At 44.8% G+C, this 144,179-nt stretch overlaps 1 protein-coding gene across 1 annotated transcript; it reads right to left on the reverse strand.

Annotated features, from left to right (window-relative positions):
- Window positions 1–19,397: 19,397 nt before the first annotated feature.
- LOC115468223 (retinal guanylyl cyclase 2-like) lies at window positions 19,398–104,877 on the reverse strand. Its single transcript, XM_030199757.1, is given in 19 exon segments — window positions 19,398–19,482; window positions 21,163–21,248; window positions 30,071–30,165; window positions 33,146–33,244; window positions 37,400–37,574; window positions 43,880–44,072; window positions 48,273–48,411; window positions 48,414–48,435; window positions 55,191–55,339; window positions 58,484–58,633; window positions 66,473–66,629; window positions 69,849–70,025; window positions 72,211–72,291; window positions 74,187–74,309; window positions 76,987–77,083; window positions 79,506–79,590; window positions 81,909–82,263; window positions 89,055–89,356; window positions 104,133–104,877. Coding segments are annotated over 19 exon segments (3,315 nt in total).
- Between the last annotated feature and the right edge of the window lie 39,302 nt (window positions 104,878–144,179).

Below are 144,179 nucleotides of genomic sequence, written 5' to 3' on the forward strand. Positions count from 1 at the left end.
TATGATGCTTATATTATGGCGCTTAGGCAATCGCACCTAAGCGTATTCTAAATACCATGCATAAATCTACACGCAGTATTTAGAATACACTTAGGCATAGTTCATATGCGTAATCTATGCACGTCCATTTATGCCAATGAAAAGCTGGTGTAATTATAACAACACGTAGATTTTGGAATGCCCACAAATGCCCATTTTCTATACCCTAACCACGCCCCTTTTTGCTTGTGCATGTTGAGATTTAGTACAGTACATACACAATACACTAGCAATATATGCCTCCCGGTTAGAAAATAGAAATAATTCTCTACTGCAGGAAACAGCATGCACCCTTCGAAAGTAGTGCAGGGGGCCTGCACCAGTGCCAATTTGGTGCGCGCTACCAGTCACCTTCACTGTGTTGCTTTTCTGTGTCAGATTCCAACAGAACAGAAACTCAACTGTACATTTTCCCTATCCTATATAATAAAAAGCACCTCCAATGTTCTAAGCTGACTCCGTGGCAGTGAAAGGTTGAAGGGTTCGTGCTGCCTCTAACGCTGTATCCATCTCCTGAATTGGCGTCACGTACTTCTGGATTCATCACAAACAGCACTCACCAACCACAATAGCAGCACGAGGCACAACCTCAACGTCTATAGCCTTCCCTTTGAGTTTGTTCCCTTAGAGTCCTGCCCTCGCGGAAGAGGAAATGACGTCAGCAGGCGGGACTCAGAGGGAAAGAAGTCGAAGGAAGGCTACAGACGGGCAGGGCTTTCAAACGCGGCCGCTTCGACGGAGGTAAACAGGTGAGGAGAATCGATGGGTGATTGGGGGGGGCAGGGGAGCGAGGAGAATCTCTGGGTGCTGGAGGGGAGCAGGGGAGATGGACAATTGCTGGGTTGCCTGGAGGGGAAGCAGGGGAGAGAGAGGAGAATCGCAGGGTGGCTAGAGGGGGGGGGAGACAGGGAAATCGCTGGGTGGCTGGAGGGGGGCAGGGGATATAGGAGAAGCACTGGGTGGCTGGGGGGGGGACAGGGGAGACGAGAATCGCTGGGTGGCTACAGGGGGGCAGGGGACAGAGGAGAAGCGATGGATGCTGGGGGGAACAGGGGAGAAGGAGAATCTCTGGTGGCTGGAGGGGGGGGCAGGGGACAGAGGATGCACACTCGCACCCAGCGGTTCTCTCTCTCTCTGTCCAACACACACACTCGCACATTCACTCTCTCTCACACACACACAGTCACTGTCACCACATACACACTCGGAGAAAAACCTTGCTAGCACCCGTTTCATTTGTGTCAGAAACGGGCCTGTTTTAAAAAGAAACATGAAATGTTGATGACGAATGAATTTGATCGAAAGCTTCTTTGGTGTCAGAGATCGACACACGAGCATGAAGTCAGTTTTTTATAGGAAGCTAGGTGCAGAATGTACCACGCAGGCAAATAAATGTAATTTGCAATTTAGCCATTGATATAGGTAAATAGTGATTATTTGCAAAAATTAGCTTTATGAAATCTATGTCCTTCATGTATCTGGTGCATGCATTTTTAAAATCACATTTAGAATGGACATTCCTGGGGGGTCATGTTTAGGTTGGAGGGGGAAAGTAATTGGGCTATAACACCCTGCATGGTACTTGCTATTTTCTCTTTGGAAATTGATGCAAAACTCCACATGTACAGTGACTCTGGTCTTAAAAGTGCCCTGCTAAACAGCAGCACCAGAGCACAAAAGACACATTTAAGCCTAGGGGATTTGATAGGAATATTTGAAAATGAAATAGTTACATGTTTGCAGTTTTCCTATCTTGGCAGTTACTCAGGAATTTAACAAGGACCTGGAAGCTGAAAGATGGATCTGCTGACTTGTGATGGAGAAACAGTATATAGACAATTTTGTCTATATATCTTGTCTGCCCTCTAGTGGAAAGTGGTTGCACACCAGTTAGAATCAGCAATGCTTCCCAAATTGTGGATCACGAACCCACTCCCACACGTGGGGGCATTTTTGAGATGACGTCTAAATCTGATTCTGGATGTTTTGCTGAAAAATGTCCAAAAATCAAGTGGCGAACATAGCAATTTTCGAACCAGAAAACATCTATCTTTTTGTTTCGAAAATGGCCATTTGTTAGATGTTTTGTAGACGTTTTCCCCCGATCCTATATATGGCCTAGATTACGCATGGAGATGTGCGTAACTTAATTGGCATAACAGGTACAGCATTTTTTAATAGCACTTAACAAGCAATAATGAGCATTAATTGGCAATAATTACAATTTATGCATGGAAATCGCTAAGTGTATACTAATGAACTGCGCCTAAATTGCAAGTGTGTAGTTCAAAATTAATGCACACAGCTTAAAAGGAGCGTGTTTATGGGCGTATTTATGGGCATTTAGTGGGCGTTCCAAAATTTCTGCACATAATTACAGAGTATGGGTCAGTGAGCATAAATCTAGGCGCTGGGATTTACGCCAAGTTTTTATTGGCTTAAATGGACGCATGTAGATTTAGGCGCTATGGTATCGACTAAGCATATTCTATACGCTGCACCTAAATCTTATAGAATACTCATTTCCGCGCATTTTTTTTTTAGGTGCCATATATAGAATCTAGCTTTGTGCTCAGTGTGTTTTTAGTTTGTGACCATTTTCAAAAAAAAAATGTCCACGGGAAAAACGCACAAAAACAAGCCATGGGACATATAGGGATCACCATTCTTAGTAGACTGGCCACACAGACATCCTAGTAGAGCAGGGGGCACTGCAGTGGACTTCGCATAAAAGGTCCCAGGTACACCTCTCACTGTTACCCCCTTATATGTATGGAGGACCCACCAAAAAGCTACTATACCCAATTATACACCAGTACAATAGCCCTATGTCTGCAGTGTCACCTATATATGTGGGTACAGTAGGTTTTTGGTGGGTTTTCGGGCTCACACTTTCCACCACAAGTGTAACAGTTGAGTGTGATATGTGTTGGAATAATGTATTGTGTTTTACATGCATTGTCTGTCAGCAATGTTTTTTTTTCTTTCTCTGTGATTACTCTGTGACCTCTGATGTGAATTGCCTAGAGAGGTCACACCCATGCAACTTCCTGGGGTGTGATTAGGCACAGCACAGGAGCCATGATCTCTCCTAACCTGAGATCTATGGTGTGAGCATCCATTACCATCTAAGCACATGGAGAGCTGATAAACCAAATGTATTATATTATGTATATATAAGCCTGCTGAATATATCTAACTACAACTGTGAGTAAACAGATGTTTTGTTACTTCAACTTAAAGTGACTCAGCAGTGAATTATTCGAGTGTATGTGAGAGAGATGAAGAAAAGAAAATACATTTCTAAAGCTGAAGCTGTGTGTATAAAAATCTGCTAATTATTTACTACAAATAATCCAACAAAAGGGTTGGGCCCAGCCCAGGAATTGAAAAGGAAGAAGAGAAATATACTAGGCAGTGAAAAGCCAAATTTTTCTCTTAAGTTTTAAAGAAAGATTCAGTCTGCTCTCTCTCCCCCCCCCCCCCCCCCCCCCCCACACCAAACAGTAAGCAATGGCTGAGGGAGGAAATTCACCATTTTTTCACTCTCTCAGGTGCCTAAATTAACTGAATATAATTATCAGCAATGGGAGCTAAGATTCAGATGTCTCCTTCAAGCAAAGAATTAAGTATATGTTTAGACCAAACAGAACAGCTGAAAATATGGCTGAATGGGACAATGCAAACTATTATGTGAAGTGCATGTTTTTTGAAGCTCTCTCAGAGAAACAAGCCATATTGGGTAGGCAAAAGATACAGCAAAGGAAATTTTAGATAAACTGAGAACTATGTATGCAACTACATATGCAAAACAGCAACCAATTTGGTTGGCAGAGTTGAATGAAACCAAATTAAGGGATAAAAGTAATGTATGATCACATTATGCATCTTATGTCTTCATTTCAAAAGCTAGAACTTTCTGGAATTCCCATGTGATGCATTGAAAAGAGCATTTCTTTTTACCTCACTATCAAAGAAGTTTGATGTTTTTAGGTCTGTAAATGAAGCCATTGAAGGGCAATCGTTGAACAGCAGCATCAAACTGAGGCAGGAATGCATGATTAATGATTCTGAGGAGATGTTTTCTCAAACAGTCAGAGAGAAATGAAACAAATTTCTTGGCAATAGAGGAAGGCGGAGCTATGGGAAAACTCCACCCAAGGGCAAGCTGATTTGCTACTCATGGTGGAAAGGAGGGACAGGTATCTAAATGGTGTAGGAAACACAAAACCACCCCCTCTAGCTCACCTAAGCCAATGGAACAAAAGAATGTTCCAAGCATGAAAATGTATGAAGGACAATGAATAAACATAAGAGCTTTCTATGGGAGAAAAAATCTTTGACTATGGTAAATAATAATTCAAATGAAAGTACTTGGATTTTGGGATATCGGTGGAGCACATGCCATTTAACCAATTGTAAGGATTTCTTTCAGGAAATGTGTCCAGAAGAATGGATTCTTAATACGCAAACGCAGGGACTAGCTAAGGATCCAAGCAAAAGGCATTGGATTCTTAAAATGCACAGTGTCTAAGGAAGTTAAGAAATTTCCTGTAAGTATGTCTTGTATATTCCCCAGCAGGTTTGCAATATCTTAGTGTATCTACATTAGATAAGAAGGGATTGTGATTCATTTTGAAAACAGTAAGTGCACAATCTCTAAAACTGATGAAGTTGTATGCTGAGCTTTATGCATCATGATTTTATAAACTGAGCATTTCAGGTGAAGCCTCACATATGCGCAAGTAAGGAAGACTGATGGTAAATGTAGTCTGGAAATCTGCACCGCCGCCTGGGACATCGTGATTTTAAGGTGATCCAGGATCTTTACGTACAACTTGCTACAGCATTCAAATAAGTGCAGATACTGGTAAAATGGAGAAATGCATAGACTGTGTTACTCAAAAAGGTGTGAGAACCCTCATTTCCTGCATACACAGAAATAGGAGTAATAAAGTGCTGGACTTAATACACAGTGACTTATTGTGGACCGTTTAATATCCCATCATTGGGAAATAACAGATTTGTGCTAATATCTTGTGATTTTCTCTAGATACTGTGCCCTATTTGCTGAAAGAAAAAAGTCAAGTCACAGACATGCTGAAGAAATCGAGCCATGGTGAAATAAATTTGAAAGAAAACCAAAGTTCTCAGACCGACAATGGTGGTGAGTTCACTCACAAAGTCATGCGCACAGTTTCTAGAACAGAAGGCATTCAGCATATCACAACAGTAGCTTATATACCAGAGCAAAATTCCTGTGCAGAGAGAAAATTTAGGTCACTTGTGGAAATGACCAGATGTATGCGTCAGATAGCAATCTCCTAAAGACTATGGGGGGAAGCCATTCTCACAGCAGTGTACCTACAAAACAGAATGCCAACTAAAGGCGCTGACGCACACCACATGAGACATTGCATGGTAGGAAGACAACCTGTCACACATAAGAACATTTGGAAGTACAGCATAGCCCATGTACCAAAGCACAGAAGGCATAAGCTGGATTCCACAACAGAAAGGGGGCATTTTAGTTGGCTATGCTCCAGGACACAAAGGATATAGAATTTTGAATCTGAAAACGGCATTGTTGGCATAGACATGTTACTATTTTGATGAAACACAAAGGGGTTGATAAAGGCTGGATTATCCCAGATGAGGCCTTATCATCCAGAATATGAAACTAGAACCCTAATAGACATGCCAGTGTATATAAATGCCATACCAGGCAGATGTCTGAAAAGCAACTCATCTGTATCTAACGAGAACAGGCAGAGGAAGCAGAACAGAAAGGATCATGCAGAAGACCAGTACAGTTGGAGAAGGGGAATCAATTGGAGAAGGACTCTGCAGATTTAGAGATTGCGAAAGGTCAGACCACACTGTTGTCAGACGCTCATTCCAGGGAAAAACAAAGGTGTTCCACCCCAAGAACTGTCTTACCTAACAAAGTCAGCAGAAGCTCAAGAGCCCTTAACATGGGATGAGATTGAGAAAATGCCAGCAGAAGAAGCTGCTGAATGGCGTAAAGCTGCACATAGAAGAAATTGATGCATTGCATAAAAATAAAACTTGGATTCTACAAAATTACCTCCTGGCAAGAAAGCTATAGGATGCAAATGGGTATTCAAGTTAAAAAGGAATGCACAAGGAAAAGTGGAAAGGTATAAAGCCAGATTAGTCGCAAAGGGATATCTTCAAAAATATGGAGAAGATTTTGATGAAGTGTTTGCACCTGTAGTGAAACACACGACAATTAGAACACTTCTGAGCATTGCAGTCTCAAAAGGCATGCAAGTCAACCACATTGATGTGAAAACAGCATTTCTTCATGGAGATATAACTGAAGACTTGTACATGGAACAGCCAACAGGTTTCATAAATACCAAACAAAGACAGCTAGTTGTGTAAATTAAACAAAGGTCTTTATGGATTAAAGCAAAGTGCAAAATGTTGGAATGACAAATTGCATGAAATATTGACAATTTAGGATTTAAGCAAGGTGAAGCAGATAAATGTTTGTACACTAGGTGCAGAAATGGACAATATGCATACATTTTAGCTTTTGTTGATGATCTGCTCATTGCAAGCAAAAGTGAGCAAGAGTACAAGGACATTGTAAAATATTTAAACCTGAATGTTGAGATAAAAAGAACTTGGTAATGTGTCATACTATCTTGGTATAGAAATTGAGAAACAAAATGATGGTTCTTATCTTCTAAGCCAGAAGCAGAAAATAAATGAGCTTATTGAAAGTTTAGGTATGCAAGATGCCCAAGTTGTAAGCCACTCCCATGATCACTGATTTTCTGAAGGATGAAACAGTAAGTGAGAACCTTTACCAGATAACATCCAATATAGATCAGCCATAGGTAAGCTTTTATATCTGACTACACATACAGGGCTGATATAGCAAATGCAGTAGAATTTTGAGCAGAAGGGTCCAGCTCACCTACCAAATCAGATTGACTGGCAGTTAAAAGGATGGTAAGGTATTTAAAAGGTACCATTGATTGTAAATTAAAGATTTCAGCCAATAGTAATCCAAAACTAATATGTTACTGTGATTCAGATTGGGCAGGGGATCATTCTGATTATAAATCCACAAGTGGATATGTGTTTATGTATGGAAATGTACAAATTTCTTGGGCCAGTCATAAACAAAGTATTGTGAGTCTGTCTTCTACAGAAGCTGAATATGTGGCTGTATCAGAAGCATGCAGAGAACTGATGTGGATTGAAAAACTTTTGCTGGATTTTGGAATAGATGAACAGAGACCAATCCAGATAATGGAAGATAATCAGAGCTGCATCAGGCTGTCACAGAATGACAAGGTTCAGTCACGCACCAAGCACATCGCAACGAAATATCACAACGTGCGAGAGCTGGCGAAAGAAGGGGTTATCAGTCTAGACTATTGTCACACCAGTGAGATGACAGCTGACATCATGACCAAACCGTTACCCAGAGAACGTTTTGAGAATCTGCGAATAAAGCTTGGACTTTGTATGAATTAATAATTGCATGACAGTTATGCATGAGAAGGGGTTTGTTGGAATAATGTATTGTGTTTTACATGCATTGTCTGTCAGCAATGTTTTTTTTTCTTTCTCTGTGATTACTCTGTGACCTCTGATGTGAATTGCCTAGAGAGGTCACACCCATGCAACTTCCTGTGGGTGTGATTAGGCACAGCACATGGAGCTCATGATCTCTCCTAACCTGAGGATCTATGGTGTGAGCATCCATTACCATCTAAGCACATGGAAAGAGCTGATAAACCAAATGTATTATATTATGTATATATAAGCCTGCTGAATATATATCTAACTACAAACTGTGAGTAAACAGATGTTTTGTTACTTCAACTTTAAAGTGACTCAGCAGTGAATTATTCTGGGGTGTATGTGAGAGAGATGAAGAAAAGAAATTAACATTTCTAAAGCTGAAGCTGTGTGTATAAAAATCTGCTAATTATTTACTACAAATAATCCAACAATATGGGCCTGGTCTTCTTCTCTACAGTACACTGCACCAACCAATGGGCTATTCCGGGGACCTGTTTGCTGTAATAGGACTGGCAATAACATCTGGAGCTGTCATAGAGGTTGGTATATACTGTTTCTTTCTCATCTTTGGGGGGGTGGGAGGGGATCAGTGACCACTGGGGGAGTAAGCGATAGTTGTCCCGTGGTCATTTGGTCATTTAGAGGGGAATAATTGAACGTCGCCGGCAAAATAGGTCGCCGGCGATCTATTTTGGCGGCGGCGCAACAGCTGGCCGGAACCGTATTTTCAAAACAGATGGCCGGCCATCTTTTTTTTTCGATAATACGGTGTGGGCCGGCGAAATGCCTTGGATTTCGCCGGGTTTGAGATCGCCAGTTTTGTTTTTCCGCGATAATGGAAAAAACTGCCGGCGATCTCAAACCCAGCGAAATCTAAGTCATTTGGCCGTGGGAGGAGCCAGCATTTGTAGTGCAATGATCCCCCTCACATGCCAGGACACCAACCGGGCACCCTAGGGGGCACTTCAAACATCTTTTATAAACAACCAAATTAGCTCCCAGGTGCATAGCACCCTTCCCTTGTGTGCTGAGTCCCCCAAATCCCCCCCAAAACCCACTGCCCACAAGTGTGCACCATTACCCTAGCCGTAAGGGCTGAAGGGGGGCACCTACATGTGGGTACAGTGGGTTTTGGAGGGTTTGGGAGGGCTCAACATTACCCACCACAAATGGAACAGGTAGGGGGGGGGGATGGGCCTGGCTGTGCCTTTCTGCAGTCCACTGCAACCAACAACAACTGTTCCAGGGACCTGCATACTGCTGTCAGGGTGCTGGGTATGACATTTGAGGCTGGCATACAGGCTGGCAAAAGAGGTTTGTATTTTAATAATTTTAGTGTGGGAGGGGGTTGGCGACCACTGGGGGAGTAAGGGGAGGTCATCCCCCATTCCCTCCAGTGGTCATCTGGTCAGTTGGGGCACCTTTTTGAGGCTTGGTCGTGAAAATAAAAGGACCAAGTAAACCCGGCGAAATACTGCTTATCGCCGGGTTTTATTTTTCCATTATCCGCGAAAGCCGGCCATCTGGTAGCCATGCCCAAGCCTGCCCATGTCTCGCCTTCGCTTCGCCGCCAACACGCCCCTTTGAACTTTTGCCGGCGAGGCGAAGGGAAAGCGGCAAAGCTATCACAAATGTAGCTTTCGATTATACGCTTTTCGCCGCTTTTGCGAAATTGCCGGCCATATCCCGATTTGTGTCGGGAAATAGCCGGCAATTACTTTTGATTATAAGCTGGTTAGTGTACCTTTTTGTGACATATTAATTTTAAAACTGATAGTAGATGACAGCAGAAAAAGACCTGCACGGTCCATCTAGTCTGCCCACGATAAACTCATATGTGTATACCTTACCTTGATTTGTACCTGTCTTTTTCAGGGCACAGACCGTATAAGTCTGTCCAGCAGTATTTCCCGCCTCCCAACCACCAGTCCCGCCTCCCATCACTGGCTCCGGCACAGACCCCGTATAAGTCTGCCCTCCCCCATCCTAGCCTCTCAACCACCAACCCCTCTTCCCCCTGCCACCCAATTTCAGCTAAGCTTCTGTGGATCCATTCCTTCTGCACAGGATTCCTTTATGCCTGTCCCACGCATGTTTGAATTCTGTTACCGTTTTCATCTCCACCACCTCCCGCGGGAGGGCATTCCAAGCGTTCACCACCCTCTCCATGAAGAAATACTTCCTGACATCTTTCCTGAGTCTGCCCCCCTTCAATCTCATTTCATGTCCTCTCGTTCTACCGCCTTCCCATCTCTGGAAAAGATTCGTTTGCGGATTAATACCTTTCAAATATTTGAACGTCTGTATCATATCACCCCTGTTCCTCCTTTCCTCCAGAGTATACATGTTCAGGTCAGCAAGTCTCTCTTCATACGTCCTGGAACGCAACTCCCATACCATCCTCGTAGCTTTTCTTTGCACCGCTTCCATTTTTTTTAACATCCTTTGCAAGGTACGGCCTCCAAAACTGAACACAATACTCCAGGTGGGGCCTCACCAATGTCTTATACAGGGGCATTAAAACCTCCTTTCTTCATGGTGTCTTTTTCATGGTTTAGGCATATCTTTGCACAGCTTAGTACATAGCTTTTTCAGTATATGAAGTATTTTTTAATATCTTTCTTGTATTGGTCACTGCTGGTTTCAGTTTTTGTTTCAAATAAGCTTTAAATTATTAAGCAGGGGATCTTGTTTAAGAATCCATTTTTGCGATTTCATTTCCCAGAGGAATTTTCTGTTGCACACGATGCTGACGAAAGTGTGATTTTTATTTTTATTTTACAGTTCCAGGTAATTTCAGTTCTTTCTTTATTTATGTTTTTCTGTTTACCATATGTAAGAAATGATATTCATTGACTTTGTGCATTGAAAGTTAGTTTTTCATGACCTTTTATGTTTTTAGTTGTGATCTTCTTCTTGAGACGTTTAATGTACTTGTAACATTAACACAAGTATGTGGACTTATAATTTTGAATGTATAAATAAGCATGTTACCTCTTTAGAATGATAAGAATATGCATATGTTAGATTGTAAGCTCCATTGAGCAGGGACTGTCCTTTTTTGTTAATTTGTACTGCGCTGCGTAACCCTAGTAGCGCTCTAGAAATGTTAAGTAGTAGTAGTAGTTATTGTATGCATGAGGCCGTTACCCCTCTAGTATGCTAATGAAATGTTGAAGGAAAGGCTTTTGGTCTAAATCTGTATTATATTTTATACACGTTTTTTTTTTACAGTTTGCTGTTGTATACGGCTCATCTATTGTCAGGATCATTTGTGTTTATACTTTTATTTATATTGATGTTTTTAATATTATTTAAATTGGTCTCTGCTTTTAATTATATGTTTCGAAATGTTTTTCAATGTTTACTTTTGATTTGTATATGTTTTTGTTGTAGGCTCCTGATGCAGGCCTAGTGGCCGAAACACGGCTGGTGGTTGGGAGGCGGGAGGTGGGGCTAGTGCTGGGCAGACTTCTATAGTCTGTGCCCTGAAAATGGTAGATACAAATCAAGGTCAGGTATACACAAAAAGTAGCACATATGAGTTTATCTTGTTGGGCTGACTGGATGGGCCGTGCAAGTCTTTCTCTGCCGTCATCTACTATGTTACTATATGTTACTATGATTGAAACAGGTCTAGACCAAAAGTCTAACTTTTAATGTTTTTGCTTTGCTTTATTACGACAGAAAAACATCCAAGTGTTGGGAACGGCCGGATCCCATCCTGACATGCCCCCGACACACCCCTTTGAGATTTCGACGCACCGCAAACGAACTGCATAGAAAAACATCTTAAAAATGGGTCTCAGAAAATAGTGATCTGGATGTTTTGGACAAAATAAAAAGTCCATCTGCTGCCTTTTAGATGTTTTTATGTTTCACAAATGAGCCCCTTGGGGTTGTAACCTGGGTAGGCAGCATGTAGGCGTGACATTCTGGCACACCTTGGTAGGTTCATATAGATGTTGCCGCAGCTTCAAACATGGGGTTGCAGTTGTAAGAGGTTCTAAAGCATCATCATCCATGTATTGGGTTTAAAAGTGAAAATAAAGGCCAGATTTAGTAAATGGCTGCAGGGCCGCCGAGAGGGGGGGGGGGGGGGGGCAAAATTCCCTGGGCCTGGGCCTCCAAGGGGGGCCCGGTGCTGGGGTCAGGCCGCCGGTGCTGCAGTTCCCGGTCTCACCTGCCTGCCTCCTCGGCTACTGGCCCCCTGCATTCGAAGCGGCAGTTACAGATTGCCTCTCTTGAGTCGCAGATCGCCTCTCTTCTGGCCTTCCCTCCCTGTGTCCCGCCCTCGCAGAAACCGGAAGTTACATTAGATGAGGGCGGGACACAGGGAGGGAAGGCCAGAAGAGAGGCGATCTGCGACTCAAGAGAGGCAATCTGTGACTGCCGCTTTGAATGCAGGGGGCCCGGAGCTGTGGAGGCAGGCAGGTGAGACCGGGAACTGCAGCGGTGGGGGGAGTGGCAGGGGGGCGGCATCGGCAGGGGGAGAGATGAGGGCGGCAGCACTGGGGGGGGGGGGGGAGGTGGGCCCGGCCTAGTCTCTCGGCGGCCCTGAATGGTTGCTGTTAAGATCCACGCTAACAGCCAATTCTATAAAGGTCACTTAGAACTATGCAACTTTTATAGAATAGTCAGGGCTTTTTTTGAGGGGGTACTTGGGGGTACTGAGTACTGGCATCTTTTCCACTGTCTGCTAAAATTGACCCATGGTCCCCAAGTTTTAATGAAAAGCTCTACACACCAATTCTGCCTTGTCATAGATTCTGTGACTGGTTGTAGGGGGCCTGGCTATTGTGGGGTGGGTCCCTCAGTGATCACCCCACCCCTAAAGGGTGGCCTAGCATTTGAGTACCGGCACCTTTTTTGCTAGAAAAAAATGCACTGAGAATAGTGCTTAGTGCAGATTCTCACGTTCAGTTTTGGACGTGAGGACTTACACCTGCTAGATCTGGTGTAAATGCTGGAGGCAGTGGCATAGCCACAGGTGGGCCTGGGTGGGCCAGGGAGGGCCCACCTGCCTAGGGCTCAGGCCCACCCAACAGTAGCACACTTTTAGCGGTAGCTGGTGGGGATCCCATGCTCTGCCAGCTGAAGACTTCCCACTGATGATAATGAAAACGCTACCCTTCATGATACCGGCACCTGTGCATGCTCAGTTTTCAAAGCAGGCCTGCTGCAGACTGCTAAGGTGGGAAGAAATGTTTTCCCATCTACTGACATATTTTTTTTGGGGGGGGAGAACACTTGGTGCCCACCCACTTCTTGCCTAGACCTACCCAAAATCTGTTGTCCAGGGCCGCCGAGAGGGGGGGACAGGGGGGACAAGAGTTGAAGCGGCCTCTCAAGACTTCAACTCTCGGTGGCTATTTTGAATCCCGAGCCGAGACCGAGAAGGATGCAGGGCAAGGCAGCACTCCGGGCAGGAAAGAGGGGGCTCTTTCCTGCCCCGAAGAGGTCACTAGACCACCAGGGCAGTAGATAGTAAGGGGAGGGGAAGGGAATATGTGAGAAGGGGGAGGGGAGGTGATGGGGGGACAGGGGAGGGGAATATTTGACCCGGGGGAGGGTAGGTGATGGGGGAGGGGAGGGGAATATGTGACCCGGGGAGAGGGGAATATGTGATAGGGGGTGGGGCGATGATGCAAAAGGGGCGGGGGCAGGACATGTGTCCTCTTTTTAAGAGGACAAAATATGGTAACCCTATCAATGAATATGCTTGAGATAAATTTGCATGTACTGCCTCTATTGTATTCAAATCTGCCTCATGCATATTCATTTTGGGTATCCTGAAAGCCTGACTGGCTAGGTGTGTCCCAAGGACTGGGTTAAGAAGTCCTGCTTTGGAGTATAGGCTCTTCAGAGTTGCAAATGAGTCCACAGACTTCAGCAGGAAAGGACAGCTCGGTTTTGTCCATGAATGCTTGGTGGACTGGGGTTTGTCTTGTAGGCAAGTACAAAGAAGTTGCTACTCTTAAGCAAGGTCGCATTCTGGAATTGCGGAAGATATGGGGCTCCACTGGGTGGCTATTGTTCCTTGCAAAATGTGTAACTTTTGCATTATAGTTTGTGGTTTGTTCTGCAGGGTGGGTGGGAGCGGGCTCCTTGGGCTTTGTCACAGTGTGTATTTCAAAAATGTCATATTGTTGAGAACTCTTGTATTTCTGCTTTTTGATAATAAAGGTATTAAAAAAAATTTTAAAGTGTAAAAAAATCAGAACTAATATTCTCCGGCAGGTCTTTCTTTTGCATTAATTAACAATCCCTCTACTCTGTTAGAAAAGATTAAGCTGGACCAATAATCCTATGGTTACAAAAGAGAGAAAAAGAGAAGAAACCAGGATGGTCGGTAGTGCAGTGGTTTTATTTTCCATTCTTACAGCAAAATCATTTCTTTTCCTTCCCGTGGCTTTCTCAATTTGCCTTAGTTTAAATTCTTAAGCTACTGTACTTTCCCAAAAGACTGATTTGATTTCTCTCTTCATTCATCCTTGCCCGTTCTGCCTGCAAAAGATAAGAGGGAACAAAGACATGATGTTTGAGATTTCATCCCAATAACCCTACTTTGAACAGTACCAGGAACGATTTACAAACATTGAGGTGGCAGCAAGGGCTCCCACGCTAACCTGGAGGTAACCGGGCAGCGTGAGGCACTCCCCGATTACCACTGGGTAAACACCAGCACTATAAAAATGAAAATATTTTTGAAGTGCTGGAAATGGCATTTGCTGGGGGTGGGAACTAGCCTGGTGGTAGTTACGGATTAGAGAGCGGTAAGCCCGTGTTGGACTTGCCGCTGCCTCATAAAAGACCCCCTGAATTCCTGTGTCCTACTTGGCTCTTTCCTTGTTATCAACAGCAGTTACTGCTCCCATTTAGTAAACTTCCTAGGCCTGTTCATGCTTTCCAAAAATACTAGGACTAGGGGGCATGCGATGAAACTACAGTGTAGTAAATTTAAAACAAATAGGAGAAAAAGTTTCTTCACCCAGCGCGTAATTAAACTCTGGAATTTGTTGCCAGAGAACGTGGTGAAGGTGGTTAGCTTTGCAGAGTTTAAAAGGGGGTTAGACGGTTTCCTAAAGGACAAGTCCATACACCACTACTAAATGGACTTGGGAAAAATCCATAATAACGGGAATAACATGTATAGAATGTTTGTACGTTTGGGAAGCTTGCCAGGTGCCCTTGGCCTGGATTGGCCGCTGTTGTGGACAGGATGCTGGGCTCGATGGACCTTTGGTCTTTTCCCAGTGTGGCATTACTTATGTACTTATCAGTGCAATTTTTCTAGCAAAAAAGGTGCCGGTACTCAAATGCCAGGCCACCCTTCAGGGGTGGGGTGATCACTGAGTGACTCACCCCACAATAGCCAGGCCCCCTGCAACCAGTCCCAGAATCTATGACAAGGCAGAATTGGTGTCTTGAGCCTGAGCTCTTTCATTAAAACTTGTGGTCCATGGGTCAAATTTAGCAGACACTGGAAAAGGTGCCGGTACTCAGTACCCCCGAGTACCCCCTCAAAAAAAGCCCTGGTACTTATGTTCCAAGGACCCAGCATATGAAGCAGAAATTGAACAGGCCTCATGTCTGCACATATCAGAGAGTCACAGACAACACCTGGACAAAAACATTCACATCTAAAAATGTTTTCTTCCCAAGTTCTTATCTTCCCATTTTCTTTCCTTTTTTAAAATTTTCTTTTAATCCATTTTAATAATGTACATCAAGGGATCTTTTATTAAGGTGCACTGAAAATGGCCTGTGCTGGTTTAGACGCATGTATTGGACGCGTGCGGGTCCATTTTTCAGCGCACCTGCAAAAAAAGGCCTCTTTTTTGGGGGGCCGAAATTGGTACATGTCCATTTTGGGCCTGAGACCTTACTGCCACCCACTGACTTAGCAGTAAGGTGTTACACATTAACCAGGCGGTAACCGCCAGCGTGCATACAATGCCGATTACCGCCGGGTTAGCGCCGCATGCTGGAAACTTTTCCGGCGTGCATAGCGGATGTGCGTAAAAAAGAAATTACCACCTAGGCTACGCGGTACCCGGGCGGTAGTTCAAAATTGACATGTGTAGGACGCAAAGACGCGGCTTAGTAAAAGGGGCCCCAAGACAATAATCTCAAATTGGAATTTTTCAAATTCTAGAAAAGGATTGCAAAGAAAATACAGTGATACCTCGGTTTTCATTGATAATCCGTCCAAAAACAATCAACGAAAACCGAAACAGACTGAAACTGAGGCAATTATTTCCATATGAATCAATGTAAATCCAATTAATTCGTTCTAGACACTCCAAAATACATACCAAAAACACATTTTATAGAGAATAAATATAGTCCCATGATGGAGCTAAAGGGAAAGGGTTAACTTATTAACAAGGGAAACACTTAACAGGGAAAATGAGATTTGAGCACATGTGATTTTATCTTGCGTGCATTGCGTTAGACGCGCGGGCTGATGCTCACACAACGAGAAACAACGCCACAATGAGCAGGAGAACGCGTGGGTCGCCTTTGTTTTCGCAAAATTAGCAGCAAGGTCACGTGGGCACACCAACGAAAACCTAGGCAGCCGATGAAATCCGAGACAAATTTTTCACTGAAAAAATCAACGAAAACCGAAACCGACGATAACCGAAGTCAACGAAAACCGAGGTTTCACTGTATACATATATTGCATCAGCCTCATAAAGAAAATGAACATTTCAGTCCGCAATATGAGGAGAATCCAAGAACTGAAAAACATAGGCCCCCTTTTACTAAGGCGCGCTCACATTTTTAGCGCACATTAAAAAAGGGAGGGCGCCTTAGTTAAAGGGGGCCATAGAGATCTATCTTAAAATAACAAATAATCAAAAAGAAAGGCCCACTGGTTATCTAAAGTCTATAAATAAATTATCCAAATTATCCACACATTAATATTGGAAGGAAGCCCCTATACCTGATTTCGAGGTTCGCAATTGTACAGGATCATAAAATACTTCTCCCAACTGTATTTTGCTCCTGGGTCTTTTTACATACATCAGGAACTATTCTAACCTTATAGCCAAGAAATTCAACATTCTGAAAAATGCAAACCCATCATAGAGTCTTTGACTTGAGCAACATACTCAAAGCTTTATACAGGATTTGTAGAAAAAAATTTAATTTTAAGAGACCAAGGGGCTCATTTTCGAAAGAGAAAAACGTCTAAAAAGTGGCATAAAGCAGCATTTGGACATTTTTCTCAGAAAAACGCCCGAATCGGTATTTTCAAAATCTATTTTTAGACTTTTTTCTATGAAGTCCGTCAGAAGTGCATTCAAATCACAAGGAGGTGTGTTGGAGGTGTTTCGAAGGCGGGATTAGGGCGTACCTAACACTTGGTCGTTTTACAGCCATAATGGAACAAAACAAAACCGTCTAGGACTAAAACGCTCTGGAACGTTTGGAACGTTTTGGAACGCTCTGCCAAGATCCATCAAACAGTTGGCGACCATTTACCCTTCAGGAAAATGCTGAAGACTCATCTCTTCAAGACAGCTTACCTGAATGACTCTACTTAACTTTTAAATCCTTCCTCTTAATCCCGATCCTGATGTTTACTACACCTTAGACTATTTCTCCCAATCTCCTTATGCTCTTTTCTTTTTTCCTCTCCATCCTTTGCCCTTTATCTTTTCCCTCTTCGTCCTTCCTCTCCTCACCCCTCCCAATCTCCTCTCCTTTTGCTTATCCTACCTTTGTTTGCCTTTACATACTCAACTTACTCATTCTCAAAACCTCACTTTCACTGCTTATAATATTCTCCTCTAAGACTTTGCTATTGGAATTGTAATGGTATTAACTATGTAAGCCGCATTGAGCCTGCAATGTGTGGGAAAGCGCGGGGTACAAATGTAATAAATAATAATAATAATAAAACCAAGATGTTTTGGTCTAGACCTGTTTTCAGAACGAATAGGGCACAAAGTGGTGCCCTAAATGACCAGATGACCACTGGAGGGAATCAGGCGTGACCCCCCCCCATATCTCCTAGTGGTCAATGACCACCTCCCCCCCCCCCCCCAAAATGTGAATAAAAATATGACTTTTCAGCCTATATGACAACTACAGATGTTAAAGTCAGGTCTATTAGAGCAGCATGCAGGTCCCTGGAGTAGTGTAGTCGTCGGTGCAGTACACAGTGGGGGACCCAGGTCCCTATCTCCCTCTACCTGTCACACTTGTGGTGGAAACTGCAACCCCTCCTATAGTCACCAAAACACTACTGTACCCACATATAGGTGCCCTCTTCACCCATAAGGGCTATTGTAGTGGTGGACAGTGGATTTTGGGTGGGTTTTGGAGGGCTCAGGGGTCAAGATAAGGGAGCAAAGGTGAGATGTGTACCTGGGAGCATTTTTATGAAGTGCACAGAAGTGCCCCCTAGGGTGCCGAATTGCTCTCCTGGGATGTCTGTGGGACCATTCTACTAAAAATGCCGTCTCCTCCTACATCCCAATGGCATGAATCTCTACGTTTTGCACCTATTCATTTATTCTTTTCAAAAATGGACTGAATCAGCATTTTCGGAAAAAAAAAGACAGATGTTTTTCTTTTTTGAAAATGACCTTCTTTCCTATTCGGATTTTGGGTGTTTTGTGCAAAATGTCCAAAATCGGACTTAGACGTCATGTATCGAAAATGCCCCTCCAAGGCACTCATTTTCAAAGTAGATGGACACCTCAGAATGCCCCAAAAATCCCATTCATCTGCCCGAATTGTCCAAATTGTGATTTTGGAACGGCAGAATTTGGATGTCTTACTTTGCAATGCATCCAAATAGCAAGGGGATGTGTGTGTGGGTGTGTTTTAGGCGGACTAGGGAGGGCCCAAAATTAGGACTGGCGATAATTTAATGGGAAGAAACATCCAAGTCTCAAAAGAAGGACATTTTTATTTAGGCCTGTTTCAAGCACGTTCCGGATACAAAAAGGTGTTCTGATTGAGCAGCTGACCACTGGAGGGATTAAGACATGACCCCTCATGAATCCCCCAGAGGTCATTGTCCCCCTCCTTCACCCCTGAAAGTGACACTGGAAACTGACATCGGATATTACAGACATGCTGAACACCATCACATGTAGGTCTGAAGGGTAGCCTAGTGGTTAGTGTGGTAGACTATAAACCAAGGGACTCAGATTCAAATCCCACTTCATCTCTCTCTTTTTTTTTTTTAATCTTCAAATCGTGAGCCCTCCAGAAACATATACTTACTGTACCTACATATTAAAGACACCTGCAAGCCTGAGGGCTGTTGAGGTGATATTCAGTCAGGTACAATAGGTATTTCCCTGTCTTTGGAGGGTTCACCATTTAAAATAAGAGAGTTGTATTGAAATATGAACCTGGGTGCCCTGGATTAAAGTACACTGAACTGACCACTAGGCTGCCCCCCTGCTCTGCAGGGATATCCATGTGGCCATTTTCGTACAAATGCAGCCAGACAGATGTCCTTGTTCCTGGTTTTTTGGCGATCATATTTTGGACTTTTTATTTTGGAAAATGGCTGTTCACTTTGGACCTTCACACATATTTTTGAACCGGAAATCCTGACGTTTTTCCTGTTTGAAAACGGCTGTGAGATGGACGGGTTTTTTTTTTTACAATATGAGTTGGTCACCCCAATTCTGATGTGGGCGTTCTTTTGAAAAGCCCTTCCACTTCCAATTAAAAGGAAGAAAACATGACAATTACAGATTACTAAAGCTCCAAAGAAAATGTACTTTCCATATTTACAAACATATCAGTACCTCATTCTAAGCTTTTTTTCCAAGAAGTCTTTCAGCTTTTTTCCTCTTGAATTCTGCAATTTCATCAGTTGTCAAGCCATGCGCACAACACCTGCAGTACAGGTACGAGGACATTGTTAGTAAAGAAATACTTTTTCCGTACTTTGTAAGATCAATAAAGTGCCAGTTTCACTTGACAAGATATGCAGTCTTCCGAGTTCTTAAATTGAGGGTAATTTTAAAACCATGAAATCAACTGCAATAAAATTTGAGTTCAGAATCAATCTAACCATTTTTTTTTGTTGTTGTTTGTTTGTTCTTCCTGTGGGTCAATCAAATACGAGACTGAGATCTGGTGCTGCAAGGCTTCATTTGCAACTACCTGGGGAACTTTTTTCTCTGTATTTTGCATTCCAGTTCATCTCAGGGACCTGCTCTAAGCCATTGTTATTCACTGTAAGGCCCAGGGACCAATGGCAGCCCCTGGAGACCTCTGAGGTGGCCCTTATCATCATTCTGGGTTTTTTTTCCTGATACTCTTTGCCCAAGTTCACCACAGAAAGGGGGAAATGGATGGGAGGAAGATCCACGTGCTTGAAGGACAAGGCATTTCTCAATAGATGAAGAGAGTGCATTTGGAAATGATCACCTCCTTGAGGATGTGCCCAATAAAAAATTGAATGGGGTGGATATCATTGATGCACACTGGTCCCAGAAAACAAATAGGCAAACGGTCCACAAAAGCCAGACAGGCAAAATGGTGAGCAGACCAAAAACAGACTGAAGTATTCCAAGGCAGTCCAAAGACAACTTAAGGGGCCCTTTTACAAAAGTGCGCTAGGCTTTACACGCATGCCCAAATGAGACTACCGCCAGGCTACCATGCCCCCCCCCCCCCCGATGGAAATTTCAGATTTGGTGCATGCCCATAATGCCTGAATGATTTATTTATTTCCTCCCACGTGCACCGTTTCCGGTGGGTAATGAGCAGTTGGCGCGTACTGACCGGTCACCACGCGTGTAGCATGTGAACCCTTACCTCTAGATCAATGGGTGGTGTTAAGGGCTCAGGCTGGTTTTAGACACGTGCTGGTTTCAGTTTTGCCACATGCCCTTTTCCGTCCCATAAAAAAAAGGCCCTTTATTGCAGACACGGTAAAAAACACGCGCCTACACTGCCACAGGCCACTTTTTGCCGCAGGTTAGTAAAAGGACCCCTTAATGAGCGACAACTCCGGAAGGGAGTAAATTGCAGCTGACCTGGTCAAGTTTTGCCCTGTCCCTGAGGCAGCCTGGTAGGGCAAAATCTGGCCAGATTGGGCACAGTTTTCACCCCTCCGATGTTGTTACTCATTAAAGTTGTCTTCGGACTAACTTGGAATACTTCGTTCTAACTTTGGTCTGCTCACCATTTTGCCAGATTGACCCACACTGGTCAGCAGTGTTGTGGCCTCTCATGGGAAGATATTTGGAGACTCTCCTTCATCTCATTTGTATCCAAAATGGTCCCAACTTAAAAATTGGAGAAGGCCACTGTTCTAGGCTGCCTCCTGCGGTCATGTGCACCGTATCTGGCCACTGGCTGCTTCTGTTGCCTGATAATTGGGATTCTTTTGCGCCAGAGGCTATGAATACTTCCTCTGCACCAGCCCTAATAGGCCACTGAAACTGCGAATCTGACCAGGGGATTGAATCCAAGTCCTCCACATGACAGTGTGCAGCACTGTCACCAAGCCACTGGCCAAGTTGCTATTGAATGCATTTAATAGATTTAATAATAAACTCTACTTACCCAGGCTTCAGATCTGGAGGTTTTGGTAATGGTTTGGTAAAGCCTTCTTTTCCAACTAACCAAAATGTATCTTCTTCTCCTTTACCCTAAAGTGAAAGCAGATATCCTTTTTAAAAAGCTTCCATATGCTACGCAGAACGGGCTACAATTCCAGACTGAAAACGACTTCTCTTTGAGGTAGGGTATTAGATGAATTAGGAGCACAAACCTAACTTCAGCAAAGGTAAAGAACCTCCTGAATTATTTCTTTAACGTTTTTCCAAAAATAAATAATAAAACCTTGTGCATCCACTCCGCAGCTCCTCAGTACCTTTCCGCTCTCATCTCTCCCTACACTCCTCCCCGTGAACTCCGTTCGCTGGGTAAATGTCTCCTGTCGTCCCCCTTCTCTCCCACTGCTAACTCCTGGCTCCGTTCCTTCTATCTCGCTGCTCCCTATGCCTGGAATAGACTCCCTGAGCCAGTACGTCAGGCTCAGTCTCTGGCTGTCTTCAAGTCTAGGCTTAAAGCCCACCTCTTTGCTACTGCTTTCGACTCCTAACCATGACTCTCTTACTCAACACCCTCACTTATCACCCCTACCACTGCAATTTCCCCACCCCTAGCTGTCTGTTCGTCTGTCCAATTTAGATTGTAAGCTCTGTTGAGCAGGGACTGTCTTTTCATGTTCATTTGTACAGCGCTGCGTAAATCTAGTAGCGCTATAGAAATGTTTAATAGTAGTAGTAGTAGTTGTTTGACGGCTCTAGCAAAACAAAATTGTGCAAATCTTCCACCATTCCAGGTACATTCAGGTGAGTTTTAGCCTAGTTTCAGTTCCATGGGGACATTTGGATCGCTCTAGATCTGTTGAGAGAAAGCTGTTGGATTTCCCCCAATGATCTGGTAAAAATCTGGTGCTCATATTTCTTCTCTCTGTCCCTCCAGGTTCTGCTGTTCTCTTCCTCGATACCATCCATCACTCCTTTTCTCTGCCCTGCTTCCCTCACTGTCTGGTGCTCTATCCTCCCATCTCTTCCCATGTTTTCTGCAGCTTCATCGGTTATCAGTGGAACGATGGGCAACGTTTAAGATGTTATTGCTAACATTTAAGCATGGATTGGCTCCTTCATATGTACATGCTTCCACTATAAATACAACCCGTGTCAGGTCCTTCTGTCCAAGTGGTGAATAAAGCATCTTTTAAGCACAATTTCCTGTGTTGGAGCATCTATTGGCCATCCTCTACTCCTGTTTGGTTATATTTGCTTTGTGGAAGTTTTTCCTGTTTGCTGTTCCTGATTCCACTATAAATACGAATTTTAATTATGTCCATATTATTTATAACTAGTAAAAAAGGTTAGTTTCCAACAGAAAGGAAACGGGCGCTAGCAAGGTTCCAGGGCCCCCTCCCCACTCCTCCTCCCCCTCTCCCTCCCCCCTCTCATCTGAGGACCCCCTCCCCCCTCTCTCTCATCTCAGGAACTCCCCCTCTCATCTCAGGAACCCCCCCCTCGTCTCAGGACCCTCCTCTCCAATTTCTGCCACCCAGCGCCTCCCTCCCTCTGTCTCTGTGGCCTGCCCACATTTCCTGTTTGCGGAAGGGCGGGACTACAGGAACAGTGAACCACAGCCTGTCTGAAGCGGCATCTGTACTTGGTGGACTTGAGTGTTGCCGGCCGAGCAGGAGGTAAAACTTTTTAAACAGCAGCTGCCACGTACGAATGGCTGGGGCACTCGCACACGTCCTCCTTGCACTCGGAGGCCACAGAGACAGAGAGTAGTAACATCTCCTGACGTCAGGCAAGCAGACTTCTGCTGCGGGAGAGTGACGTCAGGAGATGGTTACGAATGCAGTGAGAGACATTGGAACGTTGCAGGAGCAAATTATTATATTAGATTATAATTTTCATTATATGTACCTGTTCTGATTTATGTTATTGTTTTTAGGTGTGTTACTTGTCCCTATGATAAGGATCTAACGTGCCCCTGATGCAGGCAGTCTGCTGCCGAAACACATCGGGCTTTTTAACACGTCTGTATGGTAGGACAATATAAACACACTGTTCTATCCACGATTGCTTTTAAATAAACTTTATTAAACTGTTCAGCCACTGGTTGGTCTGTTTGGCTGCTCCTTCTTGGACTTTTAGATCTCTGCATCCCATGACTGTAATGAACCTCACTCTGGAGCCAGGGAACGTGATCTGAAATCTACTACTAATGCCTGCCATAGTCCTTGCATCCTACCAGATTGACTTACTGTCCAAGGATTTGACAGCTATAACGAATGAAGTCTAGGGATTTGGCAGCTATAATGAATGGTGCGGTTTAGTCAATCAATTAATTAATTAATAATCAATTAAGCATGGAAGATGTGGCGATAGCCAATGCTTTTGAAATTCAAAAATACTGTTTGACGATTGGCCACGACTTAATTGTTCAAGTGATTTTAAATATCAATGCCCCTTTTTTAAAAATCTAGTCTCTGACATTTTTGTACGGCATGCAGTCAGCAAGATGATACATGAGTTGAATCTTTTCTGAAATACTTACGACAGCTTGCTAACCACAAAGTACATGATTGATTTGTTATGTATAATAGAAGTTAGTTTCTCTGCTTCCCTTTTAAATTGTATTCAAATGGTATATGGTTTTTAGGTGATCATTGAATGAATGATACCATCCTTTGTTACTTCAGTGTCGAAACACAACCCCTGAAGAAGCCGTTAGAGTGAAATGGGTCTGGCCGCCGTTGGGTGTCAATGCTCGACTTCTCTTGTTTTATATTTGTCTTTATCTTGAAGACAAATATAAAACAAGATTTATCTGGGGCAATGGAGGGTTAAGCGACTTTTACCCACAGTCACAAGGTGCTGCAGCAGGCATTGATCTCAGTTCCCCAGGACCAAAGTCCACTGCACTAACCACTAGGCTACTCCTCCACGCCAACTGTCACCCACTGGTTGGGGACTCCAGCCAGAAAAGGTACCTGGCGGCGGCAGCGGTGACAGGGGAGGGTCAGTGACGGAAGGGGGTGGTCAAGAGTGTTGGTGGGGGTGGGGGGGTCGGCAGCGGGCCAACCTGTGCCCCCCTACCTCGGACTCTGGACCCCTCTCCGGCCAAGGTCTGGCTACGCCCCTGGCACACATGCTAACCATGTAGGCACCTATAAGGATATTGTAGGCACGTACATGGTTAACACGCGCTAAAAATGTTAACGCGCCTATAACGCTGCTTAGTAAACAGGACTCTTAGTTAGTTTTCTCTACTTTTTGTTACCAAACACAATCAGAAATAGATTTCTACATCTTTCTGCCATGTTTGTTGGTCTCCGACTGCATTGCTTACTACTTCACTCGATGCACAGAATAATCACTGGACAGTGAGATCTTTATTTTTAAATGATGTTCTCATATTTTTCCTCCTTTACCACGATGTCTGGTTTTCTTGCATTGAGCTTTTTATGTGTTGGAATGGGAATATCTCCAGACAACGTAGATTCAATCAGATCCAAAAAAAACTGGTAAATCACACAATGCTATCACTGGATAGGAGACCACATCAAAGGAGGGAAAAGACCTCAGAAATCATCAAAGCTAGGCTCTGAAAAGTCTGTGTCAAGCTGGTTCCAATATCATTCACAGGTCATTAAAAAAAACCTCCTTTAAAAGATTCCAATATGTGTCAAAATTAATATTTAACTGCTCATACTAATTTTAATTTATACTTTTTTTGTATTTTTCACTCCAAGCACCAGGGTCAGGGTCCCTGGGCAGTAAAGGTCATTGGGGCCCCATCAGCCACTGTCCGCCACCCCACATTGCGCTGCCGTCCCCCTCCTGCATCATCACCGCAGCCCTCCCTGGTCCTACCTTACAGGTGCCTGGTGGTCTAGTGGCTTCTTAGGGGGCAGGAGAGAATCCCACTCTTTCCTGCCCGCTGCTGCTACTCTGCATGGTGGTAGCGATGGCTGTCAAGACTAGGGTTACCATATTTTGTCCCCCAAAAAGGAGGACATATGCCCCGCCCCCTTTCACACCCTGCCCCATCCCCTTTCACACCCCGCCCTGTCCCCTGTCACATTTTCCCCTCCCCCCTGTCACATACCCTGTCACCCCCCTTCCCATCACTGCCTCCCCTTAACTTCCTACTGCCCTGGTGGTCTAGTGACCTCTTCGGGGCAGGAAAGAGCCCCTTCTTTCCTGCCCGAAGCGCTGTCCTGCATGAATCCTTCCTGTTGCTGATCTCGGCGCCGATTCAAAATGGCCGCCGAGAGTTGAAGTTTCACGAGGTCACTTCAACTCTCGGTGGCCATTTTGAATCAGCGCCGAGGATCAGCAACAGGAAGGATTCATGCAGGGCAACGCTCCGGGCAGGAAAGAGGGGGCTCTTTCCTGCCCCGAAGGAGGAAGAGGTCACTAGACCACCAGGGCACTAGTAAGTAAGGGGAGGGGAGGCTACAATCTGCCCGGGCAGACTGGCGGGCAGGCCGTCCTATAGGACGGCCCGCCCACCGGCCTGCCCGTTTGTCCAGAAATCCGGACAAACGGGCAGATTGGCAAAACCTGCCCGGTTGCCCAAACATGTCCTCAAAAAGAGGACATGTCCGGGTAAATCTGGACTTATGGTAACCCTAGTCAATACTTACCACAGTAGTCTCGTGGGTGTCAGCAGTCTCAACAGCCAATTTTAAAACACGGCAATGTCGGCGCTGCCATGCAGGGTAGTGGTAGAGGGCGGGAAAGAGTGGGATTCTTTCCTGCCCCCGCAGAAGCCACTAGACAAGCAGGCCGTTCAGGGTAGAACCGGGGAGGGCTGCAATGTGCTGTGGCGGGGGCGGGCAACCGGGCAGAACCTCTGGGCTCTCTAGAGCCTCTGGGCCCTCTGGCACTGCTCGGTTGCCCAAATGATCAGTCCGTCCCTGCCAAACACCAAACATTTTTTTGTGAATTTCACTCAAACACAAAATGCTGTCAATTCCAACAATCAGTGGAGCATTTATCTTAGGCAACCTTGACAAAGGCCAGTGCTTCACCAATTTATGGCTTCCTCTGGAGTTAAAGTGCCTCAAATGCTTAACTTCAAAAGACAGCTCTGGGTCATGATTCACAGAGTCTGCTACCAGAAACGCCCCCACGCTGCAACTTCAAAATGCTGCTTATCTGTATGTCACAGATCAGTTTTAGCACTGGAAAGGGAATGTCCCAAGTGATCATAACCCTCATCTTTCCCCATAATTCTCTAAGAGTCACGATCCCATTGTTTTTTTTTCCAGTACAGTGATATTATAATGCAAAATTTCCAGTGGATGATGCGTCAACCTATTGTGCCTTTCTGTATATAAACCTTCTCCCATGAGAAATTCGCAGACAACTATGGGGCCTTTTTACTAAATCTTAGCACGGGCTAATGGAATTAGTGTGCTCTGAGGGGTCCTTTTATTTAGCTGCGGTAAAAGAGGGCCTGTGCTAGCATCAGCGTGTGTTTTTCATGCGCTCTGAGGGTCTCCTTTTACCGCAACGGGTAAAAGGCTGTCTTTTTTTTCTCTTCAAGAAATGGCCCGTACGGTAAGTGAACCACTTACCGCGCAGCCATTTTGGGGGGGGGGGGGGGGGCACTTATCACCACCTGTTGAGGTGGCGGTAAGGGCTCCCACGCTAACCCATGTGCTGCCCGATTATGGCCTGGTAAGCCGGAAATGGCGCATGCTTGAGGTGGGATCTACCGCTGGGCTCCTGTGGTAGTTCCTGAATGACATGCGTCAAGCCCATTGGCGGGCGTCAACCCTTTAGTAAAAGGGCCCCCATGAGATGAGAAACCATTTCCAGCTCTTCCTTACAGATGTCAGTTTTCCCAACTTTTTCTATTTATTTATTTGTTGCATTTGTATCCCACATTTTCCCACCTTTTTGCAGGCTCAATGTGGCTTACATAATGCCGTAATGGCGATCGCCATTTCCGGATTGAGAAATACAAAATGGTTCTTAAGTGACAGAGTAGAATAAGAAATCAAGTGTAGAGAGTTCGTTTCTGGAATGAGAAGTAGAGTGGTATAACGATAAAGTTCATTTGTGCCAAAGTACAGTTAAGCAATCCAGTGTCGAGAGTTCAGTTTTGTCCCATTCTGGTATTTAGGATGGATCATTGTAGTATGCCTTTTCGAACAAGTTGGTTTTTAATAACTTTCGGAAGTTTGTTAGGTCATGTATTGTTTTGATGGCAGTCGGCAGGGCATTCCATAGTTGCGCGCTTATGTAGGAGAAGCTGGATGCATAGGTTGATTTATATTTTAGTCCTTTGCAGCTAGGGTAGTGAAGATTCAGGAACATGCGTGCTGATCTATGCCTGCTACGAACCATCTTGTCCATGATCCACTGTCCTGTGCTGCAACTATCAATCTCTCATTCTTTGGTTTCAGTCCACCTCTTGTATCACCATTCACGTATCTAGGGGGCCCTTTTACTAAGCCACGGTAGGCTCTACGCACACACAGTGTAACATAGTAACATAGTAGATGACGGCAGAAAAAGACCTGCATGGTCCATCCAGTCTGCCCAAAAAAATAAACTCACATGTGCTACTTTTTGTTTATACCTTACCTTGATTTGTACCTGTCCTTTTCAGGGCACAGACCGTATAAGTCTGCCCAGCACTATCCCCGCCTCCCACCACCGGTTCTGGCACAGACCGTATAAGTCTGCCCAGCGCTATCCCCGCCTCCCAACCACCAGTCCCGCCTCCCACCACCGTTTCTGGCACCCAGTGTGCGCCAAAATGAGACTACTGCCATGCCAGTGCACCTTCCTGGTGGTAATTTCAGATTTGGCATGAACCCATAATGCCCGGATGAATTATTTATTCATTTCCTCCTGCGCACACCAGTTCCAGTGCAAATTGGCACTTGGCACGTGCCAACTGGTCATCACGCATGTAGCCCATGAGCCTTTACCGCTAGATCAATGGATGGCGTTAAGGGCTGAGGTCGTTTTGGGTGCGCGCTGGTTTCATTTTTACCGCAGGCCCTTTTTCCGTCCCATTAAAAAAGAACCAAAAACATTTTTTGTAGAGGCGGTAAAAACTGGCCCGGCGTACGCCCAATACATGCGCCTAGACTACCGTAGACCACTTTTTACTGTGGCTTAGTAAAAGGACCCCTAGATTCGATATATGGCTCCTGTGGCAACACTTTGCATTTCATACTGTATTTCTGCATTTCTTAATTGTTTTTCCTTCTTTGTATTAATCCGCAAATGAACCTTTTCCGGAGATGGGAAGGTGGTAGAACGAGAGGACATGAAATGAGATTGAAGGGGGGCAGACTCAAGAAAAATGTCAGGAAGTATTTTTTCACGGAGAGAGTAGTGGATGCTTGGAATGCCCTCCCGCGGGAGGTGGTGGAAATGAAAACGGTAATGGAATTCAAACACGCGTGAGATAAGCATAAAGGAATCCTGTGCCGAAGGAATGGATCCTCAGGAGCTTAGTCAAGATCGGGAAGCGGGGCTGGTGGTTGGGAGGCGGGGATAGTGCTGGGCAGACTTATACGGTCTGTGCCAGAGCCAGTGGTGGGCAGCGGGACTGGTGGTTGGGAGGCAGGGATAGTGCTGGACAGACTTGTACGGTCTGTGCCAGAGCCGGTGGTTGGGAGGTGGGGCTGGTGGTTGGGAGGCGGGGATAGTGCTGTGCAGACTTATACGGTCTGTGCCAGAGCCGGTGGTGGGAGGCGGGGCTGGTGGTTGGGAGGCAGGGATAGTGCTGGGCAGACTTATACGGTCTGTGCCAGAGCCGGTGGTTGGGAGGTGGGGCTGGTGGTTGGGAGGCGGGGATAGTGCTGTGCAGACTTATACGGTCTGTGCCAGAGCTGGTGGTGGGAGGCGGGGCTGGTGGTTGGGAGGCAGGGATAGTGCTGGGCAGACTTATACGGTCTGTGCCAGAGCCGGTGGTTGGGAGGAGGGGCTGGTGGTTAGGAGGCGGGGATAGTGGTTGGGAGGTGAGGATAGTGCGGGGCAGACTTATACGGTCTGTGCCCTGAGGAGCATAGGTACAAATCAAAGTAGGGTATACATACAAAGTAGCACATATGAGTTATCTTGTTGGGCAGACTGGATGGACCGTGCAGGTCTTTTTCTGCCGTCATCTACTATGTTACTGCAGCAGGACATGTTTATCCACTCCTACTCTAGCTGAGATAACATTTAACCATTTCTCTGGCTTCATGTGCAACTTTCTTTAAATCAATCAACTTACTTTCTAACTCTTCCTACTTTCTTACCCTTCTATATGTTACATCTTTGCTTTACCCTTTTCAGAATGCCTCTGCCCCTCCCCTGGCCATGCTCCCTTCTGACTTGCAAACTAAAGGATTTAGGTGCTCAATCTTAGTATGCACAAATCCTAATTATTGCCAATTAATTGCAATAATTGATTGTTAACATCAATTAATTGCTTGTTAATAGCTCGTTAAACAATTTATTAGTGAGCATATCTTCGATTCGCGCCAAAATTTCAGTGTCCAAATTTGACCACAGGGATTATGTATAATGGTCCTGGAGAAACCCAAACTCTTTGCAGGTTCTGTGGCCTTATAATGGGTGAATGAGAAAGTTATACAAAGAACTGTACTCGACCTTTCGAAACTACATTGGCCCTGTCTTTTGGCCGCAGTCTGGGGAAGAGCTCTGTGTACATAATCATCTTTGGATAAGTCTTGTGTTGGTTCCATAAAAGGTCTCACAACCTGCAAAGAATCCGGTTAGAAATATAATAGCACTTTGAGCACAGACATCTGCCTATGGTCACCTCGTTCGTTCCTCAAAATGGATGCATAGAAAGACTAATTTTAATAATAGAAACACTAAAGTAAGAAACGAATAATCCATGAGCAGAAATGGACTATTGAATCTACTGTTTCGCTCAATTTTCTTACCTTCAGCTCCGTTTTTCCTCGAAGTTCTACTTTATAACCTTCATTTAGAGTAAAAAGTATTTTCACTGTACTTTGATTGACGTGAATTCTGTAAGCTGAGCAAGTAAAATGTTATTATTATTGTTTTCATGGCTTGAAATTATCCAGCTGTGATTCCCTATATACCTTTTGGTGTTTTATCTAGAGCACTATGAGGTTTTTCGGTGCTGATGTGTAATACTGCATATACACAAAATCTGTTTAATATTCAAGAAAAATGTCACATCTGTTTCCCTTTCTTCGTGCAGCCAGATCTCTGTGCGGTCAAAACAAAGCAAGGAAACCTATGAGCTGCTGCATCCACGTTGTCTTTATTTATTGTTGGTGGAATTTTTCATTTAATCTCACTTAGATTTACAAATATGCCAGCTTGTGCATACGGATTGTGCACAGAGGAAATATAATAACAGAATAACATTTTATAGGTAAAGTAGTAATTGTTTATACATCGTAATCAGTGTGTCATTTGGAGGGGCTGGTTAAAGGGGTTGGTTGGAGGGGCTGGTTAAAGGGAGAGAGGAGACATGATAGAAACGTTTAAATATCTCAAGGGCATTTATGTACAGGATGAGAGCATTTTTCAAATGAAGGAGAGCTCTGGAATGAAGGGGCATACGACAAAGTTAAGAGGGAATAGGCTTAGGAGTAACCTAAGGAAGTATTATTTCACAGAAAGGATGGTGGAAGCGTGGAATGGCCTCCCGGTGGAGGTGGTGGAGTCAAGGACTGTTCCAGAATTTAAAAAGGCATGGGATAAGCATGTGGGATCGCTTAGGAACAGGTAGAATTGGGGGTTACAGAGGATGGGCAGACTGGATGGGTCATTTGGCCTTTATCTGCCGTCATGTTTCTATGTTTCTATTCGTGCAGAGATTTTTTTCTCCTGGTAAAGGGCCACTAAACAGACATCATGTTATGAGAATCAGGTGCATTTATGGCATTTATATCCCACATTAAACATGACTTAGGTTGAAGCCTGGGAGCATTTAAAATATTTTTTTAATTTTTCCTGTGCCTACATCAAAAGAAAAAAAGATGGCATGTGGGAACTTGCTCCTTTTGCTTTGTGGAATGCAGTGGTATATTATAAAAATGTACTTGCCTTTTTTTTTTTTTAATACTACTGTTTCACAGAAAAGGTTTTGAATAATGAGGGGAGGATTTCCTTTGTGCAGAACTGTCCAGAGTCAGTCTAAAAGTGCCAACATTGTCCAGTTCAGCACACTGTTAGCCACCAAGTTCATACAACGTTAATTATGTTCAGTGGAAAATAAATCTGTTGGCTCAGGCTGCTTGCTATGTAAATATTCAATCACTGTTTCATTATTGCTACCAAGTATTACATATTAAGGGCATTTGTTTTAATTAATTTATCCAGTCTTTATATGCACATGGTTTTGCTTTTTAAACCAAAGGTTTCTTATGATAGCATTCTGCTTATTTGAATTAGTTTTTCTGTACAAGTTTTGCTTGATTTGTCTTTATTCGAAATAAAACATTTTAAAACATCTTGTCAACAAGGGGTGGATCTAGGTGGGGGCAGGGGGCCCGGCCGAACTGGTCTGCAATTGCTTAGACCAGCCCTATTAATGGAAGCCCATTTGATAACTTCCCTCTTAATTAAAGAAAAAAAGAAATGTCACTAGAAATTGAAATCACTGCTATATGTAATAATACTGAGCCAAGTATTGGGCAATCAAGTCATTGTGACATCACTGATGAGGTTGGCTTTTAGGTATTGGTGGAATGAGGCATTATGACATCACAATATCAGCTCTGGTTACTAGAGAGTGAAATTCTTCACACTAAAGGGGGGAAGGGGAAGCTATCAACATGGGCTACTATTAAGATGTGATATTTCACTACAAACTCATGCTGTTTTTAGCACAGGTTCTATCTCATTGCAATGAGAGCTAGTTGCTAGTAACTGGGATTAATAGTAAAATAACATCCACTGTTGGAAACGGGATGCTGGGTTAGATGGACCATTGGTTTGACCCAATATGGCTACTCATGATGGTTCTCTATGCTGTGATGACACAAGGTTTTGCATTTTTGTTATCACGGTTTCCATGTGATGTTTTATGAGTTTGTATCTACTACACAGAATAGTTAAGGCCCGGAAGTCACAGGGAAGTCAGAGCCTGAATAATTCATTAATATAAATAAGGGTCTTATTACCTAAATGTGGTAAGGCATTTGTTGCATGTTAAAGTCAATTTTGAACACTTGTTAAATGCAAGACCTCCATTGTAATGTTTGGAGGAGTAGTTGGCATTTTGGAGAAATCAGCTGTGACATTAAAATGTGGGACAAACCATTAACGTGTTAATTCTGTGCTAGAAAGTACACATTATGGTAACGTGTTAACTGTGGTGAGTGATTCCTATGCTTTCCCTGTCCTCCCCCCCTTTCATTGTCATAAAGGGGCCCTTTTATAAAGCTGAGGTAAGCAAAGCACTAACACATGCTTACTGCAATTAAAAAAATGGCTCATCGCAGGGCATGCTGAGAGTCCCGCTGTAATTTTGGGATGTGTACATGCTACCCACGTGCTAGCAGTGGGAGCAGGTTTGGGGGCAGACAGTGGTCATGTTCTGTGCTAATCAGTTAGCGCATGGGCATTACCATGTGCTAACCAATTAGCGTGAGTTTAGCATGTGAGTCCCTTCCACCTACAAAATAGACGGTGGTAGGGGACTCACACGCTAATGGCCACGAGCTAATGGGAAAATTAATGCATTGCCATTATTACGAAAAATCTGGAAAATTGCCCATTTTATGCCAGTAGTAAAAACGGCCTTAGCACATGGGAATGACCCATGTAAGGGCGCATTGAGGCCACCTTTTACCACTGTCTTGTAAAAGGGCCCCTACATTTTTGGAGTCTAGTCTTACAAACTTCCTGACGTATTCTTACAGTGACATCGATTTGATATTATGCTTTCTGCCAATTTGGAATTCGTATAAGCAAGGAGGAGAAGACACTGGCACGCTTGTACTTCTGCAGGTCTAGTCATCATTCTCACTACTTACGCAGCCCTGTGGATTCCATGCGTGATGCTGTATTTACCGTGTCTCCAAACAGACAATAACGTGGCATGGTGAGACCCACGACCCCTGCCACACATGGCCCTGAAGAAGAACAAGAGCATAAATCCATGACATGGAGGTTATGGAACGCTATCTTGTACATGACAGCAGCAAGTTAACAGTTGTCTCCTATTATTGTTCTCATCAGTACTCGTAAGTACATAAGTATTGCCATACTGGGAAAGACCAGAGGTCCATCGAGCCCAGCATCCTGTTTCCAACAGTGGCCAATCCAGGTCACAAATACCTGGCAAGATCCCAAAAATGTACAAAACATTTTATACTGCTTATCCCAGAAATAGTGGATTTTCCCCAAGTCCATTTAATAACGGTCTTTGGACTTTTCCTTTAGGAAGCCGTCCAAATCTTTTTAAAACTCCGCTAAGCTAACCACCTTTACCACATTCTCTGGCAACGAATTCATTTTAAATTTACTACATTGTAGCTTCATCGCATGCCCCCTAGTCCTAGTATTTTTGGAAAGCGTGAACAGACGCTTCACATCTACCCGTTCCACTCCACTCATTATTTTATAGACCTCATCCAAAGCACTTGTCATTACCTAGCACAACAGTACTCTTCTACATCAGTGTTTCTTCTCTATGTTTTTGCTCTATTCTTCCTTCCTCTGGTCTACTTCTTGGTCCAAGAAGTATTTGTGAGGTTGCAGCAGCCATTTTGAAGTGTCAGCTGTGCTGGGCAGGAACGAGTGATCATTGCTCCTATCATTTCTACCTAGAACACCAGTGATCAGCAAAGGTAGGTCTTGGGAGACCTATGGAGGAGGGATTGGGGACTGGGGCCAGCTTATAGTTTCTTCAGGAGGTGGGTGGGAGGGGGGATCTTAAGGAAAGGAGATTCAGAACTTCTGGGGGGAGGAGGGGGATCAGAAGGGAGGGCTACTGCTGGACCTTATCAGCTGCTACCTGGAGGTTAACTAGGCACTGGCTGATATTTAGACTGATCCCCAGTTAACCTCACTCCATAAAAGGGCCCTTTTACTAAGCTGCGGTAAAAGGGGTCTACTCTAGTGGTGGCGGCCATTTTTGCCAAGCATTGAAGCCCTTTTTTACTGCAGCAGGTAAAAAGGCTGAAAAGAGAAATGGTGATCCACACCAACCTGCTAGTATGTTCAGGAAATTTAAACTCCGTATGTCTTTCAGGTGGAGGAAAAAGAGCCTCAGTAATTTCCAAAAGCAAGACAATGTTCTAAAGGAACTGTACAATTCAAGCGTACTTGGGTCGGCTGTGCTCAATCATCGGCTCACCCAAAAAAAACCTCCAAATCCCATATATGACAATTCTGACTAATAATTTTTTGGTACTCTTTTATAATGTCTTTATATTTTTTGTTTTTGATTTTTAATCTTGTGTAACTTTTCTCTTATGACTATCTATTTAGTAGGCGGAAAAGGCTCACTTGCTAACCATGTGCTAATCGGTTGGTGTACATCAATGTAGCTGCATTAATTGATTAGCACTGGGAACACCTACTCTCCACCCCTCCCCCAAACTTGCCCCTGGATAAATGTAAGATCAGGGCATACTTGGAAGATTAAAGTTCCTAGATGAAATTATGGAGCAGCTGGTTCAGGAACCAACAAAAGGGGGGAGCAATTCTAGACCTAGTCCTTAGTGGAAGGCATAATCAGGTGCAAGAGTGGAGGAGTCGCCTAGTGGTTAGAGTGGTGGACTTTGGTCCTGGGGAACTGGGTTCGATTCCCACTGCAGGCACAGGCAGCTCCTTGTGACTCTGGGCAAGTCACTTAACCCTCCATTGCCCCATGTAAGCCGCATTGAGCCTGCCATGAGTGGGAAAGCGCAGGGTACAAATGTAACAAAAATAAAATAGATACTATTGGAGATTCTACATGGAATGTTGCTACTATTGGAGATTCTACATGGAATGTTGCTACTATTGGAGATTCTACATGGAATGTTGCTACTCTTTGAGATTCTACATGGAATGTTGCTATTCCACTAGCAACATTCCATGTAGAAGGCTGCGCAGGCTTCTGTTTCTGTGAGTCTGACGTGCAGGACGTCAGACTCACAGAAGCAGAAGCCTCCGCGGCCACATTGGTGATCTGCAAGGGCCACATTGGTGATGTGCAAGGGCCGACTTCTACATGGAATGTTGCTAGTGGAATAGCAACATTCCATGTAGAATCTCAAATAGTAGCAACAGTGGAGGAGTGGCCTAGTGGTTAGGGTGGTGGACTTTGGTCCTGGGGAACTGAGGAACTGAGTTTGATTCCCACTTCAGGCACAGGCAGCTCCTTGTGACTCTGGGCAAGTCACTTAACCCTCCATTGCCCCATGTAAGCCGCATTGAGCCTGCCATGAGTGGGAAAGTGCAGGGTACAAATGTAACAAACATAAAATAGATACTATTGGTGATTCTACATGGAATGTTGCTACTATTGGAGATTCTACATGGAATGTTGCTACTCTTTGAGATTCTACATGGAATGTTGCTATTCCACTAGCAACATTCCATGTAGAAGGCTGCGCAGGCTTCTGTTTCTGTGAGTCTGACGTGCAGGATGTCAGACTCACAGAAGCAGAAGCCTCCGCGGCCACATTGGTGATGTGCAAGGGCCGACTTCTACATGGAATGTTGCTAGTGGAATAGCAACATTCCATGTAGAATCTCAAATAGTAGCAACAGTGGAGGACTGGCCTAGTGGTTAGGGTGGTGGACTTTGGTCCTGAGGAACTGAGTTCAATTTCCACTTCAGGCACAGACAGCTCCTTGTGACTCTAGGCAAGTCATTTAACCCTCCATTGCCCCATGTAAGCCGCATTGAGCCTGCCGTGAGTGGGAAAGCGCGGGGTACACAAAAAAAAAAAGAAGAAGTAATGGTGCTGATCATAACATGATCAGATTTGATTTAATAACTGCACAGGAAATCCAGGGGGGGTCTTTTACGAAAGATTACCTTGAGTTATCTGCAGCAGAGCCCATAGTACTGGTGTCCAGATAGGTAACTGGGCAGATAGAGCCATATAAAATGCAGCAGGGCCACCAAGAGACACAGTTGGGCCTGGGGCAGGACCGCCCCCCCCCCCACCTGGACTGCCGCTGTGCTGCACTCCTCCCACTCGGGTCACTCCCCACATTTGCACCACCCCTGCATCTTGTGTCCAAGGAGATACCTCCTTACCTGTGTCTGACTGCTCCTACTGCCTCAATCTGTCATCTCCTGCTCCTGCGTGTTGGGACCCAGATGATTGCATTAACATGATATCGCATTACTGCAATCCTCCTGGTCCTGGCATGCAAGAGCAGGAGAGAGACCAGGGGCGTAGCTACATGGGGCCACGGAGCATGGGCCCCCACAGATTATGCTCTGGCCCCCTCTACATTTTACCCCCCCCCCCCACCGTCGCCCGCCCTGCCGCCGTATCAGGTACCTTGTTTGCTGGCGGGGGTCCCCAAACCCCGCCAGCAGAAGAGTCTGATCACACCTTCGTTGTGTGATCATCTGTTTCTGATGCCTTACGTCCTGCACCGTGCATGTAGCCCTGTGCAGGATGTAAGACATCAGAAACAGAAGATCACACAACAAAGGCGCCGGAGTCGACTGGCGCTAAAGAAGACTCTTCTGGGGGGGGGGGGTCCAAAGTGGTGGGGGGATCGGTGGCTGAACAGTGCCCCCCACCTCGAGCTCTGGCCCCCCCTCCTGCCGAGGTCTAGCTACACCCCTGAGGACAGAGCTGGAAGCAGGCAGGCAGAGAAAGAAGCTTGCCAGTGCTGGGCCCCCCCCCCCTTTGGAGGCCAGGTCCGGGGAATTTTGCCCCCCCCCCCCCCGGTAGCCCTGAAAAGCAGTCCTTTCTTTGTCCAGTTGGTTACCTGGCCATTGGCACTGAATATTGTCCGATGCCCGGATAACTTCTGGGTAGTGGCTTGAAGGGTTATCTGGTCTCCCCTCCCCCCTCCCCCCCCCCCCCCCCAGAGCAATAACTGACCTCCACAATTCAGTTCTTCCCTTCCATTCCCCTTTTCCCCTGATTCAAATCCCTCTCCTCCCCCCACCAAAGATGAAATAGATCCAACAAGAACCCCTCCCCCCAAGCCTTGTAGGCTCCCGGGCCTACTTTCAATAAACCTGGTGGTCTATGGTTCCTAAGGATAGGAACTTGTCTGTCTAAATCATGAGATTCACTTTATTGTCAAACGCACTGGTCACTTACCTGAATGCAAGCCTATTCGTATTCTGACAGGCACATCGGGCATGTGTCTCATCTGAAAGGAGCCCACAGAGCTGAGAATATCTAAAGACAAGTCGGCAATTTCAGCAGCATGCTTGTTTCCATTTTGTTTCGGAAGCCCTGATGCAACCATATAGGCATCGCCGATTGTTTCTACCTGGAACACACACATGATTTTTAGAGGGGAAAAAAACCCCCTGAAGTAAGGTACTGATTATTCGAATGTGCTTTATCCAAAATTCTGAATATCTAGAAAACACTGGAGCTTCTGTTTACATTCTGTTTTCTTATTTTTCATGGGAAAAAAAAACATACTCCCATTATCTGACAATATAGGGGAACTCCTATTTCTGGAAGCATCAATTATCCAGACGGGCTGGATAAAACGACACTTCAGTATAACAAGGTACATCAAAACCACACAGGATGTCTAAATACCTGTGATTTAAAAAAGCATTGAAAATATAAGTTTGAGTACAGTGTACCTTGAAACCAATACATATATTAAGTGGGGAAGTTATCAAGGTGCAGTAGAAGTCAGACTTTTACCATGCCTTAAGTCACTAAGGAGTTACTGATTCGTGTGGTATAGGAATAATGGTACTGTTCCAGAAGTACTACTGCAAAACTGCCACTAGAGGTCGCTATTGCCATTTTGAACACAGCATTGGCCCTTAAGGGCAAGCATGACTAGGAAACACTCCTGTCCAGAGATGTTTGAACATAGGCCAGGGGAGGGGGGTTATGGGATGCTGGTGGGGGCCTTTGCTACTTGGGAGACCTTCTGGAGGGGAGAGGCATGACATGGGTGAAGAATCTTCCAGGTGCAGATTTTTTACTGGGGGAGTCTTCCAGGGGAGAGGGCTTGACTTGAGGGGGTCGCCCTTTTGATTCAATGACACAGAGGAAGTGAAACAAATCTCGGTGATCCTGGAAGCTGTAGTAAGCCAAACTGACAAGTTAAATATCAGCAGATCACTTGGATGTTGGACTAGATGGAAAAAACCCCAGAGTACTGAAAAAACTCAAGTAATCTGTAACCTGTCATTAAAAACGTCCACAGTAACTGAAGGTTGAAAGGTGGCCAATATAACACCAATTTTTAAAAAGGGTTCCAGTAGAAACTATTATAAAGAACAAAATTACCGAACATATAGACAAACATGGTTTGATGGGACAGAGTCAACAAGGATTCAGCCAAAGGAAGCCTTGCATCACCAATTTGCTACAATTTTTGAAGGCGTGAATAACGTGGATAAAAGTGAGCCAGTTGGTGTAGTATATCTAGATTTGTAGAAAACTTTTGACCTAGTCCCTCATGAGAGACTCCTGAGAAAATGAAAAAGCCATGGGATAAGAGGCAATATTCTCTTGTGGGTTGGGAACGGGTTAAAAGATAGAAAACAGAGAGTTGGTTAAATGACCAGCTGTCTACTACTACATAAGTACATAAGTACATAAGTAGTGCCATACTGGGAAAGACCAAAGGTCCATCTAGCCCAGCATCCTGTCACCGATAGTGGCCAATCCAGGTCAAGGGCACCTGGCACGCTCCCCAAACGTAAAAACATTCCAGACAAGTTATACCTAAAAATGCGGAATTTTTCCAAGTCCATTTAATAGCGGTCTATGGACTTGTCCTTTAGGAATCTATCTAACCCCTTTTTAAACTCCGTCAAGCTAACCGCCCGTACCACGTTCTCCGGCAACGAATTCCAGAGTCTAATTACACGTTGGGTGAAGAAAAATTTTCTCCGATTCGTTTTAAATTTACCACACTGTAGCTTCAACTCATGCCCTCTAGTCCTAGTATTTTTGGATAGCGTGAACAGTCGCTTCACATCCACCCGATCCATTCCACTCATTATTTTATACACTTCTATCATATCTCCCCTCAGCCGTCTCTTCTCCAAGCTGAAAAGCCCTAGCCTTCTCAGCCTCTCTTCATAGGAAAGTCGTCCCATCCCCACTATCATTTTCGTCGCCCTTCGCTGTACCTTTTCCAATTCTACTATATCTTTTTTGAGATACGGAGACCAGTACTGAACACAATACTCCAGGTGCGGTCGCACCATGGAGCGATACAACGGCATTATAACATCCGCACACCTGGACTCCATACCCTTCCTAATAACACCCAACATTCTATTCGCTTTCCTAGCCGCAGCAGCACACTGAGCAGAAGGTTTCAGCGTATCATCGACGACGACACCCATAAGTACATACTGTAAGTACATAAGTAATGCCACACTGGGAAAAGACCAAGGGTCCATCGAGCCCAGCATCCTGTCCACGACAGCGGTCAATCCAGGCCAAGGGCACCTGGCAAGCTTCCCAAACGTACAAACATTCTATACGTTATTCCCGGAATTGTGGATTTTTCCCAAGTCCACTTAGTAGTGGTTTATGGACTTGTCCTTTAGGAAACCATCTAACTCCTTTTTAAACTCTGCCAAGCTAACTGCCTTCACCACGTTCTCCGGCAACGAATTCCAGAGTTTAATTACGCGTTGGGTGAAGAAAGAATTTCTCCGATTTGTTTTAAATTTACTACACTGATCCCTTTCTTGTTCCGTAACTCCTAACGCGGAACCTTGCAAGACGTAGCTATAATTCGGGTTCCTCTTACCCACATGCATCACTTTGCACTTGTCAACATTGAACTTCATCTGCCACTTGCACGCCCATTCTCCCAGTCTCGCAAGGTCCTCCTGTAATTGTTCACATTCCTCCTGCGACTTGACGACCCTGAATAATTTTGTGTCATCGGCGAATTTAATTACCTCACTAGTTATTCCCATCTCTAGGTCATTTATAAATACATTAAAAAGCAACGGACCCAGCACAGACCCCTGCGGGACCCCACTAACTACCCTCCTCCACTGAGAATACTGGCCACGCAATCCTACTCTCTGCTTCCTATCTTTCAACCAGTTCTTAATCCATAATAATACCCTACCTCCGATTCCATGACTCTGCAATTTCTTCAGGAGTCTTTCGTGCGGCACTTTGTCAAACGCCTTCTGAAAATCCAGATATACAATATCAACCGGCTCCCCATTGTCCACATGTTTGCTTACCCCCTCAAAAAAATGCATTAGATTGGTGAGGCAAGACTTCCCTTCACTAAATCCGTGCTGACTTTGTCTCATCAGTCCATGTTTTTGTATATGCTCTGCAATTTTATTCTTAATAATAGCCTCCACCATCTTGCCCGGCACCGACGTCAGACTTTACTACTACTTAACATTTCTAAAGCGCTACTAGGGTTACGTAGCGCTGTACAGTTTAACATGGAAGGACAGTCCCTGCTCAAAGAGCTTACAATCTAAAAAGACAAATGTACAGTTAATCATATAGGTCAGACAGATTGGGGCAACCTATATGTTCAAAGGTTAGGTTCCGAATGCAGCATTGAAGAGGTGAGCTTTAAGCAAGGATTTGAAGATGGGTAGGGAGGGGGCTTGGCGTAGGGATTCAGGAAGACTGTTCCAGGCATAGGGTGAAGCAAGGGAAAATGAGCAGAGGCTGGAGTTGGCAATGGTGGAGAAGGGTACTGAGAGGAGGGATTTGTCATGTGAGCGGAGGTTACGGGCAGGAACGTAGGGGGAGATGAGGGTAGAGAGGTAGGGTGGAGCAGCAGAGTGAGTGCATTTGTAAGTAAGGAGGAGAAGCTTGAATTGGATGCGCTATCTGATCGGAAGCCAGTGAAGCGACTTGAGGAGAAAGGTAAATAGTGGAGTACTGTAAGGCCGTAAATAGTGGAGAACTGTAAGGCCAGTGCTTTTTAATATATTTATAAATAATATGGAAATGAGAATGATGAGTGAGGTGATGAAATTTGCAGACGAGACAAAACTATTCAAAGTTATTAAATTCATGGGGTCTCTATGAAATTGAAAAAGGTCTGCGGGAAGCTGGAAGACTGGACATCCAAACAGCAGATGACATTTAATGTGGAGATTTGCAAAGTGATACAAATTGGGAAGAATAATTACAGCTATATTATACTAGTTTCTACATTAGGAGCCAGCACCAAGTAAAAGGATTCAGGTGTTATTGTGGACAACACATTGAACTCTGCTTGGTGTGCCGCAGTGACCAAAAGAGCACACAGAATGTTAGGGACTATTAGGAAAGGAATAAAGAACAAGTCAAAGAAATCATGTCTCTCTATCGCTCCAAAAACCTTGCTCCTTTTGGGGACTTTGCCAGGTACTATGACTTGGATTGGCCGCTATTGGAAACAGGATAGAGATGACCTTTGGTCTGACCCAGTAGGGCAACTCTTATGTCCTTATGAGGGAAGGAGCAGGAACTTTGGATTAGGTGGGTAGTTGGGAAGGAGAAAAGAGACCTGGGTGTTAGATGGGTGTTTGGGGAGAGGGTGAGAGCAGGCATTCTGGTATTTCCTAGGGACTTGGAGATTAGTTAGGAAAACACAAGAATATGGAGTTTAAGATTTGGTAGAAGAGGCGAGACCTGGGACTGGGTAGGATGGAGAACAGATCCTAAGAGATTAAGACCCTTCTTTTAGAAGCTCCATTTCGTGTTTTTGGACGTCTGAAAACCAGCATTTGGACATCCATATTGCATGGACATGGGTGGCCCTGGATGTACAGACTTTCTCTCTTTCTACACCTCCCATATATCCGGGGAACTCTCAGACTCAGACAGTCTCCTCTTTCTCCTCTCTATATCCATCTCACTCACTTGCTCTCTTCTCCTGCTGCACCTCCCCCTCCCCCACACACATATCACTCTTGCACTCTCCTCTCTGCCCTCTTCCTTTGTCACTGCTGGAGTTGGAGAACTGTTGTGTTACTTGTTGCTGCTGATCAGCTCATTCTGATGGTAACAACCAATCAAACTCACAAGGGAAAAACTGAAGACACTGTAGGTACACCCCCTACACTTAACGCACAGCATTTATACTTACTATACATGTGGAGGGGCATAATCGAATGGGGTGCCCAAGTTTTCATGAGGGCGTCCGCACAGGACGGCCCCGTAAAGGGGCTGGGCAACCCGTATTATCTAAACAAGATGGGCGTCCATCTTTCGTTTCGATAATACGGTCGGGGACGCCTAAATCATGAAATTTAGGTCAACCTTAGAGATGGTCGTCCTTAGGTTGTTTTTGAGATGGTCGTCCCCGGGTTTTGGCAATAATGGAAACCGAGGAGGCCCATCTCAAAAACGATGAAATCCAAGCTATTTGGTCGTGGGAGGAGCCAGCATTCGTAGTGCACTGGTCCCCCTCACATGCCAGGACACCAACCGGGCACCCTAGGGGGCACTGCAGTAGACTTCACAAATTGCTTCCAGATGCATAGCTCCCTTACCTTCGGTGCTCAGCCCCCCCTCCAAAACCCACTCCTCACAACTGTACACCACTACCATAGCCCTAAGGGGTGAAGGAGGGCACCTACATGTGGGTACAGTGGGTTTTGGGGGGGGGGTTGGAGGGCTCAACATTTACCACCACAAGTGTAAGAGGTAACGGGGGGATGGGCCTGGGTCCGCCTGTCTGAAGTGCACTGCACCCACTAAAAACTGCTCCAGGGACCTGCATACTGCTGTAATGGAGCTGGGTATGACATTTGAGGCTGGCATAGAGGCTGGAAAGAAATGATTTTTAATTTTTTTATTTTGGTGGGAGGGGATTGGTGACTACTAGGAGAGTAAGGGGAGGTAATCCCCGATTCCCTCCGGTGGTCATCTGGTCAGTTTGGGTACCTTTTCGAGGCTTGGTCGTGAAAAAAACTGGACCAAGTAAAGTCGGCCAAATGCTCGTCAGGGATGCCCTTCTTTTTTCCATTATCAGCCGAGGACGCCCATCTCTAAGTCACGTCCCAGTCCTGCCTTCAGTACTGTGCCAACACGCCCCCGTGAATTTTGGTCGTCCCCATGACAGAAAGCAGTTGAGGATGCTCAAAATTGGCTTTCCATTATGCTGATTTGGGCGACCCTGAGAGAAGGACACCCATCTCCCGATTTGTGTCGGAAGATGGGCGTCCTTCTCTTTCGAAAATTCACCTGATAGTTTTGCAGTTACAGGGCAGAAGTGCAAAACTTTACTGCAGGTTAGTAAACAGATCCCAAAGTGTTATACAACTACATGTACATTTAAAAGCTATTTTCTGCAAAATTTGGAGTTGGGTGTATGCCAAGAAACCTTTGGGTTCCTCTTTATACTGGTCCTCTAAACCTCTTCCAGACCACTGATACAGTTACATTTTCCTACATGACACTCAGAAGCACGGCACCAAAATCTCAGTATAAATAAACATTTCATGTTATTTTTCCATTTAAAAGTGCTTTTCTCTCTATTTGACTGCAACAGTCCAGGTATTTATCCTTCACTGCTATATTTTTTAATCGCACAATATGAAATGCTTGTCGGCAATAGAATGCTGTATCTAATTTCTTTTTATAATTTTACAGTGCGCAAATCTATACCTTGTAAACATCATGATTGCAGAGAACGGCATCAAACAGAGTATAAAGGTCATTTAAGAGATCGACCACCTCGATCGGTTCACTGAATGCTGAGATTGTAGTGAATCCAACAATATCACTGAAATAGATGGTGACTTGATCGAAATATTCTGGTTCAACGGTGCCACCGGTTTTAAGAGCTTCTGCCACAGATCTGAAATCACAGAAGGCAATAAAAATAAAAGAAATATACCAAATGCATGATACAGTATAAAATGGTCCGAAATGTAACCCTATCAAAGAATCCTTCCTGAGTAGGCTAAGGGGCCACTTTCAGTTGCTGCAGAGTCATGGGAAACCTTGAAACAATGGAAGGGAGGATGGACATTTTGGAGGCAGTTCTAGAAAGAGCGCTAAAAATTTGTGTGCTAAGCCAGTATTCTATAATGCTAATGTATGTGCCTGATCAATAATAGAATAGTAGGGTAAGTCGACAATTACAAGCCAACACTTGGGTGTTCCCAGTTACGCCATGTTACTGAGGTAATCCTGAGCTACCCTAGGTTACTTACTGATCATGGGAGACTTTAACCTACACATCGAAACTCCAGACTCTACCGCTGCTGCCTTCCTTGATATGATGGAGAAACAAAAAAAGCAACACTGGGCCTTCAGAATTGAGATGATCAAAGTCTCTTGTTTATTAATTGACGGATAGACCCGACACGGGCCGCGTTTCGGTGCACTGGCGCCTGCCTGAGGGGTCAGCTAATCCTGATCAAAACTTGTAGGTGGTACTGTCACAGTGTAGCACCTTTGATAAGGAATAGAGTCTCAATTGTTCCGAGAGCGTAATCAACATGGACAACTTTACTTGGTCCATTTATTTTTAGGACCAAGACTCAAAAAAGTGCCCCAACTTACCAGATGACCACCGGAGGGAATCAGGGATCACCTCACCATACTCCCCCAGTGGTCACCAACTCCCTCCCACCCCCCCAAAAAAAACATTTTTTTCCCAGCCTCTATGCCAGCCTGAAATGTCATACCCAGCTCCATGACAGCAGTATGCAGGTCCCTGGAGCAGTTTTAGTGGGTGCAGTGCACTTTAGGCAGGTGGGCCCAGGTCCATCCCCCCCTACCTGTTACACTTGTGGTGGTAAGTGTTGAGCCCTCCAACCCCCCCGAAAACCCATTGTACCCACATCTAGGTGCCTCCTTCACCCATAAGGGCTATGGTAATATTGTACAATTGTGGGGAGTGAGTTTTCGGGGGGGGGGGGGGGGCTCAGCATCCAAGGGAAAGGAGCTATGTACCTGGGAGCAATTAATAAAGTCCACTGCATTGCCCCCTAGGGTGCCCGGTTGGTGTCCTGGCATGTGAGGGGGACCAATGCACTACAAATGCTGGCTCCTCCCATGACCAAATGCCTTGGATTTGGCCGGGTTTGAGATGGCCGGCATCGGTTTCCATTATTGGCGAAAACCGAAGCCGCCCATCTCTAAGTCCGGCGATCTCAACATTTAGGTTGACTAAACGTTGAGATTAGGCCGGCCACAACCGTATTATCAAAACGAAAGATGGCCGCCCACCTTGTTCGAGTATAAAGTTGGGGCTGGCCCTTCTCGGGGCCGTCCCTGGAGATGGGCGCCCTTTTAGATGGGCGGCCCCGTTCGATTATGCCCCTCTGTGTTATTGGTTAGGAGTTTATTATTCTCATCATTAATTAATGAAATGGCATTCTTTTTTTTACGAGGTTTCAAATAATTGGCTAGTAGATGGCCTGCTTTATTACCTTCGTAGTAGTATTGGGCCTTTTTGCTAAAGATGTCCTTACTGGCCCTAGAGCCAAGTAATGAGTTATATTTAAGTTGGAGGTGCTTTTTGTTATATAGGATGTGCTCGGTGCTTTTCTGTAGCACATGGAGGGAATTTAATATATGCTGATTAAAGTGGAGGAGTGGCTGGAGGGGGGGGCAGGGGAGATAGGACAATCACTGGGTGGCTGGAGGGGGGGCAGGGGAGAGAGGAGAATCGCTGGGTGGCTGGAGGGGGCAGGGGAGATAGGACAATCACTGGGTGGCTGGAGGGGGGCAGGGGAGAGAGGAGAATCGCTGGGAGGCTGGAGGGGGGGCAGGGAACAGAGGAGACTCACTGGGTGGCTGGAGGGGGGGCAGGGGACAGAGGAGATTCAGTGGGTGGCTGGAGGGGGGCAGGGGAGAGAAGAGCATCGGTGGGTGGCTGGAGGGAGCAAGGGAAAAAGTAGAATCGCTGGGGGCTGGAGGGGGAGCAGGGGAGAGAGGAGAATTGCTGAGTGGCTGGAGGGGGGACAGAGGAGACACACTCGCACCCAGCAGTCTCTCTCTCTGTCACACACACACACTCACACATTCACTCTCTCTCTCACACACACAGTCAATCTTGCACATACTCTCTCAAACGTACACACGCCGAGGAAAACCTTGCTAGCGCCCGTTTCATTTGTGTCAGAAACGGGCCTGTTTTACTAGTTAAAAGATATTATTGCACTGAACATTCTAAGAATTTTAGGGATATTCTGTTGAAATTTGTTCTAGAATAAACACTTGGACATAACAAAGAGAATGAGAGACATCTTAACAATCGAATGACGATGATACTTAGACGTGCATAACTGCTAATCTTGTGCATAAAAAAACGGAAATGCACAAGTATCATGGTACAGGATGAAGAACGCATGGGAAAGAGAGAAAGAGAATGCGCATTAGGAGAGACTCCCACCATTTTGTTTTCTTTGTTACATATCTCACATTCAGAGTAATGTCCCATATCAACAACTACTACAGTAAAATAATAGTAATTACTGACATATGAATATATCATTTATAGTGAATGAGATTACACAACTCAAGTATGAATTTGACAGGAAAACATTATGACAGCATTGATACAGGTAATCAACCTTGCTTTGTATAGAAAAGAGAGTAGACTTGCGTATGCAATTTATATCCATCTTAAACTGCATATTGCATGATTTGGATCTGGATCCCGGAGAGCAGTACTAGGTAATAATGCTGAAAGTTAAACTGTCATGATACGTCTATTTTACGCGGAGATATTTCCTCCAAGTAATTAGCCGAGGCATCCGGCTCCGTGAAATCTTTGGCTTTATTATTAAAAGTGACTCGCGTGCGCGCTGGGTAAAAGATTCCAAATCTGGCGTTTATGCAATGGTGGCAGCGGGGCGAGGAGGGACTTGAGAAGAAATGCTTGGCCACCCAGTCCTCACTCTGGTACCCCCCCCCCCCCATCAACTTCTGGCTGCTCCTCTGGTTTAAGACTATAGAATAAGACACAGTAATTAATCAGCGATTTGTACAATATCCTTCATTGCATCGGCAGCCACTTCAAGCGCTTCAAACAAGGGGAGATATACTGAAAACAGGAAAGTCCCAGCCCAATGGGTGGCGCTAAGGGCTCCCCACCGCATTGGCCACACAGTAAGAGTTCTCTTACCACATGGCCATGTTTGTCTGGGGGCTTTTTACCTGCTGCGGGGAAAATGGCTCCCGATGCTAGCGCAGGGTCCTTTTTCCCGCAGCTTGGTAAAAGGACCCCTCAGTGACTATATCAATAAACTTATGGGCTCCCCCTATAATTCGAGATATCCCTTAAATCAAATCACTGGGCTTAAAAAAATCCCCACCTTTTAACCATATGTTCAAATTCGATATTGCACAGATCAAGAGCTTCTTTACTCAATAAAGGTCATCTTCGGCAGATCAGACAGTCTCAGAACAGTTCTTTCCAAGCTCAAGACTGGATTGGGTTTTCCATTCTAGATTTCATCCATACCATCTCTCAGCCTATGGAGTCTTGTTGTTGTAATTAGAGAAATCCTTGGTTCTAAAGAAACAGCTTCATAAGAGTGATAAATGAGTTGGAAAGAAAAAGATGGGAAAGGGAGAAGATAGGAGAAAGAAGAAATGGGAGAAAGAAAAGAAAGAAAGAAGCTTCGAAGATATAGGGTGAAAGAGAAGAGAGAAAGAAGAAAGGAAGAAAGAGAGCGAGAGAGGGAGGAATCAACCGTAACTGAATTTGGAGCCCTTTTACTAAAAGGTTGCCCCACGGCAATCCGGAACTATCACCAGCCCAGCGCTAGCGGAAGTATTTGAAAAATATTCACGCAGGGGGTTACTCGGCGGTAATAGGGTAGTGCCGCATGCTGCTCGGTGACTGCTGGGTTAACGCGGGAGTCCTTACCGCCACTTCGGTGGTTGGTGGTAAGCGCTCCCTTTGAAATGGCCACACGGCAAGTGTGAACTTACCTCACGGTCATTTCTTTTGGGGGGGATTTATGCCCCACTGTGGTAAAAGGGGCCCTGGCACGCAGCAAAAATGGCTATTTCAAAACATGTTGCAAATGTGACTTACGGAGGAAGCATTTGTGAGAGAAGTTTGTCTGTTTTCTGCTTTTCAATTTCCAGCTCTTCGGTCCGTTCTCGAATTAAATCTTCTAGGTTGCTTGAATATTGCTCCAGCATTCTCAGCATGGAGTCGATTATGTTGGTTTCTTGCCTTTGTTGATGGTTTTAAACTGAAAGTCAAACCAGGGTGTTAATTATTTTCCTTCATACCATTACAATAGTCAAAGAGAAGAAAAAGCTTTATTACAACCAAAAGCGGAAAACCAAAATATGAAAGGGCAACACCACTACTAAAGAAACTACACTGGCTTCCACTTAAAGAACGCGTCACTTTCAAGGTATGCACACTAGTCCACAAGATCATTCATGGTGAAGCCCCTGCCTATATGTCCGAGTTGATAGACCTACCAACCAGAAATGCTAAGAGATCATCCAGAACATACCTCAACCTCCACTTCCCGAACTGCAAGGGCGTGAAATACAAGACGCTACACGCGTCAACCTTTTCTCACACGAGCACGCAGCTTTGGAATACACTGCCGCGCAACTTAAGAACGATTTATGAACAAGCCTCCTTCCGCAAATTACTGAAGACCCATCTGTTTGAAACAATTTATGGCAAGAGCAAAAACACATAGAGTCCACAATCACTGATCATCAATGCATCATACATCCACTTCTAACCCTCATCCCCCGTAATTCCACATCACTCATACATTTACTCACAGGAATATGTACACCATATGTCTCTGTGTCTTAACACTGCCCTTTAAGCTTCCCATTGTCTCTTTCCAACGTTTCAATGTTGATGTCCCATTGTTATATTCTTAATGATACTTCGATGGTTTCACACAACTTGTACAATGTAACCCATAACCAAGTTGTAACAAATGTATTTCCATTTTTCATATCTTATTGTAAGCCACACTGAGCCCGCAAAGAGGTGGGAAAATGTGGGATACAAATGCAATAAATAAATAAATAAATAAATAAATAAACTATTTATTATACGATGCAGGGCTAATTGTAGCAGGGCCTGCTGAAACAGCAGCATGAGGTGGCAGGAAGTACCTGAAATAGCTACAGCCAGCAAGAAAAATTCACAGTGACTATATTGATACCTATGTGAACACTTGACGGGCACTATATAGAGAAAGACCCTTTCTCATGCATAACCCATTAGAAAAGGGAACCATAGGACTAGAAGAAGACTAAATACCAGGATGGATAAGGCAAAAACACTTTATTCTTGCAAGGTACACAAGGTGTCCTCAACACAGGCCGTGTTTCGGCATAAAAGCCTTCATCAGGAGAACACAGCTGAGTCTTCTAACCTTATTATGCTCAATGAGAATTGTAATTGTTTCATAGAATTTATGCTTCAAAATAAAATCAAGATAAAATCAGCATGCCCGCCAAATAAAAACAGCATTCAGTTGTTAGAATCAATGTAGGTAAGAGCCACAACATACAAGTCGCTAGCGGACCCGCCAACTATAATTACAATTCTCATTGAGCATAATAAGGTTAGAAGACTCAGCAGACTAAATGTAATTAATCTTGAATTGAGAATGATGTGACTAGATGGACCATTCACGTCTTTATCTGCCGTCACTTACTATGATACTATCTAGCTTATTTTCGAAAGGGAAGGACGCCCATCTTCTGACACAAATCGGGAGATGAGTGTCCTTCTCCCGAGGTTGCCCAAATCGCCATAATCGAAAGCCGATTTTTTTTGCGTCCTCAACTGCTTCTGTCGCGGCGATGACCAAAATTCACGGGGGCGTGTTGGCACCGTACCGAAGGCGGGACTGGGGCGTGATTTAGAGATGGGCGTCCTTGGCCGATAATGGAAAAAAGAAGGGCGTCCATGACAAGCATTTGGCATACTTTACTTGGTCCATTTTTTTTCACGACCAAGCCTCGAAAAGGTGACCGAACTGACCAGATGACCACCGGAAGGAATAGGGGATCACCTCCCCTTACTCCCCCAGTGGTCACCAATCCCCTCCCACCCCCCCAAAAAATTAAAAAACATTTTTTCCAGCCTCTATGCCAGCCTCAAATGTCATACCCAGCTCCATCACAGCAGTATGCAGATCCCTAGAGCAGTTTTTAGTGGGTGCATTGCACTTCAGGCAGGTGGACCCAGGCCCACCCCCCCCCCCACACCTGTTACACTTGTGGTGGTAAATGTGAGCCCTCCAAAACCCACCCAAAACCCACTGTACCCACATGTAGGTGCCCCCCTTCATCCCTAAAGGCTATGGTAGTGGTGTACAGTTGTGGGGAGTGGGTTTGGGGGGGGGGTTGGGGGGCTCAGCACCGAAGGTAAGGGACCTATGCACCTGGGAGCAATTTGTGAAGTCCACTGCAGTGCCCCCTAGGGTACCCGGTTGGTGTCCTGGCATGTGAGGAGGACCAGTGCACTACGAATGCTGGCTCCTCCCACAACCAAATGGCTTGGATTTGGTCATTTCTGAGATGGGCGTCCTCGGTTTCCATTATCGCCGAAAACCGGGGACGACCATCTCTATGGCCGACCATCTCAACATTTAGGTCGACCATCTCTAAGGTCGACCTAAATGTTTAGATTTGGGCATCCCCGACCGTGTTATCGAAATGAAAGATGGACATCCATCTTATTTCGATAATACGGGTTTCCCCGTCCCTTCGCTGGAACGTCCTTAGAGTTGGATGCCCTTAGAGATGGTTGTCCCTGTTCGATTATGCCCCTTTATGTATTGTAGAAGCATTAGACGGATATCCTGGTCAGTGGCACTTACTTGGATACCAGATGCTGCCATCTGAATAAGTGCTTTTGAATATTGACCCAGCTGTATTTTAATTTTGCTTTAATTATTATCCCTGGATTCTATATATTGCAGCCAAAATTGAGTAACGAGCAATAACTAGCAATAATTGGGCACTAACAATCAATTATTATTATTATTATTTATTGCATTTGTATCCCACATTTTCCCACCTATTTGCAGGCTCAATGTGGCTTACAGCGACCCGTTATGGCAATGCCAGACCAGGTTACATCATACAATTGGTGTTACAAAGAAGTTAAAGTTAAAGAAGACAAGAGGGTTTGTTCAAGCAATTGTAGAAGGATACATCCTGAATAAAGTAGGATTGGTATTGTGTTGTAGTTAGTTAAGGGTTCTCTTGGTAGGCTTTGTTAAAGAGGTAAGTTTTCAAGGCTTTGTGGAAGTTAGTTAATTCGTTGATCTTTCTCAGGTGGGTTGGAAGTGAGTTCCATAGCTGCGTACTAATATAAGTAAAGCTGGTTGCGTGTGTTAGTTTGTATTTCAGTTCTTTACAGCTGGGGAAGTGTAAGTTAAGAAAGGTGTGGGAAGATTTCTTAGCATTTCTGGGTGGAAGGTCGACGAGGTCTAGCATGTAGGTCGGAGCATCTCCGTAAATGATTTTATGAACAATTGTGTAAATCTTGAATGTGGTATGTTCTTTAAGTGGGAGCCAATGTAATTTCTTTCTTAGGGGTTTTGCACTTTCATATTTTGCTTTCCCAAATATGAGTCTGGCTGCGGTATTTTGGGCTGTTTGAAGTTTTTTGATGGTCTGTTCTTTACAACCGGTGTAAAGTGCATTGCAGTAGTCCAGGTGACTTCTTACCATTGACTGTATCAGGTTCCGAAAAATGTCCCTTGGGAAGAAAGGTTTTACTCTTGAGTTTCCACATGGAATAGAACATTTTCTTAGTAGGGTTCTTCACGTGATTATCAAGTGTGAGGTCTCAATCAATGGTGACTCCCAGGATTTTCAAGTTGTTTGAAATGGGAAGGGAGACGTTTGGGGTGGTTATGGTGGTGAATTTGTTTGTATTGTGTTGTGAGGTTATTATGAGACATTGTGTTTTTTCTGCATTGAGTTTCAGTTGAAATGCGTCCGCCCATGAGTGCATGATTTGAAAGCTTTGGTTGATTTCATTGGTGATTTCCTTTAGGTCGTGTTTGAATGGAATGTAGATCATGACATCGTCTGCATATATGTATGGGTTGAGCTTATGATTGTGTAATAGCAATTATTGCAGTTAATTGGCTCCAATTAGGATGTGCATGTACATCTTACTTAGCGCTATTCTATAAAGATGCGCATGCAAATTTTTTAGTGTACAAGTGAAAAGGGAGTGTGGCCATGGACAGGTCCGGGACGTTAACTAAAGATACACGCAGTATTACAGAATTCCGGGGACCTGCGCCTAATAAATGTGTGAGGGTTTCAGTTGGTGTAAATCCTCATGCCCAAAGTTTGCCATGGATCCTGGTGCTATACGCTATTCTACTTCAACCCGAGTATATTTGGATATAACTGGAAGAGGAACGTTTTCAGTAATTGGATATCGAAGTGGAATAAGCTGCCAAGTGGACTTTAAAATGAGCGTCGTGCACAAATATTTAAGCGACAATTGAAATCACATAAGTTATGTTTAGTGCACTATGTGCTCGCTGGTCTTGATTCTTTATCCATTTAGAGAATCTGGAAATTGTTTTTTTTTTTTAAATCTTTTTAGTTTTCTTTTTTGACTGTGTATTATGAAGAAGTTATTGTGATTGTTTTATTGTGATTTTATGTATGTATATGCACCCTTCTCCTCCACCGCCAACTCCAGACTCTGTTCCTTTTATCTTGCTTCACCATATGCCTGGAATAGACTTCCTGAGTCGGTACGTCAAGCTCCACCTCTGGCCGTCTTCAAATCTGAGCTAAAAGCCCACCTTTTTGATGCTGCTTTTAACTCCTAACCCTGATTCACTTGTTCAGAACCCCTAATTTTATCATCCTCACTTTAATATTCCCTTATCTCTTGTTTGTCCTGTTTGTCTGTCCTAATTAGATTGTAAGCTCTGTCTGCAGGGACTGTCTCTTCATGTTCAAGTGTACAGCGCTGTGTACATCTAGTAGTGCTATAGAAATGATAAGTAGTAGTATTGTTTCACCACCCTGAATAAGGGCAGGTTATAAGTAATAAATCCAAAGGGCGTCCATCCCAGATCATCCTTTACAGAATAGCAATGAGTGCCAAGTTTCTTTTTAGCGCTGAATTTTGAGCACCATTTACTGAATCCAGTCCTACATGTGTATTGCCATGTAGACCACTAGGCTGTGCCATTATTGAGAGGTGATTAATCAATTTGAATATACATGCATGGAAATGGTGAACTCAAGGATGTATCTGGACACCAAATCTAAGAGCCTGAAATAGACGGCTCAGAGTCCTTCTTGCTTTAGATGCTGTGTGCGTCATTGCTTAGATAACTGAGAGTCACCATTTTCTTCGCATTCATTTAATTCAGTTTATTTTGATTTGCAGTATTATTTCATCCCTGTTTTGTTTGGGGGATATTTTCTTTTTGCCACCTATGTTGTAGGCAGAAAAAGTCTCATGTGTTAACCACACAACAATTGGTCAGCGCTCGGCAATGTAGCTACACTGATAAGCCCAGAACATGCCTAGTCCACATCTCCAGACCTGCCCCCAGTGCTAAAAAATTAATTCTATTTCTTAGCATGTGGGTAGCATGTGCACAACCCAAAATTACTGCGGGACACCTGAACACAGCCCAAGATAAGCATGTGTTGCCGCAGCTCAGTAAAGGGACCCTAAGAAACTCAAACCAAGAAACTACACTGTGCAAATTGTCAGTGCTGGGCCTAAGAGAAGAGGCCTTTACAGCCAGGGTGCAATGTAGGGTTGCCATATTTTGTCCCCCCAAAAGGAGGACACATGCCCCGTCCCACCACACACCCACCCCACCCCCTTTCACACCCTGCCCTGCCCCCTTTCACATCCTCGCTACGCCCCCTGTCACATTTTCCCCTCCCCGTCACCCCCCTCCCCTTACCTTACTACTGCCCTGGTGGTCTAGTGACCTTTTCGGGGCAGGAAAGAGCCCCCTCTTTCCTGCACGGAGCGCTGCCCTGCATACATTCTTCCTGTTGCTGATCCTCAGTGCCAATTCAAAATGGCCGCCGAGAGTTGACGTCTCACGAGGTCACTTCAACTCTCGGCGGCCATTTGGAATCGGCGCCGAGGATCAGCAACAGGAAGGTTGCACGCAGAGCAGCGCTCCGGGCAGGAAAGAGGGGCTCTTTCCTTCCCCGAAGGCGGTAGAGATCACTAGACCACCAGAGCACTAGTAAGTAAGGGGAGGGGAGGCTAGCAATCTGCCCGTTTGTCCGGATTTCTGGATAAACAGGCAGGTTGGCAAAACCCGCCCGGTTGCCCGGACATGCCCTCAAAAAAAGGACATGCCCGGGTAAATCAGGACATATGGTAACTCTAGTGCAGTGGAAGCCACTGTTCCCTCTAAGCTGCGCAGTCCTCCAATTGTATTCCTGCCAGGGGGGGGGGGTGGTTGCTCCAATACTGTGTTTTTAATCACTGTGGACCAGTGGTGTTCCTTGGTTGGCTGCCACCTGGGGCGGATTGCCGCCGCGCACCCCCTCCCCCCAGGGTGCAGCATCGTCCTCCCCAGGTGCATCACCTTGAAACACCCCCCCAGGTGCACTGTTCTTATTGCTGGGAGCACCCACGTGGCTGCCGGCTCCGCTGGTTCCCTGCTCCCTCTGACCCGGAACAGGAAGTAATATCAGAGGGAGCAGGAAACTGCTAGAGCCGACAGCCATGCGACTGCTCCCTGCACCCCACCTGCAGTGTGCACTTGGGGTGGACTGCCCCTACCGGCCCGCCCTCGGTACGCTACTGCTATGGACAGGCAGGTTCCCTGGAGTCCTGCAAAGCTGGCCTGTCTCTCACTATTGAGAAAGTGATAGTGAAACAGCACCCCCTCCCCCCCCCCCCCCCCCACACACACAGACACTGGCAGGACTATAGGTGGAGCACTCCCGCTCAGCTTAGAGGGAACAGTGGTGGAAGGTCTCATGTACTGACCTCATCAAAAATCTCATCAAACGTGGGTCTCCTTTCAGCCAGTTCACTCCAGCACTGTTTCATCAGCTGGATACATTCCATGGGGACCTGGTCAGGGGCCACAGTTGGGCGACATAATGGCGGGGGTTTCATCACTTTTCTTATAATTTCTGGAACAAAGGGAAAATTGTATCAGCCATCCAAGAGGAAATTGTGGTGTGCGGAACAGAAAAGTGTAAGATTTCTCCGCTCTAAGTTCTCAAAAGAAAGTCTTGTATAGAGAAGTAAATGAAGGCACATGAAGGGCAATCCTTTAACAGGGCAGCCACATTGGCATGCCATTTAAAAGCATAAGAACATAAGAATAGCCATACTGGGTCAGACAAATGGTCCATCTAGTCCAGTATCCTGCTTCCAACGGTGGCCAATCCAGGTCACAAGTACCTGGCAGAAACCCAAAGAGTAGCAAGATTCATGCGACTGACCCCAGAGACAAGCAGTGGTTTTCCTATGTCTGTCTCAATAGCAGACTATGGACTTTTCCTCCAGGAACCTTTTTTAAACCCAGATACACTAACCGCTGATACCACATCCTCCGGCAACGAGATCCAAGCCTTAACTATTCGTTGAATGAAAAAAATATTTCCTCCTGTTTGTCTTAAAATTATTGCCATGTAACTTCCTTGAGTGTCCCCCAGTCTTTGTACTGTTTGAAAGAGTAAAAAATCGATTTAAGCTTACCTGTTCTACACCGCTCAGGAGTTTATGTACCTCTATTATATCCGTCCTCAGCCGTCTCTTTACCAAGCTGAAGAGCCCTAACCTCTTTAGCTTTTCCTCATACGAGAGGAGTTCCATCCCCTTTATCATTTTAGTCACTCTTCTTTAAACCTTTTCCAATTCCGCTATATCTTTTTTGCGATAAGGCGACCAGCACTTGAGTGCCTAAATTATAGCACCTGGTTTTAGAATTGTTCCCTATGTCTTCGCCTACTTTCTATGCACCTGTACCCCCATCAGTTTTATAAGAGCCCATTAGAGCATGTAAATCACTGGTCGATATGCTCAAGTCCATTATAAAATTGCTCTGATAGCTCTGTGATCAGTGGCGTACCAAGGGAGGGGCGGTGGGGGCGGTCCGCCTGTTCCGGGGCAGAGGGAGCATGGAAATGAACGACGCTGACCGGCGTGCGGCACCCCCCCCCAACGACATGCATCCGGGGGGGTTGTTTCGCCGGGGTGGGGGTGTCCCTTCACCGGGGGGGGGGGGGTCGCGCTGCACGGGGGAGGGGTACTGCACGGGGGGTGTCAGCGCCCCTCGGAACGCCACTGTCTGTGATTATATATTTATACAAATTATAGGTCATCCAATATAAATATATTGCAATATCTGGTTAGCTAGATAAACATATGTGCAATATTTGACCATATTTCATATTCTGCTTTAACTTGGCAGTTGAAATATGTTTATCTTGGGTTCAATATTCAATGCACTTTAACTGGCCAGAAACGGTTCCTAGCAAGTTAAGGGTCCCTTTTATTAAAGGGTTGCCGTGCGGCAACCCGGAATTACTGCTGGCCCAACACCATTTCTGGAGCTAGCAGAAATATTTTTAAAATATTTATGCAGGGAGTTACCTGGCGGTATGTGTCAGTCAGCTTTGCATAACCGGATATTCAATCTCGAAGCCCAGACAGGGTCCTGCACTGAATGTCCAGGAATAATGCCGGTGACGGTGAGCAAAATGCTAAGTACCACCAGCTGAATTTCAACCCCCCCCCCCCCCCCCGTGTATTTATAACTTATTTTAGTGGTTTATAATATCAAACATATAAACGGCGAGTGACCGTACTCACTCGCAAATGCGCAGTAGAGACTTCCCTCTCTGTCCCGCCCCCGCGTCAATACGTGATGACGGGGGCAGGACAGAGAGGGAAACTGTGCGAAGCCGCCAAGGGCGCTACCGCTCTCCCCCCCCCCCCCGAGGTCGCCGCTACCGCTCTCCCCCTCACGAAGTCACTGCTACTGCTCCCCCCACCCGGAGCCACCGCCGCCACCCCTCTACCCGGCCCGGGCCCTCTCTTCGCTACTGAACTTACATCCATTTGCCGGAACGCAGCACGCACATCAGCTGAGCGGCTGTCGGCCTTCCTTCCCTGCCTGTGTCCCGCCCTCGCTGACGTTACGTCACACGAGAGCGGGACACAGACAGAGAAGGAAGGCCGACGGCAGCTCAGCTGATGTGCGAGCTGTGTTCCGGCGAATGGATGTAAGTTCAGTAGCGAAGAGAGGGCCCGGGCCAGGTGGAGGGGTGGCGGCAGCGACTCCGGGGGTGGGGGGAACAGCGGCGACCTCGTGGGGGGGGGGGGGGGAGCCAGCGTCGAGCTCCGAAAACCCCAATAGCAGCCCGTTTTTACGGGCTCAACGGCTAGTGAAGCGCAGAAAACGCAAGAGGAACATTCCCTGCAGAAGTGAAGGCAAGAAGAAACAGCAGTGATGACCCAGGAGTTTCGGCATGACTTCACTTTGGTAACCGCATTTGTTAGAAGCTGTCACTTATGTGCTGTGAGTTCTGATAAAACCTGAGAACGTCCAAGAATTTCTACTAATCAAGAGTTATATAATTGGCATATTACAGGCTGTGGACCCTGATGCAGGCACATCATACCAGAATTACCTCTCGCCTTGACTACTGCAACCTACTGCTCACTGGCCACCCACTTAGCCATTTATCCCCCCTCCTTACCTCTCTACCCTCATCTCCCCTTACATTCCTACCCGTAACCTCCGCTCCCAAGACAAATCCCTCCTCTCAGTACCCTTCTCCACCACCGCCAACTCCAGGCTCCACCCTTTCTGCCTCGCCTCACCCCATGCTTGGAATAAACTCCCTGAGCCCATACGCCAGGCCCCCTCCCTGCCCATCTTCAAATCCTTGCTCAAAGCCCAACTCTTCAATGTCGCCTTCGGCACCTAATCACTACACCTCTATTCAGGAAATCTTGACTGCCCCAACTTGGCATTTCATCCTTCAGATTGTAAGCTCCTTTGAGCAGGGACTGTCCTTCTTTGTTAAACTGTACAGTGCTGTGTAACCCTAGTAGCGCTCTAGAAATGTTAAGTAGTAGTAGTAGTAGTAGTAGTATGTCTGTGTCAGGTCACTGCGAATGCCAAGAACCATTTGGTGTTCTTTTGGGACTTATACTAAATCCTTGTATCGTAGTGGACTCCTGAGTTGTCTATCATCCCACTCCTTGGTTGTCTCCACTACTTTTGCTTGTTATATTTTGTTATATCAGTTTCTTTTTCATACCTTCAGCCGGCAGACCTGACATGCAGTATGGTGGACCCCGCACAACTACTTCTTGCAAGATAATTGCAAAACTGTAGACATCTCCTTTGAATGTGCCTCTTCCAGCCAGCATTTGATCTCTTAGCAGTTCAGGAGCCATCCAAAACAAGTCTACAAGACAAAATACTCTCTTTTAAAAGTCCCCTTACTTTCTAACTCCTCTTACTCTCTTACCTATCTATATGTTCCGTCTTTGCTTATACCCTATGCTGTGTATTAAAACGTTTATTGTGTATTGAGTTGACATTGTAATGTAGCATACTAACCAGGTCATTTTCAAAAGTGATCGCTGGCCATCTTCCGACACAAATCGGGAGATGGCCGGCGATCTCCTGAACCCGGCCAAATCGGTATTATCGAAAGCCGATTTTGGCCGGGTTCAACTGCTTTCCATCGCAGAGCCAGCGAAACATCAAGGGGGCGTGTCGGTAGGGTAGTGAAGGCAGGACAGGGGCGGGACGGGAGCGTGCTCACGAGATGGCCGGCTTTGCCCGATAATGGAAAAAAAAAGCCAGGTTTGACAAGCATTTCGCCGGCTTTACTTGGTCCCTTTTTTTGTCACGACCAAGCTTCAAAAAAGTGCGCCAACTGACCAGATGACCACCGGAGGGAATCGGGGATGACCTCCCCTTACTCCCCCAGTGGTCACCAACCCCCTCCCACCCAACCCCCCCCAAAAAAACCTTTTTTGCTAGCCTCTATGCCCGCCTCAAATATCATACCCTGCTCCCTGATAGCAGTATGCAAGTCCCTGGAGCAGTTTTTAGTGGGTGCAGTGCACTTCAGATAGGTGGACCCAAGCCAATCCCCCCCCTACCTGTTACACTTGTGGTGGTAAATGTTGAGCCCTCCAAACCCCCCCCCAAAACCCACTGTATCCACATCTAGGTGCCCCCCTTCACCCCTTAGGGCTATAGTAATGGTGTAGAGTTGTGGGGAGTGGGTGTTGGGGGGATTTGGGGGGGGGGGGGGCTAAACAACCAAGGGAAGGGAGCTATGCACCTGGGAGCCTTGTTTTTATTATTGTCTTTAATTTTTAGAAGTGCCCCCTAGGGTGCCCAGTTGGTGTCCTGGCATGTCAGGTGGGCCAGTGCACTACAAATGCTGGCTCCTCCCACGACCAAATGCCTTGCATTTCGCCGGGTTTGAGATCGCCGGCATTTTTCTCCATTATGGCCGAAAACCGATGCCGGCCATCTCAAATCCGGCGAACTCTGACATTTGGCCAGGCCCAACCGTATTAGCGAAGAAAAAGATGGCCGGCCATCTTTTTCGAAAATACGGTAGGCCCCGCCCGTTTGCGGCGCCAGAGATGGCTGCCCATAGAGATGGCCGGCGCCTTTCGATTATGCCCCTCCACGCCATACTTTCTATTGTTGTTTGAATATTTTTACTGCCATAATTGTCTATTGCTTACGTTTGACTTATTCTTGCTGTTCACTGCCTTGAATGAATTCCTTCCAAAAGGTGGTAAATAAATCCAATAAATAAATAAATAAATATAAGAACCCATTAATGGAGTAGACCCAAACTTGGTCCTCCAGGGCCCCCCAGCCCAGTCTGATTTTCAGGATTTCCACAATGAATATGCTTGAGATCTATTTGAATTCACTGCCTCCATTGGATGTAGGTAGATCTGATTCATATTCATAGAACCAAAGAAATAGAGAAAATTATGCAGATCAAGACCATACAGCCAGTGGCGTAGGAAGGGGGGGGGCGGTGGGGCGATCCGCCCCGGGTGCACGCCGCTGGGGGGGGGTGTCGGCTCCGCTGGTTCCCTGCTCCCTCTGCAGGGAGAGCAGGGAACCAGCGGAGCCGACGCAGCTCCCATCGACTTGCACTCGGGGCGGATTGGCGTTCCCGCCCGCCCCCTGCTTTCGTATGGCAGTAAGAATGCGCTCCGGGGAGGGGGGGTTTCGTGCTGCACCCGAGGGGGGGTGCGCAGCGGCGACCCGCCCCGGGTGTCAGCTGCCCTCGCTACGGCGCTGCATACAGCCCATCAAATCTGCCTATCCATACCATTCATTATCCTTTCCTCTCCCTTAAAGATTCTGCAGTGCATGTTGCTCCCACATTTAAAAAAAATTTAAATACAGTCTTTGTCTCCACCATCTCTATCGGAAGTCCATCCACCCTTTATGTACAGAAGTATTTCTAAAGTATTTCTGTCTTCATCCTAAACCCCCTCATTACAGAGCTTCCATTCAATCGAAAAGATTTGCCTCCTGTGCATTTATTTATTTATTTGTGACATTCATATCCCACATTATCCCAAACAAGTTTGAGTTCAATGTGGCTTACAATAAACAGTAAAGGATACAAAACAAAGAATAATGCATAAGAAAGTAATTTGTTGTAAGAATCCAATTTTACAATACAGTATCATCAACGTACTGGGATAGCTATGGATGTTTAATAGTTAGAAAATCTATTATGAATGAGAAATTGTACATGAAGCAAAGAGAAGGTTAATGGTAAATAGAGTAATAACCAATTCAGGTAATAATTAGCTGTTTGAGATATGGTTGTTCTTTGTGAGGGTTTTTTTGAATAGGAACGATTTGAGGATTTTGCAGAATCTAGTATATCCTATATAATAAAACTCACCCTCAACGTTCTGAGGACAGTGACGTCACTGTCAGGTCCTCCAGGCACTTCCTTCCGGTTCTAGGCCTTCGTGGTGGTGAAGCCACCGAAAACACTATGTTGGGGCCCCGCCCTCACGTCAAACGTGATGACGACGAGGGCGGAGCAATGGCGTCAGTGGCTTCACAACCAACGAATCAGCAGATTGAAGGTGGCGTGCCGAGGTCCGCAACAGTGGCGGTCAGTGCCTTCAGAACGCTGAAGGGGTGAGTAGGGAGGGGGGGAGGTTCGGAAGGAAACCGTGCTAGCGCCCGTTTCATTTGCGCAAGAAACGGGCATGTTTTACTAGTTCCTGTATATTTCTTATTTTGGGTGGTCAGGAGTTCCACCATTTGGTTTCTAGGTAAATGAAGTCTGCAGAGTGGACAGAGTTTTATAGATCACTTTTTTGCAATTTGGGAGGTGTAGCCTGAGATAGTTTCTTGCCTCATGTTTAGCATTTCTTTGAGTTAAGTTGATTAATGGTTCCTTATAGTCTGGAGCTGTGCCATTTAGTATTTGAAAGAAAAAGGTACATAATTTGAAGGTGATTCTCACTTTGATGGGAAGCCTGTGTAATTTGATTAATAAAGGGGAAACACTTTCAAAATGAGAGATTTTATATATGAACCTGGCTGCAGTGTTTTGAGCTGTTTGGAGATTTTTCAACTGGTACTCCTTACAGCCAGCATATATGGCATTACAATAATCGAATTGGGATAATATTAATGATTGTACCAATAGTCTGAATGTTTCTGATGTGAAATTTATGCCACGGAGGTATTTAAATATCTCTATTATATCTCTCCTCCCTTACCTTTCTTATTGAGGTCGTTAAGTCTGTCTATGATTTATGAGACAGACCACTGACCATTTTAATAGCTGCTCTCTGGACCGATTCCATCCTGTTCATATTTTTTCGAAAGTACCATCTCCAGAATTGTACATAGCACTTGAAATCACTAAAAACTCACCTTTTCAAAAAGGCATACCCCATCGATCCAACTGAAATGCCTGATCCCTGCAACACAACTAACCTAAAGTACATAATGGAAATAACACAACTCTTCCGTTGTATGTTTCCCTAATGTGGCTGTGCCACATGAACTTTATTCTACTACTGCATCACCTTGTATTTGTTCTCACTGGAGTCTGTATATGCCTCTCTGGTACTAACCAGCTTATTTTCGAAAGAGAAAGATGCCCATATTTCGACCCAAATGGGGAGATGGGCGTCTTTCTCCGGTGTGCAACCAATCGGTATAATCGAAAGCCGATTTTGGTCGTCTTCAACTGCATTCCGTCGCAGGAATGAACAAAGTTGACGGGGGCGTGTCGGAGGCGTGGTGAAGGCAGGACTGGGGTGTGGTTATCGGCCGAGGAGAGATGGGCGTCTTTAGCTGATAATCGAAACAAGAAGGGCATATTGGACGAGAATTTTGTCCGCTTTATTTGGACCCTTTTTTTCAGGTCCAAGTCCCAAAAAACTGCCCTAACTGACCAGATGACCTCCGTAGGGAATCGGGGATCACCTCCCCTGACTCCCCGAGTGGTCACTAACCCCCTCCCACCCAGAAAAAACACTTTAAAAACTTTTTTTTCCAGTCTCTATGCCAGCCTCAAATGCCTTACCCACCTCCATGACAGCAGAATGTGTTCCATCCTGTGACAGCCTTTCCCTGGTTCTAATGTGGGTCTCGGGTGAGTGTGACACCTTTTCTGTTAAGGGCACTGCGGAGTCACATCAGCAATGCATTGTGGTGAGTGTAGGGTATTGGGCTCCGTGATTCCACTAGCTTGTGGCAAATGCTCACGATGTTGGTAGTTGGTAGGCTCTACTCCCATGGTGCTTTTCCCCCTGCTTACTGGGTCAGAGTGTGCCCTGTTTTGTTTCCAGTAGCCCATGAGGTAGTGGACATTTTTTGTAACACAGTTTTAGATCCCTTTCATGTGTTAGCCACGTTACAGCACTTAGTTCTTACCTTGAATGTTGCTGAAAAAGGGCATTTTACAGCATTCTGCCAGCTCTGACCTACTGCTAATCTCAGTACCAGGAAGACTCTTTGCCAGTGGGGCACAACCTCTGATCTGCAGTTAACTGTGAGTAAACGTGCTTATTCAAATAAAGGACTTTTCCAAAGAGATTAGTCTTCAGGTGTCAACTGGTGTGCCAAGGTTATACAGCAGCAACAAGTTCTAGAGGCCTGCATGTATGCAGGTCCCTGGAGTACTTTTAGTGGGTACCGCAGTGCACTTCAGGCAGGTGGACCCAGGCCCATCCCCCCTACCTGTAACACTTGTGTTGGTAAATTGGAGGCCTCCAAAACCCACTGTACCCACATGTAGGTGCCCCCTTCACCCCTAAGAGCTATGGTAGTGTTGTACATTTGTGAGTAGTGGGTTTTGGGGGAAGGGGGTTGGGGGCTCAGCACCCGTGGTAAGGGACCTATGCATGTGGGAGCTGTTTCTGAAGTCCACCGCACTGACCTCTAGGGTGCCCAATTGGTGTCCTGGCATGTCAGGGGGGCCAGTGTACTACGAATCCTGGCCCCTCCCACAACCAAATGGCTCGGATTGGAACGTTTTTGAGCTGGGCGTTTTCATTTTCCATTATCCCTAAAAAAAACAAACGCCCAGCTCACAAACGTTCCAATCCGAGCCATTTGGTCGTGGGAGTGGCCAGGATTCGTAGTAAACAGAAAGGCTGAGGATAGGACCCTACTGGGTTTATGGGGACTACATAGGGCTATACTAGATCTAATTAGCACAAGGTTTATATTAAATGTCAGGAATAACCGCTTGTGTGCTATATTTTAATACTGTATACACATTAATTAATATGTACCTGTAAGTTAGAACTTTAATTTTTTTATTATATAATAATATCTTTTAACTCGGATTGTTCTCTGCTTTGAACTTGATGGTTAAATGGATTAGAAATGCTAAAATTAAAATTAAATTAACTAAGTATAGGCACCCAGTTATAGAATTGCTCTCAGTGTAATTTTGCTGTTATTTATATAGCCCTACTTGTTCCCTCTGCTCTAACTCCTGTTGTTAATTTCTCACATGTCTTCAAATAACCAATTTGTTTCCAGGTCGTTTGTGACCATTAATGAATTTCGTGGCAGGTATAACTCACTCCATGAGGTAAATTAAATTATTTTGATTAATACCCCAGGTACATTGAGAAGTATGAAGCCAACGGATGATGAAATGCAACATGTGGGACAAGCATCCAAATCCCTTACGTGCACACGTCGGCAGAATTTGAGGACGAAGTGAAAATTCCACGGTGACATTTTGGCACATGGTTTTGCTTCCACATCTCTTTCCTGTGGAATTTTTCCCCTTCTGGGAGTTGATATTGCAGAACTGAGCAGGCAAACTGACTTACAAACTTTTAACAAGGTTTTCTTTTTGGTCCTACAAGTCCTTGACATGGTATAAGGTAGGAAGGAGTAAATCCGCTAAAGAATTCTTAATACTTCATAAATATCACAGTCAGGAAAACAAATTCTCCCAGGTAAGGTGACAGCATCATCGTATTTTCAATATTATTCTGAGATTTCCTGTCCACCCGGTTTGGAGATGCTAGAAATGAATCTTATTGATGGTCATGTTTCACTTGTTTCAGCAAGACCGCTGACTGGACTTTAGGAGCTCCAGTAGAGAAGGGCAAACACCTCCAAACCTCATTGAAAAATGTAATGAATTCATCAAAAGCTTTCAATGCTCCGTCAGCTTGGTTCATCAAAACCTCTTAAAGAAACCTGAAGCTTGGTTTGGGTTTTTGAAAAAAACTTATTCAGATTTTTGTCAGATTGTCAAATTTACTTTCTGAATTTTCAAAGCTCCAAGGCCAGTTCCCCAGCCTCCTTTGAACTCTTCCAGATTCTTTCAAATTCTCCACAGATTTGCTAGTAAGAAATATAACAGTTGCCCTAGGAGATCTGGGGAAAACTTGAAAGTTCTGGCAAAGTCAAAATAGGCTAAAATTGGACAAATTTGACCTTGACTTGTTTGCAGGTCTTGAGTGTTTACAGCAGTCTAAGCACAGACATACAGGACTTGTACTCGAACAAACATAGGGGCCTTTTACAAAGGTATGCTGAAAAATGGCCTGCGGTAGCGTAGATGTGGGGTTTTTGGTGCGCGCAGAATCGTTTTTCAGCGCACCTGTAAAAAACGCCTTTTTTATAAGTTTTGCCGAAAATGGATCTGTGGTAAAATGAAAATTGCTGCACATCCATTTTGGGTCTGAGACCTTACCGCCAGCCGTTGATCTAGCGGTAAAGTCTCATGGAGTAACCGGGCATTAATGACCTACGCACGCCAAATGCCACTTGGTATGCATCCAATACGCACGTCCAAAAATAAAAATGATTTTTCAGATGTGCGTGTCGGACATGGGCCAAAAATGAAATTACCGCAAAAGCCATGCGGTAGCTGGGTGGTAACTCCATTTTGGCGTGCATTGGGTGCGCGAAGACACTTACGCAGCTTAGTAAAAGGGCCCCATAACCATGATTTAGCGTTAAAACATTTTCAATGGGATTTGATATATTTATCTTTACTTGCGTTGTAGTTCAGTACCACCTATCCCACCAAACAAGAATTAAGTGGATATGGGGGTGAATTTTATATATGGGGCCAATAAGTGCTATTCTATAAACTGCACTTACGGGGTCTTTTGCTAAGCTGCAGTAGAGTTTTTAGCGTGTGCTAATGATTAGCATGTACTAAATGCTTGAGACACCCTGGGCATCTCTAGCATTTAGGGAGTGTTAATCATTAGCGTGCTACCACAGCTTAGTATAAGACCCCCATAAAGATAGGCACGGTTTATAGAATAGTGCTTATGCCCAGGATTTATGCCTAATTTTAGGAATGCCATTTGCACCAACTGAAACATGGTACAAATCGTCATGCCTAAATTAGATGTGTATCCCCATTATTCTACTACACGCATACATTTTAAGAACACCTTCATTCTACCCTCATTCCATCCATGACCCTCCCATTTCTGCACCCCCTTTTTGAACTCGCGTGTAAAATTTAGGTGCAGACCCTCAGCCTAAATTTATGCATAAATATTGCAACTAAATCTAATTAGTAACAGTAATTGCTTGTTAACAAACCAATTATCGGCACTAATTAGATCATTATTCAATTAAATTACGCACGCAAATTGGGGCACGTGCCCAAATTTGCACAAAGAAATTTTAGCGATTTTTATAGAATTTGGGGGATGGTGTTTAAGTACTGCCGATAGAAATGGAAATAGCCTATACAGATGTTTTTCCTGCCTAGTTCACTGACCTTCTGGTTGTGGCTGAACATACGGACACTTCTGTGCCTCAACAATCTCATTATATCCACAGTCGGTGATCTTTAACACAAAACGCCCATCTACGACGCAGTTTCGAGACTTGAGACGTCCATGGGGGAAATCATGATGATGTAAATATCTCATGCCCTGTGGAAAAATATAATAGAATACATTTACAGGACTGATTAGAACATAAGAATAGCCATACTGGGTCAGACCAATGGTCTATCTAGCCCAGTACCCTGCTTCCAACAGTAGCCAATCCAGGCCACAAGTACCTGGCAGAAACCCAATTAGTAACATTCCATGCTACAAATCCCAGGGCAAGCAGTGGCTTCCCCCATGTCCTTCTCAATAACAGACTATAAACTTTTCCTCCAGGAACTTGTCCAAAACTTCTTTAAATCCAGATACGCTAACCGCCGTTACCACATCCTCTAGCAACGAGTTTGCCGATTGCCATTCCATATTGACGGCGTTACAGTTGTTTCCTTATTTTGGACTTCTTGACTGTTATTCCTGTGCTATCAACTTACCTGAATTGCTTTCACTCCTGAAGCAGGCGCTTGCTGTGCCGAAACGCAGGAGTGTGTCGAGTCTATTGTGCATAGCAGTCAAGAGTTCTTGAGATTACATATAAATAAAAAGCACCCTTGTGTTGGAACTGAATTGGTCTACCCTCATTTTTTTCTTTTCTTGTTGTCTCTGTTGGTGTGCTTGGGGGCTTCTTCTGCTTTTTCTTGATAGTGCCTAAGATCAGGCGCCCACTTATGGGATTGCCATAAGTGGGCCCCATAATTTTTTATGTGGTAGAATGTTATCCCTGGAAACCAAACGTAGGCACAGCAAACAGGAAGAACCTCTTCAAAAAGGCAGCACAAACAGGAGAAAGTAGAAGCTGGCCAAAAAGACGATCCACCACAGGAGATGTGGAGGGGCATAATCGAACGGGATGCCCACGTTTTCCTGAGAGCGTCCTCGCAGGACGTCCCCACGAAGGGGCGGGGAAACCTGTATTATCGAAACATGATGGGCGGCCATCTTTCGTTTCAATAATACGGTTGGGAATGCTCAAATCTCAACATTTAGGTCGACCTTAGAGATGGTCGTCCTTAGAGATGGCCGTCCCTGGTTTTCGGTGATAATGGAAACCGAGGACGGCCATCTCAGAAACGACCAAATGCAAGCCATTTGGTCATGGGAGGAGCCAGCATTCATAGTGCACTGGTCCCTCTGACATGACAGGACACCAACTGGGCACCCTAGGGGGCACTGCAGTGGACTTCAGAAAAAGCTCCCAGGTGCATAACTCCCTTACCTTGTGTGCTGAGCCCCCCAAACCCACTCCCCACAACTGTACACCACTACCATAGCCCTTAGGGATGAAGGGGGCACCTAGATGTGGGTACAGTGGGTTTGTGGTGGGTTTTGGAGGGCTCACATTTACCACCACAAGTTTAACAGGTAGGGGAGAGATGGGCCTAGGTCCGCCTGCCTGAAGTGCACTACAGTACCCACTAAAACTGCTCCAGGGACCTGCATACTGCTGTCATAGAGCTGGGTATAATATATGAGGCTGGCATAGAGGCTGGAAAAAATATTTTAAAATTAATTTTTTTAGGGTGGAAGGGGGTTACTGACCACTGGGGGAGTAGGGGGAGGTCATCCCCAATTCCCTCCGGTGGTCATCTGGTCATTTAGGGCACATTTTTGTGGTTTGGTCATAAAAAAAAAAAGGACCAAGTAAAGTCGGCCAAGTGTTTGTCAGGGACGCCCTACTTTTTTCCATTATCGGCCGAGGATGCCCATGTGTTAAGCACGCCCCAGTCCAGCCTTCGCTATGCTTCCGACTCGCCCCTGGGAAATTTGGTCGTCCCTGCGACGGAAAGCAATTGAGGGCGCCCAAAATCGGCTTTCGATTATGCCGATTTGGGCGACCCTGGGAGAAGGACGCCCATCTCCCAATTTGTGTCGAAAGATGGGCGCCCTTCTCTTTTGAAAATAAGCCTGTTAGCTAACAAAGGGCCCCTTTTACCGCAGCAGGTAAAAGGTAGGTCTTCCTTTTTTTTAAGAAATGGCCATGCGGCAACTGAATCACTTGCCACGCAGCCATTTTGGAGGGAAGTCCATAAAGCCACCCATTGAGGTGGTGGTAACGGCTCCCGCGCTAACCCAGGGTGGCACTGCCCAATTACCGCCGGCTACACACCGGCACTACAAAAAGAAATATATATTTGTAGCGCTGGATATCATGGCGCACCGGGGGGGGGGGGGGGGGGGGGATAGCCCAGCGTTACTTCCTTTTTAGCAAGTGGTAAGCCCGTGTTGGGCTTACTGTCACTTTGTGAAAGGGGCCCAAAGTGTTATTTGCCTACATTTCTTTTGCTGGATCGTCTTTTTGGCCAGTCTCTACTTTCTCCTGTTGGAACATTATCCCTGCCAAAACATGGCCACGTATGGTTTTATTCTTGGTCTTTCATAGACTTCTTTGATTTCTAATAAAAATTATTATTATTATTATTATTAGCATTTGTATAGCGCTACCAGACGCACGCAGCGCTGAACACCTGTCATGAAGAGACAGTCCCTGCTCAAAAAGAGCTTACAATCTAAATAATAATACAGACAGACATGGAAGTAATGGGTGAGAAGGAAGGAAGGGACAAGGGGAGGGCCATTGTGGCTAGGAGCTAAAAGTAGTAGTGAAAAGGAGAGTTTTCAGCATAGATTTGAAAACAGGTAGAGATGGAGCTAGACGTATAGGTCCAGGAAGTCTATTCCAGGCATAAGGTGCCGCGAGGGAAAAGGAACGAAGTCTGGAGTTAGCAATGGAGGAGAAGGGGGACGACAAGAGAGATTTGTCCAGTGAGCGGAGTTCATGGGGAGGAATGTAGGGAGCGACGAGAGCGGAGAGGTTATGGGGGGCTGCAGAGTGGATGCACTTAAAAGGTTAGTACGAGAAGTTTAAACTGTATGCGGAAGCGGACAGGGAGCCAGGGAAGTGACTTGAGGAGCGGGCTAGTGTGGGTATAACTATTCTGGTGGGAAATAAGTCGTGCCGCAGAATTTTGGACAGATTGGAGAGGAGAGAGATGGCTGAGCGGAAGACCAGTGAGAAGTAAATTGCGATAGTCCAAGCGAGAGGTGACAAGGGTGCGGATAAGGGCTCTGGTAGCATCTTTATGATAAACATCTTTATGATACTTGATACTGGGAGCACTATTTAGTCTCAATGGCTGCCGAAACCAATGTGGCTATTGCCTGAGCATCATACCTCCTATATCCCCAAATAAAAAAACTAAACAAATTAAACTTTCATCCACAATCACAAAAATAGGTGAAGGTACTTTGAGAAGTGTGAGTTACCTTAATTAAATCTAATAAGAGAGATGTTTTAAACATCCAGTCCAGTTTAACATCTTCATTTCTTAGCAGGTCCTCCAAGCTACCTCGGGAGCAGTGCTCAGTCACAATAGCGAAAAAGCCGCAGTCGGAGAAAAAGCCCAGGAATGGGTTCACATTTTCATTCCGCAATGCTTTCAGCTGAGAGAAAAACGAGACTGCAATAAAAATGTGTCACAGCTGCAGGCAAACAACAGTCACTCTACTACTACAGAGCCCAGGGGAGGACTGAGGGTGGTCTGGGCCCCCTACCCGGTTGCACCCCCTGCCGCTGCAGCCGATGCCCCCACTGCCTTGGTCCTAACTGAGGGGTCCTGGTAGTCTGGTTGCCTCTGTGGGGGGGGGGGGGGGGGGGTTCTTTCATGTCCGCTGCGCTGCTGCTATTCCCTTGACAGCTGGCACCACCATGTTTTCAATATGGCGGCTAAGACTTCCCGCAGTAGTCTCGCAGGCCTCGACAGTCTCAAGAGAGAGTATTGGCCGCCATTTTTATAATACGGTGGTGCCGAGTGGGGGAAATAGTGTCAGCCCAGCGGGCCGGGCAGGAAAGAACATGTCCCCCCCCCCACTGTGGCCAATAGATCACCAGCGGTACGCCGGGCATCTGGTCATCAGGGCAGAGCCTTTGGGCACTGCCCGGTTGACCGAATGATCAGTCACCCACCTGACAGAATCCTATTATGAGTGGAGGAGTAGCTTAGTGGTTAGTGCAGTGGACTTTGATCCTGGGAACTGAGTTCAATTCCCACTGCAGCTCCTTGTGACTCTGGGCAAGTCACTTAACCCTCCATTGCCCCTGGTACAAAATAAGTACCTGAATATATGTAAACCTCTTTGAATGTAGTTGCAAAAAAAAACCTCAAAGGCAGTATATCAAGTCCCATTTGCCTTCTCCATATTGACACCTTAATGTCTAGATTTAAGTCTGGTCTTAACACCTACTTTATCTCCCCATTTGGGGTCTGACAGACTAGGCTCAGCAGCAGACATGGCACCAGCTGCCATCAGATTTTCTTCTGTATATTTTCTGATTTTTCAATGAGCATTTTACTATTTTGTAAACCTCTTTGAGGCTTCCTGCAAAGGATGGTATAGCAAGTCTTGTAATAAACATAAATATAAGCGATTCTGGTGAGAGGAGTGGCAGATTTATGCCACTTTTTGGACATTTTTCTCTTTTGAAAATGAGCCCCCATAGGAACCTATGGAACTTTGTAAGTGTAAGTGCTTTGAAAATGAGCCCCTCTATGTGCTATGGATGCAGGCGGTTGACAAAACTTGGCCAAGTTGGGCAGGGCTGCCGAGAGACTAGGCTGGGCCCAGGGCAAGGCCACCCCCCCCCCCCCCCCCCCCCCCCCCCCCCCGCCGCTGCCGCCCCCCGTCGCTCCCCCTGCCGCTGCAGTCCGCGGTCTCACCTGCCTGCCTCCACGGCTCCAGGCCCCCTTCATTCAAAGCGGCAGTCACAAATCGCATCTCTTCTGGCCTTCTCGCCCTGTGTCCCGCCCTCGTCTGATGTAACTTCCAGTTTCCGCGAGGGCGGGACACAGGGAGGGAAGGCAGAAGAGACGCGATCTGCAACTGCCGCTTTGAATGAAGGGGGCCCGGAGCCGTGGAGGCAGGCAGGTGAGATTGGGGACTGCAGCGCTGGCGGCCTGACCCTGGCACCGGGCCCCCCTTGGAATTTTGCCCCCCCCCCCTCGGCGGCCCTAAAGTTGGGTCACTCTTTAATAAATGATTTTGTGTACCATTAACTGTTCCTCCTTCCTTGGATTACTTCTGCTGTTATTGTTTGGCTTGCTGTTTCTGTAGACGCTATACTCCTGCTTTCCTGTCATGGAAGAGAGTAGCCATGCCAGAGGCGGACTATTGAAAGTAAAATTGTGTTTGAGAGACTTCCGGGAAGAGGACTGAACCAGTGATGAAACAGGCTTGTTTATTTCCATTGTACACAGCAATAAAGCTTTCCTTTCTGACCTTACACTGCTCTCTGGTGTGTTTTCTGAAGGTTCAATGTCTCCTTGCTAATTCACGCTATCACAAAAGGGCTAACATTCTTTTTGTAATGAAGATATAATAAGCTATTAGAAAAGCATTTTGCAAGTTCCATTACTGAATGCACACAAAGGGTCTCATGAAAGATAAAAATGCATATTGTTCACCCGTAATATACCCTTAAAGTTATAGGGATAATGTTTGGATGATAACTGAGTCTGGACTGGAGGTTCCATTTTCACACTGGTATTTATGCTTGTTTGGCTTATTGAACTAGTCTTTTAGGTTAACTGGTAGCCAAGGGTCTGCCATTCATCAAATGCTTTATCTTTACCTTTCGCAGTATGCTGGTGGTGCTTTGTTTCACTTCTCGATACACACCAGGCTCAAATTTCTTCAACCAGACCCAGTCATCCTATTAACAGAATACAGATAGGATAACTTCAAGCAGATCTTTGTAATGTCTCTCTTGTCTGGTTGGGACTACATATTTGGGCCCCAATCATGACCCCCCTCATTTGTCTCCTCTGGAGATATGATGCCTGTGCCCCTGTCAAACCTGGTTCCAGTGGCGTTCCTAGGGCGGCTGACACCCGGGGCGGATCGCCGATGCACCCCCCCCCCCGGTGCAGCGCCCCCCCACGGCGAAACGACACCTCCCCCAGCAAAACGACCCCCCCCCCCGGGTGCATCTTTACCTGCTGAGGGGGGGGGGGGGTGCTGCGCGCCCGTCGGCTTCATTCATTCCATGCTCCCTCTGCCCTGGAACAGGAAGTAACCTGTTCCGGGGCAGAGGGAGCATGGAACGAGCTGCACCAACAGGTGCGTGGCACCCTCCCAGCGGCGTGCACCCGGGGCGGACCGCACCCACCGCCCCCCCTAGGAATGCCACTGCCTGGTTCTGAACTAATTCATTGAAAATCAAGTAGCTGCAAAGTGAGGATATGCTTGATAACCAAATACTACTACATGTGTGGCAGAACACCAAAAAGGGGCTCAATTAAACCCCAAATGATCACTGTTCCCTCTAAGCTGTGCGAGAGTCCTCCAGAAGCATTGCTGCCAGTGAGGGGTGGTGCTTCAATATTGTGTTTTCAAGCAGTAGAGGCAGACAGGTTCCCTGGAGTCCTGCAGAGCTAGCCTGTCCTTCACCACTGAAAATGTGATAGTGAAACAGCACCACCCACTGGCAGGACTGTTGTTGGAGGACTCCCACTTAGCTTAGAGGGAACAGTGCCACTGATCTGGGTAGTGCTGCTGAATATCTCTGCTAATTGGCCATTCCCTAACTGGTTAGTTTTGGGGCAGTCTGGGGGCAGAGTTTGGGCAGAGCCACAATGGCCACTTAGCAGTGATATTCAGTCTACTAACCAGCTAAGTGAGTGCATAAAGTTAGGAGAGCAAACAGGCTTTGAATATCCAGTGGCGTTCCTAGGGTGGCTGACACCCGGGGTGGATCGCTGATGCACCTCCCCCCCCGGGTGCAGCGCCCCCCAGGGTGCAGCGTGACCTCCCGGCAAAACGATGGACACCCCCCCCCCCCCCCCGGGTGCATCTTTACCTGCTGGGGGGAGTGCCGCGCATCTGTCAGCAACGCTCGTTCCCTGCTCCCTCTGCCCCAGAACAGGAAGTAACCCGTTACGGGGCAGAGGGAGCAGGGAACAAGCATTGCCGACAGATGCGCGGCACCCCCCCCCCCCCCTCCCTTGGTACGCCACTGTGAATATCGACCCCCAAGGGTGTCAAGTATAAGAAAATATTGCCCAGAAAACAAAAAGGCTTATTTAAGTTGCAACCATCTACTTGTGTTGTAAGGTTGTCATAGGAGGGCATTTATACCTAGATCAGAGGTTCCCAAACCTGGTCCTGGAGGCACCCCAGCCAGTCAAGTTTTCAGGATTCCCACAGTGAACATTCATGAGATACATTTGCATGCAGTGGAGGCAGTGCATGCAAATTTCTCTCATGAATATTCATTGTGGGTATCCTGAAAACCTGACTGGCTGGGGTGCCTCCGGGACCAGGATTGGGAACCACTGACCTAGATCATTGGTGGGCAAACTCAGCCCTTGAGAGCTGCAAACCAATGAGGTTTGAGGATTTCCATAATGCATATGCATGCATATAATGGAGGCAAATAGACCTCATGCCTATTCATTGTGGAAATCTCAAAATCTTGACTGAGTTGTGTGGCCCTTGAGGACCAAGTTTGTCCACCCCTGGCCTAGACGGATTTTAGATCTGTACATTTTACAGATTCATGTGTGAAAGGACATCTGGTGAGTTTCATAAGATGCTACGGTGGCTTACCTCATACACAGCCACACAAGAGTTCTCGTGTGTGACAATCTCACTTTTCATGGATAGTGAACGTGATAGACTTTTTACATTGGAGATACTTTTCGAGTCACTCAGGTTATCCAGGTTCAATTTCTGGGGGAGACAATTGATGAAGAAAAACCATCAATAACGTTTCTAGAAAGGTTCAGAATAATCTACCTATGGTTAATTAATCTGGTCTTTATTTTAGACACCCAGCATGGTCTCTTTTTATTTTTTGGTGTAATGTAACTATCTTTTGTGTGCTACTGCTGAACACCTCACCACGGAAAAGCTTATCAACTTGGATAAACATTAAAGAACTGCCTTTGTATAGGACATTATAATGCCTTTGTATCGCTCCATGGTGTGACCGCACCTCGAATATTGTGTTTAATTCTGGTCGCCGTATCTCAAAAAAGATACAGTGGAATTAGAAAAGGTACAGAGAAGGGTGACGAAAATGATAAAGGGGATGGGATGACTTCCCTATGAGGAAAGGCTGAAGCAGCTAGGACTCTTCAGCTTGGAGAAGAGACGGCTGAGGGGAGATAAGATAGAGGTCTATAAAATAATGAGTGGAGTTTGAAGGGGTAGATGTGAAGCGTTTGTTTACGCTTTCCAAAAATACTAGGACTGGGGAGCACACAGTGAAGCTGCAAAGTATGTATGCATATATACCATAAGTACATAAGCATCGCCATGCTGGGATAGACCAAGGGTCCATCGAGCCCAGCACCCTGTCACCGACAGCGGCCAAAAGAACAAGCAATTGGTCCCGCCCATCCTTGAAATACTGTATTCCCTCATCCATTCAATAACATTCTATAGCATTTTCCTCCAGGAAGCCGTCCAACCCTTTTTTGAAGCCCGCTAAGTTAACCGCCTTAACCACCTTTTCCAACAGCGAATTCCAGAGTTTAACAACGCGTTGAGTGAAGAAAAATTTCCTCCAATTCGTTTTAAATTTACCACACTGCAGCTTCATCGCATGCCCCCTTGTCCTAGTATTTTTGGAAAGCGTAAACAGACACTCCACATCGACCCGTTCCATTCCACTCATTATCTTATAGTCCTCTATCATATCTCCCCTCAGCCGCCTTTTCTCCAAGCTGAAGAGCCCCAGCCTCTTCAGCCTGTCCTGATAGGGAAGCCACCCCATCCCCTGTATCATCTTTGTCGCCCTTCTCTGCACCTTTTCCAATTCCACTATGTCTTTTTTGAGGTGCGGCGACCAGAATTGAACACAATACTGGAGGTGCAGTCGCACATGGTGCGATACAACGGCAGAATAATATCCTTATTTTTGTTTTCCATCCCTTTCCTAATGATACCCAACATTCTATTTGCTTTCCTAGCCGCAGCAGCACATTCAGCGGAAATTTTCAATGTATCATCAACGATGACACCTAGATCCCTTTCTCGGTCCGTGACTCCCAACGCTGAACCTTGCATGATGTAGTTATAGTTTGGGTTCCTCTTTTTACCACATGCATCACTTTGCACTTGTTCACATTAAATGTCATCTGCCATTTAGACGCCCAATCTCCCAGTCTCGTAAGGTCCTCTTGTAGTTTTTCACAATCTTCACCGATTTGACTACTTTGTATAACTTTGTGTCATCGGCAAATTTGACTACTTCACTAGTTACCCTCATCTCTACGTCATTCATGAATATTATTCTAAATGTAACCCTGGTCCCACTCACTTAGTTCACAGGCACCAGCTAAGCTCTTCAGGTCAGGCACCCCAGGACCAGGATATACAAACAGAGTTCAGGATGGATAGTGAACATGCCAGACTTTTTATGTTGGAGATACTTTTTGAGTTATTCAGGCTATCTAGTCGGGGGCTGGGTCAAATCCCGGTAAGGCAAAGGGCTCTTTATTTCACTCACACACAAAATAAGCAGCAGTCTTTGTATTTCAACTTCAACTTGCTTTACTAACACTAACTTGAAAAAAAAACAGTTCACAACTCGTCAACTTTGTATATTTCAGGGCTTTTCAGATGGTCAGCACAGCGTCAAACGTAATCTCCACATGATATTCGGGCATCCAAAATCATATTTCAGTTCTATCTCACATCTCCTCTATTTACAACTAGAAGAAAGAACTTGGTAATCCCCCGTAGAATTCTTACAGTTTTGCAGTCATCTCCACATGACTAACTCAACTCTATCTCTCTCCCATCCTGGAACAGGGGTCATTCACATGTGCCATGAAAGTTCTGACAGAAGTAAGGTAACTCTCGCTCCCAGTCCTCCTACCTGGGGTGTTTTTCCCCCAAAGCCCTCCTTGTCATTCTCAAGTTGGGAACACTCCACAGGCACCCTGTGCTCTGAAGCAGGGGTTTCAGTCACCACACATTGCAGACTCCTCTTGTCTTGGTTCCCCCTTTAATTGACTCCTGGCCCTGAATGTAACTCACCTTGAGTTGCTACTGAAAAGGTAAGAGCAAAATCCAAATAAATAAACCCTGAAAATCCTAACTCCCACTTCTCCAAACAGGGCATTTTAGTGGGGTGGGGGGGTCACATAAACATTTAAATACATATTTGGCAAGTAAATGATAGCGTCCACTTTATAGAATTACTCCCACCCCCAAATTTCCCCACGTATCCTCCCCACAGCCCTGAGTAATATGTGTGTCTAGAATCTCCCCCATTTAGTACCATATTTGCCCTTTATAAATTTCTCTTTCATTTTTATAAATGTTAACAACAGTAAGTCAACTAAAGTTTTTTTCCTTTGGTTTTCAATGAGAATTGGACCTGAATTCAAGAACTTACCTTGATACTCCGTTTAGGGTTTATGAACGTGAGATCTTCCAGTGTTAACAATATTTTATTGGGCCCCTTGACCAACTGGATTTTCAGAAGACTATGTCTGAAAGAACCAGAAACCACATATTACATGTTTTTGAATCTTACGTTTAAATGATTTTTATTGATTGAAACCAATATGTAACTGGAACAACAAATAACCAATTCAAGAATCCTGTTCCAGTAAAACATATACATTATCCTCAATCATTTTTTTTTTTTTTGAAAAAGGACACCTACCTAACTTTTCAATTCTGCCCCCTCCCCCCCCCCCCCCCCCCGTTAAAGCCCCGATCCCAACCTCCTCCATGTCTCATGTCAGAGAGTGGGGAGGATACGGAGGGAGTAAGGAATGGGGGGACTTGATATCATACTCATTACACTAGATATAGACTCACTTTACACAAACATCCTGCAGGTGGAGACCTTAGCAATTATTGAAAACACCCTTAGGGGCAGAACTAATAGGATTCCCAGTCATTTTTTTTTTTTTAACCTTACAACAGCACTCACTCGGAACTATTTTTGTTTTCAGAATACTTTTTTTTACAACAGATCAAGGGAACAGCCATGGGGGCCTCTATGGCCCCTGACATTGCCAACCTGTTGCCTGGTTTGAGAATACCTTGTTACAAGACCGTCCTTATAAAGATGAAATCATGTTGTATAAATGATATACAGATGATATTTTTCTCCTTTGGAAAGGAAATCCTGAATGCCTGAATGAATGTCATCTATGGCTCAACACAAGGGATAGCACCTCGACAGTTACTTACTGGCTATCCAGCATGGGTGTAGTTTGACAGTTTCATTTGGGGGGGGGGGGCAAAGGGTTGGGCATGGGCACATTAGCATATTCATTTGCATACATACATCTTATACATATTCATTATAGTTATTCAAAACACACGGTACCTGGTCAAAATAACCCCGACAAAAAAGCTCCAAAAAAGCGCCCGACATAACAGCCACTGTCAAAACAGCCTGCCCACAATATAGCCCTTGCCAAATTAGCCCCCTGCCAAAAGGGCCTGATCAGGCTGCCCAGAATATGGCACTGCATTTTTTTCTAGGGGGCTATTTTGTTAAGGGGGCTATTTTGTCTAGGGCTATTTTGTTAGAGGCTGATTTGTCGGTGCTTTTTTTGTCAGGGCTATTAAGTCAGGGTGCCAAAAGCACACACACACACAAGCCTAGAACACTGAATATGAAGCCAACATACATATATATAAATAGGGGACCATAAGAAAAACAAAGAAAAATGAAATGGAGACCCCCCCCCCTCCCTTCCACCCAAGAAAGCCACACTCTTTTTTTCTCCTATACTGTGCAAAATACAAAACTAATAAATAAACAAATAAATAAATGTATATTTCACAAAGCGGGCACATCTCAATCTTTAAAAAATATTAAATAGAAACAATTTTTTTTTCTTTTCTACCTTTGTTGTCTGAGCACTTTATTTTTCTGATTGGGCTGGTCCCACTCTCTTCCACTTTCCATGTGCCAGTCTCTGTTTGATCCCTTTCCATACCTTTCTCCCAATTCCCCTATTTTCTTATTTTGATGGACGTGTGTAGTACATGTCCTATGATTGTATTGGCATTCTTTTCCCCGAGTTTCCTGTACAGTGAAACCTCGGTTTTCGTCGATAATCCGTCCGAAAACAATCGGTGAAATCCGAAACCGATGAAAACCGAGGCAATTAATGAGGATGCCCAAAATCGGGAGAAGGACGTCCATCTTCCGATACAAATTGGGAGATGGACGTCCTTCTTTTTCAACGAAATCCGAGGCAACCGACAAAAACCGAGACAAATTTCTAATCGAAAAAATCAATGAAATCCGAAACCGACAAAAACCGACGTCAACGAAAACCGAGGTTTTACTGTATTTTATTGAATGTAAACTGTCTTGACCATTTTTGAAAAGGCAATATATCAAGGACACAAATAAACATGGGAGTCGCTGCTGCCGCCCTCTTCTGAAAAACAAGATAAGAAAAGAAAAAGGCAATTTCAGGGAAGGGGTTTGAGGAGGGAAAGGCGGGGGGTGTCGACTCACAAGAGTGCCGCCTCAAGTGACCTAATGGTAGGGCCGCCACTGGGAAATATTACAAATCAAAACATACAACCAAAGACAAAATGTGAAAGATTATGACGGCCCACTCATTTTCTGTGTGTATCGATGTTTGAACTTTTCCTTTCCTTCGGGTCTTCTAGCTGTGCTAGAGAAATAAAAACCACTAGTAGGAGGATGAGGACTGAAATTTTTGGTTTGTTTGTTTATGATTTTCTTTTACCTGTTCTGTTTTTTTTTCTTTTCTTTTTTGTTGCTCTGTAATAATCATGCTCTGGGACAAAATGTCCCTCTACCATTCAACATTTGGGTTTCTATCCTGTATCTCTGATAGAGTTTTTTTTTTTCTTTATTTCAACCTGTTTATGAATGTGTCAGTTAAAGAAAACCTTCAGCAAGATTTTTACCTGATTAGATAGGAGACCCCTACAGCACACAGCACCACACCAAACGCCAGGCTAAAAACCAGGATCACGATGGAAGGCTCAATACCTGTGGAGCGAAACAGACTTTAAGTGGAACTTAGCACCTGACAAGGATAATAGGGCAGGGTGGCACCTGTTGTACCCTATTTTATGAAGTACATAAGGCAAAGCTGAGGGCCTGAAATAGCTTAGGAGGTGGAGACCACCATGGCAACAGATTTTGGGCCTGGCCTAGAAGGTACCTAATTGAAGCCTATTGTATAAACGATAGGCGCCTACTTTCTTTTAGAGAACAGTATCATAATACCCTTCCTGCAAAAGCTGCACTGGCTACCAGTATCTTACAGGCCTAAATTTAAAACTCTATGTTAGATTTTCAAGGTCCTCAGACAAAATGGGCCAGAGTACTTAAAGTTAGCTCTTTACACACCTTTGAGACCTCTAAGGTCCTCTCAAAGATCATCGCTATTTGTACCCTCATCAAAAGAGATTGTACAATGCGATACCCACCAGCGAGCCTTCTCAGGAGTAGCCCCCTTGATCTGGAATTTACTCAAGACTACCTCTACTTCAGGAAGCAGGTGAAAGCCTGACTCTTCTCCCAAGCCTTTAATACATAGGCTGACTGACTATACACTCATTCTGCACCTGGACTAGCTTGCTACACAGACTGTAACTTAGATCAGTTCCTTATCTCTTGCTTAACTATACAAAGAACTTGCCTTGAGTTTAGCTCACCATCTAATTATCCCAACTGACTCTGAACCATGAACCTTGTTCCCATCATATATCTGCTCCTGGTCCCTCAGCTATATGGTAAGCCGTATTGTATACACTAACATAGTGTTATATCTCTAGTAGTTGAATTCCAGTGCTATTAAATGTGTATATTTTTGATACTGTTTCACAGTAGTTCTATTATTAAGTTTCAATTTACTGTTTTCAAGTTCACCACACTTATTGCATTTATGTTTATTCTTGGTTGTTTTACTATTGTTATGCTGTTAAACTGTACCTGCTGTACACCGCCTTGGGTGAATCTCTTCATAAAGGTGGTTAATATATCCCAGTAAATAAATAAATAAATAAATAAATAAATACATAACTGGGTGTATATGCATGTGTACAGTTAGGCATGAGCACTTAACCCCAGCCACAAAGCTGATGTATACGTTCTTACCTAGATGCCTGAGATAAAAGTGGAAGATATGAATGTATTTACAGAACAGACACAGTGTGTAGCTAGCTCTTTCGCATTCATGTTCATATCTGCACCTCAGGGGCGTAGCCAGACTTCGGCCGGAGGGGGGGTCCAGAGCCCGAGGTGAGGGGGCACATTTTAGCCCCCCTCCCGGTGCCGCCAACCCCCTCGCCATTTTTGACATCCCCTCACCGCCGCCACTGCCACCACCACCACCTTTGACCTCCCCCGGCGCCAACCCATTCGACCCCCCCTTCCAACCGCCGCCAACCCTCCCTCACCACCGCCGTCGCCGTCAGGTACCTTTGCTGGCGGGGGTCCCCAACCCCCGCCAGCTGAAGTCCTCTTCTCTGGCTCGGCCGCGTTACTGATCTGCAAGGCTTCGGTTTCTGTGAGTCTGATGTCCTGCACGGTGTACCCGACGGCGGCAGCAGGGGAGGGTTGGCAGTGGGAGGAGGGGTTGGCAGCGGGGGGCCAGGGCCAAATCTATGGGGGCCCATGCCCCCATGGCCCCACGTAGCTACGCCCCTGCTGCACCCATATGCGTGCACATGTTAGTATTCCAGTTATTTACATATATATTTGCCTTTATTATAGAATGACCCCCGTGTGTCAATTAGCACACAGTAACTGTCAGTGAATGGTCTTAGTACCTGATACTATGCTGGCATGGCAGTGCATGCTAATTCTTGGGCTAACTGTACACCATGCTATGGGGTGGGAAATGGGTGGGGAATAGGCATGATTTACACATTGCAGATACTGCATGGTAACTTACCATGAGCTATCACTGGCGTATATAGCATAAGTCCACTTACCACCTTCTAATTAGGAAGCAGTAAGTGCATCCATGCTATCTGTAGCTGCATTTCCTGTTTGGTACAATATTATTCTGTGCAGTAACTGTATGGTAGGATGCAGGAAATGTTCCCAACAGTTAGCGCACAGGTTTTGTACTTACTGGGCATTTTTAGTTTTGCATCTAATACAAGAAAGGTGCAAATTTTACCATGTGTTACTTAAAGAACCCGTCAAATTCAATATGGCCCTTTGTTCTCAAATTTCTTTTGCTATGAAAAATGCCTATTCGTACTTTATGGAAACCTGCTAAATCTTTCAATGTTTCTACCACGTTCCTCCTTCCCCTGTTTTCTTCCCATGATCAAATCCAGAAAGGCGGTTACCTCCTATGCAGAGTGCATCTGGATCAAACCAACAGCCGGAATCCACTGGAGGGGGAGTGCCTCCGGGGAAATGTATGGTCTTTCCTAAAAAAAACACCAAATCAGAGGACAGGTCCACCAAGTAGGTTTGAAACAGCTGGTTCACTTTGCCGTCGGTGTCCAGCACCACGTAGTTGCTCAACCCATTCCCCTTTTCGTCTGTATATATTCTTTGGTTGAATCCAGCAAAATCAAGGTTTTTGGTATATTTTGCCAAATTTGTTCCTGTAACCCAGGCTCCTTGTGCTCTGGCATTATTTATAGCTTTAGCTAAAAGGTAAATTGAATTATAGATGGTTCCGAAGAGAGGAGAGACCTGTGAAGAGAAGAAATGTGGATTAACACCATTGTGTTTTACCACCCTTTTATTAATCCATCTTTCAGCTGGTCCATTCCAATTGCTTTTCCAAATAGAATAAATGCAGACTGATTTTATGAATCACTGTGGACATATCTAATCTAAACATGGGGAGACCAACTTTCAAAGGCATGGGGGGAGGGGGGTATTCTATATAAGTACATAAGTAATGCCACACTGGGAAAAGACCAAGGGTCCATCGAGCCCAGCACCTGGCAAGCTTCCCAAACGTATAAACATTCTATACATGTTATTCCTGGAATTGTAGATTTTTCCCAAGTCCATTTAGTAGTGGTTTATGGACTTGTCCTTTAGGAAACCGTCTACCCCTTTTTAAACTCTGCCAAGCTAACCACCTTCACTACGTTCTCCGGCAACGAATTCCAGAGTTTAATTATGCGTTGGGTGAAGAAACATTTTCTCCGATTTGTTTTATATTTACTACACTGTAGTTTCATCGCATGCCCCCTAGTCCTAGTATTTTTGGAAAGCGTGAACAGACGCTTCACATCCACCTGTTCCACTCCACTCATTATTTTATATACCTCTATCATGTCTCCCCTCAGCCGTCTCTTCTCCAAGCTGAATAGCCCTAGCCTCCTTAGTCTTTCTTCATAGGGAAGTCGTCCCATCCCCCCTATCATTTTAGTCGCCCTTCGCTGCACCTTTTCCAATTCTACTATATCTTTCTTGAGATGCGGCGACCAGAATTGAACACAATACTGAAGGTGCGGTAGCACCATGGAGCGATACAACAGTATTATAACATCCTCACACCTGTTTTCCATACCTTTCCTAATAATACCCAACATTCTATTCCTTTTCCTAGCCGCAGCAGCACACTGAGCAGTGTATTATGGACGACGACACCCAGATCCCTTTCTTGGTCCGTAACTCCTAACGTGGAACCTTGCATGACGTAGCTATAATTCAGGTTCTTTTTTCCCACATGCATCACCTTGCACTTGCTCACATTAAACGTCATCTGCCATTTAGCCGCCCAGTCTCCCAGTCTCGTAAGGCCCTTCTGTAATTTTTCACAATCCTGTTGCCAGTTAACGACTTTGAAGAACTTTGTGTCATCAGGAAATTTAATTACCTCACTAGTTACTCCCATCTCTAAATCATCTATAAACATATTAAAAAGCAGCGGTCCTAGCACAGACCCCTGAGGAATCCCACTAGCTATAAAAGGCACCTATGTGAGAAGTCCAAAAAGGGTCTTGTTAGTATTATAAAAAAAATGTCACATACTGGTATTATACATACATAAACACACAAGTTACATGTAACAATCAATAATAAAAAATGAAAAATAAAATGCTAAATTACAGATAAAACTTAAGGGGTCGTTTTACTAAGGTGCACTGAAAAATGGTCTGCGGTAGTGTAGGCGCGGCTTTTGGGCATGCGCAGAATCATTTTTCCGAGTACTTATAAAATAGGCCTTTTTAAATTTTTGCCCAAAATGGAAATGCGGCAAAATGAAAATTGCCGCACATCCATTTTGGATCTGAGACCTTACTGCCACCCATTGTACCCAGTGGTAAAATCTTACAGGGTAACCGGACAGTAATGACTTATGCATGCAAATGCCACTTGGTGTGTGTCCGATATGCGTGGCAGAGAAGAAAAATTATTTTTGGGACGCACGTATCGGACGTGCGCCAAAAATGAAATTACCGCAAGAGCCACGCGGTAGCCATGCGGTAACTCCATTTTGCACATGTTGGGCGTGCGTAGATGCTTATATGGCTTTGTAAAACGGTCCCTAAAGCATGCTTTAGTTTTTATCTATAATTTAACATTTTTTTTTAAATTTCTGATTGTTAAATGGAATGGAATGGAATATGTCAGTTTTTGAAATTTATGTCTACTATCTTTATAGCACTACAAAATATTTGTGTTTTTCTGGTGTTGTCCTGGTTTTGGGGGGTTTCAACTGAATTTTTGTTAGCATATTTTATTTATTTATTGCATTTGTATCCCGCATTTTCCCACGTATTGGTAGGTTCAATGTGGCTTACATGGAACAATGGGGGCGGTTACAAGGTATCGAGTGGGGTTAACACTTCGAAAGAGACGGCGAGAGTCTGTAGATGTTTCTCGCGGGAGTATTGAGCCAGGCTAAGACCTTAGGAGAGAGAGTTACAAAGACCGGTTGACAGGAGGAGGTGACAAAAGCAAAAGTGAGAGGGGAAGGATAGGGAGCGCTTATAAATGCGTGTTGTAGGGATTGGGTGCAGGATGTGGAGGAAAAAGAAGATAAGCCACATGTGCATTGGCAGCTGGGATTTAGGGGGGCTGGGGATGGCGATGGAGTTTTGTTTTGTTGTTATACCAATATTCATATAAATAAAAATTTTATTTAACACTAGGATTTATTTACCACCTTTTGGAAAAATTCATTCGAGGTGGTATACAGTATGATTGCCAAACTGTAAACACACAGACACACAGGGATGGAAAATGAATAGGCAAGTTGGGGGCTGACTTTATGGCTCAGAGGCAATGTTTCCCAGTGCCACGCAGAGAGACCAGGGCTGGGGTAGGGAGCTCCAGTCATCACACAACAGTGACATCTAGTGGCCAAATTTAGGACTGGGCAATAATTTTATTAGTTTATGGTCACTCTTAGGGGTTCTTTTGTTGGACCTAGGGACTTCTGTACTATTTTTTAATGATGCCACAAATTTTTTGGTTTGTTTAACTTCCCATACTGTTTGCTAAAATTTTTCTCTTGCTTAGCTTTTTAAACATTTTTTTTTATTTTTGTTTCAGGGGCAAGGTGGCGAAGAGTATTCATTATTTTCAACATAAGAAAAACGTTACGAATAATGCCTTGGGAAATGTGCATTGCCTTGGAGATTCCTGGAGGTTAAACATAGCTGGCATTTGATTTCACAGCTAGTGTGGTAGAATTCTGCCCTTTCATATTTACACTTGAATGTCAAACCTTCGAAATCTGGACCCCCCCCCCCCCAAGCAAAACTCTTGGAGAGGCCATTCACACCATGGCTCATGCCTGGAAAACAGAGGGTGGAAGGGTACCCCTGCTGAAGTTGTGAGTGTGCAGGGTAATCCCCTTGCAACGATATAACACTTCACCTCAATGTTCAGGTGCAGGCCTCAAGGCTCCTGCATTTTTAACAGTAGAAACATCTCATCTGACCCCTATGGAAGAAAACATTTATAACAGGTTGCCTACGTTAACAGTGCAGGAAGATATCTATTTTTTGCCTGTTCTATAAAGACACATTAGAGCCTATCTTCACTGTTCCCTCTAAGCTGAGCAGGAGTCCTCCACCTACAGTCCTTCCAGTGGGTGGCGCTGTTTCACTATCACATTTTCAATAGTGAGGGACAGGCAAGCTCTGCAGGACTCCAGGGAACCTGTCTGCCCCTAGTGATTGAAAACACAATATTAAAGCACCATCCCCCAATGGCAGCAATGCAGCTGGAGGACTCATACATATCCTGCAGAAATTAAAGGCATGGGAGTAGAGACCTGCATGGGAACGAGGTTAGCGGGGATTTTTATTTATTTATTGCATTTGTATCCCACATTTTCCCACCTCTTTGCAGGCTCAATGTGGCTTACAAAACTTCATGAATGGTGGAGATATATAAGAAATAAACATGTAGTATTACAGAGGATCTTGGGTAACATGATAATGGTAAAGCATGAAAGAAGTATAACAAGCAAATATTTAAAAGACAATTCTGGATATATGTGGAGGAGTTCGCATTTATTGGTCTTTGTGGTTTGCCTTCTTAAAGAGATGGGTCTTTAGTAGTTTGCGGAAGTTAGTTAGTTCATAGATCGTTTTTAAGTTGCGCATTCCAGAATTGTGTGCTCAAAAGGTTGACGCCTGCGTTAGTTTGTATTTTAGACCTTTGCAGTTGGGGAAATGAAGATTAAGGAATGTGCGGGATCAGTGGCGTAGGAAGGAGGGGCGGCGGGGCGGTCTGCCTCGGGTGCACGCCGCTGGGGGGGTGTCGTCTCCGTTGGTTCCTTGCTCCCTCTGCCCCGGAACAGGTTACTTCCTGTTCCGGGGCAGAGAGAGCAAGGAACCAATGGAGCCGATGCAGCTCCCAGCGTCGTGGACTCGGGGGCGGATCGGTCCTCCCGCCCGCCCCTCGCTTCTAAACTAGGTAAGATCGCGCTCCTGGGGAGGGTGCGCAGCTGCGACCCGCCCCGGGTGTCAGCCGCCCTCGCTACGGCACTGTGCGGGATGATTGTTTAGCATTCCTGGGTGGTAGGTCTATCAGGTCTGACATGTAGGCTGGGGCATCTCCGTGAATGATTTTGTGAACTAGGGTACATATTTTGAACGTGATGCGTTCTTTAAGAGGGAGCCAGTGTAGCTTTTCTCATAGGGGTTTAACACTTTCATATTTTGTTTTACCGAATATGAGTCTAGCTGCTGTGTTCTGGGCTGTCTGAAGTTTCTTGATTATTTGCTCTTTGCAGCCCGCATAGAGTGCGTTGCAGTAATCTAAATGACTAAGTACCATTGATTGTACCAGGTCCACAGAACTACTGCAGGGGTGGACACGGGTCCTGCAGAGATCCCGTGGAGATGGACACAGGTCCTGTGGGGTTCCTGTGGAAATGTAGTCCCAGGCAAGCCCACCTATCCTTTCCTTGTGCCATGGCAATTATAATAGCACTAAAAAAAATGTAATGGCTATAGTTGATAGCATTGAAATCCCCATAAGCACAGATCTTCCGGGCTGCCAGAATTGCTTTCCTTGTTTGTACCTGGACAGCACCCGTAGTTGCCTTGTGATTGCTGCAGCTGAACTTTAGCAGCTGATGAGCTTTATTAATCACCTAGAAACTTCTGTGTTTGCCTTTGCATCATCTAAGGTCCCTGGTATGTGGGTGTGCTCTGTGCAATTCTGCCTAGTCCAGTTTTATTCTGAGTTCTTGCCTGGTTCTTGTTTGTTTGTGTGTAGTTAGCTTTGGTTTTATTGTTTAGTTCCTAGTCTTGTTTCTGGTCTGCATTTCCTTGTCTTGTGTCTGTGTTCTTTATTAGTGACTGCTTGGCAGCTTTTAGTCCTGACTCACTCCTGTCTGTGTTTCTGTCTTAGTGGCTGCCTGGCAGCTTGTAGACTTGACTCTGTTGTGTGTTTTCTGCTGGTATCCAGTTCCTGCTGTTATGACCCGGTAGTAGTGAGCCCTTGTGCCCCGACAGATCACGGCAGAGATGGAGTGCTACCGCACTCAGTCAGGCAGCCAGACAACCCCTAGCTTCACCTGGAAAATGACCACCATTCACCAGGAGTTGAGCTCCCAGCTGCAGGCGGCCACCAGGACTTCTGAAACCGGCGGGGTTGCACAGCTGCTGACCAGGATGGCAGGAAACAGACACAGTCCAGAACCAGTACTCTGACAGGCAAAGAATAGTCAAAATCAGTCCAGGGTCAAGGCAGGCAGCAAACAAGCGTAATCCGAGAAAACTAGCCAAGGTCCGGAGCACAGGTAAACAGGAACAGAAGAATAGTCAGTGAACATCACTCCCACAGCAACTCCTCAGAACAATTGAGGCCGAAGCAATGAAGGCCTGGAGGCAGTGCTTTAAATAGTGAAGCAATCTGAGCAAACCAAACTCAGGTGAATCCAACATGGCTGCCCCCATAGGAGATCCTCCCAAGACCAAATATGGAGTTCCTGTTCTTGTTTATACAAGATGGCTGCCCCCTCCTAAGCTAGCCAAGATGGCTGCTGCCCTTGCTCCAAGCCGGATGATGGCTGCCAGACTTAGGAAACTGAAACAGACCCTCCTAAGACTGAACCTTGTTCCTTTTGGACGGAGCTGAGGAATGACTTAGCCGGGAGGAGCGTCGAACAGGTGAGGGACATAACACCTGCCCAGTCCGGTAAGTCCTGCCGGCAGCCTGCACCCAGGGGTTCAACTCCTGGGGAAGGGTGGTCAAGTGCAGGTGAAGCCTTGCTCCAGTCCTGTGGGGGAAGGGTGGTCAATTGCAGGTGAAGCTTTGCTCCAGTCCTGTGTTCTAGTCCAAGTGTTCTTGTCCAGTGTGTTCCTGCTTTACTTATCCCTGTCTGCAGTCCCTGCTTTGTGTGTGTGTTAGCCCAGTGCTGGTTGGGGTGGTTTTGCCTGCCACTGCCACTCCTTGGCAGCGGCCCAAGGGCTCACAAACCTAGTTGCTGCTTTGAGACCTGACACGAGTTGCCTTCAAGGTATGCACCTTGATTCACAGGATCATTTATGGGGAAGTTCCAGATTCCATGCTTTTGAATTGGTTGACTTACCACTCAGAAACAGATTCAGTCTCTCACGATCCTATTTAAATTTACACTACCCAGACTGTACAAATCTACTGATGCCTCCAACTTCACCTTCATGGCCACACAACTGTGGAATGATTTACCCAAATCAGTTAAATCCACTCAGAACTACCTGAATTTCAGAAAATTATTGAAGTCCGTGCTGTTCAAGAAGGCTTATTCTCCAGGTTCAACATAATCTGTTTAACTCCTGATTTAACAAGACTCATAGACACTAATTATTCTTTATCATCATCTACATATTGCTGTTTAAAAGTTATCTATATGTTCATTACCTTACTCTAATACTGTTTGATTATACTTTTCTTTACTGTAGCCTCATACAGTTTTGTGTAAGCCACATTGAGCCTGCAACTAGCGGGAAAATGTGGGGTATAAATAAAATAAATAAAAATAAAATAAAATAAATCAGCGAAAAGCTGCTGGTACTCACCTGATGTGGTTCCAAGATAGTTTTTATTCTACCTTCTTCCTTGATTTCCGTGAATGCTTCAGAAAAGGACTTTTCCCCCGACTGCATCGTGATCGTCAGCACAGCGTCGTAGGCCTCTCGGAGCTTGCTGTTCTTATTAAGGACGTACAACGAATTGTTCTTGTAGGGAAGACTATAGAGTAAAGTGTCGTACGGGACAAAGATATATCTTCCATCCGTCAGTCCCATTTCATGGGCTTTTGTAAGAAGGCTGGCCTGGTCTTCCCCTCCAATCAGGACAGAATGCATGCACAAAACTATAACTAAAATGGAAAAAAATTATAAAGAGTTATATTTGAGTTGTCACAGAGAAAGGGGAAAGGCACGCATATGGGGAAAAGAGAAGTCCTCTAATATTAATGGGGTCCTTTTACTTAGAAACGGGCTTAGCACATCCTAACGCAGGTCTTTCCCATACACTAGGGGGTAAATTCTGTAAGAACTGCCTAAAAACCAGGGTCGAAAATGTAATTGGCTTAACGTGATGCTGCCCGATTACTGTTATGTTACCGCCAGAGCCGTCACTGCCTCCTAAATAAGAGGCGGTAAGGTCTCCGGCAGAAATTGGCTGCTGGCCGATTTTTTAAGTAACATAGTAGATGACAGCAGAAAAAGACCTGCACGGTCCATCCAGTCTGCCCAACAAGATAACTCATATTTGCTGCTTTTTGTGTATACCCTACTTTGATTTGTACCTGTGCTCTTTAGGGCACAGACCGTATAAGTCTGCCCAGCACTATCCCCGCCTCCCACCACCAGCTCTGGCACAGACCGTACAAGTCTGTCCAGCATGGCCATTTACTGCCTCTATTCAGAAAATGGCCTCAGTGCGCGGCAATCCCACGCACTGACGCCACTGTGGGCCACGTTTTACTGTTGCTTGGTTAAAAGGGCCCCTTCATTTATTATAAGCTGCTGAGATGGTTCATGCCTTTGGCAGTATATCAAATAAAGATCCATTTCATGCAATCGCTCATACATCCTCGTTATTTCTGCTACATTATGACTACATTTATGCTTACTCAACTTTTTTTTATTCATATATCAAAATTAGACCAATTCTAAAACCCACACATTTGTTTAAATAATACAGGGGACCTTTTACTAAGGTGCGTGGAGGGGCATAATCGAACGGGGCCGGCCATCTCTAAGGCCAGCCTCGTAAAGTGGCATACCCGACCGCATTATCAAAACAAGATGGCTGGCCATCTTTTGTTTCGATAATACGGTCGGGGCCGGCCAAATCTCAACATTTGGGCCGGCCTTAGAGATCGCCAGCGTTAGAGATCGCCGCCATTGGTTTTTGCTTCAGATGACTGGAATCAATCGCTAAAGCAAAGGCTGTAGGGAAAGGTACGGTTTAAATAGATCTGGCTTCTAAAGTCTGCTGCTTCAGATGTCAGCTCAGTCCCTGACAGGCCAATCAGAAGCAAGTCCCAGTCATTCCCCTGCCTGTCTAGCAGAATCATAACACTCTTATGTTGAGATAAGTGCTACCTCAATTCTTACAAGTTGATACAAATTACACCAGTCTACTCAGTGCATATTTTCTAGCGAAAAAGGTGCCGGTACTCAAATGGCAGGCCACTCTTCAGGGGTGGAAGTGATCACTGAGGGAGCCACCCCACAATAGCCAGGCCCCCTGCAACCAGTCACAGAACCTATGATAAGACAGAATTGTTGTGTAGATCCTGAGCTCTTTCATTAAAACTTGGAGACCATGGGTCAATTTTAGCAGACAATGGAAAAGGTGCCGGTACTCAGTACCCCCAAGTACCCCCTCAAAAAAAGCCCTGAGTCTACTTATCTTGACTGTTCCTTCATGATGTTAACCTTGCTTTACTGGTCCGGTCTTAGCAATTGCAGGACCCTATGCAGAACAGTACAGTGGGCCCCTCCCCACCTGCACCTGTCCACCCCCCACCCCCTGCCAGTGCCTACGCCCAAACTCCACCCATGCCCACCACCAAAAAACATAATTTATCAATTTAAAAGGAGGTTTGGAGCTCTCGGAACTCCACGTCACCCCCATACCTTGATATGCATCCACCACGTTTCAGTAAAGAGTGGCAGACAGCGGCAGCAATTTTCATATCCCGTCAGCTGCCAAGGCCAGAGCCACCTTGCTACTGCAATCCCGCCCTTGCGGAAGCAGGAAGTGACATCAAAAGGGGGCAGGACGCAGCAGCAAGGAGGCTCTGGGCCTGGCAGCTGACAGGATATGAAAATCGCTGCTGCTGCCTGATACTCTCTACTGAAATATGGATGCACATTAAGGTACAGAGCAGGGAGGTGTTCCGAGATAAGAGGACAGATGTGCCAAAGATGCAGGGCCCCTAGGAGCGTGAGGCCCTGTGCGACCACTCCTGTCTAAGACTGGCCCTGTTGCTTTAAACCATCAAATGATCACTGGTCATCAGTTCTCAACAATAGTAGGTTTGTTTGAATTAGCCTTTATCAGGATGAAAACTCATTACTCTGTTTCAAGTGTGTAAATGCAGGCCCTGAATGTATCATTCCTTCCAACAGTCTCCACTACTTCTGTGATTAACTCCATTTTCATATATAACTCAGCTTCCACTGCTATGTACTTGTTATGTACAAAGGCTTAGCAAAACCCTCTTCTCTCAAATCTACTGATGATTTTCAACAACATTAAAAACATCCTGAGCGATTTGCACAGAATTAACCCTCCTGGGTTTCAATCCTTGGTCTCATTAGGGATATCCTAAAAATCTGACCTCTTAGCAGTACTACAGGACTGAACCCAGATAAACCTGATCTAAACAAAATCTACTCTTAAAGGACGGACAACTTTACTGAATATGATAAGGAGATTTCCCAAACCATTTAGAAATGCAAAGAGCAATTCACTTATTTATCTGTTTGTTTAGTTTTTTATTTATTGGGATACTTGGGTAAATTGGGTGTCTGAAAAGTGCCCTCTATCAACCCAGATTAATTTATGAACACGATTCTAATACCCACATACCTGTTGCAAGTTTATCATCCTGAAGGAGGATGTCAAAAATTCTTTAATATAACAGCTAAAAACACCGACCCTACAGGCCATGTTTCGGCTCCAAGGCCTGCATCAGGGGTCTATTAAATCTCTTGTGTTTGGCTGATGGCTTAATCAAGAGAAAAGTAGCTGTTAGGCTTCCTTAGCTGAGAAAATCCAGTACTGCTGTACACCTTGACGGTAGAACGCATCTATGATGTCACCAACGTAAACGACAGCAGTACTGGATTTTCTCAGCTAAGGAAGCCTAACAGCTACTTTTCTCTTGATTAAGCCATCAGCCAAACACAAGAGATTTAATAGACCCCTGATGCAGGCCTTGGAGCCGAAACACGGCCGTGTCGGGTCGTTTTTTTTTAGCTGTTATATTAAAGACTTTTTGACATCACGTGAGGGTTTTCCTCAGTGCATTTTATCTAGTGAAAAAGGTGCTGGTACGCAAATGCCAGGTCACTCTTCAGGGGTGGGGTGATCATTGAGGGACCCACCCTACAATAGCCAGACCCCCTGCAACCAGTCACAGAATCTATGGCAAGGCAGAATTGGTGTGTAGAACCTGAGCTCTTTCATTAAAACTTGGGTTCCATGGGTCAATTTTAGCAGACAATGGAAAAGGTGCTGGTAATCAGTACCCCCAAGTACCCCCTCAAAAAAAGCCCTGGTTTTCCTCCTCCTTTTTGTTTTCTTTTGCAAGTTTATCATTCACCATAAATAGGGGACCTTCTACTAAAGCTTAGAATGTGCTAATGGAATTAACCTGTGCTAAATGCCAAGAAGCCCAAAGGTATAAAATGGGCTTCTTAGTATTTAGCATGTGCTAATTCCGCTAGTGCGTACTAAGTTCTAGTGAAAGGGCCTCAGAGTGATGTTCCTAGTAGTAGTACCATTTAGCAGCTTTGGTGTGGGCCAAAGGATTCCGACATCCGTCTTGACCATGAAAATCCTTCCCCTCTAGATGGTAAAATCCTGGTTCCAAAGAGGTGAGTAGGGGGGCCCTGTGTTATGGATCAGAGTGTCTGGAAAGGGATGCCTCTGGGAGATTTTACCTTTCATGGAGGGGCATGGTGCTCAAGGTGGCTACCATGGAGGTTCATTCCAATTTGTTGGGTTCATGGAGAGAGGAAACTTTTCACTTGGAGCTGGTCAACATGGGGCATTTTGATAGGCAGCTTGAAGTCATCATGTACAGTATAGTTTTCTTGGTTATTACATATGCTACTATATAGTCCATCTAGAGGTCATCATTCTCTTGACGACCTCCGCCTTTGGATCCCAGCAGCATGAGAAGTTCACTACTATTCAACAAGAAATAAAGCCTTTGCCTATTAACCTCCTTCCCTATGGAATTCTCTTCCCCGAGATGTATGTTTGGAGACATCTTATCCAAGATTAAGGGGTCCTTTTACTAAGGTGCACTGAAAAATGGCCTGTGGTAGTGTAGGCATGGGTTTTGGCCACATGCAGGATCATTTTTCAGTGCACCTGTAAAAAATGCCTTTATTGGGGGGTCGAAAATAGACTTGCGGCAAAATGAAAATTGGCGTGTGTCCATTTTGGGTCTGAGACCGTACCGACAGCCATTGACTTAGCAGTAAAGTCTCAGCAGTAATGGTCAATGCGCGTCAGAATGCTGATTACCGCCTGTGCGGCAGAAAATAAAAATATTTTCTGACATGCTTATCAGATGCGTGTCAAAAATGAAATTACCACCCGGACCAAGCGGTAGCTGGACGGTAACTCAGAACTGATGCATTTTGTGCATGCATAAGTGCTTACGTGGTTTAGTAAAAGGACCCCTTAGGTCCTTGTTGAAGACTTACTTGTTTGAGGGGGCTTTTAATCTGCATTTGGACATGGTTGTTCCTTCCCAAGATCTACTGACTCTGGCAAATCTCTATGTGATTTCTTTTTCCTGTCAGTCCTCTCTTGTCTCTCTTTTAACGTTTTCATTTTGATGCTTTCCACCTTAATACTTTCCTGTCGAGTATTGTACATAAGTATTGCCATACTGGGAAAGACCAAAGGTCCATCAAGCCCAGCATCCTGTTTCCAACAGTGGCCAATCCAGATCACAAATACCTTGCAAGATCCCAAAAAAGTACAAAACATTCTATACTGCTTATCCCAGAAATGGTGGATTTTCCCCAATTCCATTTATAATGGTCTATGGACTTTTCCTTTAGGAAGCCATCCAAACTTTTTTAAAACTCCGCTAAGCTAACCACCTTTACCACATTCTCTGGCAATGAATTCCAGAGTTTCGTATTGGCATTCCCTTTTGCTATGATTTTAAGTATTTGATTTTAAATTGTGAACCACTCTGTTCTCTCTTGAGGAAGAGCAGTAGATCAAGCCAATAAATCATAAACTATAATACTGTGGCCATTCTAGGATGGAAAACATTGAATATATAATATGTAGAACCTATTGTATGCCAAGTTAAATGATGCTTTACTATGCGCGTTAAGGGAATAATTTTAAAAACCACTTACACACATGCTAGGGAATTCTGTACACAGTGCCTAAAGTCAAGAACTAACTCTGCACCCAACTTTCGGTTTGGAAACACGCTCTGACAGATGCAAGGCACCAAAACAAGGCTGAAAGGGCAGATCGGTGTGGAAATACACTTATATGCCCAGCTATAGGATAGCACCTGCTCTATCGTCTTTCCATACTATCAATATTGCAGTTCCTCTCTGTTTCTTGATTGTTTTGTAAATCACTTGACTTTTGTTTGGAACAGGGCTGCCGAGAGACAAAAGCAGGCCCGGGTCCCCCACCCCACTGCACCAAACGCAGGGGCATAGCCAGCAGCTCATGGAGGGGGGGGGGGACTGTGGGGCCACCCATTGCTTTTTGCTCTCTCCCCAACTCCATTCCTTCTCCTCCCATTAAAATTGTTACCATTAACATTGGCCCGCTGGCCGCAGCAAACTCTACGCCAGCTCGGAGCTTGGATGCACTGGGCAGGGCCGGGTACCGCCATTTTCGAGGCAGCACTGATGGAGGAAGGAGATAGCCTCCCTCCGCTTCCAACGAAGGTAGGGGGGTGGGGAAGGGCCACTAAGATCACCAGGGGTGGGGAGGGGATCGACTTGCGGCCCACTGGGCCACCAGTGCTCCATTCATGGGAGGGGATGCCAGGGGGGTTAGGGGGGCAGGAGACCTATTGGATCTCCAGTCTCCCTGAGCCTGTGTTGGGGGGGGGGGGGGTCGGGGAGACTTGAAGGTCCGCCGGACCTCCAGTCCCCCATGTCGCTTGACTCGGAGTGGGGGTACTTGGGTGTCTGGTGGGCCCATGGACCTCCAGCCCTTGTGCTTGACAGGTCTGGGCTTTTGACAGCCTAGACCTCTCAAACAAGTGCGGGAGGATTGTGCCCGAGAACATGCTCAGGCACAATCTTCCTGCACCTTTCCCTATGATCAGAGTGACTAGTGTGCTTAAATTTGCATGCTATTATCTCTGATCGTAGGGGCTGTAAAACCCTGCGCTTTTCCAGCACTATTTTTAGAGCACTGTTTGGAACAGCGCGGGGCTTTCGATCATCTGCCCTTAAAAGCGCATATTTCGTTTGTGTTCAGACCCCTGGAGGAATGGATCACTCTCAGGAACTGTTCCTTCCCCGGGAAAATTCCAGGATGGAGGCCTTTGAAGACCTGAATGGCAGTGAGTGGTCTTCTGCCCTAAAGGACTATTTTCTGATCCATTTCTGTATGTGAAGCTGTGTCTTGTGCACAGAGATAGACATGTGTAGCATGTCCCTTTCTATATGTGCAAACGTTTACCCAGAGTGAATGGAAGTATTTTTTTTTTTGGGGGGGGGGGGGCAGGGCAGGTTTAGTAAGAGGTTCATACTTCTGCAAATACTTCATCAAATATGCATGTATGTGTGTGCAAATTAACCCTGGAATTTTGAGTATTGCAAAGAGCAGGTGTAAATGCATGAACATTAAGTTCCCAGGGATAATTTGCATATAGACATTTTGGTTGTTTTGAAAATTCACCTGTACTCACACAGGGAAAAGTACACCCATCTTAGTTTTTACATCTGCACAGTTATAACATGTCCCCTTAAGAAGGCAGCAGCCAATCCTAAAGATACCATAAGGCCTGTGGAGGAGTGGTAAGCTGGAAGCACACAACGTGCATCGAGTTTTACACCATGGTTCAGAAAAGCTGAATTTTAGCAAGAGAAGAATTCTAATGCAGCATTTATGCAGCGGGATGAGCAGAATGCCCCCAACACACAAAGGATTTATTTGGGATTAAAATGAACCTTTAAAAGGGGGACATTGCATAAAGTGCCTTGGTTCATATATCCTGTATTGTCATAAAGGCAAGAGCCAGCTTGGAAGAATCCTAATAACTAATAACTTTTTAAAATTATTATTGGGAGCGATAACCATTTCCCCAGGGTGTCGCATAACACAAATATAAGAGCCTTAAACACAGTAACAAAAAGAAAACATATGTAATTCTAGATCAAATAAACCTATGGCACCAAAGGTTGTAACGCATTTTTACAAGTGTAACTTTTATTGCAGAATAAACATTTGAGGTTAGATTATCTATCGGGAATCCTGCTTCCTAATATGTAAAGACGTCGTATAAGTCGTATAATGTTAAGTGAACATAACCGTAGATAATAAAATCACTGGTCTACAATCCTGATTACTTGTTAATCATTGTTAAGAGCATTAAAACTTTTTATGAGAACCTCTGTCTTATTTTCTCAGTGTTACAGACAGGCTGTAGCAGAGTAAACCTTTATGGCTAATTTATGTTCACTGCCAAAAGCAGGTCACACCATTGGCAGGTACACAATAAAAAGCTTATGACTTTCCTGAGAAAATGGCACAGTAGAAAGAAACATTGGAAAATTTCCCATCGTGCATTGCTGTACCATTTTTGTTTTTGGACTCGGGTAACATAAATGGTGGCAGAAATGGACCACCTAGTCTGAACTAGTATGGCAGTTCTTATGCTCGTATTCACTCAATTGCTAAGGATGTAAAAAGAAATTGAAGTGGTGCAAAGAAAAGCTACGTGAATGGTACGGGATTTGCGTTACAAGACGTATGAGGAGAGACATGGAGGGGAATAATCGAACGTCGCTGGCGAAATAGGGCGCCGGCGATCTATTTTGGCGGCGGCGCAACAGCTGGCCGGAACCGTATTTTCAAAAAAGATGGCCGGCCATCTTTTTTTTCGATAATACGGTGTGGGCCGGCGAAATACCTTGGATTTCGCTGGGTTTGAGATCGCCACTTTTGTTTTTCCGCAATAATGGAAAAAACTGCCGGCGATCTCAAACCCGGCGAAATCCAAGGCATTTGGCCGTGGGAGGAGCCAGCATTTGTAGTGCAATGGTCCCTCTCACATGCCAGGACACCAACCGGGCACCCTAGGGGGCACTTCAAACATCTTTTATAAACAACCAAATTAGCTTCCAGGTGCATAGCACCCTTCCCTTGTGTGCTGAGTCCCCCAAATCCCCCCCAAAACCCACTGCCCACAAGTGTGCACCATTACCCTAGCCCTAAGGGCTGAAGAGGGGCACCTACATGTGGGTATAGTGGGTTTTGGGGGGTTTGGGAGGGCTCAACATTACCCACCACAAGTGGAACAGGTGGGGGGGGGGGGGGGGGGATGGGCCTGGCTCTGCCTTTCTGCAGTCCACTGCAACCAACAACAACTGTTCCAGGGACCTGCATACTGCTGTCTGGCTGCTGGGTATGACATTTGAGGCTGGCATATAGGCTGGCAAAAAAGGTTTGTATTTTAATAATTTTAGTGTGGGAGGGGGTTGGCGACCACTGGGGGAGTAAGGGGAGGTCATCCCCCATTCCCTCCGGTGGTCATCTGGTCAGTTGGGGCACCTTTTTGAGGCTTGGTCATGAAAATAAAAGGACCAAGTAAACCCGGCGAAATACTGCTTATCACCGGGTTTTATTTTTCCATTATCCGCGAAAGCCGGCCATCTGGTAGCCACGCCCAAGCCTGCCCATGTCCCGCCTTCGCTTCGCCGCCAACACGCCCCTTTGAACTTTCGCCGGCGAGGCGAAGGGAAAGCGGCGAAGCTATCACAAATGTAGCTTTCGAATATATGCTTTTCGCCGCTTTTGCGAAATCGCCGGCCATATCCCGATTTGTGTCGGGAAATAGCCGGCGATTACTTTCGATTATAAGCTGGTTACTGACCTGAACATGTATACCCTGGAGGAAAGGAGAAACAGGGGTGATACGATACAGACGTTCAAATATCTGAAAGGTATTAATCCGCAAACAAACCTTTTCCGGAGATGGGAAGGCGGTAGAACTAGAGGGCACGATACGAGATTGAAGGGGGGCAGACTCAAGAAAAATGTCAGGAAGTATTTTTTCACGGAGAGAGTGGTGGATGCTTGGAATGCTCTCCCGTGGGAGATGGTGGAGAGGAAAACGGTAACGGAATTCAAACATGCGTGGGATAAACATAAAGGAATCCTGTTCCGAGGGAATGAATCCTCAGAAGCTTAGCTGAGATTAGGTGGCAGAGCCGGTGTTGGGAAGCGGGGCTGGTGGTTGGGAGGTGAGGATATTGCTGGGCAGACTTATACGGTCTGTGCCAGAAGCTTAGCTGAGATTAGGTGGCAGAGCCGGTGGTGGGAGGCGGGGCTGGTGGTTGGGAGGCAAGGATATTGCTGGGCAGACTTATATGGTCTGTGCCAGAGCCGGTGGTTGGGAGGCAGGGATAGTGCTGGGCAGACTTATATGGTCTGTGCCCTGAAAATGACAGATACAAATCAAGGTAAGGCATACACAAAAAGTAGCACATATGAGTTTATCTTGTTGGGCAGACTGGATGGACCGTGCAGGTCTTTTTCTGCCATCATCTACTATGTTACTATGTACCCTCTTAGGCTGCTGAGGATACAAGACCCACCTCTTCATTTACAGACAGGGTCATGGCAAGTTATGTGTAGGCAGTGCACGTTGGAGACGGGGATGGCAAAATTGCACCCTGTCCGTTGCTGCACCTGCTTGGCCATGACGCAGTGGTCGGCGAGGGAGTGTTAGAGAGCAAGTCACGCAGGGCACGTTTTCAGCTTGAGACAATCCTGTTCACACCCAGTACCCTTCCCTTTCTATTTCTACCTACAAAGCTGAGTAGCCTAATGGTTAGTGCAGTTGGCTGAGAACTGGGGGGGAACCAAGTTTGATTCCCACTGAGGTTTCTTGTGACCCTGGGCAAGTCACGTGAAGCTTCCACTGCCTGAGGTTTGATATTTAGATTGTGAGTTTATGGGAGACAAAGCACCTAGATTCATTATATGGGATTGAATTTTATAAATGGCCACTTAGAGAATTCAGTCCTGTATACTGGTTTCTCCACCCATCCCGCAGAACCCCTTACCCCTAGACCCCCTCCCCAACAAAGAAATGATGAAGCTGTACCATTCCAGACCCAAACCTCACCTCTCACTCAAAACCACTACGACAAGTAAAAAACTACAAAGATTTTTGCAACAGGCTAAAACCAAAGGTTTCTGGATTGTTGTTTAAACACTTTTTAATGTTTCTTTCTTGGGTATGCCCAACTTCTTTTATTCTGTTCCGCACTGAGCTTGGGTGCTGCCATTTTTCAGCTGCCGTAAATACTGACGCCCAACTTTTGGTGCAGAAATGGGCTCTAAGCACTCTTTCATAAATACTGTACAACCTAGAGTGTTCTTTATAGAATAGATCTCTGTAACAATTTTTTATGACGCTGAAATCCCAGTGCTATTTATGGGAAGCCCCTTCCCCAAAGAGTGGATGGTCTTACGGAACAGTGTGTGCCCTTTCCTGATAGTGCATGAATTCGTACGCTATCCGTAAATGTGTGATGGTTTGCACATGCATGCACTGCTGAGAAACAGTGTACACTCTTCCAAAAGAGCGCACGGTCTCTGCACATACTGAATTCTATATATGGCACCTAAAAAAAAAAAAATTGGCACTGAAAATAATCATCTAAGCGCTATTCTATAAACCGTACCTAAAGCTAGGCACAGTTAATACCACTTAGGGCCATGTTTACTAAGCCATGTTATAGGCACATTAGCATTTTTAACGCGCATTAACCATGTACGGACGTTAACTGTGTAAGCATCCTACAATATCCCTATAGGTGCCTACACGGGTAGTATGCAGGACTCTAAGACTTGTTGCTATAAGTCCTATATCCCGCCGTACAACCCTGGCACACCAGTTCACACCTGGAGACTCTATCTCTCTGAAAAGTCCTTTATTGAACAATGTTTATTCACAGTCAGTGGCGTAGCGGGGGGGCTGCCACCCGGGGCAGGGCGGTTCGCCGTTGCACCCCCCCCAGGTGCAGCATGATGACACCCCCCCCCGACCAGCTCCCGCACCCTACCTTTAAAAAGAATATCGGAATCCGAGGCGAGGCGCAGCGCCTCGCGCCTGCCCTGCACGTAAAAGAAATATGGACCGTCAGGCCTTCTCTCGCTCTGTCTGTCCCGCCCTTGCAGAAATAGGAAGTTGCTTCAGCGGAGGGTGGGACAGACAGAGCGAGGGAAGGCCCGATGGTCCACATTTCTTTTACGTGCTCGCCTGGGATTCCGATATTCTTTTTAAAGGTAGGGTGCGGGAGCTGGTCGGGGGGGATGTCGATGCGCCGAGGGGGGGAGCTGGCAGGGAGCACTCCCCCCCTGAGCTGACACCCGGGGCGGACCGCCCCTCCCGCCCCCCCTTGCTATGCCACTGCTTACAGTTAACTGCAGATCAGAGGTTCTGCCCCACTGGCACAGAGTCACCGTGGTACTGAGATTAGCAGTTGCTCAGAGCTGGCAGAATGGTGTACAGTGCCCTTTTTCAGCAACCTTCAAGGTAAAAACTAAGTGCACTAACCAAGGGTAACACAAGAAAGGGTTCTGAACTGTCTTACGAGATGGCAACTACCTCATGACTAGAGGGAATAAAACAGGGGACGCTCTGAAATAGTTCCTCAATTATTACTTTAAAAGGAGTGAAGCCTGGGATTACTTTAATTAGTGGGATTTGAATTAGAGACTTAAGTATATGTCTTGTTAAATAACTTCTGGGTTTTTAAAAGAGAAAGAATGTAATCAGATGTATTATTTCTAACTAATATTGGACAATAAGTATGTTTTCAATGAAATGATTTGACTATACACCGTATTGGCTTTAAAGAAGCCAACCAGATGATCAATGTGGAATAATGAATTAGACGAGTAATATCTGGGGATAATCAGGTTAATACCATTTTTCTGTTTACTGTTTAATTGATCTCCTTGTCTTGTTTCACTCTCTCTATTTAGTGGTCTAAGGAAGAGAATAGGATTACCTGACTGAAATAATTCCTATATATTACTCTCTCTGTATTTCTGGCAAGTTGTTTTATCACTTGTAAAAATTTAAATGGTTACAAAAAAAAAAAAAAACAACAACAACAGGGGATGCTCTGACCCAGTAAGCAAGGGGGGAAACCCACCAATGGGAACAGAGCTTACCAACTGGCAACAGCTTAACCAATCATTTAATAGTTCTAAACAGACAGGCAAGTGGAATCACATTGCCCTACAACTACACCCACCATAATGCATTGCTGATGTGACTCTGCAGTGAGCATAACAGAAAAAGTGTCACACTCACCCCAGAGCCACATGACAACCAAGGAAAGGCTGTCAGAGGACAGAACAGTTAGCAGGTGCGCTAATTGTAGGCATGTTAAAAATGATAACGCGCCTTAGTAAACAGGGCCCTTAGGCAAAAGGGTCACACGTAAAATTTAGGTATTCACCATTTGCACAAATGAATACGTGGTGAAAATGTTTGCACCTAAATTTATATGCGGTGCCCACATTACATGTGTATCTCAAAAGCACAAAAAAACAGAAGAAACCAGTCTTCGCAAAAAAAACCCAAAAAAACAACAATGGATAAAACAGTGAAGATGACCAGAAAAAGAAAAAAGGAAGAAAGCAAAAAATAAAGAATAAAAAAATAAAAGATGAAAAAATAATCAAAACGATGTCTTAGATGCGAGACGCGAACTAGAGCTTCTCCATTCTATGCTGTTTTGCCATAATTTTAGTGCCAGAAGATTTCAGACGTTTTGATTTAGATTCTGTACATATGAATATAAAATCATCAGATATTAAGTAGAGAAAAAGATACTATACGGTGAAAAGACTCCTGACGCAGGCCTTTTTGGCCAAAACACAGCTGTGTCGAGTCCTGGTCCACCTTTTTTGTATGATATTGTTTATGGTTAATAAATATTTTTCAGTTTTTACATTATTGGTGTTGTTTTGATTATTTTTTCATCTTTTATTTTTTATTTTTTTATTCATTTTTTGCTTTCTTCCTTTTTTCTTTTTCTAGTCATCTTCGTTGTTTTATCCATTATCTCAAAAGCAAACCTAAGCACCACCCCAAAACACACATATGACCCTCTCATTTCCAAGTCTATTTTTTGACCCACGTGTAAATTTTAGGCATGTATCCTGCACCTAAGTTTATGTGCGCGAGTCCCAATTAGTACCAATAACTGCTTGTTAAAAAGCCAAGTATTGGCAGTAACTGGCTCATAATTCTATTGAATTGTGCGTGTTAGAATTGAACCTAAAATTGCACACGTAATTTTCGCTAACTTATATAGGATCTGGGGATAGTGTTTACTCTTTCAGGAAAGCACACTATTAACAGTACATGAAAAACAAAACCACCCAAACAAGAGTCAAAAAACTCTTCCACAAGAAAATACAAACTATACATAAGAAGTTCACTGGATCAAGTGAAAAGTTTATTGTCCAAAAATACTAACATCCAGGCCCAACACAGGCTGTGTTTCAGCAATCCAGCCTTTGTCAGGGGTCCTTATCAATCAGCTTACATAAACTTACACAGTGAAACCAGGATGTACTATAAAACTCTGTCATTCGTGGAAATCAATAAAGCCAGCACCAATGCTATTGAGATCGCATTGGTATTCGCTTTATTGATTTCCACGACTGACAAAGTTTTATACTGCATCCTGGTTTCAATGTGTAAGTTTATGTAAGCTGATTGATAAGGACCCCTGACGAAGGCTGGATTGCTGAAACACAGCCTGTGTTGGGTCTGGATGTTAGTATTTTTGGATAATAAACTTTTCACTGGATCTAGTGGACTTTGTGGTTTGGCATCTTCCACTTTTCTGTGTTCTATATTTAAAAACACAACATTTTGTGTGCAGGGCTGCAAAGAGGGGGGGGGGGGGCAAAATTCCCCGGGCCTGGGCCTCCAAGGGGGGCCGGGTGCCGGGGTCAGGCTGCCGGCGCTGCAGTTCTCGGTCTCACCTGCCTGCCTCCTCGGCTCCGGGCCCCCTGCATTCGAAGCGGCAGTCACAGATCACCTTCCAGTTTCCGCAAGGGTGGGACACAGGCAGGGAAGGCCCGAAGGAAGTTACATCAGATGAGGGCAGGACACAGGGAGGGAAGGCCTGAAGAGAGGCGATCTGTGACTCAAGAGAGGCAATCTGCGACTGCCACTTTGAATGCAGGGGGCCCGGAGCCGTGGAGGCAGGCAGGTGAGACCAGGGACTGCAGCGGCGGGGGTGCGACGGGGGGGGGGGCGGCAGCGGCGGGGGGAGCAACAGGGGGTGGCAGTGGCAGGGGGAGCGATGGGGGGCAGCAGCGGCGGGGGGGCGGAGGCGGGGCGGCCTTGCCCTGGGCCCGGCCTAGTCTCTCGACGGCCCTGTTTGTGTGTTGTTGGGTTTTTTTTGCTTGTTTCATCATCCGATAACATAGGATATTGACATTTCTTCTGTCTTTTCAAATGAATGCACATCCCTAATGACTATATTTTTCTATGCAGACATATGATTTTATTTTGGATTTCTCAGTAGTCCTATGATCTTCTTTTTTTAACATTTTGGTATGCGTAGCAATATTTTAGCTTAAGCATTCAAAATCTGACAGGAAACGCAAGTGAATGAACTAAATTCAGTATTTAGAACACTTACCTCTAAGGTCATGGGTTTCTTTAACCTTTATCAGAGTGTTTTCAATGCCTTTGTCCCCATCACCTACAGCTGTTACAATTCCTACTGGAAGGCCTTGGCTTTGCAGAGCGCTGGCAAATTTCCTTGAAGTATCTACCCAAAGGTCATCACTGGAAGAAATTATGCCCACATGAGCCCATCGAAAGTACTTCATGAACGTGAATAAAACTTTGGCTGGGTTGGGCAAGGTCCTGGCAAACGTTGGGAAGCTGTATCTGTTATCCAGCTCATGGTTCACACATGCCCATGAAAACACTGCTTTGTCCCAGTTCTTACCCAGAAGTGTAGCAGCGTCACAATAGCCAGGATTCACAGGCCCCAAGAATGCCGATGGCATTTTTTCATAGCCTGTAAATTCAACTAGGGCTTTGGATGTTTCACAGTTTTCTTGAAGGACTACATATGTGAGTCTATATCCCAGATCCAAAGAAGGATCACTGTTTATTGTCTCAATGGCTAACTCGGCAGCCATGTCTGGCAAGGCTTTCGATAATAAAGGGTCACATTTCCATGGTCCCAGCAGTCCCACTGTAAAATTCACACCGCGAACCTGTAAGGGAATCATTAATATTCCCAGCAGCAACCAACACGGGAAGACGTGGAATAGAAACGTTCTGTCTGATCTCTGAACACTTGATTTGTATGATCTTAGGAGCCTTGATATCATCAACAGAAAGTGTTGATAGTTTGAAGGAAGATAAAACATTGTCCCTATAGCATATATGAGCCAAACTGAAGTCTTGAGGTGCCCATAAATTTATAGCTGTTTTTGCATCTGTGGAAAAAAAAATATCATTTTGTTTACCTTCATTATTATGCTTTCTAATTGGAATCGTTTATCCAATTATTACAAAAGTAAGTCAGAATGGTTTACAATGTAATATAACATTAAAATATAACGTTAAAATACTATAAAACATACTCTGAAATCCATTTATGATAGGAAAACACAGCAAACCAGACAGTCAATTTAAAACAATTCATACGAATTACTTAAGCTCTAATCATAATGTTTGCACTATATTTACCTACATGTAACATATCAACTCAAAGCCATAAGCCTAAATCTGCACCATTCACTATTATGATCTTATTCTAGGAGGAAAAGACCTCAGTGGTTCAATATGAGGGGCATAATCGAACGCGAACGCCCATGTGTAAAAACGTCCATCTCCGGAGACGGCTCTGCGAAGAGGCGGAGCGAACCGTAAAATCGAAACAAGATGGCCATCCATCTTCGGTTTCGATTATACGGTTCGGCCCGCTGAAATCCCATCATTTGTGTCGACTCCAGAGATAGACGACACAAATGGTGAGATTGCTGGACCTAGAGATGGCCGTCCGCGGTTTTCAGCGATAATCGAAACCGCTGCCGGCCATCTCAAAAACGGACCTAATCCAAGCCATTTGGTCATGGGAGGGGCCAGCATTCGTAGTGCACTGGTCCCCCTGAGATGCCTCTATGCCAGCCTTAAATATCATACCTAGCTCCATGACAGCAGTATGCAGGTCCCCGGAGCACTTTTAGTTTAGTTGGTGCTGCGCGGGACCCATGCAGAGAGCAAAAATCGGAAGAAAAAAAAACATGCAAGTGCAGTCAGGGACGTCCAAAAAATAAAAATTGCAAGTGCAGTCAGGGACCTCCAAATTAAAACAATAGTAATAGTGGGATTTGAACCAGCCAGCTTCTGATTACAAGACCTGTGCTCTAACCACTACACCACTTATTCAGCTGCCTAGACTGCCTTCCCTTTCCATTAAGTCCCTCCAAGTTTCTGTCAGCCAATCACAGCTCCTTTAGCTGACACCAATGTCAGGTAAATGAGCTGTGATTGGCTGACAGAAACTTGGAGGGACTTAATGGAAAGGGAAGCAATGTCTAAGCAACTGAATAAGTGGTGCAGTGGTTAGAACAGAAGTCTTGTAGTCTGAAGGTGGCTGGTTTGACTCCCCCTATTACTATTGTTTTAATTTGGACGTCCCTGACTGCACTTGCATGTATTTTTTCTTCCGATTTTCGCTCTCTGCATGGGTCCTGCGCAGCACCAACTAAACTAAAATTGCTCGGGGGGACCTGCATACTGCTGTCATGGAGCTAGGTATGGTATTTGAGGCTGACATAGAGGCTGGAAAAATTATTTAAACAGTTTGTTTTTTAGGGTGGGAGAGGGTTAGTGACCACTGGGGGAGACAGGGGAGATCATCCCCGATTCCCTCCGGTGGTCATCTGGTCAGTTTGGGCACTTTTTGGAAGCTTGATCTTGAAAAAAACAGGACCAACTTTGTGTGGACTAAATGCTCATCGGGGACGTCTTGCTTCTTTCCATTATCAGGCGCGGAGGTCCATCTGTTAACCACGCCCCGGAACGCCCCTGTCCCGCCTTCGCTACTGTTCGGCCACGCCCCTGAGAATTTCACCCGTCCCTGTGACGGAAAGCAGTTGGGGCCGTCCAAATTCAGCTTTCGATTATACCTGTTTTTGAGACGGACGTCCATCTCCCGATTTGTGTCGGAAGATGGGCGTCCGTCTCTTTTGAAAATAAGCTGGTATATCTCCAAAAAGGAAATATAAATAGCCTCACAAGCAGCATAGCATCATAGGTTTGAAAAACCTCCTGTTAACTCTGAACATACCACGTCTCATACATACAACTACTATATTTCCAACTCACTAGCCACCAGTGATATGGAAAGCCCAGGAGGGGGACTGCTTCTGAGGGTAGATTTAGGAGGGGGGCTGCTGCCGGCAGGTGGGTCCAGAAGGGAGGCTTAATTTTGGTCTGATGAGGGCTGTTCGGAGGCAGGGCCAGTTTCATTTTTGGCTTCAGTTTCTGCCCAAACCATTCAACCAATTTCAGTCACAGATTCAATTTTCATCATGTAACACCAATTATAGCCAATAATTGCTTGTTAATGCCAATTAGCATCAAATGAATTTATTAAGTTATGCATGCCACTGACCTCTTATTTATTTATTTGTTACATTTGTATCCCACATTTTCCCACCTATTTGCAGGCTCAATGTGGCTTTCATAGTGCCGGAGATGCGTTTGCAGACTCCGGTTATAACAAATACAGAGTGATGTCGAGATAAGAAAAGTTTCATGTGGTACAGCCACACAAGGTCATCGTGCAGCGGGAGAATTGTGTTTTGTCCATTCTGTGTTTTAGTTTTGTTGTGTTGCAGAGGTCATGCTTTTATGTTGGGTTGGTAGGGTATGCCTTCTTAAAAAGATAAGTTTTTAGTGTTCTACGGAAGTGTAGGTGGTCGTACGTAGTTTTCAAGGCTTTTGGTAGTGCGCTCCACAATTGAGTGCTTATGTAGGAAAAATTGGATGCGTAAGTTGATTTGTATTTGAGTCCTTTGCAGGTTGGGTGGTGCAGGTTTAGGTATGTTCATGTTGATTTGGATGTGTTTCTCATTGGTAGGTCGATCAAGACTATCATGTAACCCGGGGCTTCGCCGTAGATAATCTTGTGGACATATTTTGTGTGCTCAACTTTGCACGCTAACCCCTTAATTCCATAAAAAGTGCTAAAAATTGTGTGCATAAATTTGGAATTGCACAATTTAGATGTGAAGCGTCTGTTCATGCTTTCCAAAAATACTAGGACTAGGGGGCATGCTATGAAGCTACAATGTAGTAAATTTAAAACGAATCAGAGAAAGTTTTTCTTCACTCAACGTGTAATTAAACTCTGGAATTCATTGCCAGAGAATGAGGTAAAGGCGGTTAGCTTAGTGGAGTTTAAAAAAGATTTGGACAGCTTCCTAAAGGAAAAGTCCATAGACTGCTATTAAATGGACTTGGGAAAATCCACTATTTCTGGGATAAGCAGTATAAAATGTTTCGTACATTTTGGGATCTTGCCGGGTATTTGTGACCTGGATTGGCCACTGTTGGAAACAGGATGCTGGGCTCGATGGACCTTTGGTCTTTCCCAGTATGGCAATACTTATGTACTTATGTAATTGAATAGCAAGTTAATTAGCACCAATAATTGGTATTTTAACAAGCAATTATTGGCACTGATTAGAGTTACTTGACATGCACATATGCACATTTTAAGCATGGTATCCATGCCTAAATTTTATGTGTGGCCCAAAAAAGGGGGCATGGAAATGGGAGGGTTATGGACATTTTGAGGCAGATTGGGGGTGTGAAATCACTATTTACACAAGTAAAGGGCTTTGAAAATTGTCTTCTATTTGGATGTGCAAACATTACTGAACATTAGGAAATAAAACTCATTGTAGAACAGTTTTGATTAGTTTTCTACAAGTAGATTGAGAATAATCCCATTCCTTCTTCATCCTGATTTTCATGAAATTGACAGGACCTCAGTCTAAAAATTTTTGCAATATGGCATTTCAGGTGAATTGGTCAATTATCTGCCAGCCATTTACTGATCATATGTAATAGAGGAGTGTGGTAGCTGTGTTAGTCCACTCTTACGGTTATCAATAGAAATCAAACAAAATAAAACATGGAAAAGAAAATAAGATGATACCTTTTTTATTGGACATAACTTAATACATTTCTTGATTAGCTTTCGAAGGTTGCCCTTCTTCGTCAGATCAGAAATAAGCAAATGTGCTAGCTGACAGTGTATATAAGTGAAAACATTCAAGCATTACTATGACAGTCTGACAGGGTGGGAGGATGGGGGTGGGTAGGAGGTATGCATGGGGACATCAAAGCATATCATTGATATTCTAACAGGATGCTATATTGGAGAAACAGGCCAGATGCTTAAGACAAGGTTCAATTTACATAGACATCACATGAACAATACTGGTGCCAGTAGTGCTCCCACACCTGTTGGTCGGCATTTTACAGGACCAGGACACTGTACCAGTGACTTCACAGTGAGAATCCTGAAAGGTAACTTTAAAACCATACAAGAACGTAAGACCTTTGAAGTCAGAATGATTGAATATTTTAGCACCCAACAGAAAGGACAACAAGGATCTGGGGTTCCTAGCCCATTATAAACCATAAAGCTGTAGGTCTCTGTTGATCACCCCACCCCTCACCTATCCACACCCATGCTGTTAAAATATCAATGATATGCTTTGATGTTCCCATGCATACCTCCTACCCACCCCCATCCTCCCACCCTGTCAGACTGTCATAGTAATGCTTGAATGTTTTCACTTATATACACTGTCAGCTAGCACATTTGCTTATTTCCGATCTGACGAAGAAGGGCAACCTTCAAAAGCTAATCAAGAAATGTATTAAGTTATGTCCAATAAAAAAGGTATCATCTTATTTTCTTTTCCATGTTTTATTTTGTTTGATTTCTATTGATAACCTGATCATATGTATAAATGAGTACTGTTTTTAAAAGTTATACAATTGCAGTAATCTTTACTAAATATGAGATTGAAGGGGGGCAGACTCAAAAAAGATGTCAGGAAGTATTTTTTCACGGAGAGGGTGGTGGATGCTTGGAATGCCCTCCCGTGGGAGGTGGTGGAGATGAAAACGGTAACGGAATTCAAACATGCGTGGGATATGCATAAAGGAATCCTGTGCAGTAGGAATGGATCCTCAGAAGCTTGGCCAAAATTGGGTGGCGGAGCAGGTGGGGGAAGAGAGGTTGGTGGTTGGGAGGCGAGGATAGTGGAGGGCAGACTTATACGGTCCGTGCCAGAGCCGGTGATGGGAGGCGGGACTGGTGGTTGGGAGGCGGGAAATATTGCTGGACAGACTTGTACGGTCTGTGCCCTGAAAAAGGCAGGTACAAATCAAGGTAAGGTAAATGCACATTTTTCTCAAGGGAAAAGGACCCATCTGGCGGAAAATCTGTTATGGAAATTGAAAAAAATAAGAGACTGAAATAATTCTTCCCACTGGGAGCAGTCACTTACCTGAAAACCCAGTAGTGCTTATCACTGTTAATCCATCTTTTTGGAAGATTAGCTCTGAACCCTAGAAATTGTTTCTCTGAATGGTGAGATAGTGTGGGCCTCTGACCATCTGGAGGTTATTCTTGGGCTGCATTAGCTTGGGCAGCAGCTATATTTAAAAAAAGAAAACATCCATTTAGCTAGCCAGGTTTTCTGAAGAGACGATCAGCTGGGTGCAGATAACGGATATAGGGGATCCTGTGGCTTCCTTGCTACATACGTAGTCATTCTATGATTTCTTTGCTGTGTGGTCTACAACAAATTCTACTTTTTCAGAGTTGGCTTGTAGCGGGATGTTCAAATTCAAAGACAAATGGATTATTTTAATAGACATAAGTTTAAAGGAATAGCAAAACCATATGGTATTTGATGTCCAAATATTAACATACAATAAATTAAATGTTGGTTTTCGATAGCTATATTTGAGTGGAGTTATAATTAAATGCCAAGACAATATGTAACTGGAATGTTAGAATTTCACATATAAATTATTGTTCTGTACTGAAACTTTTGTTCTCTGTAAGGACTATTACAGCAGTGGGGTTCCAGAAGGACTGAAACTAAATGGTCCTTCTAAAGTACACTAAGCAGTTAGCACATGAATTAGCACATAAGCATAGTTAACCATTAGTGCACTGGCATGACAGTACACCCTAATTCACACATTCACTGCTCAGCCTGATATGGGCAGGTTATGAGTTGGGAATGCTCATGGACTATGCATTGTAGTTAGCACATAGAACTTTACACACACTGTTTAGGAGGTGGTAATTTCATCCATATGAACTGTAAATACACTCTGGACTAAATTCTATAAATAGTGCTAAGCAGTGGCGATCCTAGGTCGGTTACCACCCGGGGCGGATCACCGCTGCGCACCCCCCCCCAGGTGCAGGTGCCTGGTTAAACCTGTCTGAATATTGACCCCTAACCCCCCTGTTTACTATGCCACACGGCAATGCCGACACAGCCCATTCAAAGTGACTGAGATGTGTCGGCATTAGCACACCGCAGCCGCTAGCTTGGCTTAGTAAACAGGGGGTAAAAGTATCTTGCGTACAGCAGCACATCTCACTGTATGCTACATATCAGCAAGATAATTTTTCTCAACACATTTCCAAGCCTGTGGGGGCCATGTAATTTAAGAGCATAGAATATTGCCCTTAAATTACATGGTGCTTTCAATGAGCAATTAATTTGATTCACTTGTATATCGGGTTTGAATAATTATATATAATGCTTTGGCATCCATCCATTATAATATACTGGACGAAATGTTCATAATGAATTTGTCACATTGTGGAAATGATTTCAATGATAGTATCGATAACATTTATAAAATATAAACATGATTATTAAATTGCAATTGATTTTTTGGTGGTCCTTCTCTGCTGCCTGCAAATTTACAAATCATGCTACAGGGAATAATGATAACATGATGAAATCCAGATAGTAGGCAACTTCTGAGGTGCAAATTATCCTATGAAATAGAACAGAAACACTCTAGGCAAACAGTTATTCAGCTTCTTCGTGTCATCTGGGTGATAACCTTCCACAAAACTTCACAAAGAGTCCGATGAATAATGAATCCCCCCCCCCCCCACCCCCAGTTTTCAAAATGATATTGACATTCCATAACGAGAACCACACCGCAATTTGATCTCTATGTTTCTTTTGTTAGAAAGAGTCTTAATTCAAATCCCTAAGGTTACGGAGAAAGTCGCACCAAGATGTATGCATCTTTAGATTCACTTACCGTTTAGTAACAAATTCTATCCCGTTTCTGTGCCCAAGAAAAAAGAAGCAGACAAAAGTTTCAAGCGACCTCCATTACCACGTCCTCTTGGTTTCTGAAGTTTTATCCCAGAAGAAAGTAATCATCCATCGAGAGTGATCGCCACCTTTATAAAAGCATCGTAGGTCCGCGTTTCACGCCCTTTCCCCATTCTTTCCGTATAAAGCCTGGGTATCTTAACTTCAGCACCACGGACAGGTCCCTTCTAGCAACTCCACGTTGGCACTGGGGAGCAGCCGATGCTCCCTTGACGATAATTGTTTCTCCTTCACTCGTTTCTGCTTCTATGCGCATTTATTCCATCCAAGTTTCGGTAATGCGTGGTCAACCACGTCGCTCTCCAAGGATTCCAGTTCCTCTTTCTTCATTAGTTAACCGGCTTCTGGCTTGTCTACGCCGTTAATATTTTCCATAGCTAGTCTGCCAAGGGTGCAGCTGTGATCCGTTTAATGACCAATTCCAACAACATTCTGCACACGCTGGAAACTTGTTCCAAGGTGCGAGCAACAGAAATCATCCTACTTTTGCCAACTTTTGAAATAGGTAGTAGATTGAACAGATTCATTTTTTAAAAGGTTTCTTCCTTGTGTTTGCTTTTTCTGTGGCGTGTCTCTCATGTTTTAAATGTTTCTATTTCAGTTGGCAAAAGATGATGTGATGGTCAACCAGTGACCTCTAAGTTAGGGTTAGCTGCAGCTGAATGCGAGTGCTGTAAACTCTCATTTAGTAGAAAAGCCTCTTGACAATCTCTCTGTCAGACTTGGTGTCAACGACAGTACTTGCAGAAATAACCTGTTCTGTTTGATGCAGGTTACAATCTTCTGTTTCTTGGTTTGGCAGTGGTCTCCTTGCACCATTATGAGATCAAGAGATCTTGAATATCTAATCAGTCAGCGTGTATTAATGTTGCTGGCAGTTATGTCTTTCTGGAGCGTTGTGCGTTGGTAGGTAGAAAAGCTGTAATCTGTGAAAGGGAAGAGAAGGGAAAGGGAAATAAGACTTGATATACTGCCTTTCTAAGGTTTTTGCAACTACATTCAAAGCGGTTTACGTATATTCAGGTAATTATTTTGTACCAGAGGCAATGGAGGGTTAAGCGACTTGCCCAGAGTCACAAGGAGCTGCACTGGGAATCAAACTCAGTTCCCCAGGATGAAAGGTCACTGCACTAACCACTAGGCTACTCCTCCACTGGCAACTTTCCATGTAGAAGCCTGTCCTTGCAGATCAGCAATGCGGCCACTCAGGCTTCTGTTTCTGTGAGTCTGATGTCCTGCACTGTATAGAAGGTCAGTCAGACTCACAGAAGCCTGCATGGCCAGGTTGCTGATCTGCAAGGGCAGGCTTCTACATAGAATATTGCTAGTGGAATAGCAACATTCCACCTAGAATCTCCAATAATAGCAACATTCCATGTAGAATCTCAAATAGGGAAAGAGAAATGGGATTTGATATACCACCTTTCTGAGGTCTTTGCAACTACATTCATTCAAAGCAGTTTACATATATTCAGGTACTTATTTTGTACCACAGGCAAAGGATGGTTAAGTAACTTGCCCAGAGTCACAAGGAGCTGCTGTGGGAATCGAACTCAGTTCCCCAGGATCAAAGTCCACTGTATTAACCACTAGGCTACTCCTCCACTCTATGCCCTACCTCTTTCAAGAACAAAGGTATTGTCTTGTTTCTCTGTAATATGCATCTTGTCCAGGTAAATTTCTTCTTTTCTACCTTTGGCTCTCCCTGCTGTAAAAGTTATCATTTCTAACAGGTCTCATTTCTGGATAATATCCTAAATGCAGGTAACCTGTTGTGATTAAAGATTAATTAAATAAATAAATGTGAAGTCCGTGCACAGATTTCTGCCCTGTTTGAGTTTAACAAAATCCATGGATCTGCAAGGAATTCATCATATATTCCCTTGGGAATTTCGGAGAGATCCACCAAAACCCAAAGCAAACATAGAGCTTTAAGAAAATCTGAAGTAGGTTTTCTTGGATCTGCTTTTCATTTTTTTTTCACAGATTTACACCTGATTTGCTTTTAAAGAGGTTTATTGAACTAATTTGGTGTGGTTTTATCAAACTGAATGGCAGACCTCCTTTGAAGAGGTTAGCACATCCCTAGGAGATTAACATCATAAACCAAAACAACTCCCTGTTGATTAGAAAATAAAATCCTGAAATTATTAATACTGAACACTTAGAAGACCTTGCTTTTAGATTTGGTATTTTCAGGTACCAAACCCATATATTTTGAGAGGGCAGTGTTTAAACTGTTCACATCAGTGCAAAATGTGCAAGTGTGTGTGTGTGTGTGTGTGTGTGTGTGTGTTTTCCATCAAACACATGTATAACTAATTAGAATACCAACATATATACATATATGTGTGTTCATATGCTTATAAATGTCTAAAATCCAAGTGTAGATACCCAAAAGAATACCAGCTGTGATGGCACATTGGCCGAAGGGTGTAGACATGGGCAGAGTCTGAGCAAGCAACAGTCACAAGCTTGTATAGCATTTATAAAGTAATTTATAGATTAGCCCCATTGTATTTTTTTTTAGGTCATTTTGTTCTTTCTCAAAACTCTAGGGCTGCCTGGTCAACAGCCCTATTTACTTTCCCTTCTCTAAAAATTATGAAAAAGACTTAGACTATTAGTCTTTTTTTTCTTTTCAAGCAGCTCTTTTTAGTAAAGATGTTTAGACTTTTTTACTTACTACTTCAAGTTATTTTCAATTTTGGAAATACAGGAACGTAAGACCTTTGAAGTCAGAATGATTGAATATTTTGACACCCAACAGACAGGACTTAACAAAGATCTGGGTTTTCTAGCCCATTATAAACCATAAAGTTGTATCACCCTCCTCTCATCTATCCACCCCCACCCTGTTAGACTATCTCTAAAATGCTTTGATGTTCCCATGAATACCTCCTACCCTCCCCCCACGCTGTTAGACTGTCAATGAAATGCTTGGATGTTTCACTTATATATACTGTCATCTACCACATTTGCTTATTTCCGATCTGACGAAGAAGGGGAACCTTTGAAAGCTAATCAAGAAATGTATAAAGTTATGTCCAATAAAAGAAGGTATCTTCTTATTTTCTTTTCCATGTTTTATTTTGTTTGATTTCTATTCATTACCTGGAAACATATAAAAACTCATTTATTCCCGACATCTGTTTTGCAATCTAGCATGGATTATTTTAGCAAAGACTTGTTTTGAAACGTGTATGTAAATCTTGCTGATTTTTGTTTGTAATTCCTGCAAATGTCCAGCTTCTTGTATACTGGGATCCACTTTGAACTGTGAGGTATTAGAAGAATACAAATCACATTGTTAATGTTATTCTTAATGATAATGTACTTTTTCTACCTGGGTAAATTCAGTGTGAGAAGAAGCACAGAAATTGCGCAAGATCTGAAGAGTTCCTTGATACCGTGGTAGAATTTAACCATTGGGAGGACCACAACAATGCAAGCAAAGGGCCCCTTTTACTAAGTAGCAGTAAGCCCAACGTGGCGCTTACTGCTTGCTAAACAGGAAGTACCATTGGGCTACTGCTGGGCTACCTACCCTAGCGTGCCGTCATATCTGGTGCTACAAAAATATATTAATTTTTGTACCGCCAGAGTGTACACTGCAGTAATCAGCCAGTGCCATGCGCTGCCCAGTTACCACTGGGTTAGCATGGGAGCCCTTACCGCCACCTCAATGAGTGGTGGTAAGTGATCCCACCCCAAAATGGCCGCACGGCTATTTCCTGTAGGAAAAAGAGACTTCCCTTTTACCCACTGTGGTAAAAGGGGTTCTAAGTGAACATTAAACATTGCCTGAATTAAGAAAATGCTTTTCTATAAAAATTTGTTTCCGCTAATGATACAGCCTGGCATTGGCGTAGCCACAGGTGGGCCTGGGTGGGCCAGGGCCCACCCACTTAGGGCTCAGGCCCACCCAACAGAAGCACACATGTAGTGATAGCTGGTGGGGATCCCAAGTTCCACCAGCTGAAGACTTCCCCCCTGATGGTAATGAAAATGCCATTCTCCACGATACTGGCACCTGCGCATGCTCAGTTTTCAGTGCATCCCTGCTGCAGACTGCCAAGGCAGAAAGAAACATTTTCCCGCCATCTGAGATATTTTTTTGGTGGTGGTGGTAGGGGGAGAACACTCGGTGCCCATCCGCTTCTTGCCTAGGCCCACCCAAATCTGTTGTCTGGCTATGCCTCTGCAGCCTGGTGAGAAAGTGCCAATAGCAATTCTGAGGCTTTTCCTTCCTGAAGATAAAAATTGGTAAGTATAACAACTTTGTGACACATTGTTAGTGGAGCTAGACATTGTATCGTTGGTTATAACTTTGCTCCACTCCTCGTTGACAGTGGACATACTCTCTACCCGTTACACTAAAATTCTCTGAAGGACAGTAAATGCCCAGGGATCTTAAGACCGCCAGAGTTAAAACAACTGGTGTGCACTTCTTAATTGGCAGGCTGACCCCTAATGGTAGAACCACAAGAATATCACCAGGGATCAACTGGCTTCATTTTGAACATGGCACCCAAAAGGACAGGAGAAACAGGGAATTGTTCTAGCCACAATGGATATTGTGATAAAGTCACATCCAGGATAGTTGGGTTAAGGCAGTTTCAGTCTGAAATACAAGTCCCAGAAGGCATTGCAGGCAAGGAGCCAGAGAGGGAGATGAAGAACCCGGACTGGATTCCTAGCTGCAATCAGGGAAGACATGGGTGTAAGCTGGCAGGTTGTGTAGAGTGGCTGCCACTGGGCGGAAAGAGAGTTAGGAAACCCTGTGTGCAGGAGCTCATCATTGGTCTCATTAGTTTAATGCTCAACTCAGCTGGTTTGGGGTGTGAGGAAGCTAATGGAAGGAGAATGATTGGTGGTGGTAGCTGAAGCCAGGGATTGATTAGGCAGGTGGGAAGGAGTCCCAGGAGTAGAGTTCAGTTCAGGAGAGAGAAGCAGAAGGAGAGAAGCATTTGCAGGCTGAAAACCCTTGGGCAGGGAGGTCCCTAAAGTACTGAAGCAGGCTGAGATTCCTTGGGTGAGAGGAAATCCCAAAAGTATTGAATTCACTGTGAAGCTGATGCAGGGGAAAACCCTTGGGTAGAAAGAGTCCCTAAAATATTGAACTCTCCTGAAGGTAAAGAGGATGGAAGGTAGAAATTGCTACTTGGTGACTGAACTGTGATGATGAACTGAAAGAACTGTTTGTCTTGGGAATGGAATTACTGTTTATTGTGCACTGGATAAAGAGCCCAGACTGGAGCCTGTAAGCCTGTATTGAATCCTGGTATGTGCTATGCTGCTATTGGAACTGGGTACTAGAAACCTGCATGGAATAAAAGTCCTTAAGATTGAAGTTACTGGTGGACATCTAATTCGTCATTGTACCGGGAGCCTGTGGCTGGAGGAGATTGTTCTATCCTTGGCTGCACAAGAGAGGCGCCTGGTTACAATATACACCAGCAAATCACTCCAGTAGATCCTGAGGTTGTCTTGGGTTGTGTGGGGGGGGGGGGGGGGGGGCTGGGTTTGTCTTTATGGGGTATTTTTGGGAGAAGATGGGAATCAATGCACCAATTGTTTTTATTCCAGCCCCTATTTCCATGAATAATGCAGCTTACGAAGTTCAACACAAGCTGTGTTTGATTTATATAATAATGAGATGCTTAGCATACATTTGTATAATGTGCTATAAATACATAAGCATCGCCATGCTGGGACAGACCAAGGGTCCATCGAGCCCAGCACTCTGTCACTGACAGCGGCCAAAAGAACAAGTAATTTGTCCCGCTCCTCCTAGAAATACTGTATTATTCCCTCGTCTATTCAATAACATTCTATGGCTTTTTCCTCCAGGAAGCCGTCCAACCCTTTTTTGAAGTCCGCTAAGTTAACCGCCGTAACCACCTTTTCCGGCAGCGAATTCCAGAGTTTAACAGAGCTATGGTAAGATCATGTCTGTTAAGATTAATATCACACATTATTCCTTGAAGACAGCTAGGATTATTTTCGTATATTTCTGCCATATTTTCATGGTCTCTAATTACTTTTCTTGGTATTTAATAATTTTCTGTCTCCTCACATTTATTACAGCATAGTCACTTGATAGCAACATTTCAATCAGTAATGCTGTTCTTGTGATTTTCACCATTGTGACTATGCTTGGTTGTTTGATATCAAGCTTTTTATCTGTTAGTATGGAGAATGTCTCACTTTCTGTGGTGCTCTGTGCTTTTGCCATTGAACCCTGCCTGTTTCACTTACAAACAGTTCAGTGTTACTGGAGTAACAGGTACATACCTCCATGAATACCTCTTCTCATGTGATTGTTACCATTTCTTTGACATTTCATACAAACTAAACCTCATTGCAATCTGGCTTTCTGACAATAAATTAAAAATAAATTCATCAAAGACAATTGCAGTCCTTTTTTCCCTTTTAAGGTTCCCCTACAGTTCCCTGTTTGCAAACAATGCATGCCCACCCCCCAAAAAAATTCAAAAGCATTTAACTGGCCAGGAACAGCACCTAGCCGGTTAAATGGCAATTAACTGGCTATCCAGCAATAATAGCTGGTATATCTTTGGCCAGTTCAAAGTTAACAGACTATTTTCAAAGATCGGTGTAGCTGGTTAACTTTAAACTGGTTAAAAACAAATCATAGTAACATATACATAGTAGATGATGGCAGAAAAATACCTGCACGGTCCATCCAGTCTGCCCAACAAGATAAACTCATATGTGCTACTTTTTGTGTATACCCTACTTTGATTTTTACCTTTCCTCTTCAGGGCACAGACCGTACAAGTCTGCCCAGCACTATCCCCGCCTCCCACCACCAGCTCTGGCACAGATCATATAAGTCTGCCCAGCATTTTCCCCGCCTCCCACCACTGGCTCTGCCACCCAATCTCGGCTAAGCTCCTGAGGATCCATTCCTTCTGAACAGGATTCAGATATGTAATGCTTATCCCGGACATAGCCTGGCATTGAATATCTGGGCTGACTGCCGACCATGGGATTTAGCTAGGCTCCCTTTCATGGTCTGAATATTGGCCCCATGAGGTCCAGATTCTGTCAAAGTTCTGGGGGTTACTATAGATAGTTATCTTGCACTCTCTACTCATATCTCAACAATGGTTCCAGAAATCATTTCATATGCTTCGTAGATCCACGCCACTCATCCTTTGCTTGATGTCAAATCTCTCTGATTATTGGCTCCTATGTTGGTGATTTCTAGATTTAGCTAGGCTCCCTTTCATGGTCTGAATATTGGCCCCATGAGGTCCAGATTCTGTCAAAATTCTGGGGGTTACTATAGATAGTTATCTTGCACTCTCTACTCATATCTCAACAATGGTTCCAGAAATCAGTTCATATGCTTCGTAGATCCACGCCACTCATCCTTTGCTTGATGTCAAATCTCTCTGATTATTGGCTCCTATGTTGGTGATTTCTAGACCCAATTACTGCAATGTCTTACTCCAGGGCTTGCCTCAATATCAACTCTGGAGATTGCAAATAAGTCAAAATATGACAGTTACATTGGTGCTAAGAAATATGATAGGTGCAACTAGAATTCTGATCTTAGAACATTGGCTCTCAGACTCATACCGAATAATGTTCAAAATCCCAATTCTTATTCATTAGATACTACATTCTGGGATCCCATCTTTTCTGCAAAATTTCCTTATACCATATGCTCCCCACCCCCCACTCAAGCCTTTTGCTCTGCATATGAACATTTACTTGTTGACTCACCAATCTACTACATTTCTTTGAAGAGGTGAACAAACATGTGGATAAAGGTGAGCCAGTTGATATTGTGTATCTGGATTTTCAGAAGGCGTTTGACAAAGTACCTCATAAAAGACTCCAGAGGAAATTGGAGAGTCATGGGATAGGAGGTAGTCTATTGTGGATTAAAAACTGGTTAAAAGATCGAAAACAGAGAGTAGGGTTAAATGGTCGGTATTCTCAATGGAGAAGGGTAGCTAGTGGGGTTCCCCAGGGGTCTGTGCTTGGACCGCTGCTTTTTAACATATTTATAATTGATCAAGAGATGGGAGTAACTAGTGAGATAATTAAATTTGCTGACAACACAAAGTTATTCAAAGTTGTTACATCGTGAGAGGATTGTGAAAAATTGCAAGAGGATCTTACGAGACTGGGCGTCTAAATGGCAGATGACGTTTAATGTGAGCAAGTGCAAAGTGATGCATGTGGGAAAGAAGAACCCGAATTACAGCTATGTAATGCAAGGTTCCACGTTAGGAGTCACCATCCAAGAAAGGGATCTAGGTGTCGTCGTTGATGATACGTTGAAACCTTCTGCTCAGTGTGGTGCGGTGGCTAAGAAAGCAAATAGGATGTTAGGTATTATTAGGAATGGAATGGAAAACAAAAATGAGGACATTATAATGCCTTTGTATCGCTCCATGGTGCGACCGCACCTTGAATATTGTGTTCAATTCTGGTCACTGCATCTCAAAAAAGATATAGTGGAATTAGAAAAGGTGCAGAGAAGGGAGATGAAAATGATAAAGGGGATGGGACAACTTGCCTATGAGGAAAGGCTAAAGCAGCTAGGGCTCTTCAGCTTGGAGAAAAGACAGCTGAGGGGAAATATGATAGAGGTCTATAAAATAATGAGTGGAGTGGAAAATGTAGATGTGAAGTGTCTGTTTACTCTTTCCAAAAAATACTAGGACTAGGGGGCATTCAGTGAAGCTACAAAGTAGTAAATTTAAAACGAATCAGAGAAAATTTTTCTTAACTCAATATGTAATTAAACTCTGGAATTTGTTGCCAGAGAATGTGATAAAGGCTATTGGCTTAGCAGGGTTTAAAAAAAAGGTTTGGACGGCTTCCTAAAGAAAAAGTCCATAGACCATTATTAAAATGGACTAGGTGAAAATCCAGTGCTTATTTCTGGGATAAGCAACATAAAATGTTTTGTACGTTTTTGGGATCTTGCCAGGTATTTGTGACCTGGATTGGCCACTGTTGGAAACAGGATGCTGGGCTTGATGGACCTATGGTCTGTCCCAGTATGGCAACACTTATGTACTTGTACTTATGTCCCAACGTACTTACAAATATGTTCTCATCAGGCTAGAACTATTTGTTTCAGTGTAATTGACCCTACATTGTGGAACCCCCTCCTTTGGATCTTCGACTTGTCCCTACAAAATAGAACTCTCATTCAAGGAATTTAAACATTTACTTAAGACCCATTAATTTATTTAGGCTTTTTCACCAACTGGATATTCAACCTTTTGTCAGCTTATGGAAGAATCTACTCAAAAAAAGGAAGGGTAAGTGAAGTAAAACCCTCAGATCACCACAAAATACCTTCACTGTGTACTTTAAGGCGTATTTTCAAAGCACGCAGACTTACAAAGCCCTTGTCACCTAACCATTATGGCATATATTAATTGACCAATTACACAATAGTCGATCCCTATACGGCTATATAGGGCACGCAGAAAAGGATTTCACACTCCGAACAATACTGTACATCTTCAGCCCCAATCAGTTAAAGAAGGGAAACGAAGGAGAATTCAGTATAGGCTGATCCCTCAGCTGAGCCTGGTTTTCAGTAAGTCTAGCCATGACAATGGCCGGGCCCCCCTCCAGTGCTGCTCTTCACTCACCTCTACTGCTGTGCCGAGTGGCTGCTTTTCCCCTCAGGCATATGCTTAGTTTTGAAACCGAGCGTGTGCAACAAGAGAAAAAAAGCAGCCACAGTTGCATGGAGTGAAGAGCAGCATTTGATTCTTCTGCTGGCGGGTCCTCGGGATCCCCGCCAGCCCTGAGGTATCTCAGTTGCGGCAGCAGTGATCTGGGGGGAGCGGGTGGCAGTGGCTACAATCTGGGGGTGGTAGTGGCGATCTGGGGGGGAGGGAACGGCGGCAGCAGCAGCCCTGCCCCAGGCCCGGCTCAGTCTCTCGGCGGCCCTGGTACACCTCCATCACTATGGCAGATGGATTTGTGAAGAGAGATATGGAGAGCGTGGATTGGTGGATTATGAAGGGGGTGGAAGGCTACTGGGGATGATTTTGTGGGCTAGGGTGTTTGTTGGGTGGTGGGAGGCTTGGGGTGTGAGGGATTAGGGGAAGTTTAAAGGATTTTTCTCTCTACACCCGCCCTACCTTCCCTGGGGAAGTGAAAAGGGAAAAAAAATTTGGTGGGGTGTTGCATAAGGTTGGAGTTTGGTGGGGGGGTTGGTAATAAGGGTTCGGGGGTCTCAGGTGAGTGGGGATAGGAGGGCATAAAGCCAGGTGGCCAATTAGTTTGGGGGGAAAATTGGGATTTAATTCAATGGAGTTCATTCCCAATATTCACAGCTAGCCAGTTATATCACTCGATATAATCAGTTATCCGCTATGCACTAATATTCAGTGGAGATACCTCATGCTGAATATTTGTGCTGAGCTGGCTAAGCGCTGTTTAACTGCCCAGGAGCCGAATATCAGCCGGTTTGTACCGTAGGTTTGTTCTTCCACCATACTGGGGCCTCTATCTAATCAGTGTAAATTTAGAAACAACTCCGTTCATACACTAATCAAGTACCGGCCCTCTTCCCAATGTCTGGTGAGAACTGCCGAGACTTGCAACTTCTCGGTAACTCACAGAAGGTTACAATTTTAAGACATAAATGTTAACCCTAAGTTTTTCAGATCCACATGTGCTTGCCCTGTTCATCCTCTTGATTATGTAGAAATAAAGGTCAAAATAAGTTGCAGATAAAATCTTGATATTGTACTAGTAAAATATGCTTGTGACCACTTGTGAGAGGTAGTTACAAGTCACCTTTCAAATATAGTGGGACTTTAAAGCCAGGAACAGCTTTTGGAGTTTAAAGTTAGGAACAGCTTTTGGAGGGTGAAATCAACTGTGCAGGTAAGCAGGGCACTACCATGCTGGTATCCTCCCCCCCCCCCCCCCCCCCCACCACCCCCCTTGTATCTTTCCACATCATGTGAAAGAGAGAGGAAGTTGGTGGGGGATAATGAAGATAATAAAGCTACTATGTAGCAAATTTAAAACAAATCAGAGAAAATATTTGTTCACTCAACCTGTAATTAAACTCTGGAATTCATTACCAAAGAATGCAGTAAAAGCAGTTAGCTTAGCAGGGTTTAAAAAAGGGTTAAACACGTTCCTAAAAGAAAAGTTTATAAACCATTAGTAAAATGGACTTGGAAAAATCCACTGCTTATTCTTGGGCTAAGGAGCATAAAATCTGTTTTTGGAGTGCAGGAGGAGCCTAGTGGTTAGTGCAGTAAACTTTGATCCTGGGGAACACCGCATTTCCTTGTGACTCTGGGCAAGTCATTTAACCCTGCATTGCCCAGGTACAAAACATTCCTGTATATACTATATAAACCACTTTGAATGTAGTTGCAGAAACCTCAGAAAGGCAGTATATCAAGCCCAGGCCCCCATGGCCCCATGTAGCTATGCCACTGTTATCAATGATGACGCCTAGATCCTTTTCCTGGGCAGTGACTCCTAATGTGGAACCTTGCATTACGCAGCTATGGTTTGGGTTCCTCTTTCCCACATGCATCACTTTGCACTTGCTCACATTAAACGTCATCTGCTATCTGGTTGCCTCGTAAGTCTCGTAAGATCCTCTTCCAATTTTTCACAATCCTCTTGCGATTTAACGACGTTGAATAACTTTGTGTCATTTGCAAATTGAATAACCTCACTAGTTATTCCCATCAACCTCACTATCCACACATTCTCCCGAAGAATTCATAATTAAAACCCATTAAAATGTGTACAAGAGCAGCATTTTATGCACCAGCCAAAAATACAGTTGCCCATAGCACGAGTTGCTAAAATGAGTAGATTTCCGGGAAAGGTGAAAGTCTTCAGTGGTGGCTCATGGTAATGCAGTGACAATAACTTTTTGGCACTTCTAAACTATCTACAGAGACCTGCAGCCTGTTAGCTGTCTACCAAGGTACCATAAACATAGAACATAAGAATAGCCACACTGGGAAAAGACCAAGGGTCCATCAAGCCCAGCATCCTGTCTCCGACAGCTTCAAGAACCCGGCAACCCCCCCCCCCCCCCCCCAATTAATAATGTTCAATGGACTTTTCCCTCAGGAATCTGTCCAAACCCCCTTTAAAATAAGAATAGCCACACTGGGTCAGACCAAGGGTCCATCAAGCCCAGCATCCTGTCTCCGACAGCTTCAAGAACCCGGCAACCCCCCCCCCCCCCCCAATTAATAATGTTCAATGGACTTTTCCCTCAGGAATCTGTCCAAACCCCCTTTAAAATAAGAATAGCCACACTGGGTCAGACCAAGGGTCCATCAAGCCCAGCATCCTGTCTCCGACAGCTTCAAGAACCCGGCAACCCCCCCCCCCCCCCCAATTAATAATGTTCAATGGACTTTTCCCTCAGGAATCTGTCCAAACCCCCTTTAAAATAAGAATAGCCACACTGGGTCAGACCAAGGGTCCATCAAGCCCAGCATCCTGTCTCCGACAGCTTCAAGAACCCGGCAACCCCCCCCCCCCCCCCCCCCCCCAATTAATAATGTTCAATGGACTTTTCCCTCAGGAATCTGTCCAAACCCCCTTTAAAATAAGAATAGCCACACTGGGTCAGACCAATGGTCTATCTAGCTCAATATCCTGCTTTCAGCAGTGGCCAATCCAGGTCACAAGCACCTGGCAGACACCCAATTGGTAGCACCATTCCATGCTACCAGTCCCCCGGGTAAGCATGGCCATCTCAATGACAGACTATGGACTTTTCCGCCAGGAACGTGTCCAAATCTTTTTAAAACCCAGATATGCTAGCCACCATTACCACATCCTCCACCACGAATACTGAAACAAATGTTAATGGCACTGGTATCTGAAGATAAATGTTGAAGTAGGTATTATTTATGTATTTACTTTGGATAGGCTGCCTGTCTCAAAAAGTTGCAAAGTGAATGACAAGATTACAACAGTATTTCCTAACTCAGCCCTGCAGGCACACTTAACCAGCCTGACTGATTTGCACTCCTGGGTCTCCAATATAGGCAAACATATCCTGTGCATACTTATTTTTGGTCTTCTGAAAGCCAGACTCCAAGACAGGATTGGGACCCACTGGACTATAAGCCTTTCCTGTGCTTCATGCATGAGGAACCAACATAATTTGACTGGAAGAATCTTTAATTAGTTTGCTTTGTTTTTCCCTGTCTGATTTTAATCTCTTCATTTACCTCACACCAATTAAATTTAATCAGTTCAGAATTCTCCAGGGATGGCACAGACACAGGCTCTGAATTCATAAGGCAATATTTGGCCACAAAGAGCAGAAAAGGACTTCTGACCTTAAAACTGTATAATGAATAAGTGTACTTTATCTATGTTTATATAGAGGCGGTGCAGTATAGTGATTAACGCATTGGATTACAAATTAGGAAACGTCTTGAGAGTAGAATTAAAGATATCTTTCTGCTACTGACTTGCATGGAGGGGCATAATCGAACGGTGCCCGAACCATATTATCGAAAAAGACAGCCGGCTATCTTTTGTTTCGATAATACGGTTGGAGCCGGCCAAATCTCAGCATTTGGGCCGGCTTTAGAGATGGCCGGCATTGGTTTCCGGTGATAATGGAAACTAATGCCGGCGATCTCAAACCCGGCCAAATGTAAGGTATTTGGTCGTGGGAGGAGCCAGCATTCGTAGTGCACTGGTCCCCCTCACATGCCAGGACACCAACCGGGCACCCTAGGGGGCACTGCAGTGGACTTCACAAATTGCTCCCAGGTGCATAGCTCCCTTACCTTGGGTGCTGAGCCCCCCAAATCCCACCCAAAACCCACTCTCCACAACTCTACACCACTACCATAGCCCTAAGGGGTGAAGGGGGGCACCTACATGTGGGTACAGTGGGTTTGGGGGGGTTTGGAGGGCTCCCATTTACCACCACAAGTGTAACAGGTAGGGGGTGGGCCTGGGTCTACCTGCCTGAAGTGCGCTGCACCCACAAAAAACAGCTCCAGGTACCTGCATACTGCTGTCAGGGAGCTGGGTATGACATTTCAGGCTGGCATACAGGCTGGAAAAAAAATGTTTTTTTTATTTTTTGGGGGGTGGGAGGGGGTTGGTGACCACTGGGGGAGTAAGGGGAGGTGATCCCCGATTCCCTCCGGTGGTCGTCTGGTCAATTGGGGCACTTTTTTGAGGCTTGGTCCTAAAAATAAATGGACCAAGTGAAGCCGGCGAAATGCTCGTCAGAGCCAGCCATCTTGTTTCCATTATCGGGCGTAGCCGGCCATCTCGTAACCATGCTTCTGTCCCGCCCCCACCCTGCCTTCTGTACCCTGCCGAAACACCCCCTTGAAGTTTGGCTGGCTCTGCGACGGAAAGCAGTTGGCGCCGGCCAAAATCGGCTTTCGATTATACCGATTTGGCCGGGTTCACGAGATCGCCAGCCATCTCCCGATTTGTGTCGGAAGATGGCCAGCGATCTCCTTCGAAAATAAGCAGGATGGTGACCTTCTGCAAATCACTTTAGCTCCCTCAGATTGTCCAACTGAAATTGAGGCACACTGGAGCAGTAACACTAATGCTGTTGAATCTCCCCTTTAGAGAGCTTTATGATGTCTTTGCTCCATAAAATGTGCTAGTAAGCTCAGCTCTTTGTCCCAAGTCTATCGTTGGTCAACCCTAGTGGCATCACTTACCAATGTTGGATGATGTGAATAAAATCCTAGGGCCCTGTTTACTAAGGTACGTTAGTGATTTTAGCGTGCCTACACTTAGCGCAAGCGCTAACCGTGTAGGTGCCTATAGGGATATTGTAGGCACGTACATGGTTAACGCGTGTTAAAAATGATAATGCGCCTACAACGCTGCTTAGTAAACAGGGCCCTTCGAGATCTGCAGTGCATGGTCACAGGCATGTGCCTGAAGGGGATGGCCAAAGAAGGCCCTTTGGAACACCTGAGGAGTTGAATTTAATTTTTGCTGCTTGACTTAATAGACCTACCACCCAGGAACGCTAAAAGATCATCTCAAACTTTCTTTAACCTCCACTTCCCTAATTGCAAAGGCATAAAATACAAGGCGCTGCATGCATCAACCTTTTCTTACATAAGCACGCAATTCTGGAATATACTACCGCGCAACTTGTAAACAATCCACGAACTAACCAACTTCCGCAAATTACTGAAGACTCATCCCTTTGATAAAATTTACTGTAAGGATCAATGCACATGAAGTCCACACTCACTGTTCCAGAAATACACCAATACATTCTTTTCTGAACTCTCATCCCCCGTAATTTTATCACACTTAAACCTTCACTCACAAAAAATGTTATACCGAATGTTCATTTGCTAAGGTTCTATTACCCTATTAATTTCCCGTTGTCTCTTTCTATTGTTCCATTGTTCTTTTCCTTGTCCTATTCCCTAACGATACCTTGACTCTGCTTTCGCTTAAATTCTCACAATGCAATCCATAACTGAATTGTAACAAATCGTATTTCCATTATTTACAATGTATTGTAAGCCACACTGAGCCCGCAAATAGGTGGGAAAATGTGGGATACAAATGCAATAAAATAAATAAAGAAAGAATATATAAGAGGAAGCGAGAGGACCAAACCTTCAGTAAATTCATTCTCAGCCCTTCAAGGGATGATAGATAGACATAGTCAGGCATCTCAGAACCCAGAACCACTGTGGAAGAGCAAGTAGCAATCTCTCCAGTCCAGTAGGAATATCTATCAGCTCCAGTGATACAAGCCACCCCCTTTCTCACTTCCTACATACACATCTTCCACCTATGACCTCTAGGAATGATTCCTTGGTACTCTCACTCCTGAAGGATGCTACTAATGGTGCAGGCAATGCGACCAGTGTTGGTTTGGGGGCAGCTGAGTGAGTGGGCTCTCATGCTTTCAGTCTTGAGAACCCCCCCCCCCCCCCACTTGCCCAAGGTGGTAGTTTACTATCTAGGCTGTGCGCTCAACAGAGAGATGTTGGGTTGAGAGCTGGACATAATGACTCCTTCATGGACATTTGGAAGGCAGTGACCAGGACTGGGGGTACGTAACATCCTATCATACAAGTCTAGAATTCTACTAAGAAACCATTAGACACATTAGATGAGATGGAACAGAGAACTAGTTGCCACTCTACAGGCATCTTGTATTAAAGATAACCTGGTTATTCATCGTAAAATGGAGGCTATGGAGGATATTGCCAGGATCAGAAATCTGAGGTTCCGGAACTTTCCCAGCATTCACTTATTGTCTCCTGTTGAATTACTTAACAATGTTTTCAAAGGGGTTTTGAATGTTACTAACATGGATACAAAAGGGATATTAAAATATTGTTTATCTGCTAATACATGTAAGCAAAAAGAGATGGGGGGGGGGGGGGGCTTGATGCACTAATTTCAAGCCTTTTACTTCTCTATTAGAAGGTGTAGTACTTCTGGACCCTATTCAAATGGAAAATTTCTTCATGACAAGAACACTGCTGCTCTTACATTGTGCTATACTCCCTGTTATGACCGGGATGGTGGGTATGGGGATACATAGGGTTGTTTAGTTTATTTGGGTGCGTAATTGAGGTTACTTATCAATCAATATTCAAAAGGATTTACTTGTTGCTGGCAGCTACTAACTGCATAACTATCCACATAACAGGGGTGGAGGTCAAGTCAAGTCAACATTCAGCCAAAATAAAAAGGCTTTTTTTGCAGGTGCGCTGAAAAATGGACCTGCGCTCGTCCAATCACCCATCTACACCAGCGCAGGCCATTTTTCGGCGCACCTTAGTAAAAGGACCCCTATGTAATGCATACATCTTGGGATCACACCCAACTTGGGTGACCCTTTTAGAATCTGGGGGATATTAAACAAATGGTAGTGGGGTTGAATTAACACAGGTGTGAAACTTTGGAGCACTAAGCGCTGGTTGTAAAAGCTTCAACCCTACCTACTGTCTGTTCGGATTTGATTGTAAATTTTAAGGGGCTTCGACGTTAGCTTCAGAACTTTTAGTTCAGGAACAGTGCTGGGCAGACTTCTACGGTCTGTACCCTAAGAATGGCAAGGACAAATGAAACTTGGGTATAAAGTATCATATACCATGTAAAATGAGTTTATCTTGTTGGGCAGACTGGATGGACCAAACAGGTCTTTATCTGCTGTCCTTTACTATGTTACTCTTTGGGGTTCTACATGGAATGTTGCTACTCATTGGGATTCCGGAATCTTGTAACTCTTTAGGATTCCAGAATCTTCAGAAATTTTAGTACAAGAAGAGTGCTGGGCAGACTTCTACAGTCTACGCCCTGATTGTAGATAGGGATGGGCTGGAGTGTAAATTTTAAGGGGCTTCAATGTTAGCTTCAGAACCTTTAGTACAAGAACAGTACTGAGCAGACTTCTACGTTCTATGCTCTGAGAATGGCAAGGACAAATCAAACTCGAGTATACATATAAAGTATCACATACCATGTAAAATGAGTTTATCTTGTTGGGCAGACTGGATGAACCAAACAGGTTTTTATCTGCCGTCATTTACTATGTTACTATCCAGCTTATTTTCGAAGGAGAAGGGTGCCCATCTTCTGACACAAATCGGGAGATGGGCACCCTTCTCCTAATGGCAGCCAAATCGGTATAATCAAAAGCCGAATTTGGCTGCCCTCAACTGCAGTCCATCGCAGGAGTGGTGAAAGTTTAAGGGGGCGTGTCGGAGGCATAGCGAAGGTGGGATAGGGGTGTAGTTAACACATGGGTGCCCTCAGCCGATAATGGAAAAAAGAAGGGCGGCCCTGACGAGCATTTGGCCGACTTTACTTGGTCCATTTATTTTCAGGACCAAGCCTCAAAAAGGTGTCCGAAATGACCAGATGACCACCGGAGGGAATTGGGGATGACCTCCCTGTACTCCCCCAGTGGTCACAACCCCCTCCCACCCTAAAAAAAAATTAAAAACATTTTTTGCCAGCCTCTATGCCAGGCTGAAATGTCATACCCAGCTCCATCACAGCAGTATGCAGGTCCTTGGAGCAGTTTTAGTGGGTGCAGTGCACTTCAGGTAGGTGGACCCAGGCCCACTTGTGGTGGTAAATGTGAGCCCTCCAAAACCCACCCGAAACCCACTGTACCCACATCTAGGTGCCCCCCATTACCCAATTAAGGGCTATGGTAGTGTTGTACAGTTGTAGGTAGTGGGTTTGGGGGGGGGGGTTGGGGGGCTCAGCACACAAGGTAAGGGAGCTATGCACCTGGGAGCAATTTGTGAAGTCCACTGCAGTGGCCCCTAGGGTGCCCGGTTGGTGTCCTGGCATGTGAGGGGGACAAGTGCACTACAAATGCTGGCTCCTCCCATGACCAAATGTCTTGGATTTGGCCGGTTTTGAGATGGCTGGCTTCGGTTTCCATTATCAGCGAAAACCGAGGCCGGCCATCTCTAAGTCCGGCGATCTCAACATTTAGGTCGACCATCTCTAAGATTGACCTAAATGTTGAGATTTGGCCGGCCCCGACTGTATTATCAAAACGAAAGATGGCCGCCCATCTTGTTTGATAATACAGTTGGCTCTGCCCCTTCCCGGGGCCGTCCCCAGGGATTGGCGCCCTTAGAGATGGGTGCCCCCATTCGATTCTGCCCCTCCACGTTATTCTAACGGCAGTAGGGTGGTCCCTAAGTTGGTAGGGGTTAGACGGTTTCCTAAAGAAGAAGTCCATAAACCACTACTAAATGGACTTGGGAAAAATCCACAATTCCAGGAATAAAATGTATAGAATGTTTGTACGTTTGGGAAGCTTGCCAGGTGCCCTTGGCCTGGATTGGCCGCTGTCGTGGACAGGATGCTGGGATCAATGGACCCTTGGTCTTTTCACAGTGTGGCATTACTTATGTACTTATGTAAGGACAGAGAAAGTGCCTGCATATAATGTGTATGTCTAGTAACACTATAGAAATGATTAGTAGTAGTGGTCACCATAAAGTCATCCATGCAGTGCTCTGATCTGGCAAAGAGGTACAGAGATGTCACCCCGGTTAGCACTGTGGTGCTGATGTAAATTTATTTATTTATTTATTTGTTACACTTGTACCCCGCACTTTCCCACTCATAGCAGGTTCAATGCGGCTTACATAGTAATAGGAATACAAAGTATAGTCAAAGAAAACAGGCTAAGCTTAGCAGAGTAATAGGGAATTGTAGATAGGTAATATAATAAGGGAGAGGGATTAGAGGAGGTAGGAAGAGGTGCTAGTTTTAGGCTAGATTGAGATAATCAAGGGATAGGGTCAGGGTGAGCATAGGGAAAAATTGGAGGAGGCGTGGTCCGAGTCATTGCCGTGGTCGCAGGATCAGGTGAGGAATAGGTGGATTTGTAGGGTTAGGTAATGACGTTTGGATAAGCTTTCTTGAATAGATGGGTTTTCAGCGATTTTCTGAAGGACAGGGCCACCGAGAGGGGGGGGACAGAGGGGACAAAATTCCCCGGGCCGGTGCCGCAGTCCATCCCACCCGCCGTCGCTCCCTGGCATTAAATTTAAGTGCCTCACCTTTGAAGGCGCAGCGGCAGACCACTCCTTCCGTGTCCCGCCTTCGCCTGATGTAACTTCCACGAGGGCGGGACACAGAAGCAAGGAGTGGTCTGCCGCTGCTTGCTGCCCTTTCGAAGGTGAGGCACTTAAGGTCAGTGCAGAGGGCCCGGGGGTGGAGAGAGGGCCCGGTGGCAGGTGGAGGGGGGCCTGGAACCTCGGGTGGGGAGGGGGGCCAGGGGCGGCCTTGTCCCGGGCCTGGCCCAGTCTCTCGGCGGCCCTGCTGAAGGATAGGTGGTTTTTAATAGAACGAATGGGTCTGGGTAGGGCGTTCCAGAGTTGACTGCCTAAATTGAGCCTAATCTTAAGCATTTGGCCTGTCTCTCCAACACAGCATCCTTCTTCACATTTTTAGCATTGAATAATATAGGCTACATTGTAGATGAGCACCTGAATGCACCCCCCCCCCCCCCCGAGTTACTCTGCCATGTGTCATCATGCAAACATTCTTAGTAACCCACTTAAAAGGACAAATGATCTCTCTCTCTCTCTCTCTCTGTCTCTCTCCTTGAGCAAAAATCCCTGTGGTGATTAAACCGATCCAGCCGACCTACATCCTCTAAGCTGATAATGATAAGCAGCTCTCTGTGATTACACTCCTGGCCTGTGGAGCATCAAAGTTCTGTATCATCAGCAAACTGCAGCTCTTTGGCGGGCTTGTTCTTGCCAGTTTTAAAGCCAATGGAGACGGCAGCGGCTCTGCAGGGATCTAATCTGCTGTAATTGTTTGGAATAATGCTGCAGCATGCAGAAAACACAGCACACACATTTTAATTAATGAAAACAGCACAACACTGGAGAATTCCTTCTGACTGGGGACATCATAAAGAGACTTGGGGGAGAGAGTGAATTTGCTGTGGGGGATTTGCAGCCACAAAAGTTCCGAGGCAAGGAATTTAACAGCTTCTGGCTGCCAGGGGGAAAGGGAACTGGCCATAGATGGGATCTGGCATTAGAGGTTGATCAAAAGCCCTGCGCTGTTCCAAACAGCGCTCTAAAATAGCGCTGGAACAGCGCGGAGCACTATTAGACCTATGATCAGAGATAATGCATGCAAATGTAAGCAGCGCAATTATCTCTGATGATGGAGTAGAAGTGCAGGAGAATTTTGCCTGAGCATGCGCTCAGCACAATCCTCCCGCACTTGTTTGGCAGGTCTGGGCTGGAGACCAATGAAAAGAGAAGGACGCCCATCTTTAAATCGGAAGATGGACGTCCTCAACTGCCCTCGCTGACAGGTTTGCTGTAGGGGGGAATGGGAATGGGAATGGGAGCCTGCCAGCTCGGAGCTGGCATAGGGTTTGTCGCGGCCAGCGATCCAATCCTTGGCGCACTGGTCGCTGATCATTGGGGACGAATGCTTTAAGCGCTGATTAGCATGCATTTATAAGCTACTTGCACTAAGAGCCCTCGAGCGCATTGTTTCACACGCTCGAGGGCTCTGATCATGAGGCGGTAGCAAACACTGGCGCTAGTATGGCGCTAACAGCCTCTAGCGCCGGCGTTTGCTTTAGATTATCTGCCTGTAAGGTTGGTGCTGTATGAGGGCAGAGTACCTGGGATCACACTGAAGAAGCACAAGGTAGAAGGAAATCAAATGGGCAGGAAGAACCGAGTGCAAGTCAGGTAACACACTTAAGGGCCTGACTTTTAGTAATTTGTTTGTTTATTTATTTACTACCTCTTTGAAGAAATTCACCCAAGCAAGAATAAACCAAACATAGGCAGTAGATTTATTTATTTATTTATTGCATTTGTATCCCACATTTTCCCACCGTACGACAGGTTCAATATGGCTTACTTATTGCTAAAAAGACGGTTACAAAATTTAGATTTGTAGAAGTCTAGTACATAATACAGAAGTACAATAAACGATTAGGTTGATGTATTAGTATATTGTGAGAGGGGTTAATAATGACAGCAGTAAAAATAAATAAGTAAATAATTCATAAGAACATAAGCATTGCCACACCGGGACAGACCAAAGGTCCATCAAGCCCAGCATCCTGTTTCCAGCAGTGGCCAATCCAGGTTACAAGCGCCTGGCAAGATCCCAAAACAGTACAATACATTTTATGCTGCCTATCCTAGAAATAAGCAATGGATTTTCCCCAAGTCCATTTTAATAATGGCTTATGGACTTTTCTTTTAGGAAATTATCCAAACCTTTTTAAAACTCTGCTAAGCTAACTGCTTTGACCACATTGCAGTATATAAATGACACATTGACATTTTAGATAATGTCAATGTGGCCAGCCTAATGGGTGGGCTGGGACATACTCAGGTGGGCGCTGCTCCTATCCAGATAAGGCCTGCTGAATATCGGGCCCAGTAATTACAAGATTTTGAGATTACAGGTTAAAACAACTGAAAACCAACCTGTTCAAGAAGGCATATCATGATGACCCATCCTAAATACTAGACCACTAGACTTCACACGAACTTGACAAAATCGAACTCTTTACTCTAGACTGATAACCTTCGTTGCTACTACTGAAAGTTACACAATACGCACTACCACTTTATTTCTCATGCCGGAAATGAACTTTCTATAGCTGACTATCTAACTTACTTTAAAATTCACTCTATCATTTAGGAACTTCAATGCAATACCACTGTGAATTCTACTTTCCCATTTAAGCGCCTTAAAGCAATACCACTTGTAATTCTCTATCCGGAAATGGCGATCGCCACTACGGCATAATGTAAGCCACATTGAGCCTGCAAATTGGTGGGAAAATGTGGATACAAATGCAACAAATAAATAAATAATAAAATCGCCATATATACAATCTCCTGGTCGCTGCATCCATCGTTTAGGGAGCTGGTGTGGACAGTTAAGAAGCAGTTTTCAACGCTCCTTGCAACGTGCTATTCTGGCTTGGCCAGTCCGGCCACTTCACATCGCTTCCTGCCTTCAACGGTTCTTATCGTGGCCCTCTTGTTTCTCCTGGTCTGGGTGGGTATTTCACCTGCTCCCCATCATGGACTACAAGCTACTCTGAACCGTCTCAGCATCTGGAGTCTAACACAGACCAGCCTATCTCTGACTGTCATCTTCAGAATTTCCACATATTGCCTACAGTCCTTCCTACTAATCTGTCCATAGCCCTTTTTTAGTCTCTCTTGCCCTCTCCCTAGTTCGTCTAACTCTGTTCCTCCTTCTCTCCTCTTTCACGAAATTGTATTTGTAAAACAACTGGTCTGGCTGTTGCCTTATCGGTACATTGTAAGCCACTTTGAGTCCGCATCCCTGTGGAAAAAAGTGGGATATAAATGTGCAAATAAATAAATAAATATAACAAAGACATGAAGTAAGGAAGGCGAGCCTGGGCCTGCTACCTGACCCCTAGCCATGGACACTAGAAATTCCTGAGGTAACTCTTACTTGTCTCTTTTAAAAGTTCAACCCTCAATGGGAAAAAATGTTTGTAGACACAGGAGCCAATACGGAGGAGGAGTGAATTGAAGGTCAGATACAACCACTCCTGTTTATCTTGCCACGGCCAAACTGGGGCAGCAAGAAGTGTCAGTAACTTAACTGACCTATCCCATCCCACTCTGAGCTATGTATAGAGCAAGACTGGCTAGTTTCGAAGCCACCAGTCATTCAGCCTTTTTCTTTATAGCCCCTGCAGCTTGGAATGGACTTCCCTTTGAAGACTGAACTCTTGAACCAAAATCTTCTTTAATGCAAATTCAAACAACTACTACTTACTACTACTTAACATTTCTAGAGGGCTACTAGGGTTACGCAGCGCTGTACAGTTTAACAAAGAAGGACAGTCCCTGCTCGAAGGAGCTTACAATCTACAAACAAAAGGAAATAGCTTACAGTTCTGGAGTGTTGAATAAGAGTCTCTGCCCTGCAGATCTGAGTCTTTCTCTACCAGCTCTCTCTTTCTCTCACTGCAGAGATAAGATTGGAGCTTTCAGAATACTTTTAAACTGGTAAAAACTTGGTTATTTTACAGTAGCTTGAAGTGGGAGTATGCAACAAGGTACAGCAAGTCAGCTTACAGATCTTACAAAAAAGCATGCTGCAGACTCACTCTCAACCCCAATGGAGAGAGAAGGGGCGGGCTACAACCCAGCATGCACAGGGACAAGGGCAAGCTAATAGGAAAAGTACCATAAGGCATAAGGAACTGGGACATGTGTTCAAGAAAAGCCTATCACAGAGCACTGCAGGGAAACTGGGATTTGTAGTCCAAAGGCACTCTCTGCCTTTCTTAAGGGCACAACCGCTGTAAACTGTTACAGGCTATACAATTTGATATAAATAATGTCCAACATATACATTTAAACAGGCACCCTGCCTCCATGCAAATGGAGGCAGAACAGTGTGTGGATGATACTAAGATCTGTAACAGAGTGGACACACCGGAGGGAGTGGAAAACATGAAAAAGGACCTACGGAAGCTAGAAGAATGGTCTAAGGTTTGGCAATTAAAATTCAATGCTAAGAAATGCAAAGTGATGCACTTAGGGAATAGAAATCCACGGGAGACGTATGTGTTAGGCGGGGAGAGTTTGATAGGTTTGATGGGGAGGGGGATCTTGGGGTGATAGTATCTGAGGATTTGAAGGCGACGAAACAGTGTGACAAGGCGGTGGCCGTAGCTAGAAGGTTGTTAGGCTGTATAAAGAGAGGTGTGACCAGCAGAAGAAAGGGGGTGTTGATGCCCCTGTATAAGTCGTTGGTGAGGCCCCACCTGGAGTATTGTGTTCAGTTTTGGAGGCCGTATCTTGTTAAGGATGTAAAAAGAATTGAAGCGGTGCAAAGAAAAGCTACGAGAATGGTATGGGATTTGCGTTACAAGATGTATGAGGAGAGACTTGCAGACCTGAACATGTATACTCTGGAGGAAAGGAGAAACAGGGGTGATATGATACAGACGTTCAAATATTTGAAAGGTATTAATCTGCAAACGAACCTTTTCCGGAGATGCGAAGGCGGTAGAACGAGAGGACATGAAATGAGATTGAAGGGGGGCAGACTCAAGAAAAAGGTCAGGAAGTATTTTTTCACGGAGAGAGTAGTGGATGTTTGAAATGCCCTCCCGCGGGAGGTGGTGGAAACGAAAACGGTAACAGAATTCAAACACGCGTGGGATAAACATAAAGGAATCCTGTTCAGAAGGAATGGATCCTAAGGAGCTTAGCCGAGATTGGGTGGCAGAGCCGGTGGCGGGAGGCGGGGATGGTGCTGGGCAGACTTATACGGTCTGTGCCCTGAAAAGGACAGGTACAAATCAAGGTCAGGTGTACACAAAAAGTAGCACATGTGAGTTTATCTTGTTGGGCAGACTGGATGGACCGTGCAGGTCTTTTTCTGCCGTCATCTACTATGTTACTATGTGTGTGTGTGTGTGTGGTGTTCTTTGTGCTTTTCTGTCATTGATGGTGTTCCTTTTATTTGTATGTTTTTTTAGACTGTACACCATCCTGTCCTAGTTGTTCAGTAAGTAATAAAGCTTAATCAACTGTAAACTTCAGCTGGTTCTCATTTCTCTTGTTAGTTGTGATGTGGCTCCTTCTAGTGGTTGAAGGTAAGTGTAGGGACAAGATGCATTGAGCCATCCAAATCACATCCAATGAACAAATAAATAAAAATAACAGAAGCAAACAAGTGTTTAGAAAAGTAACTTACCTGAATCACTGAAGAAGTGCACAAATAAATTCTTCCCCCACTTCCCCCATTCGCTGCTACAGACCTTTCATGAAACTAAGTCCACTGGTGACTTTTCTTGCTGCGACTGGAGCTTTGGAGCCTAAAGGCCGACTGAATTTCAGTTATGGGGCCAACAGTGGCGTAGGAAAGGGAGGGGCGGTGGGGCGGTCCGCCCCGGGTGCACGCGCTGGGGGGGGGGGGTGTCGGCTCGCTGATTCCCTGCTCTTTCTGCCCCGGAACAGGTTACTTCCTGTTCTGGGGCAGAGAAAGCAGGGAAGCAGCAGAGCCGACTCAGCTCCCAGTGACGTGCACTGGGGGCGGATCGGCCCTCCTGTCTGCCCCCCGCTGAAAGGTACGGTGCGTTTCGGGGGGGGAGCGCTCCGGAGGGGGGGGGGCGCCCCGGGTGTCAGGCACCCTCGCTAAGGCACTGGGGGCCAAAACTGAAAAGGCTACCACCATGGTTTTGGTTAGGGTTACCATATGGTTCCAGAAAAAGGAGGACAGATTTCAATGGAAGCAAAACCCAGACTGGATCAATGTGTCCTCCTTTTTCTGGAGCCATGTGGAAACCCTAGTTTTGATTTCATCCGAAACTGACCATGTTTTGTTTTGGTGGAAGCCTGAAATGTATGCTTTGTCCTGTTTGTCTCCCTCCCTTCCCCCCCCCCCCCCTCCAATCCGAACAGGAGTTGCCTTTCCCCCCTGCCCAACTGTAGGTGCCCCCATTGGGCTTATTTTACAATCCCTAGCAGACTAGGGGTGTGGTCAGGGCAGGTGTGATCCCCGGTCGCTCCTGCCCATGCTGGCTCGGCGGTCAAAATTGTTATCTTGACCTCTAGTGGCAAACTCAGAGACTGCCGCAAGAGGTCACGGCAGCCATTTTGAGAGTAGAGTTGACATGGGCAAGAACAACTGGGGATCAGTCCTGCCCTGACATGACCTTGCATAGTAGCTTACATGGTAAGTAGAGCGCTACAAATAAATGCTTTTGATACAAAAGTTCAGTGGGAATTTAGGTCTGTAAAATTGGGATGATACGCTCCTTAGGAATAGCCTCTCTGGAGAGATATGACACCAGCTGTCACTCCAAATGAGGCGCAAAGTCAGCCATTGTAAAAGCACTGTTGCTTTTAGTTTCCGTTTTCATTAGTTGAGGTCCATGTGTGCAGAGGCTATTTTGCTTGGAGGTAAAATATGGTCTTTCGTTATTTAAATTATTATATATGTATAGTCTCTCTTGAATACTATTTGGGTGATTCTAAAGAATTTCCAGGCTCTGTTGGGTATGGTGAAGATGCAACGATTTAATCAAACTTGTGGCGCGCAGAAACTAGAATCTATGAGACAGGAACCTGCAGTGATTGTTTTCAAGCACAAATATTGGTCAGCTTATACAGTAGTGTTAGTAGGGAAATGATATTTCAATGAAATGGGAAGTGTATATATTAAAAATAATTTGAGAAGAAATGTATTGCTCTTGAATGTAGTTTATCAGAGCATACAGTCCCCACATTTGATATCAATGTGCTTTTTTAATCTGGATTGTTTTTCTGGCTTGTATAATGTCTGCAGTGTAGACCAGTGTCTGGAATCCTTTACCCTATTTTAGGAAGAATCTATATCATGCTTGTCCTTAATCAGTTTTATAACTAAATACAAAACAGAAAACATCTTAATGCTGCTTTTTTTTGTTACTTGTGCATAGTTCAGAACCCTTATTTTATCATCCTCACTTTAATATTCCCTTATCTCTTGTTTGTCCTGTTTGTCTATCCTAATTAGATTGTAAGCTCTGTGGAGCAGGGACTGTCTCTTCATGTTCAAGTGTACAGCGCTGCGTACGTCTAGTAGCGCTATAGAAATGATAAGTAGTAGTCTTTGGGATTACGGAATCTTGCTACTCTTTGTCATCCCTTATTTGTCCTGTTTGTCTGTCTTGATTAGATTGTAAACTCTGTCGAGCAGGGACTGTCTCTTCATGTTCAAGTCTAGTAGCGCTTTAGAAATTATAAGTAGTAGTCTTTGGGATTCCGGAATCTTGCTATTCTTTCTGCACAGAATCTTGCTACACTTTGGGGTTCCAGAATCTTGCTACTCTTTGGGATTCCGGAATCTTGCTACTCTTTGTCATCCCTTATTTGGCCTGTTTGTTTGTCTTGATTAGATTGTAAGCTCTGTCGAGCAGGGACTGTCTCTTCATGTTCTAGTAGCGCTTTAGAAATTATAAGTAGTAGTAGTAGTTTGGGTAAGTATAAAAAGCTGGTCATCTTGATTTTCTTTTACACATTCTTTCAAAGTTCCTGCCTCAGAGGATATTTAACTACAACTATATTGACTTGGGAAGCTAAAGGTGCAGATATGTCGAGAAGTCTTTGTTATAATGGCTCTCCCAGTTGTCAGCCCATGCTTGGAATTTCTGACAACAGATAAAAGACCTGTACTGTCCATCCAGTCTGCCCAACAAGATAAACTCATTTACATGGTATGTGATAATGCAAAGAATGCCAAGGAATGAACTGCCTAAACTGATGAAACTTACTACTGATCACCCTACTTTCAAAAAGGGCCTCAAGACCTTTCTATTTGGCAAAGCGTACGCCTCACTCCCGCCAGGCATCTCTACCTTCTGATCTGTCTTACCCTGGTGTCACATGACTCACCGCTGGTCTTTCTCTTTTACTGTACCTCGCTTTGCCTTTTTCCCATTATACTTCTAGGACATTAATTGTTTGACCCCTGACATGCTCTGTTTTTATGTAGATTGTTGTAAGCCACATTGGACCTGCCCATGGGTGGGAAATTGTGGGATATAAATGCTGAAATAAAATACATAAATAAATAAATAAACAAACAAACCTTAAAAGTCCTGTTTCTCTTGAAACCTCATTTGTAAGTCTCTTGAAAACCACTTTAGACAAAAATGGGAATGTAAAGAGCAGAAATGTGCTAACTTCCAAATGCAAGGGTCCATTTCACTGTATTCATACTTACTTTCTGGTCAGTGGTCCTGAAACAATTCTTCACATAGTTGACAAATTTGGGCTCCAATTTTTGGAAGAGACCCTCCCTTTTCTACTGTTGCCTCAGTGAGTTTCACTGGTTCACATTCTCACAACCAAACTTTAGTTTTCAGTTTCAGCATTGGCCAAGCCCAAAGCCAGGTGATAAGTTTCCGCTGAAGTTTCGGTTTTGGCTGAAAGTGGTTAGACAGTTTCGGCTAAAATGGGAAAAAAAACAGTTTCTGTCGGCCTCTAATGCATACCAGTGAATGCTTTCATCTTCTACTACTACTAATAATTTCTGTAGCGCTACTAGACATACACAGCGCTGTGCACATTATATACAGGTACTTTCTCTGTCCCTAGGGGGCTCACAATCTAAGGGGCCCTTTTACTAAGCCGCGTAAGTACCTACGTGTGCCCGACGTATACCAATTCCGAGTTACCGCCCGGCTACCATGTGGCCCTTGCAGCAATTTCATTTTTGGTGCATGTCCGCTATGTGCGTCCGAAAAATAGATTTTACTTTCTGGTGCACGTCAGCTACCTAAGTCAAGTGGCATTTGCCGCACGTAGGTCTTTGCCACCCAGTTACCGCATGAGACTTTACCCGCTAGGTCAATGACTGGCGGCAAGGTCTCAGACCCAAAATGGACGCACGGCAATTTTGATTTTGCCGCATGTCCATTTTCGGCAAAAGAATATGAGAACAAATCACGAACTGATCAAAATGGAGGAGGATTGAATTTATGATTTTACTAGTAAAAAAGGCCCATTTCTGACACAAATGAAACGGGTGCTAGCAAGGTTTTCCTCAGAGTGTGTATGTTTGAGAGAGTGTATGTGAGAGTGACTGTGTGTGAGAGAGAGTGTGAATGTGCGAGTGTGTGTGTGTGTGTGAGAGAGAGAGTGAATGTACGAGTGTGTGTGTGTGTGAGAGAGAGAGAATGAGTCTGGGTGTGAGTGTGTCTGTGAGAGAGAGAGTGTGTGTGTGAGAATGAGAGTGTGTGCAAGTGCATATATGAGACACAGTGTGAGAGAGAGAGTGTGTGTTTCACACAGATACAGTGTGTGTGAGACACAGACTCTGTGTGAGACTGAGTGTATGAGACCAAGAGAGTGTGTAAGTGACTGTGTGACATATAGAGAGTGAATGTGATACAGTGTGAGACATAGAGTGTGTGAGAGACAGTGTGTGAGAGTGAGAGAGAGAAAGACATTGACTGTGAGAGTGAGAGAGAGAGAGAGAGAGAGAGAGAGAGAGAGAGAGAGAGTGTGACAGAGATACCTCCCCCCTCTCTGGTGTCAGGCCCCCCCCCCTCTCTCTCTGTTGTCTGAGCGTTACTGTGCAGGACGCTGAGCTCTGGCTGTGCTTCAAGGAACTGACCAATCCTATTTAATAGAATGCACCTCCAACATTCTGAAGCCGAGAAACCTCGTGTGGTTGGTCACTTCTGCTTGTGACGAACCCGGAAGTACGTGATGTCAATTCAGGAGATGGATACAGAGAGCAGGAATGCCTCAGCCATGCAGTCAGCTTCAGAATGTTGGAGGTGCGTTTTATTATATAGGATTCATGTCAGAGCACGGTGGCATTTCAATTAGTTACTCCGAAGGCATAAGCTTGTGGTCATCTTCACTAGCATGAAGCAAGGTCGACTCTGAGATAAGTGCACGTTTGCATGAATAATTAAATATTTTTGAAGACTATGATCATTAGCTATAATATTGGAAACTAAGGAGGCAGGCAGGGTCGGAGTGCAGTGATGTTACTTTCAACATATTGCTAAGAGCACATATTGCTGTAGTAATATGGTATTACTGAGCACTATCACTTTGCAAATATAGTAATATGAAATTGACATATATAGTAGAAAACTGACTTTAATAGTATACACAAAATACTAAAAAAAAAAAAAAAGTTAAAATTTAATGCCAAGAAGTGTAGAGTGAAGCACTTGGGGTGCAGAAACCCAAAAGAGAGATACCAGATAGGAGGGGAGAGATTAGTAAGCTTGACTCAGGAGAGAGACCTTGGGGTGTTGGTGTCGGAGGATTTGAAGGTGAAGAAACAATGCGACATGGTGATAGCCGTGGCCAGAAGGATGCTAGGCTGCGTAGAGAGGGGCATAACCAGCAGAAGAAAAGAGGTGTTGATGCCAATGTATAAGTCTTTGGTTTGGTCCCACTTGGAGTATTGTGTTCAGTTTTGGAGGCTGTATCTTGCTAAAAATGTAAAAAGACTGGAAGCGGTGCAAAGAAAAGCTACGAAAATGTATGAGATTTGCGTTGCAAACCGTACGAGGAGAGACTTGCTGACCTGAACATGTATACTTTGGAGTAAAGGAGAAACAGGGGTGATATGATACAGATGTTCAAATATTTGAAAGGTATTAATCCACAAACTAACCTTTTCCGGAGACAGGAAGGCGGTAGAACTAGAGGACATGAATTGAGGTTGAAGAGGGGCAGACTCAGGATTAATGTCAGGAAGTAATTTTTTCACGGAGAGGGTGATGGATATGTGGAATGCCCTCCCGCGGGAGGTGGTGGAGATCAAAACGGTAATGGAATTCAAACATGCGTGGGATAAACACAAAGGAATCCTGTTTAGAAGGAATGGTTCCGCGGAATCTTAGTGGAGATTGGGTGGCGACGCCGGTAATTGGAAACAAAACGGGAGCTGGGCAGACTTCTACGGTCTACACCCTGATCGTGACTGAATAGATAGGGATGGGCTGGAGTGTAAATTTTAAGGGGCTTCGATGTTAGCTTCAGAACTTAGTACAGGAAGAGTGCTGGGCAGACTTCTACGGTCTGTGCCCTGAGAAAGGCAAGGACAAATCAAACTCCTGTATACATATAAAGTATCGCATACCATGTAAAATGAATTTGTCTTGTTGGGCAGACTGGATGGACCGTACAGGTCTTTATCTGCCGTCATTCATTTACTATGTTAAGTTTGTCTAGCCTTCCTCCATTCCCACTTCCTTGTGTACTATTGCTTATCCCGTGGGATTTTATTTATTTATTTATTTATTTAGATTTGTTGTTTGGTTACCTTCTGGTCCCTAAAACAGGAGTTCTCAAGTCAGTCCCCGGTTCACACGCAGCCAGTCAGATTTTCAGGATATCCACTATGAATGAGCATGATATAGAGCTGCATGCAAATTTATCTCATGCATATTTATTGTAGGAAATCCTGAAAACTTCACTGGTTGGGGTCCGAAGGACTGGATTGAGAAGCCCTGGTCTAAACCATATTTATAAAGAGAACCGAAGCAAAAAAAAACCAAAACATGGGACAACTTCTGATGGCACTTGGATTAGATTTCCACAGTGGCATAACAAGGGGGGGGGGGGCGGTGGGGGCGCGGAACAGGTTACTTCCTGTTCCGAGGCAGAGGGAGCAGCAGGGAACGAGCGGACTCGGAGCCGACAGGCGCGCGGCACCCCCCCCCCCCCCAGCAGGTAAAAATGCACCTGGGGGGTATAATTTTGCTGGGGGGGGGGGGTGTTGCGCTGCACCCGGGGAGGCCGCGCTGCACCCGGGGGGGGGGGGGGGGCGCATCGGCAATCCGCCCCGGGTGTCAGCCAGCCTAGGAACGCCACTGGATTTCCAAGAAAACAGTGAGCATCAGGGAAGGAATTAATGAGGGGAAAGGTTTATTTTAAATCAGGGGTTGTCAGCACAGTCCTTGGGATACACCTAACCAGTCAGGTTTTTTTCAGGATACCCACAATGAACATGCATGAGATAGATTTGCATGCCCCACCTCCATTGTATGCAAATCTATCTCTTACATATTCATTGTGGATATCCTGAAAACCTGACTGGCTAGGTGTGTCCTGAGGAATGGATTGAGAACCCCTGTTTTAAATGAGTCTTTTAGCTTTTAGCTAGATATGAGGAATTGTCCTTACTTCTTAGACCGTCCAGCAGAGGGCACTGGCACTCCAGTCGTAAAATAAAAA

Source organism: Microcaecilia unicolor, chromosome 4, assembly GCF_901765095.1.
Source record: "Microcaecilia unicolor chromosome 4, aMicUni1.1, whole genome shotgun sequence".
NCBI classification, from domain to species: Eukaryota; Metazoa; Chordata; class Amphibia; order Gymnophiona; family Siphonopidae; genus Microcaecilia; species Microcaecilia unicolor.